We start from the raw sequence: 144,179 nt of genomic DNA on the forward strand, positions 1-144,179 counted from the left end.
CAGGTTTCTCATGTACCACTAACAGATGTGTTAAAAAAGGAATATCAGCAGAGAGGGCTTTTTCCCACTTCTGTATAATGATGAAAGAAACAGGAACTCTGCCCTTCTTTTTACCTGGTCACAAAAATTTCCAGTGCATTTGGCAACCTAACCAAAAGAAAGACCTTTTAAAGTGACAGCTAAGAAATGAGTGCTACAAAACTAGAAGCATTTTTAGTAGTTGTTTTTCAGTCCCAGGATAACTCAAATTTCTTTGATAACATTTAAATATCATTTTTATTTTGCTTTAATTCTTTTAAATCCTTAAGGATTTCCCTAGAATCTGAGACTCTGCTCCTTTCTCCAGCCTTCTGGGCAAACCAATTTTATAACAGGCTCTGCTGTAAATTATGCATCTCTTAGAAACCTGAGCTTCATGTACAACTGAATATATTTGAGTGAAGCCAAAAGCAGCAGTATAATCCATCTGAATACCAGGGGAATGACTCTGCTTCAAAGTGTGCCAGATTAATTATAAGCAATGACATTAACTGCAGAAATGTGCTGTAGCAATAGCAAGTTAACAATTGTTCCTAAAGCTCTGGGAGTTTGGGCCAATTCACTATCAGGCACCATCATTACTTCCTCAGAGATGACACAAAATAAAGGATACTCAGGTTGCAATCTCATATGCTTTTACCTGAGATTAGGGATGTATGAAAAATTTGTTTCAGTTCATTTTTGATCAGGATTTACCCAGTTTGCACCTTCCAGACCAAACATTGACTCAGATGCAATCTGCGATCAAAGTCTGTACATATCTGAGCTTGCAATGTGATTGGCAGACCCAGAACATTCGTTCGACGACATGCTTACACTTGAAAAATGTGCATGAAAAAATGCATACTTTTTTCCAAATGTGTACAAGTACACTTTAATCAATGGGCAAAGAATGTGTACATTTCAGAGAGGTGTACAATTGATGCAGACATTTGGGGAAATATGCATGAAAATATGCACAGATTTTCACATTAAAAAAAGCAAAGCTTTCCATCTGATATGGACTCGATTCAGAACTAGCTTCGAGATGAAATCTGGAGAACTTCGGTGAGCTATTAAGAGAAAGTGTGTGTGTGTGTGTGTGTGTGAAATTCCACACTTAACTGCCACATATCTCCTTGGGTTTTCTTTGTAATATTGAAGCTGTACCTGAGCCCGGAGCTGTACCTGTACACCCTCATTGTGAATCTGCTCCTGGTATATGGCTCAGGTTGACCACTTGAGAGGGGACTCATCGGATTATGTAGCAAATTACACTCCTAGCCTTATATCACTTTCCAGAGAACAAAACAGCCCTAAAGAACACAGATATCGGCCAGTCCAGCTTTATACTTTAAAATACAACCAAAAAGTTAGTAAAAATGACGGAGCAGAAACATAGCTACATCCCAACTGTATTACCTGTTGGAAAAACAGAAAAACAGGAACATGGACAGTTGCCTTACACCAAGTAAGACCAATGGTCCCTCTAGCACGTATTGTCTACATCAGCCTTTTCCATCCTGGTGTCCTGCAGATGTGTTGGACAGCAGCTCCCAGCATCCTCAGCCAGGATGGCCTCTGGGGCCTTCTCCATGCATAGCAGGTGGTCTGCCACTAAGAGCAGCGCAAGGTGTCCTGGCATCCAAAAAAGCCCTCAACCAGAATCACACTCTTCCTGGAAAGTCTGGGTTGCAGCTTAGGGCTCCTGCTGGGCCACCTTCTGCTACTTGATGCTCAGGTGCCATCTGGGGTCAGGGATGCCTTTTTTCAAAGGGCATCAGTTGCAGCCTCTCCTGAATGATAAGGACTCAGCTGCTGTGATAGATGCTCTGGTAACCTCAATACTGGGTTTCTGTGAACACATTGTCAGGGACTCAACGATGATTCTCTGCTGCTGCCTAAAGGGAGAGAAGAAAACCGCTAAGGTGTCCAGGTGTCATACTTTACAGAGGACATTCCTGTGTGTGAAGGGCTGTCAAGACTGACCCAGTTTAAAGATAAAGCACCATCGGAAGGGAGAGCAGCAGGGGCCTTGAGGTTGCCCATTGACCACAATAGCACTTGGACAGTAAGCTGACAGTAAGGCACGCCAATCACCTGGTCACAGTCTTCCCCAGTATGGTGAAATGTACTTCTGTTTAAATTGTAGGAATTATTTATAAATGTATGTATGTATGTGTGTGTGTGTGTATGTATGTGTATATATATATATATATATATAAGCATGTGTAAATGGTATGCAAATCTATGTCCTATTTTTTAATGGTGCATTTCCTCTTTTTTGGTGATGCTCTACCCGCACCCCCACCCCACCCCTACCCCTGCTTAAGAGCAGCCATGCCCAGCATAGCAGAGCCTAGTTACTCAGCAACTAGGACAATATGGGAAGACAGCCACAATGGCCAGGAGATGCAGCTTCTACTGGTCAAAGGCCCAGACGGCCTACGAGGCTGGGAAACTAGGTGGGGTTATTGGCAAGACTTCACATGCTAGCCAGGCTGGGGGGCCTGTGAGGCATCTGCCAGAGCTCTCTCATAAGTGCCAGGAGAGGCAGAGAGAGGGAGAACCTGAGGTAAGGGAAGAAGGATACAGGGTGGTTTAAACCCCCCTCATTTTGAGGCCTGTATAGTGGGCAAGGAGAAGCAGCTGGTAGCATTCACTGCCAAACCAAAACAGAAGATACCTCCCAACCCTTAGAAATATAGCAACACACCAAACAAGAAAGAACACACTGTTATTGCATGGTAAAGAATCATACATCAAACCAATGAGACATTGTATTCTCTCTCATTGGTTTGATGGATGATTTTTACTGCACAATAACAGTGTATTCTTTCTTATTGTTTTATGTATAGATTAAAAACACCTTTATTATTAGGTTTTGTTCTATTTACATTTATTATCACTGGTAAGCCCAGCCCAGCCCAGCTGTTTTGTTGCAAGCATTCACTGCCAAACACACTCCCCATGGGCCTGCCTTTGAAGACCATTCTGAAACCACACCTGGGTCAGAACACAGCAATGAGGAATAATTATATGGGACCATAAAGCATCACTTCTTAAAGCATGATCTGGTTACTAGCCTAAATGATCTCAGTCCTGATTATTTGAACGTCTGTCTTCTCCCATACGTTCCCTGCTCCCATGTGCCTTAGGATAATCTGGACAGGAATTCTTTAGGGCGCTGTTCCCACAATAGCAATGATTGTGAATCCCGTTACCGCAGTAAACAAGTTAGAATAATTTGCAAACGCAGCAGCTTTTACCACAGGAGTTGCATCAATATTAGTCACATTGGGAATCCGCAGGATGTTCCTGAGATATTATGTGAGAGTGGCCCAGTCGGGTTTGCAGCTTCTCCTGAAACTAGATCTGATACTTGATGCTGAGGTAGTACTGGATGCCTTTTACCAGCTTCACCCACTATGCTAGCTACAACCTTTCATAGACAATGAAGACTTGGCCACAATGAACCACGTCCTAGTAACTTCGAAACTGGATTACTGTAGCGAGGGCTAGCCATCCCAGCTAAGTTTTAAACTCTTGTCCAGCACACTGACCATACAAACCAGATTCTTAAAGCATTGTACCGGTTGCATTGGTGTCCAGGCCCAATTCAAAAGGGGGTGGCAGTTGTTTTTACTTTTAAAGCTGAGGAACTTTTTAAAGTTGAGGGCTTCATTCCCTCAGGAGAAAATGGTTGGGAGGTACATACAAGTGGTGGGCAGAGTCAAAGTGAGTGAGGACACCCCATTCACAGTCATCCATTCACATAACACCCCCACTCACCCCCAAACATTCACAGTTTACATACAGTAATGTAAACTTCCCCTGCATCATGGTGCCCCCACTTGCTGCTTAGCTGATTGGTGGAGAAATGCAGCAAGTTGCCAGGGAAGGAAGAGAGCGACCTTCTCCTTCATTGGCAGCTTGCTTGGCTTCTGTGCATAATCAGAATTTATTTGAAGTGGGTATTTTTCTTCTTCTTCTTAACAGCTGTTAAAAGATACAGGAACCCTCTTAGGGTCTCGATCCAGCAAGCCTACTAGACACACACAATCGGAACAATTTTAAACTGAAATAGTTACATGCTTTAACTTTCATCTGTAAATGTGTGTGTAAAGTGCTGTATACCATCACCAAGTCAACAAGCTTTATTTAATAGCCATGAAAATGAAGACGCAAAGACGCATGAAAATAAAGATTCTGCTGTCTTGTGACTTCCCTTTGCTTAGACCACATCAAAGTGATTTTTTGGTACTCTTTGCTATGAAGATGTGCAACAGTTAGATGAAGACACATTGCAAAAGGGCGCAGGAGGAGGAGGAAGAAATTCAGTTTTCTCTAATGCTGAAAGGGTATTCTTCTTTACTAAATGTTTAGCATTAAAGGCTTCGTTGTTTTCCATCAAGTCAGGCTGAATAACTCCTGGCAGGCATCCCAGACACAAGTTTTCTGGGTTGGATGCATGAATGATGCCAGCCCTGGCACAAAATCTTTTATCCCCACCCCGCTGATCTCTAAGCAAGAGTTCAGTCAATAGAGTCCATCTAAGAGATCCAAAGCCCTCATTGTGTTGCAAACCAGCTAGAGTAAGAATTAAGGCTTCTATGGGAACTTCAACCTTTAGAAAAATGATGCAGGCTTCAAGAGTTATGGAAGTCCTTGATCTGAAAGCATGCTGACATTAGTTAGGAGGCAATCGGGACTATGGGTGATGACAACCACTCTAGTCACCACCCATCATCCGCACATTCTTAAATGGATTAAGTTCACTGCCGGGGGCTTCCACTGTCTCTGCCCTTTTGCTCACAGAGCTTGCCATCAGTTCCATCATGTGACAGAGCCAAATTCTCACCCACTGGAAGAGTCACAACACCATGACCTATCTCGTCACTGAAGGCACCAGGAATATGTAGGGCTGTTGCGACGATACTGAAGAAAACCCATCTCCCTATTCTGGATATACAGTAAATGCCGGACCTTGTCCATCTGTTTCTTCCAGTGATGCAGTGGCACCAGGGCTCACAGGGCTGAAGCAATGGGATGTTTTGATCAGCGGGAACCCTGCCACCCCCTTCAGACTACCACATTCCCTCTGAGCTTAGCTGCAGTTCTCACACAGTAGTGGGGTGTGAAAGGGATTTTCCCAGCAACATGCACACGCATATAATATGCAGACACATATAATATACACACACATATATCGAGACAGATCGATGCAGCTACCTACATTTCTCCTTTGGGGCTTGGCTATAGGGACTGTCATGGAAGCACCTGCGTTTCAGAATGTACCTCTGGTTCCTTCACTTCCCTAACTGAATGTTACAGTTTTAAAATAGCAGATGTAAGTACTACATGTGTTCAACCCAATCCAAGGAACTGGAGAAAATGCAGTTATATGTAGGGCCTGACTGTGGATAACAGATTGCGTGATGTGCTCTAGGTGGAATCTGGAAGTATATGTAGGTAAGTGTCGCAGTTAATTTATAGTGGGTGTTATATGCCCACTTGCACTGAGGTGGGATACAAAAGCAGAAGTTGCTGAACAGAATAGACTAGGCAGGCTTTGATTAATAGTGGGGTGGAAATAATTCAAGTCCTATTGGAACTTCATAAGGGCCACTTTGACATGGGTCAAGATGATGCAAATGCCATCAGTGTATCTCTGGTAGAAGTGAGACACTTGGGGACAGAGTTGAGGAAACTTAGTTCTAAGTCAGCCATAACTGGCGTAGAGCCATTCAGGTATCCTGAGAGAAATGGCATTGACTCAAAGATGCAAGTTATCCCTGAATCTGACACAGTTGCGGATGAGGAAATACCAGCAAAGCTGAGCAGCTGGGAGTGCCAAAGCAGTGTCCGGATGTCTGGCAAATACCACCGCTGTGTGGGATGTTGGTAACTGAGCACCTACAGCCATGATTACCAGACTAGTGTTTTCTAGGAGGTAATGGAGTGTAGTTTGTGATGTCTGTGAAAGAATGGACTGTAGTCAGTGATGCCCCACAGGTAACTAGGAGTGTTGGTACCATAGGACCCAAGGATAGAGTAGTCCATATATAAACAGTCATCTTTTAGACATGTGCAAACAAGGCAGAAAATCCACTACAACACAGGTGAGGAAACCCTGGCTTGTGGGGCCTTCAGCCGCAACCGTTAGAGCCAATGATGGTAGATCTTCATGAAGATAGCAGTGTGTGTGTGAGAGAGAGAGAGAGGGAGAGAGGGAGAGGGATGGATGGATGGATGGTGTGGATGCATATGAATGGGTGTGAGATGTGTGGATTGGGGGGGGGAATGATACTTTTGCTTTGGCCACACCTACCACTGGTATTCACTCCCAGAAGGCTGGTCATGAGGAAATGCAGCCCTAAAAATGGTTCACTGCCCATGCAGTGCAGCCGGCATCCTGCAAATATTAGGATGATGGACAGTGTTGCCATCTCTTTTGAAGAAACAGTGAAACCACCTGTTTAGCGTCAGCAAGGAGGAGTGATTAGCGAGAAGGATAGGCTCTGTTCTGTTGCACACCTTTGAAAGATTTATATTATGCTTTATTATGTTGTATTTTAGAGTTTTAATTTTTGTGAACTGCCCAGAGTGCTTTGGCTATTGGGCAGTGTAGAATTATAATAAAGACAATTAATCATAATAATCTTGTGTACATGGCACAACAGAATGTCTGTGTTATTGGTGCCCTGATCCTGTTATCTTGTTTTAAATGGTTAATTGTAGTTTTAAATGTTTTTTCTGGTGACATGACTCACTTTGGAGGATCTCTGGATGTCAAGGAAATGTTATAAATAATTTAAAATATTCAAAGCTGCGGTATAATGTGGTGTTAGCCATATATTAACATAAGGCCATAACTGGGAAAGGGACAACATTTTCAAATATTTGTCCAATGGTATTAGAGCAATTATGTGTAAAAACAAAAATGTCTTTTTCCTGACGGAAGACCAAGCTAGCTATAGGGGAGGCAGAAATCCAACTGACACAGCTTTGTTCATGATTTCATTGCCATACGTTGAACGTTTGTCTACCATGCAGTTGTTAAATGCTGAGAGTCTTTAATGAAAACTGAGTTAATAAAGACACCACTCTACTGTACTATTCTCTTGCTAAATGATGCATTTAACATGTAGCAGCATATCTTATTCTTCTTAATCGTTTCTATCTGGGGTGGGGCTACGCTCTTTTCTATTATTGCTAAACACTGTTGTTTCTTACTGGGAGAGGATTAGACCTACAGCAGTTCAGCAGATTTATAATCCTCCCAAGACTTTTGGAGAAAGGCTTGGATAGCTAACGATTCTAATATGGACTAAATACCTTCTTTTTTAGGGATCATTTTTATTTATACAGTGTGACCATACTTTTAAAAGTAGCTGAGAAGGTGCAGAGGCAGGGGTAATATTTATTAGAAATTAAGCACTGTCATGTTCACACTATTGAAAACCTCTCTACTTCATCAGTATGGTTTGTTACTGCAAATCCTTCCAATTTATGGCAGAGCTAAGAAGAATAAAGCAGGAGAGTAGATAATGACAGACCAGGCAGTGCTCCATTCATGTTAAAGCCATAGCAGCAGCAGTGCATTTTCAAATGGGAGATGCACAAGCAGAGTAGCCCTGCATTAACGGAGCTATTGTGGATGGTAAATACACTGGTGAACTTGAGTTGTTTCTGGGCTCTGCCTGTGACTGCTCTCTGATGTGTTTTACAGACCCTATATGAAAGATTGGATCAGTTGCACTAGTTTCCAGTTTGTTTCAAAGCCCAATTCAAGATGCTGGTTGTACCCATAAAAGCCTAAAAGTTTTGGGGCCAGCATATCGGAAAGATCATTTCCTCCCATATGTACCTGCCTGTTGTGACTGTCATCAGAGGCCTTGTTAGATGTCCCACCACCTAGAGACGTTAGGTTGGTGGGCACTTGAGACAGCTACTTTGCAGGAAAAAATAATTTATACTGGGTGCAGTCCTATACCCACTTACCCAGAAATATGTCCCATTCAACTCAATGGGACTGATGTCTGAGTAGACATGCATACGATTGTACTGTAACTTACTTGGGGATTAAGCTGGGGACTGCTCAGAAGCAGGGTCACGAAGCAATTTAGACGCTACTGTTATGGTAGATCCAAGTGAGGTGCCCAAAGCTTTATCTAGCCATGTTTTGCGGGATCAATTTCAGTTAATGTGGCCTGATTACATGGATAAGGTGCTTGCAGCTACGTGAACGACCACAAGCCTTCTCGACCCCCACAAGGGCATTAACAGGGTGTTAGTCGGCAGCGTGTTGCACCCCTGCTGAAAGAATTGCACTGGGTGTCATGTTGGCCTGGCCCCATTTGCCTTGGGCCCCGCCCACCCCTGAAATGCAGTCCCCAAGAACTACTCTGAAACAGATTTGGCCCTCAGTCTGAAAGAGGTTGATCACCTCAGATGTAAGGCAGCAATAGTAGATGTTTAACTGATTCATAGCTCCCATTTTAACCATTTTAAGATATGATATTTTGGAGATGTAGTTACTATGTAGTCCATAACTCCATTTTGTATACACAGTTGTATATGGTGTGCAAAACATATAATTTACCAAGATGTTTTTCAGTGAGTGAATTAAGATAGATCTAGATGCAATGCCGAACACGGCTTTGCTGCTGAAAATTTTAACCCTGTACCTCGGGTCCTTTCTTCTCTCTGTTAAGTTTAGTTGCTAAAATGCAGCTGTCATCACATCATGCATTGTCCTGTTCTCTCCATCAGCCCTGAAGAGGCTGTGGTTTTTTTTTTAAGCCATTGGGTTTCTCTTGCTTTTGCAGTAAGCTACATAAGGATTACAGACAAATATCCTACGACTGTTTCAAACAGCTTCAGTATAAGAGACTCTTCTGTTTTACTGCACAAAACTGCTCGTCAGTGTTGCTGTCTTCTTTTCCAGTATTCTGCAAGAAGCTTATGTTAACATGAGTCTAAAAGCAGGCTGAAGAAAATTCAATTGTCTGCTTGGCCTGATGTATTTATTCTGAGACTACAACTCATTTAGTGCATCATGTCCAGATACTCTAACAGCCCCGTTTGTTTTTCCGGTTAAAAGAAACATATGCTTAATATAACCATCTGCCTGGATGACTCACTCTTCTAGTAAGCAGACATGCCTGCCATGGGCTGTACTAGCAGTCTGAATGTACCTGCTTAAAATTACACTTCAAAATCTATATATAATTACTTGAGATTCTTTCTAGCTGTTTCCAGAGGAAAACAGCTTGTCTACTGCAGGCAGGAAAAATAATGAAGAAGTCCTGTGGCACTGTAAAGACGATGTTTGTTAGTCTTTAAGGTGCCACAAAACTCTTTGCTGTTCTTTCTAGCTCTTGTTTCTGGAGTTATTGTTCAGCACTTTTTCCTTCTCAGAATCATGTTTTCAAACCCCCTGAAACTACAGATTACAATGGCCACCACAGGAATAGAATCAGATTTAATATGAACTGCAGAATAATAAACCAGGTTCAATGCCCAAAGTATTATAGGATGCATTTGAAAGCTAATCAAATAATGACTTTTTCTCAGCACATATCCCATGTTTTTTCCTACTGGCTTGTAGGATTTTCATTAGCTGGGAGGAAAGCAGTTTGAATGGCTGTACATCCTTTATGAAGGCACACACAGTCCGATATCAGTCTTGCCCTTAAAAGGAAAGACTTCCATTTTCCTATCAGACATTACAGTTCAATGCAATGAGTGTAGCTTCCAAATTTATTCAAATGTTATTCCATGGGCTTTGATTTCAGGAATACAAAATAGACAGAAATCTCTTTTACAGGACTAAAAACTAAAACAAAAAACACGCTTTCACAGTGCACACACTCTATATCTAGGGTGGCCACTTATAAATTGCCAAAAAAGAGGAAGTGCATCACCCCAAAAAGAGGACTCTGATTTGTATAAGCTACTTTATATGTATATATGCAAATTTAACTATTAACTATTAAATAGAAATACAGTCCATCTCACCATAGTGTGGAAGACTGGGACCAGGTGAGCAGTGTGCCTGCCTGTTCAGTCTGCTGCCCAGGAGCTAACTTTGATGGACAACCATTCTTCTGGTTCTTGGACAGGACAACCCTTCAAATAGAGGGCGTCTTCAGATAGAAGATAGTCCTGTGGCTGACCTAAAAATAAAGCAGTGTGTCCTCTGTAAAAAGGAACCCTATGTCTCTGACAACAAATATGAATGGCTTAAAGTTGGGCACTGACTAATAAAATCAGTGGGATTTAGACAAGTGCTGTACTTTGGCTGGATCATGCCCAGCTGTAGTAAGCATTATATCTATGTCAGTTCAGAAAGTTCTTCCTTTCTTGTGTTAGAAAATAAAAAGGATGACTTAGGGAAGGGAAGGTGGTGATGGTGGGTTGCTTCACTGCCACCACTCAGGAAGCTGGTTTTAGGAGAAGAGAAGGAAGCCAAAGGAAACATATCCATCCCCAAAAGTTCCAGAACTAATACACTATCTTTTAAAGTCAGAATGTTACGCGATTTAAAACAGCCACTAGATGGTGCTGTTTCATTGAGTTCTATGGAACCTTAAAAATTAAAAGCTTCCCCCCTCAGCAATCACGTGGTTGCCGTCTGGGAGCCTCTGTAAATGCGGAAAGGCTCCACACTGGGAGGACTGAGGGTTTTTTCTGTAATGTAAAGGCAGCCAAAGAAGGAGGTGCTGAAGGTAAACAAGCAGCTGTTGTCAGGTCTGGGATGAGGGAAAGGAAGGGGAGGAAATGCAATCTATTTCTATTGCCATATGATAAAGACTGGAAAGAAGGCTCTGTGAGTGAATGGGGAGAGGGCATAACCATTTTCAAGCAATCCTGGAACCAATCAGAACTCAGTGGAATCAGTTTGGGATTCAGCTGCTTGATCCATCTGTGTTTACTTTTACCCCATCTTCAGGTCCAGAAAGACTGAGCGCTTTCCTTTCTTCACTCCTTGGTTCTCCTTTCGCCTTCTTGAGGCAATCCCATGTACCGCTTTCCTCCATCCACCCTCTCTGTCTCTCCCACCTGTTCTCCCTAGGGGTGTGAGAAATTTGTTTCAGTTCCTTTTTTTTAATCAGGATTTAACCAGTTTGCATCTTCTGGACTAAACACGCAATGTATGGTCAAAGTCCATACATTTCCGAGCATGCAGTGTGATTTGTGTTCTCCCAAGAACGTGTTTGACAGCGTGCGTACATTTGAAAATGCCATTAAAAATGTACACAAATACACTTTAATGCAAGGGAGAAGAATGCACACATGTCAAAGATGCGTACATTGGAAAACCTTGCATGAAAATGTGGACGGATTTTCATACACAATGAAAAAAAAACAAAGCTCTGATAATCTGATATGGACTCGAGTTGGAATGAGCTTCAAGAAGGAATTTGGAGGACTTTGGCGAGCTGGACTTTTGCTGATTTGCACATCCCTAGTGCTCGCTTTTCCTTTCTTTTCCTTCCCAGACCTTCCTTCCATTCTGTCTGTCTCTATACGACTCTATCCATCTCCCTCTGCTAGTTACGCCTCTCTCCCTCACTTTGCCTCCTGCCTCCTGATCAGTGTCATGGGGAAGCTTCTGTTGGGAAGAGCATGCACTGCTGCAAGAAGGGGCTTTTCTGAAGTTCTTAAAACTTTAGAAAAGTCCCGTTCCTGCTTATAGCACTGGAAACTCCTGCTTGCAGTAGTCTCCCCAGCAGCAGCCACCACCCTGTCTGAGCAGGAAGAGGAGGATTTTTGCAAGTGCCGGGGCACTGGCTGACAACCAACGCACCCTGCTCTTGCAAAGCACTCTCCCTGCTCGGGGAAGGAAGTGGTAGCAGCCACTTCCCTCCCTGAGCAGGAAGAGAAGAGCCTTTGCACGTGGATTGTTAAAGGAAGAAAACACAAGCACGCTGCGTAAAAGGCACTCTGCTAAGAAAAAATATCACAGCCACATGGTCTGAGAGTGCCCCCCCCCCCTCTCCCGCAGGCATAGCAGAACACTGGCCTGGGATTATTGTTCGAACTGCTTTGATTGCTTTTTCCATGACATTTCAGCACCATTCTTAGGCCATTCCTAAACCATGTATATTGTTTTCTTAGTGTCGTGATTGCTTTCTCATGAAGTTCTCTGGCCATTTATAATAACTTCTAAATACTAATGTCACTATGCCTCTTTTTAAGTGGATAATATTTTCTATAGTATTATAATATTAATTTCAGGCATTGTGTATCAATAAACCGATTGATTCATTTCAGTTAAAACCTTGACTCTGTGCTCTTTGACATTGATCATGCTTTACCTCCACCCCACCCCCTGCTCTGACCCACTGAGTTGCAAAGGCAAACTCAGATTAGACTACCAAACTCAGATTAGATTCCTATTCCTAGGTCTCTGGATGCACCTTTCCTCGACTCTACCTCACCATGGTTTTCTCAGGTCCTTGATTTTCAGCCCATTGTCTAATTTGCCCTGCTAGTTCCTTCAGCCAACTTGTCTTTTAGGCAGATTCCACTGAACATCCATCACTTCCCCTTCTGTCTCTCCCACCCCTATCGTAGCGTACACACCTTCCAGAGCTTAAGCACTGTGTGGTTTCTTTGAAGCCCCTTCTTGTCTTCGTTTCCTGCCTCCTCTGTGAATATTCTGACAGCTTTATTACCTGGCAGTTTGAGTGTTGTCACCTCTCCAGCAGCCCATTCCTGTCAAAAGCATCATTGCCACAACCACAATACGATATCGATATGGTTACTGCTGGTGTTCCACTGACAGTTTGCAAAGCTGCCTCGCGACCGTTGTTTGCTTTTGTTTGTCTCTGCCTTAACTGAAGAAATCCTGGCTTGCACTCATGAGATTTGCAGAATGTATAGTCACCATTAACATTGCCTTTGTACTTGATCAACTGCATGGTTTGGTTCCCAACTACTTCTGTAATGCTTTATAGGTAACAGTTTGCACCATTCAGGTAGGTGCAAGATACATACTAGTGCCATCTTCCTCCTTATCTTCGCTCCATTTTGTATGCCATACATTGGGCTACGTTGGTGTTGCAGGAAACATGCCAGAGTGGGAAATCTTCACTCATGTCAGTGTCTGCGCTGACTCACACACACTGACCTGGTTCACATGATACGACAACCCATAGTGGGTTGTCACCCTTGTTTGTTTCAGGGTGGCTTGTTGTTATGTTTGAACCTGGTGCGGTTTCCTCAGTATGGTTTGTTAACAATGCTCAACCCAGCTTGAGAACCCATGGCTTGTTGCTGGGTTGTTCAGGGAGGCTTGTTTTCAGAGTGGCTTGTCATGACGTGCAAACCTGGAAGAGTGGCTTAAGTTATGCATGACTTGTCAGAAAGGGCCACAGAGCCACCTGGCAAGAGCGGCAAAAAACTAGGTCGCTCCTTGTGATCTTGCTAGTGCTGCCTCCCTCTTCTGATGCATCAACAAGAAATGACACATGTAAATTTACTTCTCCACTTTGGCTAATGAATATTAATTTCATTAATATTTATGCTGTGAACCGCCATGGGAGGGTTAACCTTGAATTGTGGCCTATAAATACCTAAATAAAGAAAAATAAAGTAGTAAGTCCCAATGAGTTCAATGGGGCTTACTTCCAAGTAAGTATGCATAGAACTGCAGCCTTCAACTTTGGCAGCATGGGGCAGGATCAAGCAAGGCTGTTGCACAAGCGGCCCCTTCCACCAATTCCTTTGGGCAAGCAGTACCCACCACTTGCACAACAGAGATTTAACACTTCGTATAGGAAGCCCTGAAACGCGAAGAAACGCTTGTTTCTGGATCAGGACAAGTTGGTGGACCTCCCTTATGCAAGATCCGCTGATCCACCTCATTCCAGAAATTAGTATTTCCACTCATTTCTGGTTGTTCCTGGAAGCACTAAACCTGTTGCACAAGTGGTGGGTCTCAGCCCTCCATTGGCTACTGCCCATTGTGTCCTGACAATAATTTTGGTCACAGACATGGCCAACTGTTCTGTGTTTCTGTAGATGCTAGCAAGTTACAAGTTCACGTGAGCACAACAAAACTGAGAGGTACTTCTTTTGTTTTAGGATTACAAAAATCAATGCCTGCAAATTAGGCACACACTGAAGAATGAAGCTGGTCTAAACAAGCATTGCTCCAACAAGCATATGATAATATACAGCTGTGCTGAAACAAAAACAGCCCCTTTGATTCTCTTTCCTTTTCACCAGACAGGGACCTAGCCTATAGGCAAGTAGGTGCCAGTGAAAGTTCTGCTTATATTGTTAATTTGCTGATGCACTCCATCTAATATGCTACAGTCTAATTAAAGGTGATTTACTTGCAAGATTGTGATCTTGCAATTACAAGATGGGCAGCTGCAGAAGAAAATAAATATGCTGCAAAATATAGTAAACGAGAGCCGATGATAGATATCTGAGAGAGAACACTGTCCATTTTTGTTCAGGATATAAAAACTCTGCCTCCAAAGAGGTGGGATGATTTAAAAAGAGCTGTCAAAAATGGAAGCAGGGCAAACGGGAAATAACGGATCAAATAATCTTCTGTTAACGGAAGGGCAGCATTGGACAACTGTTTGCTTTCTTATGGGTGCTTAAGAAAAATAGGAAGAACAGTAGAAGGAAAATAACTGGGACAGTAGAAAAGACAAAAATTAAAAGATAATGATGGTGGGTGTTTGTGAGGCATAAGCCAAGGAAGAGAGACAAGGGACAGCAGCAAAATGTACCTATGGCATCCCAGTAAATGTGCATTAAATGAGCCTACTGAAAGCAAATACATGCATCTTTCAATGTTTCATGCTTTTTCTAAAACCTAGTATGTTCTCTTCCTACTAGTATCACTGCATTCTTGTGGCACTCTTTACAGATAGCCTTAATTTTAATGTTAAAGCTAGGGATGCTGGAGAAATTAGATGGACTAAAATGAGCTCGGATTTCTAAGAATCTGACCTGTGTAATCCGCTGCAGAGCAACCCCCTCAGGCCACATGGAGTCTGTGGACTTTGGGGGTGTTTTGTTTTTTTGTGTTTTTTTGCTTTCTTGAAATGTACACATATAAATTCATAGGAAAATATGTAAGTTTCTCCTGAGGAAACGTTGAATGGAATGGCGGACAATACGCTAAATGTTACGTACTAAGGTAAATTACGTAAATACTTACATAATTATTTCTGTATTTTTTCGCATAAAAAAACCAAATATTCTCATCCATCTGTGAGCGGACAATGGAACAAAAGGCAATCCGCAAAACACAGACAGAGCAGATTTTACATAGTCCGTACATCCCTAGTTAAAGCATATAACCAGAGGGACAAATTTGTCCAACACCGCTTGTAAGATGTTTTTAACATCTCAAACATGGTTGCATGAACTGGCTCCCAGAACTAGGGGTGTACGAAACCCTGCTTACCTGGCTCCGCCAGGTTCCGCAGGTGGGGGGAGGCGATCCGTTCCTCCCCCCGGAATCCTCTACGTAGGGGGAGGCGATCCATTCCTCCCGCCCGGAATCCTGCCCGGCCGGCTCCGCTCCACGGCCAGGCCGTGGAGCCACCAGCTGGGCCAACCCACAGCGGGGCCTCCAGCTCCTGCCGGGCTGGTGCGGACGCAAATGGCATCTTGAGTAGGGGACGCCATTTGTGTCCCTATGGTAGCCCGTGATAGGCTATGTAAATATTTATGGGCTACCATATCACGGGCTACCATAGGGACGTAAATGGCGTCCCCTACTCAGGACACCATTTGCGTCTGCATCAGCCCGGCAGCAGCTGGAGCCGCCACCGCCACAGCCAGGTAGGCTCCGTTTCGTGGGGCTTTCGCAGGGTGGAGGGGCGATCCACCATGGATTCTGGGGGGCCGAATTCACTGGCCCTAACATCCCTACCCAGAATACACTAGAAAGAAGGAATGAAAGCAAGATGCATTTTAATATTATTTCGGACTGAACAATCCAAATGACTAGTCGTTAATATGCATACTTTCTCCAGATAAAGCATCTTTAAAATATAATGCTCCACAATTAATTAGGCATATTTAATGGGCAGTAACCAAGGTCTAGCTATGGAGAAACCTGAAAATAATAGAATTAATCCATAAAATAAATAATTGGACTGCTCAGATTGCCCTCTGCTGGTCAAACTCTACATTTGCCTGTGAAAGTCTAGATCTGCAATGGTTAATCATTGTAATTAGCCTAAAGCTTTAATCATAAATTAAAATCTGGCCTGTAGCTCAGGTTACTTTTGGAGGGTTCCGGAGTGATGGGGGACTTAAAAGAGAGACATGAAACAAAGTCAAATGGGAGTCAACGCTGGCTCACAAGCAAGCCTGCCTTTCTTGAGGGTAGAAAGTTCTCACTGCCTGGAGTCTGGGATGCAGGAAAAGAGAGTTAATGCTAACAAAGCTTCAATCAAACCATGGAATAGACCAGTATGTATAGAAGTTACAAGGTTTTATTATTCCCTATGGGAAACAGCTCCGTGAGCCTGGAATGTTCCACTGTACCCTGGTAAGATCTAGGGCAGCCTTCCCCAACATGGTGCCCTGCAGGTTCTGCCCTGTGACCTGGAATTCCCCAATAGAGAATTACTTTTAGGGAGAAGGGAAAAAGGGCAAATCACAAGATAAGAAAATTTAGTGGTTTCGGTGGATCAAAAAGTGACTGCACCTCAGTACTGGGGTTCACAACATTTCATAGCTTGACTCCAATTTTGCTAGCAGATTCAGATGTTTGCTTGTTCTTGGCCTTTTTTACATTCCAGCTTGCCTTTTCGTCTTCTCCTTCAGAATTTTTTTTTTTTTGCCTTGAACATGTCCCTCCTTCAGCAGTTTTCGAAGCTGCTTTCCCCTTTTTTTTCCTGAGCCAGACTTTTAGGTCTGGATGCTAAGCTCATGAATAGAACCAGGTTTCTTTGTAGTTTTTAAATATTTATTTATTTTAAATATTTATTTATTCCTTTGTGAGGCTTACTATTTTATTTTCAACCCCCCCCCCCTATTTTCAAACCCACCCCCTAATTGTATCTTCATGAATTGTGCATCTAGAACCTTCTGGTTCATATGTATATACAGGATCTCCTGGATTAATCTTGCTCAGCTTTCACTTGAGCCCACAGGAACCCATTCCTTGAAGTCTTGCTTGGATAGGTATACTTTGCTCCCTGCACCCTTTCCTGAATTTTTAAGTTAAACTACTACATAGCTAGTAACTTAGTAAGCTTTAACTAGTTTGGACTGCTCATAATACAGGGCTCAGTAACATACATGCTTTATTGAGAGCTGTCTGGCAATTACTTTATTTTTTGTGGAAATTGCTATCTTTATATCCCCACTGTACCATCTTATTTGTGTATTGTTTCTGTATTTAATTTCTCACATTTTTCCAGTCATATCATCTTGTACTTTTCCATTTATATAATATCATTCCATTTACATTATATCATTCATGTATTCCCCCCTGCCCTTGTATTTCAGTTATTGCCGAGTCTGCATGCTTTCATCAGTTTCCATCGAATAAATCTTCTACCACTATTTTACTAATTTGGTCTGACTTTGGTCTTTTCTGGTTACCACCACTAACTCATCTGAGAACGCCCAATAAGCCTAAAAAAGCAGACTTACTTGCATGGCCCATGATTGAGTCCATTTAGTTTGCAACAAATACAGTATTTGGAGCATGGGACTTCTAAAGAACTTAGTGCCACAAAGGACACAAAGATCTGTTGGTTTTCTTTTGCTGCCATTGGCTTTCTTTAAAGGAGAGCTGTCTTCTACATTTCTTTTAACAGTAAGAACCACAAGGAATTGGAGCAAGCACTGCACAATTCAAACCAATTCTGAGTGTTTTTTGTATGGATCTTCCACCATACCAAATGAACCTTGAACTTGTGTGTGTGTGTGTGTTTACATAAAGCTATGTGTGTGTATTTTTATAATAGGGAATTTTCCATCTTACAAAATTGGATGAAGGGAAGAGTAACAGATGTCCTAGCAATGAGTGACAGCTATTTAATAAACTGTACCTTCTCGGAGTAATGATTCTGTTCCTTTCAATTCTTCAAAACAGCAACTTCAATGTGGCTTTGTAACATACACATCTAATTGGTTAAAAGGCAGTCAACTATAAAATGTTCAGTCAACTGGCAGAGTTAAAAAGAAACTATCTTCAGGATTGAAGTTATTGGACCGAACTCTTAATACAGGAGGGAAATTATGACTCGATAGGTATAACTGAGACTTGGTGGGATGACTCTCATGAATGGAATACAGCAATTGAAGGATATAACTTGTTCAAAAAGAACAGGAGGAACAGAAAGGGAGGTGGGGTTGCACTGTATGTGAAAAATACATATCTCTGCACAGAAATACAGGAGGATGAGCTTGGTAGCCCCATCAAGAGCATCTGGATCAAAATAAATGGTGCAAAGAATAAAAGGAACCTGGTGGTCGGAGTCTACTACTGGCCACCCAATCAAGGAGAAGACAAGGATGAAACTTTTGAAAAGCAAATAGCCAATGTTTTAAGGAAGCATGATGTAGTAGTAATGGGGGACTTCAATTTCCCCGATATTTCCTGGGAGACAAATTCTGCAAAACATGGCCCCTCCAAGAAATTCCTGACTTGTGTGGCAGATAACTTCCTCCTACAGAAAGTAGAGGAAGGATCTAGAGGATCGGCTATCCTTGACTTGATCCTAACCAACAGAGATTACTTAGTGGATAAAATAGCAGTTACAGGAACTCTGGGGGAAAGCGACCATGTTGTACTTGAATTCTTGGTTCTAAGGGAAGCAAAAGCCGAGTGTAGTCAAATGCGTACCCTGGATTTTAAGAAACCTGATTTCAATAAACTCAGAACAATGATCAGTAAGGTCCCAAGGCAAGCGACGCTAATGAGAAAAGGAGTCCAAGATGGGTGGGAGCTTTTAAAAAAGGAAATTCTCAAGGCACAATTACAAACCATTCCAACAAGAAGAAAAGGTGGAAGACAACAGAAGAAGCCAATGTGGCTTCACAAAAAGCATAGGGAGGACCTGAAAACAAAAAAGGACACATATAGGAAGTGGAAAGAAGGCCAAGCAACAAAGGAAGAGAACAGGCAGGTAGCACAGAATTGCAGGGATGGCATCAGGAAGGCTAAAGATGAGAACGAGCTGAGGTTAGTGAAGGATGCTAAAAGCAACAAAAAGGCTTTCTTCAGCTACGTGCATAGTAAAAGGCAGAGGAAAGAAAGGGAGGTTCAGCTATTAAATAAGGATGGCAAAACGATAACAGATGACAAAGAAAAGGCAGAGGTGCTCAATTCCTACTTTGGCTTAGTCTTCTCCCAAAAGAGGGTCTATGACCCCCCTGGCAAAGGCGAAGTACAAGCTGAAGGGGCAGGATTGCAGCTTGAGATTAATAGGCATATGGTCAAGGAACACCTAAGTACTTTGAATGAGTTCAAATCTCAGGGCCAGATGAACTGCATCCTAGAGTAATAAAGGAACAAGCAGAAGAACTCTCAGAACCGCTGTCTATTCTCTTTGAGAAATCATGGAGGACGGGGGAAGTGCCAGATGACTGGAGGAGGGCTAATGTTGTCCCTATCTTCAAAAAGGGTAAAAAGGAGGAACCTGGGAACTACAGACCAGTCAGTCTGACATCAATCCCTGGGAAAATCCTGGAGCAGATGATAAAGCAATCCATCTGGAAGCACCTTGAAAACAATGCCGTGATTACTCGAAGCCAACATGGATTTGTCAAAAACAAATCCTGCCAGACAAATCTGATCTCATTTTTTGATCAAGTAACCTCCCTTGTGGACTGTGGGAATGCTGTAGACATAATATACCTTGACTTCAGCAAAGCTTTCGACAAAGTGCCCCATGATATCCTGATGAGCAAACTAGCTCAAAGTGGGCTAGATGAAACAACGATCCGGTGGATCCACAGTTGGCTACAGAATTGGACTCAAAGAGTGCTTATCAATGGGACCATCTCAAACTGGGGAGGTAACGAGTGGGGTACTGCAGGGCTCAGTCCTGGGCGCAGTGGTCTTCAACATTGTTATGAATGACTTGGAGGAGGAGATGCAGAGAATGCTGATCAGATTTGCAGATGACACAAAATTGGGCAGGATAGCTAATATCCGGGAAGACAGAAACAAAATTCAAAGTGATCTGGATAGACTGGAGTGCTGGGCAGAAAACAACAGAATGACATTTAATAGGGATAAATGCCAAGTTCTGCACCTAGGAAAAAGAAACCAAATGCACAGTTACAAGATGGGGGATACGTGGCTCAACAACACCACAAGCGAGAAGGATCTTGTAATTGTTGTCCATCACAAGCTGAATATGAGCCAACAATGTGATGTGGCTGCAAAAAAGGCCAATGCTCTTTTGGGCTGCATTAATAGAAGCATAGCTTCCAAATCCCGGGAAGTACTAGTTCCCCTCTACTCAGCACTGGTTAGGCCTCATCTGGAGTACTGTGTCCAGTTCTGGGCACCACACTTTAAGAAGGTTGCAGACAAACTGGAGAGGGTTCAGAGGAGGGCAACAAAGATGATCAGGGGACTGGAAACAAAGCCCTATGAAGAGAGACTGAAAGAAGTGGGCGTGTTTAGCCTTGAGAAGAGAAGACTGAGGGGAGATATGATAGCGCTCTTCAAGTACTTGAAAGGTTGTCACAGAGAGGAAGGCCAGGATCTCTTCTCGATCATCCCAGAGTGCAGGACACGGAATAATGGCCTAAAGTTACAGGAAGTCAGATTCCGGCTGAACATCAGGACAAACTTCCTGACTGTTAGAGCAATACGGCAATGGAACCAATTACCTGGGGAGGTGGTGGGCTCTCCCACACTGGAGGCCTTCAAGATGAGGCTGGACAGCCATTTGTCAGGGATGCTCTGACTTGGATTCCTGCATTGAGCAGGGGGTTGGACTCGATGGCCTTGTAGGCCCCTTCCAACCCTACTATTCTATGATGTTATGATTCTATGACCAGCTGATGCACTGTCACATTATTAAGTTGTACTTGGTACATGCTTTCTCTAAACATCACTTGCAACCAAAATGATGGGAAATGAAATTTATATACTTTTTTATTCAACAGTATCAAACCCTGGAACTTGTGTTGTGCAAATCAGGGCATCTGATTTTCATTGATCTCCCCCATCCCAGCTAAGACCCCAGCTGCCCCCCCCCAACTGCTCCTGGGCATTTCAGGACCCTCCAGAACAGAATAGGGTATGGCACAGAGGGCTATAATAGTTAGGGCAGATTGCTAAAAATTGAGTGTCCCAATTTGTGCTAGTGGAAGCACTTTCCACTACGGTTGTATTCAATGGTAGTTTTGCCTATCTCTAGAGATCAGAAGAGCAGAACATTTTCAAAGTGGAAACAAAATTAGAGATTAATTAGATTAGGAAGGGTACATTATGTTTCTTAAAATGATGCCAAGCACAATATACATTTCAAAACACAAATGCATTTGCTTAAAGTTCTCCACGTAAAATATTAGGCACACGTAAGCATACCATTCTTTCTTTTAAGTACTCTCTCAGTATTAATACTTTGTCAATACAATGTTTTTAAATTTCATTTAAAACGATTTTTGAGCTGCCTTTTACTCCATCCAAAAAACTCCAACCATTTTTTTTGGCTTTGGTTAATAGTACCATCACTGGAATACTTGCAAAGAACAGATGAAATAGCCATTAGTTTAAAGCTCATTTTATTTGAAGTATTACATTTGTTAAACACTGAACCATGCAAAACATGTTTGTAACCTTTCATATCTTAGTATTTTCAACCAGAAAATATTTGTTCTGAATTCAGACCAAACAGAACCAGCAAGCTTTGCTTTTTTAGCTTGCCAGTTTCTTATTTTAGTCCATTAATTACAGCCCACTGGTATGGAAATGCCAGCCTTGCAAATCCTTGTGGGCTAAAACTCTATGCATCTTTACTTAGGTTATGTGTTTTCTGGGGAAGACGAGGTCCTATGACAGGGAAATCCCTGTATTTTCTTGGATGGCTTGTCTTTGCATTCTAAGCTGGTGAAACTTTCCCTGAATCTCTCCAGTCAAGTTGGGCAATCCCCTTAATTCTACTCAGTAGAGAAGCTTCAGTTTTCTCAGAGCAAGACTTCTAAGTGCAGAAGGCGCTCCCCCTATGCTTGGCCTATCTAGGGCTAACTTTTGCAAAAGTCCTGAGAGACTTTCATAGAGAAGAACTAGATGGTTGGGTGAATACCCACTGGTTTAAAGCATATGGAAACTCTGTACTCATTCTAATATTAGGGGTAATTATAGAACACGTTGTCTTATGCAATATCATGCAATTTACCAGAACACATTGCTCAGTGAGCATTAAAGCATGTACTCTCACAGAATCCTAAGTTCAGCATAGTGCATACATTTTTGCTTTGGAAACTGGCCTATTTTGAACTGTGTATGCTTGTTCTAAGCTCATAATTTGCAATCCAATCCCGAGCACTTATATTTCGAAGGTCTCCCCCACTGATTCCAAGTGAACCTACTTTCAATTAATATTTTACGATTGTAGAACTAATCATTTTAAACTTCAGAAATATCCAAGATTGTTCAGATACAGGGTTAACACACTGGAATTCTGCGATGGCTGTACCTACAATAGGGTTGCAATCAGGACAAGCCTCAAAGTTATGTGTATGGTGGTGAGGCCTCAAGTATTTGTGCAAACCCCATCCTGTTTGATTTTGTCTCTTCTTGTTGAACTAAATCTGGGCAAGAAGCTTGGTTAAATGTAATTGCCAACTTTTTACACAGCTGTATACCATTTAATATGAAGAAAAATAGCTTTATACCGCCATGTATATGGTTTTAAGTATTGCACAATATATGCCAAATCAGTACTATTTTGTATTGTTGCAATCCAGAGACAAGCCTTCTCTTTCCATCCAATAACATCTGGCAATTTCTTAGACTCAAAACAATATCTTTATACAAGTTATATACAAGAGCTGGCTTATACCACTGGGTATAATGAACACATCAGTTAAGTGTAGACTGAGAAGTTCAAGTCTCATTCTCCTCCTAGCCTGCTCTAGTCTGAATATCCTCTGAAGGAAAAGTGGAGAAGACAGTTCAACCACGAATATAGGGTTGCATGGTTATGTCAGAACACCAAGTCTGATGCTTCACATTTCTTAGATTTCTGTAAACAGATTGGTAGAGAGAAGGGAAATATGTATATATAAAATATGGTTCCTCTTACATTTGTGGTGGCAATAAATGAAACATGTCTGACAATGTTACATGTCTGACAATTCCAAACAATTGTCTAAGAGTTTATGGGTCTACTGGCAAGCTTCCAGCTTGGCTGGGCATGTGGAACCATCATCATGGATTAGGAAAAACTTGACTGGTAGAATCTACTTTTGTCTAGCATATATATTAACCGCACAATAGTATTAAGGCAGAGTGAAAAATATCATTCCAATGTAGTTAGGCAGCCAAGATGAAGTTACTGTAATTAGAAGTTGAACACTTATTAGTGTGTGTATAAAGACAGGTTATACTTTGTTAATAATTATGCAACTATGGAGATCAAAAGACTCATGGAAGTTGTTTTGGTTTGTGTAGATTTGCCCATTGTACTGTATACTAGCAGCACAATTCCTTATTTACTGAGAAGCAAATCATACCGAGTTCAGTGGGGCTTACTCCAGGTAAGTGGGTACAGGACTGCAACTTAAAGATGACTTTTGCTATCAGAGCTACTTTATACAGGTTTAATTTCTGATGTCACTTCTGTGTAAGAAACTTTATGAATCCTACATGCACTTTGTTGCACGTGATGGATGTACATACCTTTTGTAACATGTAGGAGGGATGGGCAAACATGCAATGTGGCTGCTAGTTGAGGTTCTCCAAATTCCTCCCTAAACTTGAGCGTCTTTTTATTTTCCTATCGGAAAAATATGTGCATTTTTTTAAAGTGTGCATTTTTCCCAATTTTAAAAAATGTGTATTTTCACCAATTGAAAATGCACATTTCCCCCCATATGCTAAAGCATAAAAATGTGGATTTGGGGGGAAATCCACATTTATCCAAGTCTGCACTTTTGAACACGAATGCAAAGTTCGGGATATTTTCGTAGGAATTGCGTTCTTGTTCATGTTCAAGTTCGGGGTTCAACCATGAATATAGGGTGGGATCCAGATTTAGGTATGTGTAATGGGGCTGACAGAAGCAGACTTTCCCTCCCCACTCTCCACTGTAGCCCTCCAGCCCCCTGAAAATGCTACAGAGAAGCAGGGACCCTGCTGAATGGGGTAAGCTGTGGTGCAGGGGAGATCCTCGAAAACTGGGCAGAGGCCCATCCAGCAAGGTCCCCAATCCTCTGTGTAGCATTGTGGTGGGAGCTTGGAGGGGCTGCCATAGGGAAGGAGGAGAGGGAAAGCCCACTTTCTCCAGCCCTGTTGCATGGACCATAGATTTCATTTTCAAAGGACTTTTTTCATTTTAAACTTCTGCAAGAATGTACGTTTGAAATGAAGCTATACTAAGCAATATAACTTGAAATCTTTCACATAGAATATGTAGCTAAATTACAATAGGCTTCAAAAAGATTGATATAGGCCTAATTGTGGGCAGGGTTGTAGTCAAAGGTCAGAATAATAAAGATGAATGAGAAACTGCAGACAGATAACATGTATAGCACAATAGTAGAATGCTGAATTGTGTTGTTCATTTTTAATACTATGTGCATTTTCAAGTCAGCACAAGGCATGAAATTGTTATTTGTATTAAATATTTATACAAATTTCCTCCACTTATATTTGCTATATAATTTAATCTTGGCCTGTTACACTTTTTACATCTCTAAAGTATTGTAACATCATTAAAGCCATTGTGCCTATGGTATGCCGAGAACCATCACAAAGAATTCCTAGCAAAGGTCTCAGATTCTCATAGTTGATCCTAGTTCTAATTGGAACACTCTGTTTCTCTATTAAACAGCAGCATCATTGACACAGACTAATTGCATGCCGACTTCTAAGGCTGGCTAGACTTAAAAGACATTTTGTCTTACTCTGAAAAAAGTTTAGCCCTGAAGGAAAGGATGGTTTTGTTCCCATTTTACTGCTTTTCACACAGACATATCCATTCAGGGTTATCCAAGATACCCACATCTGATACAGCCACCTTATATAACAGAGCACATTGTGCGATTGCTCTAAAACAGCTTTATAAATTCAATATGTTTAACAGTATTTCAGCATATAAAAGCCAAGAGGTGGAAATCTCTAGAAGTCTTTCAAGTTAATTCAAATAAATAAACAGTGTAATTGTCCATCTCAGACTACATGTATCTTCCTATCTTTTGTACCTGGCTTTCTTTTATCTCTTTTTGTAGTTCTATTTCCATATTTTGCAAAGATGAGGAACAAATCTTGACCATTTTAACACAAGGAAAGACGGACAGGATTCTCCAAATTAGCTTTAAGGCTCTCTAGAAATTTTGAAGCTAGTTCATCATCTACCACTCGGCCATCACTTGACAGTGTTATTGTCAGGAGCTGGTGTTGCTGAAGTTTCTCATTCCCTTCTTTGTCCACCACGATCGCGAGTTCTGGTCGAGCTCGCCCCACAGCTAAGATACAGGCTTGAGGAGGGTTTATGACTGCAATGAAGCTACTGATGCCAAACATGCCTAGATTTGAAATGCTGTTGTGAGAAGGGGGAAGAGAGAGAGGGTGGAGGGGACAGAAAGACATAGAGGTATAAGTATGACAAGGCACTTTGAAAACATATAGGGGAAACTGCTAAGGAATGGTACTGATGTAGAAAATGTTTAACAAATTTGAATACCATAACAAGCGTTCCAGTTCCTAAATTTATCTCATTGTATTACAATCAAGTAATTAAAATACTAAATTAAAATGATTAATAATCACACAAACGAAACAGTTCCTTCTTCTTGTTGAGATGAATTATATATAGCATTTCATATAGCTTTTATATCAGCATCAGTGTGAGTATTTTTAGGAGGCTACGGGCGCAATCCTATGCATGGCTGGCTGGGTATTGCTGGGAGTTGTAGGACTTTTTCCTGTCTAAACATGCATAGGATTGCACCCAAAAATACTGGACCTTTTGATTTTTTTTCTTCAAAAAGTCGACTTTAGCTATGTAAAAACAGCGACAAAGCTGTCAGGCTTTTCCCATCTTCTACTCATTTGCCATTCCCTACATACCATAGCCAGAGGCTGATTTAATATTCCATGTGATGAACCATAGCTGTTGAGGCACTAGCTGTTAAGTGCTGAGTACTCATTGGCAGAGAATTGCTCAACATAAAAGGTTTAATTGGAAAAGTGGCCCTGGGGTGCTGATACTGGACAACAAACAAATGAATCATGTCCCACACAGTCTCCTACAGATAGTGAAATATAATGATTGCAGAAAAACACATACCAATTTCTGACCTGACTTTGAACTCATTCATCTCTATAAACTACTGTGAATTCATAGGATTTAAGACTGGGATATAATTAGGCCCTTTATATTGCTTATTTGCATTTTGAGAAACCTATCTCCTACGTTTATAAGACTATATTGCCACTTTTTGGTTTTGCACAACCAGTGTCTAATAAGACAAGGGAAAAATCTATCTGAAGGAATCCAAGGTGATAGAAAGCAAACTTGCTTGCTTGATGACACTAGAATCAACAGCAGGAAAATCTGATAAAAGGAGGAAAGTGTTTCATGACTTCCTGTCTAGGTATTCTGCAGATTGGATTCAATTATTTCTCCCTGCTAGGTAAGAAGCCTCTTCCATGCCATAAATTGATCATGACAATTCCAGTAAAGATGCCGTCACTGCTATTTCATTTAATGCTTTTGTAGGATATGGGAAGGGAAATTATAATAAATAACCTTAGTAGTGAGCAGTTGTAATGTCTCCATACACCCAACATTCTTACCATCTGGGATTTTTCACAAACATCTTCGGTGTAGAAAACAAGAAGGGGAAAATGATAATAACAAATAAACAACATTTCTACCCTGAAGGACAATGTATACAGAAGATTTTCTTTAAGGCCCAGGCTTTTCCTAACACCATGTACAGATGATCATGCTCATGCTAACTCAGAAGAACTACCCCTGTCTGTGTCTGTTCTGACAGTATGTCAGAGGCTACCAGCAGCAATGTAACATGAACACACACAACAGATTGCCTCCTCCCTTCTGTAAACTGGAAAAAGGGTGAAACGAACACATCACTCAGATTAGAACGCCTACCTTACCCACAAACAAGTACTGAAAAGAGAAAATGTACTGCCTTTTACCACTCTGGCCACAGGTATGACAGGGCGACTGGAGAAATTAAGAACCAACGGTATTATGTGTAGTCACAAATATGTAAATTCTGATTCTAGCTGGTTCCACGCCCCAGTATAAATGACACTGGCTCCTACTTATAGTAATTCTTGCATAGTGCCATTTCAGCTGTGCAGCACTGAAGCCATCTGCTGCCTCCAACTCCACCCCCCACCCCAAAGCAGATTTACAAGTTTGGAAAAAATGACTTTAAAAAAATAAAGCACCGAACAAAGCCTTAGTCAGATAAACATGCAAGGCACTTGAACAAGGAATTCAAAAACTAGTCCGTCAGGACGCCTGCTGAACAGCAGGAAGGATGAAATGGAAATCAGAACTGCATTCTGAACAAGTATGGATGTCATTTGAGGAGCTAAGCTGGAGAAAACCTATGTTCATGCCACAAGAGAGAGAAAAAATCAGATATGCCTATATGTAGGCAGCCTATTATAAAAAGCAAAGAGAATCCAAGTTCAATGCTTTGCTTGCAGACCTGGCAATAATCTCAGACACAAACACCCTGGAGCACAACTTCATCCCATACTACTAATATTTAGTAATTAAAATGCCTTTAAAATACCTAAAAGATCCTCCTTGATATTCTTGCGGTTGCAACTTTCCATCTCTTGCTTTCTTTGCTAGAGCCTAAGAAAGTAAAATCCAAACATACATTTTAAAGCAGTGTGACTTTCACGAAAATAGATATATTTATAAAAAAAATAATTATGTTCTTAAACGTATTCTGCTTCTATACATGTTTCTGTTAGAACTTGATCTTATGGGGGAGAGTTATCAATGAATTTAGACAGCAGCAACTGCAATTTGCGACAGCTAGGACTCATACATTTGTATCTTCTGAGAACAGGTATCCAATTAGGGAACAACTTCGGGTGTAGGAGGGAAATTTTTATTGCGATTCTTCAGTTAGCCTCTTAAAACTCCATAGCATGCAGTAAAATTGCCTTAGCTTCATATTTGCCTTATAGAAAACATTTGGTTATTCAACAGCCACAGTCATGTCTACAACCTGCAAACTCCAACAGAACAATTATTTTGATGTCATCTTATTTGTACATGTAACACATGTAGAAATATGTCAGTTAGTGACATGCATAAGAAAAACATTTTTTAAAGGAAAATTAAATAAATGACCATTAACATTGATAGGAAATCCCACCCAACTGTATTCAAGCCAAATGACAGAGGAAAATGTAAGCCCTGAAATGTGATGGGTGGGGATAATGTGGTGTTAATTCAATTCCTCCCGGAGGCAACAAAACCCATGAAAAATTATCATTTTCTGTCATTTCATATAACACATTTGGATACATGAAAAATACGCAAGACATCACTGCCTCCAAATGCATTTTTAAACATGAGATATTCACAGGAAATGTTTGGAACTGAATGATGCAAATTTATGGCAATTATATTTGTGATTCAGGTGTCACTGATAATTTACAACTTTATAGAAATGAACAATAGACATTTATTGACTAGTCACTGCAATTTCAACATAAAACAGCAACAAAATAAAAAATCAAAGATTATTCATACCACTTATATATTTTGGCTAACTAAAACAGAACAAAATAAAAGGAATCAGCCAAGATGGCTATATGCAGAATCAATACAATTGTGATTTTCAGAACTTTCCCTTATCGTTGTCAACTAAAGAACACATCTAAGAGCGCTTGTAATATATTTTTGTTCATCTTTTAATAAAAAACTAGTCAATATGTCAACAGGATTGCCCACAATCACCTGAAATTTCTTGAACAAAGCTTCCCTCCGATATAACACTATCACAGATTGTATAGTGATGCGGTTCTCTTGGAACAGATTCCACTACAGGTTATTGTAACTAAAATTGTGTTCCAATTTGGATTTATTTGAGACTAAAAGAATTGGGCATTTTTGCTTCAGCGGACCTAGGATGCTGTCCAGGAAGCAGAATGAGTTTTACAGCTTCTGCAAGGCAGCATAATGAGAAAGACAGAAATCCCTTCCCACCACACCATTCTCTGTAAGTCACAGAAAATTCAGACAGGGAAAGAGTGGATACTACTGGTGCGCTGACAAGGCCTTTGTGGAACCATGATGCTTAGATTTTTATTCCAAGGAAAGATTGAATACTATTTGCCATTTCCATAAACAAAAACGTCTCATTCACCTTTGCCTCTTGCCACTGGTGGTATGAAGAAACTCAGTGGCTATTCACATTGCCCACTGCTTAACCTATTTCCTTTTGAAATCAAGGAAACACTATACCTGACCTGGGTTTTGCCCATTTTTTGGCATCAGCCTTTCTTAAAAACATTAAAAAATGTTTGAAGGGTCACAGAAGCTCCAGGGACGTCCTACAAAATATGCCCTCGGGAAAGTTCTTACAATCCTGGCACAAGCCTAAAAAGACAAGGGTGGAGTTGTTCTTCAGCCCAGGAAGACCTTAAATAGGGACACACTGGAAAAGCAGCTCAGTTTTTCATGGGGAAAAGCATGCAGTCCCTGGTCTAGCCCCAAAGGATCTGGTTCAGGGAAGCTTCTGGGCCTCAAGCCTCGGAGAGCCATGTGTCCCTATGCCAGCAGTGAGAACCTTTTAAAAGTGGAAGGCTGCATTAGTGAAAAGTGGTTAGGACCACAATCGGGTGGTCAGTGGGTCTGGAGCAGTGCTGGGTAGAGCCAAAGCCCTTCCCATGGCTTAGCCCATGCAGCTTGAAAGCTTGGAAAGCCTCTTCCAGAATGTCCCTTAAAGACTGTAGAGCAGGGGTGTGGAACCTCAGGTCTGGAGGCCAAATCTGGCCCTCCAGAGATCCCAACCTGAGTGTCCAGGGTTCCCCAGAAGAGCATGTCTCCTTTCCTCCATCCACCAATCGTTTGGTGGTTTCCCAGCTTTTGTACAGTTTCCCCTCCATTCTAAAAGCTTGAAATGCCTCTCCTGAAGCTCAGTTACTAGCAGCAAAAGCCTTCTGCACAATTTGGCCCTTGGGCTGAAAGACGTTCTGTATCCCTTCTGAAGAGCCTCACAACAGAGACTGTAAAGCTTTCCCCAGCTTGCACAGGAACTGAAAAATCCCTTTGGCCGAGAATGCAAAATTTGTCTACGTGCCCCTTGAGGGCTTTTCTGGGGACTTCAGAGCTGCAGTGTTTGAAATCTTTTCTCAGAAATGCCTCAGACAAGCCGAATCTTTGCTTAGGCTGCCAAAGTGGGAACTTTTGATGTAGAAAGCAAGAAACTGATTAATATTCAGCTCAGCTCTGATAAAAGATAACCTTGCAAACTAAATTGACACTGATGTACATAAATACTGATTTACTGTATTTACATTCTACTGTGCCAAAGCACATAATATATATTCTAAGAATTTCAGTGCATGAGAGGACAGTGCTATTGAACAGTCTTAGCCTTTCAATACATTCAGGTCATGGAAATATTTATAGGGATAATAATACTTATGTTCAACACAAAAATATTAATCTTGTGGTGGTAGCCACTGTGGTACCACAGTGGTGGTAATGTACCTTTTATTTTAGAAGTATTTCTGATGGTAAAGGATATCCCAGTGGTATTAAAATGGGATTCTGCTAAAGATATTAAAATCAAAGCTCATTGTTAGAGATGAACATCTCAGATTTCTGCAATCCATCCATTATCTTTATGGAAAAATACTTGCCTAGTTAAGTATTTGGAGATTAATACTTCTTACTATATATGCCTACTTCCTGCTGCACATTAGAGTTAAAACAGCTAGATTGTTGACCTCATATATATCTCAGCAGAACTCTGCAGTACTTCAGATTATGATCCAGTGGCTTTTTGTAGGTGATGGCTATGAACATACCAGATTCCTCATGAGTCAAAAGGTCATATATAAATTTTAATGGAGGAGTGCAACACTATTAAATGTTTATCTGAGAAGAAGGGGAAAAAGGAAGAATCACGTAACCCTATGATAGGAGGTTAATAAGTGCAAAGGAAAAATTAACAAGAATGTCAGAATAATATAATCTACATTCTCTTCAGTTCTTTAAAAACACAGAGAGACGTTCAACCAGTTAACGGAAGAAACTATCATCCTGATACTGCATCAGTGAACATGCAGAGCACATAATAAGCACATAATTTCTCTGAGCCCCATTCTTTATCTGAAAATTCTCAAATATTAAAAAAACCTCATATTTTTACATAAGTAACACATATAATAAAATCCAATTTAGAATTCTTACCACAGCAAAACCTATTTGTACCTATTACCTGCCAATTCTGAATCTGTAAATCTGTAATCATGGGCACTGATATTCCAAAAGATTATAATACGTCCTAAACATTATCTGCTCTTATTCTTGTTTCACCTAATTTCTTCAAAGTATCCAATTTCACTTCCTGTGACCTCATTAATGCTAGTGTAAAGGGCTTTTTCAATTAGCATTTTACTTGTAGCTCCTTATTTCCCAAGGTTTTGCCATACATATCTGTGCTGTTGCAATAAATATTCAGCAAAATTATGATGGTCTTTTCTCCGTACCTCATAAATATATCCCTACAAGAGCAGGGGGTTGGACTCAATGGTCTTGTAGGCCCCTTCCAACCCTACTATTCCATGATTCTATGATATGATTCTATGAAGATAGTTCATGGATTTCCTGACTGATTATGCCCCATAGTGTTGTGAATCACTTTTAATACTTCTTCACAAGATGGTCTTATTTCAGGGCAATTCCACCGTATATATCAGTAGTCAGACAACAATTTTCCCAACAATTGCCTAAGCTTATATGCATGAATCTTGGAATAATACCACTGGGAAATCATTGTGATGTATGTTTCCTTTGAAGTGATGCAGGAATTGAAATCTCAATTCCAAATCTTATTTACTCCAATACTCCAATCCAACTGAATGCTCCCACACTCACTTCCTTTACTGAATATGCTCACCTAGACACTATGAGGAGAATTTAAACTTCTCAACAGCCCGCTGTGAACAATTTGCTCAGCACTCTGCAGACAGAATCGCTTGGATCCACTCTGATTTGGACGCTATAGTTGATACAGACCCAGTGGATGTAACTTTGGCCCCTGCTCTTCCAGTGTTATTGGATACTTTTCAATTTGAACAGCCTGAGGATGTGGACAGGATCCTGGGAGAGGTGAGAGCCACCACATGTGTTCTAGATCCTCACCCTTCCTGGCTCATAAAAGCAGCCAGAGGTGGACTGGCCAAGTGGGTAAGTGGAGTGGTTAATGCCTCCCTTGGTCAAGGCAGAGTTCCAGCCTGCCTGAAAGAGGCAGTGGTGAGACCTCTGTTAAAAAAGCCCTCCCTGAACCCCACCATATTGGATAATTATCAGCCAGTCTCCAATATTTCATTTCTGGGCAAGATATTGGAGTGTGTGGTCGCCTCCCAACTCCAGGGATTCCTGGATGAGATAGATGATCTAGACCCATTTCAATCTGACTTCAGACCCAGTTATGGGACAGAAACAGCTTTGGTCACCTTGGTGGATGACCTACGCAGGGAACTATACAGGGGGAGTGTGTCCCTGTTGGTTCTGCTGGATCTCTCAGCGGCTTTCAATACAGTTGACCATGGTATCCTTCTGGGCTGCCTCTCTGGGATGGGATTTGGAGGCACTGTTTTACAGTGGCACTGGGGGACTTCTGGCCATTGGCCTGTGGAGTTCCTCAGTGTTCTGTTTTGTCCCCCATGCTATTTAACATATACATGAAACCACTGGGAGAGGTTGTCTGGAGTTTTGGGGTTCGGTGTCACCAGTACGTTGATGACACCCAACTCTATTTTTCCTTTCCATCTAATTACAAGGAAGCTGTTGTGGTGCAGCACTGGTTTCTGTCAGCAGTAAAAAAAAATTAAAAATTAAAATTAAAGCGATAAATACCTTTAACATCTTTCCCAAAGGTAGGTCTTTCATATTACTTGGAGCTCTTACCCATAAGTTTCATACTGCTTGCATTGTGGGATGCAAGTTCTAAGAGCAATCAGTTTGCCATACTGCCTTCCGCTAAACTCATTTCTTATTTAGATCTATTCACAGTATACCCTGAGATTTCTCCAAAATACATTGCTCAATTCCCAGCAAGCCGACAAATTCTTCTGGATTTACCCTGATCATGGGAACATTATCTATAGACTATCATGTTTTGAATTTTATTTTGAACAAATTTTGTATACTATAGTGCTTCCATTCCTTACAACAATTGCAAAAGATTCCCAAGCTAGAGCAAAAAGCAGGGATGATAATGGGCAATCCTGCCTGCTCTGTCTATTTACGCAAGAAAACTCTCAGTGATACTTGCAGCTTAATAGAACAATTTTATCCCATTTATGAAGATGTTTCTCATATTAAATTCCTGGGGAGTAAGAGGATATTTCTTCTATGTCAAAGGCTTTCTCCTCAACTAAAATTATGTATGTGGTCTCTCCCATCTGGGTCTGCTTTCTAGACTTGGTTATATTTGTTAATTGTCTGATATTCTTCTCAGTCAATCTGGTGATTCTAATTGTTTTCAAGATTCTACAGTTTTTTCCATCTTCCTCCCAGCTTTTATGAAGTTGATGTAGCATAGTGACTGAGCTACAAATAAAAAAGAACCTGGTTTGTATCCCACCACTCCAATGAACTCACTAGGTAGTCCTAGGCAAGCCACTCTACCACAGTCTCAGGCTCCTGTCTGCAATATGGGAATAATAATTCGGACCTATGTTAATAGGAAATGAATAGAATGTATAGCCCCTAATTTCTGCAACAGTACTCAGAATTAATCTCCATCTTGGGAACTTTTAGACAAATGTAGGGAAGAAACAAAATGTATTTGTTGACTTTAATTTCACTTAAAATCCCTGAATGCCTGCCAGGGAACAAGACACAATAATTCCTGTGGAATGGGACATCACCACAGATGTTTCATATCCAAGAGTGAAGCAGCTTTAAAGCAGTTTGAAAGCATTTCTAAAAGGGATCGTGTGTGTTTTCTGCGGGGGACACCCCTACATTTGGTTGCAGATGTAAGCACTATTATGCTCTAAAAGATCACCATTAATGTGGAGACCTACCTTGGCAGAAGCAGCAATTTCCTGAACTCCCTTGGCTGCAGCATCTTTTATGATCGGTGTAATGAGACCTCGGTCAGTTGCCACAGCAATAGAAATGTCTACAGATTGCAGCTGCCGGGGGCCCTCTCCATCCCAAGTCACATTCACATCTGGCATTTGCTGGAAGAAGGAAACAGAAGGAGACGCAGCTGTTAAAAGAATAATGGTGCAACCAATTACTAAGTAAAAGGAAAACCCTTTAAGAATTGGTGGTGATAGACGCATCCACATATGGGGAAAAGTTTGCCTTAAGCAAGACAGGGTTAATAATAAAAGATCTGCCACGTGAGTCTAAATACAGACTTATCTTATTAGCTAGCATCCATGTATAACTGCTTTGTCATAAAGCGTGAATGTACACTGCAGCAATGGACATTTTATAGCTGCAGGCAGCCAGAAGGATTGATGGACACACATGGTTTCTGGGCTACTACTGAATTATTAACAGACCCAAATCCAGTTGGATATCAGCCCTCATCTTGCAAGATGCCTAGGAAACAAGAGTTGTGACATTCTGCCCACAGCCACAGGGAAGTCCTTACTGATTTTCTGTACCAACTTGATTCACAGGGAAAAAAAATGAGCCAAACATAAAATGAAGGAATGAAAATTCATACAAACAGCATCTGCCCTAGAACCAAATACAAAATCTGTCAAATTTTAAAATTTGCTAACTCCAGAATTCAAATTTGACATTTTAAAATTAGATTTTGAGGATTAATTCAATTGTCTTAGTTCTGTTGCTGAATTTTAAGGTAATAAAGAAGTATCACCTAGCCAAGTTCAATAGTTTCATACATTGTTCTTGTTTCAGTCTCTGAATTCAAGAACATTCAAATTAGAAATATATACATTCATTTGTTTGAGAATTTCTTAACTTTTTTCTGATTTACTATTCACAGCTTTTATCAAGGTATGTATTTATTATTTTTTAACACAGGCTTATATACCACTTTCCAGTGAACTATCAAAGCAGTAAACCATAATAACAAAACCGTAAAAATATAACAATAAAGTACAATAAAAAAATCACAGGTAGGGAATAACGATACTGGCTGGGTCACACCTCAGGGAAAACCTGCATAAAGAGGTGGGTCTTGAGCAGAGGTCTGAAGATCAAAACTGAAGACGCCTGCCTAATGTCCATAGGGAGTGTGTTCCAGAGGGCAGGTGCTGCAAAACTAAATACTCTGTTACAGGTAGCCCTGAAGCGAACCTCAGGAGCATGAGGCACTGTTGGAAACGTTCCTTCTGAGGACTGCAAAGGCCGGGCAGGAAGATAAGGGATGAGGAGATCACTAAGGTAACCTGGTCCCAAGTTGCTTGGGCTTTATATGTTAACAACAGAACGTTAAACTTGACCCAGTAACTTATTTGCAGCCAGTGTAGTTCTTTTAGCAGGGGTGTAACAAGCTGCCAAAAAGAGGCCTGTTAGCAGACTTGTAGCTGCATTCTGAACAAGCTGCAGCTTCTGGATGAGGCCTAAGGGTAGCCACACATAGAGTATAGTATAATAATCCAGTCTTGAATGCATGCATCACCATGGCCAAACTATCATGGTCTAGGAAATGCTGTAGCAGGCAAACCAGCCAAAGCTGGTAAAGGCACTCCCAGCCACCAAGGCCACCTGGGCCTCCAGTGACAACAATGGATCTAGAACTCCCAAACTATGGACCTGTTCCTTCAGAGGGAGTGCAACCCCATCTTGGAAAGGCAACTGACATATTTCCAAGACCTGTGACCCACAGTGCTTCTGTCTTGCCAGGATTCAAATTCAGTTTGTGGGCCATCATCCACCCCACCATTACGTCCAATCACATTAAGATCTCTAATTTTAGAATTGTACATTTCAAACAGTCTATTCAATATTGAATTCAACTTGAACTATTTTTTCCTAATAGACCCACATATGGATCCAGTGAGGCCCATGTGTGCCTTCGGAATGTCTCTACATGTATATTGCCAGTTTTCTCTTTCAACTGCATTTCGTCGCACCACGTTCAATGCTGCTTGGAAGAGTCCCCCAGTCTGCAGGAGCAGTTTGTGGGGCCTAGTAGGAACTACATGGAAATGGTAGGCTTGAAAACCCTAAGTCTAAATATGGCCTTTGGAAGAGTCCCATGGGCCACATAAGACAAGATCTTGATAGATAAGTCCGGCATCAGATTTAAGGGGTTCTGGGCAAGGATGTTGATTGTTGGGAGATCTAGAAGAACAGGAAGATAGGCATTTGGCTGTTCTACATGGCTGTTCACGGCTCCTGGTGGATCAAATTAGCATCTTAGGACTATTCCTTATCTACCATACCACCTGAAGGAGGCCAAACATGCGTTTTACCCCCAGCTGCTCTTCGTCCCAGAGCAACTTGATTTGGTTGCCACCATTCGAGCCTTGTATTGTCCCATTTGGATTACTGAAATGCACTTTTCGAGGGCTGTGCTTGGAGGCTGCAGTGAGTACAGAGTGGGGCAACCCAGTTAATGATTGGGGCTAACTCCTCATTCCCAGTTCATTTCTGGGCACATTTAAAGGTCCAAGTTCTGATTTTTAAAATATGAAGCCTGGCATGACAGTATTTTAGGAGCATCTTCTGTATCAGCCCTATGCTCATTGAAAGGTTTAAGAAAGGTCTTGCTTCACATAAGATCAGAGACTAGATTGGTGACTGTGCCTTTGGAAACAACGTCCTAGGGATGTCTATCCCAGGCTCTTAATTTCAAGAAAACCAGTGGTCTTTTTGTTCTGCCAAGTTTTTAATGGGCGCCAATTTTATTTTCACTTTATTTTTTGTGATTTGCCACCTGCTGCCTTTATGATTATTTGCTTTTATGCCTTCAGTGTTTTGTTAATACTGTGCACATTGGACTTTGATAATAAGATGCCCTGAGCACCAATGCATAGAAAAGCAGAATAGAAATAGAACAGCTTGCTATGTGGCATGAGGGCAGATGTTCAAAGTCAGAAGCTCTACTAGATTGTGGCCCAAGCACATCAGATCAAATTGGTCTCAAGAGAAAGGAAAACTTGGGAGCATGGAGAAAGTAAATTAACTGTGAAGGAGAGATAATGCCTCAGCTCCATGACTGTGTGCTTCATGAGAACAGAGGAATACTTACGTTCAGTGGCAGGGGTTTAAGGACTGATTTCCTATGACTTACATTCTGACAGTACCTTTTCTAAAATTCAGAATCATGAATATCATAGCTGAAATCAAAACAGGCATATCACATATCACCCATCCTAAGAAGGTTGTCAGATAACACAGAGCAGTAAAATGAAAAATGGCATGGGAATAATAGGGCAATGTGGTATTATTAGCATGTCACTCCTAGATATATTTAGAAATAAATTCCCAGTACAAAAGGAATCAAAATAAAGAGGGCTTCCCCATAAAGTTGTATGCAAATTCTAAAGAGTGAACAGACTATTTTGAGACACGAAACAACCTTATCATCGGAATTAATTGTGTACTCCAAGCCATTTTCCATAATTTCAGAAAATAGTAGTAATTACCTAAGCACCAGGTTTTTCAATAATTTAAACCCAGCAAAGCCACACACAAAAATCCATGCTATTTCTACAATTAAAAAAAAAAGATGATTTCCAACAGCTTTATCTTAAAATACACTAAAACGTCCAAAGATCTGTGGATACAGGAGTTACACTGAACCATTTTACAATGGGAAATGCTGTCATGTATAATGGAAGGTGCTACTATCTGCCTCTATAGTCCATTCCCTGACATACAAAAGTGAAGGGGCAGCCTCTGCATGCAGAGTGTCTGTGAACACTGAAGTCACTGGATTATGTGAGGGTCCACTGATTCAATGAGATTTGCTTTCATGTTAACAGCCTGTATTCAAGGAGCCCCAAAATCACTGGGCATTGGTTTATGCTTGTCAACTACAGTTTTATTTTGACTTTTCTGAACATCTTGTGCCTGTAGCTGCACAAGCTGATGTTTAAATCTGAGGATATGTCCAAGTCTTTGTGATTTGGTATGGTCCAATGAAGTCAGGAAAGAGATCTACATTCACCATGTGATCCCTCTTCTCCTCCCAGAGCCATCTCTTTTGCTCAGCACCCCACCTTCCAGATTGGGCTGCAAATAAGCTCTGATGCCACAGTTGTCAAGATAGGAATGGAATGCATCAAATAGTTCATACACTTCATCATCTAGGTCTTTATTTCAGTGAGGCAATATTTATAGACAGTCATCAACTCTGTGGCCAGTTATGTACATCCAATCCAGATTTAAATGTATAATTGCAGGTACAGTGAAATCAAATGCTTTGGAACCTATAAGGATGGAAGGGCTATTGAAATAAAAAGATACCACCACGATAACTCAGCAGTTTCCCCTCTTTACCAATACTGCTACTACGCTAAATACGTTTTTAGTTTGTGTAAGAGCTAAATTCTAAAAAAATACTACAAAACCCAGTATCACTGATGTGTCAGAAACAAATATCATGCTAGATTATGTTAGCAGTTAGAAGGGGAAAAATGTAGTAAAGCAAGCTCAATGTTCAGTTCTCTCTATGCATTAGACATATGGAGGCAGTCCCCTTTGCTTATTATACTGTTTCCTGCACGAGGGCCAAATAAAACAATTACATCTATGTTTGAATGAAGCCAGTGAGTTGATACAAATGAAGTGAACTGGAAATCCCAGAATAATGTTAACAGAAATTAAAACAAAATGTAGTGAAGAATAATTTTTGCTTCCTCCAAGGAGGAAGATATCTGCATTATTAAGAACACAATATTAACTGAGCAGGATCCTATGAACCCTATCCAACAAGGTATTACCCCACACAGGATTTAATATGCTGAGCATTAGAACTGCAGAAACAGAACAGTATCAGAAGGCTTGGGACATTTTGCTAATGTGTGACTTATATCAATGTTCAAACAGATTTTGGGGGGAAAATAGCAGTAATTCATTCTTAACTGGGTGCAATGATGAATTGGATGAGGGCTAATAACCTGAGGCTTAAACCAGATGATACAAAGGTGTTGTGGGTCAATAGGAGAAATGAACACAGAGTTTGGATCTGTCCTGTTCTGGAGGGGTCCAGGACAAAACCCTGTAGTACACTACTTGATCAAATACTACAACATGCTTTACATGGGACTGCCTTTGAGAAATGTTTAGAAACTTCCACTTTGGCAAAATGCAAATGATCAAAGTGATTTCTGATTACATTAATCAGAACCAGGGATATTCAGGCTCGCTGAAATTCTCTGTACTTCAAAGGTTGGTTCTGCTCTCTGCCGTTCTTTTTTGCAACCTGTTTCAAACGGGAAAAATGTGCTTTTTTCAGAAGTGCATAACCTGACTAGAGCGTGAAAATGCACAACTTATAAACACACTCAATTTAAAAGCGAGCACATTTTCAGGGAACACGTGTTCCCATTTGGGGTTGCCAATGGGATGTTTTCAAGTGAATTGTGAACTGAACTGAAATTCTTGTACATCCTTATTTTAGTCCATTATTACTGACTTCCTGGGTTTTTTTCTGACCACAACAAGGGGCTGGTTCTTACCTATAAATCTCTAAATAGTTTGGGACTGGGGTACTTGAAGGGCCACCTCCTCCCACAGTATTCTGCCTGCCCACCGTATTCCACATCAGAGGCCTTGCTCTGTATCCGACCATCCTCTGAGGTAAGCTGGCTGGGACACAAGACACGGCCTCCTCTACTGCAGCACACCGTTTACTGAACCTCTAGAGCAGTTTGGTTAGCTCACTCCCTTTTAAGTTTAGGTGAGCTGCCAAAGCTTTTAAAACGCTGCTCTGGTTTTAATTTTTTGTCTCCTCCTTGCTGATTGTATTCTGGTTTACTTTATTCAGCACTCGGTTTTATTGCATTTTAACTGGAATTTATTGAGTTTTTCTATTTCTGCTTTATTGTGCGCTGTTTTGTGGGCCCTATTTAGGGCTGAACAAGTGGAATGATATGTAAATAATAACCTTTTGGAAAAAAAGAGAATATCTGTAAAAGCGATACATGAATGTACACTGGGTTGTATCCAAAAACCATAAACAGAAGGAAGCTCACAGAAGGTCATTTTTCTGCCTCTGCCTTCCCTAAAAGCCACTTCTGAGACTCATAGAAGCATTGCAGAGGGTTGTGGGGGAAACTGGCCAAAATAATCCTTCAATGAAACCACAGCCTCCACTCACACAAGGGCCTCTGCCAAATTTTGGCCAAATAGCCCCTCCACCCGCAGCCCAATGAGTCCTATGCCACGCTATTTCAAGGTCCTCCAGCTCTTGGAAGCAGCTCTTCAGGGTCACAGGCAGTTTGAATCAGAAGGTAGAGATGGAGAAATCCTTTTGTAACCTTCTTTCTACTCATGATCTAATCTGTTGTCAGTACTTTGAGAATGTTTAAATGCTATTATTAGTATAAATTCAGTTAGGAACCAATCCTATGGCCACTGGACACCATCTAGAGGGCCATAGGATTGTTTGGTTTCTGGGAACCAAGGTCCCCACCCTCTCCCCTGCCTCCTCACAGCCAGTGCAGTTCATGCTGCGCCGGCTATGTCTTCGCGCTTGGAAACAGAGCATGGGGATGGGGAAAAGGGAGCGGCCCCAGGAGCGGGGAGGGGAGGAGACGGTGGAAGCTGCTTTATGTAGCTTCCTATTGAGTCTCCAAGCCTCTTCCCTCCCCTTCTGTTGCCGTGCCTAGATGAAATTGCCTGTCTAGGCAAAAATGTAGGGCAGCCCAGCACAGAGGAAAGGATCACCTCTGTGCTCCAGTGACCCTGCATAGGATAGTTGGCACATGGTTTCATCACTATGTAATACATCGCTATTAATCCCAAGACAACCGTGATACTTGATTATTCACATCTGCTCTTATTCTGAACCATACTGTAGAGGTGAGCATGAAATTATAAACAAAAATTGCTACAGCCAGTCTTATTTCACTTACTACATTTTTATCTTAACCATCTTCCATGCTTGGGGACGATGATATGATTCTCTCTGCCCGTCTGTGTCCCATTTTATCCTGACAACAAACTTCTGAGGCCAAGGTAATGACTGGGCCAAGGTTACCCTACTAAGCTCATACCTCAGTGGGGATTTGACACTGGGTTTCCACTGTGCTAATAATAATTTGTCACCTTTCTGAAAGTAGGGCAGACACTTACACTAGTTAATATACTGAAGATATCTGCCAGAACTGCCTAACTGGTATTGAATATTAAAAGATACATTATATCAAAGAATCGGACAGCATCACATGCATGGTTGATAACACTGACAGAACAGTCCATGTGTGTAAAAGACTTAAAATGGTCTGAATAGTATGGAAAAAGCGGCAGATGCAACAGCATCAAGGTATTGAGAAAATGTCTAAAGGAAGACTAAGAAACCACCTTTGAGAGTTCCATACACTTCAAAAGTACAGAGAATAAGGAGCTGCTTTTGTGTTCTTTAAATACAATACAGTAATGTTCATTTACAATGAGGCATAACTTGCCATAATACAATGATCACTGAACGTGGAAAAATATAGTCTACAAATGTATTGTTAAAGATTGATCGCTTACTTTGAGGGTAACTGCTGTTGCCTTGATAATAAAGTCATTTACTGATACTTTAATATCATCTGTAGGGGAGGGGGAGAGAGAGAGAGAGAGAGAGAGAGAGAAATTAAGATGCATGGTTTCAAGATAACATCCCCCCCCGCACATGCACACACACACACCATCTTTACTGTTAATATACTAGCATTTCAGACAGTCATTAGCAGAATGACCTCTTGGAAAATCATATTGTCAAAAACCCAGTGCAATTACTTATCTTCACAGTAGGATTACTTTTTACAGTACCATAAATTTGAAACTCAAAATGTATTTGTGGTATTGCTATAGGGAAATAGCAATTTGGAAATGATATGCTATTAATTGAGATCATATAAAGCAGAACACTTAAATTTTCTAGTACAAAGCAGGGCCTTTTTCAAAGATGCAAATGCAAGGGAGTTAAGGCGAAGCTGAAAGGCGCTGAAAAACTACTGGCCACCAAACTATCTCTATTCCGGTCCATGTATGGTCGGGAAAGTGCAGAAAGCTTTTCATCACCTTACTGGGGATTAATATTATTTATGACTAAGGGTCTGGAGGTTTATGATGATGTAGGTGTCCTAATGGAGATCAAGATGCTTTTACAGTAACACAGATGGTCTTTCCTTAACTCTGTCCTGATGGTAATTCTCAATCTATCATTGCACTATGCAGCATCTTTTCACAGTAGCAGATCCTTTGACCGTAGCCATTTCCAGTGTAGCAGCACAGACCAAGTCTGATGTGTTAGCACTTAAGTCTCAATCTGCACACAATGATTAGTGACATTACATCTCATCTTGAATAACACCGACCTCCTTCTCACACATACCCACACCCCTCTAGGGTGCATGTACAAATATTTCAATTACATGAGTGAGGGCAATCTTTCCCAGCCAATTGGCACTCCACCAGGAAAAAGGACAACCTGAGGTGGGAAATACTCAGGGGTTTGGCCCTGCCTATGCTGTTTTGGTGTTCACGCATGGTCCACACTAGCCTGGGGAAAGGATTTCCATAAAGCTGGGTGTATGTGAAGGTGCAATGTGTCAGGATCAAACTATAAAAGATGGTAACTAGAGCCATACATCACAGCCAAGCAAGGTTTCCAACCGACTCACTGAAATGAAATGTTTCCCACAGAACTTGGTATTCAGGGTAAATACACAAAAACAGAAGCACTTGAGCGTAAAATGGGAATAGATGTCAGTTGTTCAGAATAAACAATGCTGTTATGTCAAGCTTTCAAGATCATTTAGCAATCATGTTTTAAAAAACCATGATTTTAAAGCAATAGTTCAAGTTCAAAAGTATCAGTTATTTCAATAATATAGGTAGACTTGGAAGGCACTTTAACATATGAGAAATGTATTAAATATATCCATTAGTCATAAAAATATAATTCTCAGCATTCTGGATGGAAGTGATAAGAATTCCAGTCAAAACATAGCACATAAAATCACTTCACATGCCTACCTATTGAAACAGCTGATGTGCAAACTCATTTTGTAATGGCACAGAAGAACAAAACAGCATAAAAATTATATTTAATTGAGCAGAAATTGATGGAATAATGTTATGTACAGATTTGCTTACCCGAAGCTGAATATTTGTGCTGACAAAAACCTTAGCATGGATTACCATCCATATTTTCTCACACATACTGTATGCGTAAGTGTATGAATGACATTTTTATATATTACATACTGGTTTACTGTCATCTACTGTAGGTTTAAAAATAAACAACAAAAAAAGAGACACTATAACTACAAATTTCATTGTTTCTCTTGATATTCTACGATGCATGAACTGGACTAATCGAAAGGATTATCTTGTATATGTGTTCAACTGTAAACACCAAATATGTCATTGTGTGATGCTCTTTGGGAGCCTTATGCTGTTCAAATTACTGAGATGAAGGCATTGGTAGATCCTTAAATTGGGTGAATAATAATAGCAGAGCAGATAGGAACCTTGCTGCATGATTGAGAAGTCCAAAATATTTAAGCAATGTAAACCAACTGCTCCTGATTAACAGTTTTGGCCTGATGGTGTATCATGACTGTGGGGTCCAATTTTTTCTGGTACACACATACATTGTTGAGACAGTATGACAAGTCTCCTTTCTCCAACTGAAGCAGAAATAATTCACTGGCCTTTGCAGTTTACAGTAATCAGAACATTTAGGAGAAAACTGGGATAACAAGATACAAGCAGAGGGAGAAAGACAGATTTCTGATGCTGTGCATCCCCAGGCTACTTACAGAATCTTCCTGAAGGCATTTGACATTTTACTGCTGACCAAACATCAAGTACTCCTGCCATATTTTATTACTGTTGTAGTGACAGTTGTCCTTTAAAATGACAATGCAGCGCAAATACTTCAAAACAAGTTAGATGTGCCACTTAAAAATATATGAAGGAGGGAGCAATCCTATGGCCACTAGACACTGTCTAGAGGGCCACAGGATTGTTTGGTTTCTGGGAACAGAGGTTGGAGCTAGGGCTCTGCCCTCGGTTCCCAGAAACAGCACTCCACTCCCTTGGCCCCGGCCCCTTGTAGCTGACGTGGTTCTCTATGTGCCGGCTATGTCTCTGTGCTCAGAAATGGAGCGCAGAGATGCGGAAAAGGGGGTGTTCCCAGGGGTGGCAAGGGGAAGAGACCATGGAAGCTGCTTTATGCAGCTTCCTATTGGGTCTCCAGGCCCCTCCCCTCTCCCTCCCCAAAGTTGCGCCTGGACGGGTACAATTGCCCAGGCAAAAATGCAGGGCAGCTGGAGCACGGAGGAGAGGATCCCTTCCATGCTCCAAGCGCCCTGCACAGGATAGTCAGCAGCCTCTGATTTCAGAGGCTGGAGACTATCCAGATAGGACTGCACCCTAGATGTACCAGGGGAGTATTCAGAAAATCAGTACAATCACCAGTGTTAGTTATAATGCCTGGAATCCAAAGAAACTAATTTTGTGTGCCCAAGGATGGGCGCTGTGCTTCTGCTTCTCAAATAGCCTATTGTGGAGGGGAGGGGAGTTTCAAAATGGAGTTTGAAATGGAGGGGAGTTTCAAAAGGAGTTTGTGGTACAACATTACAATCTTTTGTTCAAAGAAAAGCGGCGGGGGGTGGGAATCTAGATGCGCATCCTCAAACCCTCAAGCATGCCTACAGAAGTTCGCAGTCAGTAAGTTTGATAATCACCAGCTAACCTCAGTGTATGCCTAACACACACAGGCAAACAATACACATACAGAAAAAGACAGATATCTAATGCAGGGACAGGCAACCTTTTTTCGTCCATGGGACATTGGGCAATTTGTGAAACTGCCCTGGGCACCACCACAAAATGGCATGAGAGCTGTGGCTAGTCCCAAAGGCCAAGTAACCTGCTCTGAAGACAACACAAGGCAGAGGTGGGATCTGAGCCTCACACTAAACAACTCTTTTGAACCCACAGCTTTCACAGAAGGCAAACTCTTTTTTCACCCCCCATGTCTTTTTCTGTCTCGTTCTGAATTACCACCTATACACAAGCACCTAATGTATACATCATGCAAACATGTGTACACACACACACACACACACACACACACCACCACCACCCCCTTCTCCTACTCAAAGCAAGAACACAAAAACCCAGAGTCACTCTCAGGATTCAGAGTCACTCCAAAATCTTCCCTGAACCCTATCTCTTTCTCACATACATACAGCCCCATCAATTCAGACATAACGCAGAACCCTCTTCAATTCCCGGGTTGCTCTCCTTTTAGTACCAATTTCCCAGATCTCAGAACCACTTACCCACAGTGCCTCCATCTTGCCTGGATTCAACTTCAGTTTATTATCCCTCACCTGGCCCCTTACTGCATCTAGACACCAACTCAACACCTGCAGAGTCTCATATGACAAAGAAGAGTAGAGCTAGTTGTCATCAGCGTCCTGATGATACCACACTGCAAACCCTCGAATGACCTCAACCCAGCGGTTTCGTATAGATGTCAAAAAGCTTGGGGGATGAGATGGAATCCCACAGCCAAAATGCCATGAAGCCAAACAGAAATCCAACAGTACTATTTCTTTAATGGACTCTGTAGGTATGCATGGAATCACTGTAGCACTGTCTCCCCTCTCCTGCAGAGGAAGTCCAGTTGATGGTATCAAAAGTCACTGAGAGATCAAAAAGTCTCAGTAGGGTCACATTTCTCTCCTGAGGTCATCTAACAGGAATACCTAAGTTGTTTCAGTGCCAAACTCTGGCCTGAAGCAGAATTGGAATGGGTCCAGATAATCCATTTCATCCAAGAGTTTCATATTCTAGATAAATCTATTGATAAACCTTAATAAAAATAAGTACCTAAAGTTCATTAGACCTGTATAGATCTGCATGTAATCAGGATTAATGTGCAAAAGGACAACAAAGAAGAATGAAGACTGCAGTTAAGACCAAATCACTATTATGAATATATTATGCAGACAGTAAATAGAAGTGTGATGGATGACCCCTCATTAGTGAACTTGTGTCTGGCTTACGTAAAAGATTTACATGTGTTCCAAACAGCATCTGACCTGTTTTATATTGGGAGTAGTATTTTCTGTTTAAATCAATAATTTTGTTATTGGGGGGTGGGGATTCCCAGCATGCTACAAGAGGAAATCCTTCCAAAAATAAATGAACCACCAACCAACATACTTTATTTTGTGAACCACTTTGAGATTTTAGGATATTAAACAGTATAAGGGAACAATCCTATCTAGATAGGCGGCCGCCTCTGAATTCGGAGGTGACCGCCTATCCAAAGCAGGGCAGGAGAAGCACGGAGGGGATCGTTCCCTCCACACTTCTCCTGCCTTGCTTTTTCAGCTAGACAGCCGATTGTGGTTGTCTAGCCGCGGGAGGACAGAGCAGGGAAGGAGGCTGCTGTATGATACATAGGATGTGTTGTACAGGCAGTTACACTCTCCCCACCCCAGAATGCCCCCAGCCACACCCCTTTCCAGCCGCTCTGCACTCCTCTTGTGAGCATGGAGGACGGGGCTGTTCCGCGCTGCCTCTGAGGAAGCACAGAAGTTGGGGGAGGTCGTTTCCCGGAAAACAGCATATCCCATGGCCGTCTAGCCGCTGTCTAACAGCCATAGGATTGCTCCCTAAAAATAGTATAAATAAATAAAAACAACTAAGAAGCCAGGAAGAGATACAGACAATTTTTCTACCAAAACATAGTTATATATGTTTTGGGGGTTGGACTCGATGGCCTTGTAGGCCCCTTCCAACCTACTATTCTATGATTCTATGATATAGATTCACGCCTAATAGAGTTATCATCTACTTTCCCTCACACATTTAAGGAAAAGAAAATGTGTAGGATGATATACGAATATGACCAATCATTCATGTTGACCTTAGCTTTACCAGTGGTCCATGACCTTGTTCAAGGTATCTAATCTTTCTTCCAGTTTGTTCTAATATAGCAGTAAGAAGAAACTAATACACCATACTTTCAAACTCTTCTGTATGCTGTAAGCAGCCACAGACATCACTTGCTAGTTGTGAAAGCTGGAGAACTTTCTTTCCCTCCCCCCATCTTCACTTGCCAATTTGTAATGCTGTCAAGTGACAGGAGCTCAAAAACAAACACAAATCTCAACAGGGCTGGCTTGCTACTGGAGAAGCAGAAACACTGTATGAATAAACTGTACCTGTTTACAATTCTAATGGAGGAATTTGGCCTCTGCACCTGCCAAGGCTGCTAATTAAAAGGTTACCTTGAAATTCTTCATCCAAAAGGCAAAGCCATTCATGTGAGGAAGTTTACACCGGAACCTGGAGATTCTTTCAGTGGTTGGGAGTATGGCAATATCAATGCAGCTTAGCTCTTCAGCAAGGGCAAAGCATCCATTAAATAAAAATCCTTTGCCTGCTACTACATGACATCTGGATGACCCCACTGATCATCAAAACCAATTTAACCAAGATCAGCAGTAAATGCTAGATTGCAACAGATGTTTTAAGCATGCACATAAGGGAAAGAGAAGCAAATTACCCAGCTACACCTAATGTCCAGAAGATAGGGTTTTGTTAGGCATCAGTCTTCCTCAAAAAAGACAACTGCTAATTTAGATCACTGTTGCCAATACCATTGTACAAAACACTGTAAACCAGAAATGACAGTAATATGAGCATAATAACCATGTCTGTATCTGTTTCTAATAATTAGCTCACTTCTACAAATGAAAACAGCTAAGGTGGCAGGAGGGAAGATCCACACAGACAGCCTATTAGAAAGTGCAGCAAAAAGGAAATTTCCAAAGTGAGCTCAGCACCAAGGAAATCTATAGGGTCAAAGATATTGAACAAAAGTCTAATGTATTTTGGATCCAAATGGCTCTTCAGAGTCACTCTGCACAACAGAATATATTTCCTTGATTTTCCTGATCAAAGATCAAATATTCAAAATATACAGTCTCTCTGACAAAGGGCCATTTCTAGCCCAAAGCATATAGAGTTCTGTAGAATGTATTATTCTACAAGTGCCTCAGTGCAGCCTAGTAGAATGCCTGTAGCCTTGGAGAAGACAGTATGTTTTGGATTTTCCCTTCTCAAATCTCACCCAAAGGACTTCAACTAAACAGGCCATGGCCACCAGCATTCTCGGTGCCTGCTGCCTGCTTTTTTACAGCCCCCAAAACGTACATTCAATCTATGTGCCCATTGTGTTTGGCTGCTTTTCTAAGGCAAGGCTTGTGGAGAGTAGATGTCTCTACAGCAATCTACCCAAAGTTCCCTTGGTCCCTGTGCTAGACTTCTCCTTGGAGACAACAAGGACAGAGACCAGCCACTGGCACCACAATAAACTGACTCTTTTGGATATACTTAGACTCAGTGGGCTGGCAGGAGTGGCATCTGTGCCATAAAGCAGTTGGACAGGGGGACATACATGACAGAGGAGCCTCATGGAAGCGATGAGTAGGTTCCCATGTGTCATCAAAGACAGGTCACAGAGGGACCATCCTAACAGATGGATATGGTGGCACGGAGAAAAGAAAAAGAAAGCCTCCTTCCTCCCCATCTCCTGCTCCCTACATCTACCAAAAATTATGTCATGTCTATTTGTTCAACGATAATTTTACGTTTTTCTTTTAGAAAGAACCAGCATATCACCATCAATAAAGAAGTATTTGGTGCAGAAAGAGTTACTAGCTTTTGATGCAAACATTTAAAAGAAGGCCAGTTGTGAGAATTGGGTTCTATTCACTGGCTTGGCAGAGCAAGACTCTATTCCCAACATATTCAACAAGCATGGGAAAGCTTCCCACCTGTGTTCTCCACAACTACAACTTTACTGTCAACACTGTGCTGGAGTAACACCATATAATGACCTCTAACAAGTCAACAAGCTTCATGTCTGACTATACTTACGGCTCATTTCTCTGACACTTCAGAGGTTGACAAACTTTAGCTGGCCAGCCAAACATTTGACATTGCTAACCCCACAATCCCTTCCCCAAAGGGCAGGGTCTTGTCCTGGACTTGATGCTAAATCTCTGAAACACAGCATGAGGTCAGGGGAAAATTTGCTCCTTTCTCCATCTCCAAATTTAGAATGGGGAGTGGGGAGGGAGAGGAACACAAGCCCCCAACATCTAAGAATTACAAAACAAAAGAGAATACTATATAAAATAATGGAAACTACATTGCTGCCACCCAGATACATCTGGCTTTTCATGTTTTACAAAATATATTCATTCTGTAAGAGTATTGATTTGTGTCCACAGGAGAGAACTAAAATCTAATCAACTTGAAAATTGCCAGTTAGATTTAAAAGTTCTTTTTAAAACAGCATATTTTAAGTAATACTCTCAGTCAGGGAAGCAATTTTAAGACATTAAATAGTAAAACGGACTCAACATTCTCCATTTCTATAGAGAATTGTTACAACTGAAATAGGATTAAGAAAACATGGCAGTTTAAGTGGAGATGTGGGGAAAGCAAAACTCTTTCAATCAAATCAATGCCCTGCAGCATGGATAAAGGATAGATTATTTGATTACCACTAGTGCCTAGCCAGGTTGTTCATAAGACATAGAATACTCCCCATCTACCACAGAATATGCAACCTAGCTCAAGATAGGACAGACTAGTTAATATGGCATATTACATGAAACACAACAGTGTGAAAATAGCAATTGTTTCACCTTTCGCCAGCTCTTGCCTTAGCTTCAGAACAGCACCAAGGTCACAATCAGCACTTGCATATGCATGCGGTACAGTAGTTTTAGATTCTGTTAGCCTCTTAGCAATAACTCTTCTAATGTTGCTAGCAGGGACTTCAGTGAATGTGCCCTGTAATAATAATAAGAAAAACATTTTACATACTAGATTAAAGGAGGATAAGCTCACTAATAAAGGACAGCCTTTAAAATTCAACAATTATTGGTGGTGAAAGTTGGGTTGATCTTATCTACCCCAAACCATCTCTACCATAAGGAAAGTCTTCAAATTTACTTCATATACATTTTCATTTTTATTTCATGCTGCTGACAAACCTGATGAGGGTCTTTTACCTCTCCACATAATGTTATCGGATCCCTTAGGAATAAGGGATAAAAACTGTGAGGCCCTTCTTCACTTCGGGAAACTTGTCTGTGCTTATCCATGTTCTTGTAGTAGACATTTGCAACATTTTCTCCTTGCTTCTGTCAATGAGGAGGTGACAGAGTCTTTCTGTCTTTTCCTTGACATCTACCGAATCTTGGCTTGGGTCCTGAATTATCTTCTTGCTCCTATTTCACAACTGGGTCAACTCACTTGGTATTGTACACACTTACATAATGCTCATGATTAGTATGCTATGCTACTACTGCTATTTGTACAATTTCTTGAGAGATTTAGCTGTTCTGTCCATTATTAAATTTAGTGAGTAACATTATTTATAAACCTAACAGTGCCCCCAAAGTCAGTGTACAAAAGGAAAAAGACAAATTCAAAATGCAAACCCTATTAACAATAAAGCTACCATTAAAATGTCATGGAGGAAAATCACACACACACCATACTAAAATCCATTAAAAGTTGAACTGAGCAAAAAAGTCTCCACCACCTGCCTAAATCTAGAAGCAAAAATACTAAGTAGGGAATTCCACAATCATGGTGCTGCCACTGAAAAGGTCATGTTCCATGTTCCCACCAACCTAGCCTCAATTGGTGGTCGGACACAGAACAAAGCATCCAAATATGATTGCAAACTATGGGAAAGTTCATATGGGTGGAAACGATCTTTCAGATATCCTGGCCCCAAACCACTTATAGGTAAGAACCAGCCCACTGAAACAAACTGGAAGCCACTGCAGTTGATGCAAACCCACTGTAAATTCACATAAAAAAGCAATCTCCTTGCAGAATTTTGCACAAGGGGTAGCCCGACACAGGGCACATTGCACTTATCTATAGGGGTCGTGATTAAGGCATAGATCACTACAACCAGATCTGCCTTCTCCAGGACGGAGTGCGATGGGCACAGTAACAAAAGCTGGGCAAAGGCAGTCCTGGCCAAAGCAGCCACAAGGAACAATGCCACATCCAGAACCACCCCAAAGCTGCCAAACTGATCTCCCAGAGGGAATGCAACCTTATCCAGAATAAGATGTATTCCCAATCCCAATTAGCTTGCCTGTCAGCCATTAGAACCTCTCTCTTGTCTGGACTGAGCCTCGACTTGTTAGCTCACATCCAGTCCATCACTACATCCAGGCAACAGTTCATTGTTTTCCCAACCTCCTTGGCATCAGCTGAGAGACAGACAGACAGACAAACAAACAGAGAGAGAGACACACACACAGAGACAGAGAGACAGAGCGAGAGAGAGAGAGAGAGACAGAGACAGAGACAGAGACAGAGACAGAGCTGGGTGTCATCACCCAACCCTAAAACTCAGGATAACTCTCCCAGCAGCTTCGTGTAAATGTTAAAGAGCCAAGGGATTAACACTGAGCACAGAGGAACCCTGGCCAAGCAGCCAAGGAATAATTCTACACCACCACCTTCTGGGAATGTCCAGCCAAATAGGACCAGAAAAACAGGACCACACAAAAGCATCCCCGAGTCCCATGTTCACCAAACATCCTAGGGAGATACCATGACTGATGATACTTAATGCTGCTGAGGGATCAAGCATTATAAACAGGGATGCAACAGGGATGTCAAGCTCCCAGAATAGGTCATATACCAAGGTTGTTTGAGTCCCCATACCAGAGAACCACAAAAAGTTGTTTCATAGTCCTAGAGATTTATGGATATATTTGATGAATATTACTTATTAAATCAATACTAAAATCCACTGCTCACATTTTGTTGTAAAGAGAACCATGCAGCAACTAGTTGACATTATCGCCAGCTCCTAATGTTTTCTTAATTATGGTGGTGCCTGTTGCAGCACTCTAAGAGCAAGCTGAATGTGCATATAACGGACAAACCACATTGCACATGCAAGCATGTATTTAAATCTCAACAGCTGCTTCTTCTAATGAAACACTCCTATATTCAACTATTTGAAGGAGTTATTTAAACTGAAGACCCCATTAGTAAGTACTTTCCTCTCATTTTAAACTGACGCCCCCCATGCTTTAGCATATCTATAAATCAAAGTTATTACCATGGAAGGAGGCCGTCCTGGCACAGAAACAGGTGGAACTGGAGGATGTGAAGCAGGAACAGGCATGCTTGCTGGTGGTGGGGCTAAAGGCACTCCAACTTGTTGCGGCGGTAAAGAAACCACCAGCTTTACTTCTACAGGTTTTCCCTTCTGCTTCTGCTCTAAAAGTTTGAGGGCATCCCTGTCATTTAAAATACAAATTAAAAAAAAAGTTGAAGACATACTTCTGATCATAAAATGCAAATAAATACATCCACAATCCCCCCCCCCCCGAAACCAAAATTAAGAAATTATGGATTAAGTGTATCTTCTTAACTACAAAGCAGTTTATGTATATTTAAATGCCCATTATTAACCATTTGTTTATTGTACACCACATTTAAATTCCCTATTTAAATGGAGTGGGGGTGTGGAAGAAGATGAAGAATTTTCTCCCCCTCCACCCACTTGTATTTTCTGGTTCTAGTTTGCTCTGTGCTGTTTAATAAAACACAAATGTTTCCCAAAAGCTACCAAATTGATTCATGATTTCACATGATATGTACTAAGTTGGCACCTAAAGTTACACATTTCTAACTCTTGGGATAAGTTACTGGAAACCCACCCTAAATGTTTAAGATAAACCGAGCCCCAGTGGGCTCATGCTCCATTTTCTTTCCTCAACATTCAAATCAGCTAAGGAAAGAACATGCTTCCAAGTATGCACAAGGGATACTTCTTGGGAGCAAGCCACTTAAGTAGTGCAGGAAGTAGATGAAGAGAGAGAGCTGAGGCAAACTAAACCACTCCTACTTCCTTTCTACATTGGAACTAGCTCAACGCTTTCTAGTGTGCACCTCCAGTATTATGTGGGGCGCACCCCATTTTATTCCAATAGAATTTTGATGAACTTGGCATGTACACCACACTGACCCTCTAGAATGATGGATGGTGTCTTGTCCACACTTATATTCCAAACAAGCAACAGTGAAAGCTTTTTTAAAAGATACTAAACTGATGCAGATGTACAGCTGGTTTCCTCATAAGGAATTGGGAGAAATTCCTTTAGAGAACAGTGAAAGCTTTTTTAAAAGCTGAACTGATGCAGATGTACAGCTGGTTTCCTCATAAGGAATTGGGAGAGAGCCTCAAGAACATGCACTCCCTTCTGCACCCTCTCTGGAGCAACTTCCTTCTTTAATTATGGTTAAGAAAATATGAGCCCTTATCTTAATTGTGGCTAATACTAACCAGGTTTCCCACTTAAACAGGGTTTAGCACCATGGTAGGTGTTGACATTAAACAGGATGAAAGACATTTGCTCCAGAGAAGACAGCAAATAGTACACATTGCCTAAGGCTGGCTCCCAATTTCTAAACTGTGGTTAAGAGGAAGCTAGCTTTATAGCAGGGCCATAGCTCAGTGTGACAGAGCACATGGTTTGCATGTAGAAGGTCCCAGGTTTGATTCTTGGCATCTCCAGGTAAGGCTGGGAAGGAATCCTTCCTGAAACCCTGGAGAGCCGCTGCCAGTCAGTCTCGACAATACTGGCCTAGATGGACCAATTGTCTCACTCGGTATAAGGCAGCTTCCCATGTTCTGTAGTGATGTGATGATATCCAAATCATTTGTATACATATTTTTGGTCCTCTTTATCTCCTTTTCTTTAATTTGTGAATGAAAATGAACACACACAAGAAATTCATTGCCACAGGCTGTGGTGATGGCCGCTAGGTTTGATGGCTTTAAAAAAAGATTAGACAGATTCATGTATCTATCAATAGCTATCAGCAAGGAGAACTAAATGGAATCTCAACATTCAAAGACAGTATGCCTTTGAATATCAGATGCCAGAGGCAAATCTAGTAATATTCTTAAGGCTACCTTAATATGAGATGCTACTTTCTTATTTTGCAGTGCAATACATTCAGACATCCTTAGTAATCCAAGCCAGCATGAAATTTGTATTTGTGAAACCTGGCAGTGCAATCATAACCATGTTCTAAATTACATACAGTCAGGGCCAGAAATACTGGAACAAGGATAACTGTTTTGGCAGTTGGCCTCTGTACACCACCACATTGAAGCTGAAAGGAAACATACCCAGATGGAAGCGAAGGCAGGACTTTCAGCTGTAATTCAAGGGGTTTGACAAAAGTGGGGCACTAACCATTCAGGGGCCATGATGGCTTAGTGGTTAAGACGCTGAACTGCAGACCGGAAGGTCGGCAGGACAGCAGTTCGAGACCTGAGTGCCACGTGACGGAGTGAGCTCCCGTCTTCAGTCCCAGCTCCTGCCAACCTAGCAGTTTGAAAGCAAGAAATTGCAAGTAGATAAATAGGTACCGCCTCAGCGGGAAAGGTAACAGCGTTCTGTGCACCTCGGTGTTCAGTCATGCCGGCCACATGACCACGGAAGCGTCTTCGGACAGCGCTGGCTCTTCGGCTTAGAAACGGGGATGAGCACCGCACCCTAGAGTCGGACACGACTGATTGGGGACAGCTTTTTACCTTTTTAGCCAGGTCATAATGAGCAGGACCCAGTTGCTGAGCATTCCATATCCAGCTATAAGTTTATACATGTACTGTCCTATCCTATCAAGCATATTGAGGGGTAAAGTGTGAATCTTGGATCTCCTTTCCAGAGGATGCCTTGTTTCCTCACCTGTATAAAAGAACCACATTCTATTCTTGGTTCCTTGGCTGACTCCATAACGGCAATCTGTTAATTCTTATACTTTTTTTGTTTCTGTCGTACTTGTTGTCTCACATCTGACAGCATCTGGCTTAGGCATCTCTATAGTCCAGCAATACTGAGCTTTCCCACACTTGACCTTCTTACTGAAATATTTCTTGACTGTTTTTCAAGCTCCTGTTAAAATGGGAGGTCTGAAAATGGGGTTGAGCCATGACAGGCTGGCAGTGAGGGAAAGAAAATAAGAGCAAGGGTGTGGGAACCTGACTGGTGGTAGTCCCTCTAGGTGCCAGTGCATGCATCTCTCTCTTGGGAGCCACATTTGGATCAGAAGATGGAATATATGAAGTAGCCTGCAACACTCAGCCAGGAGAACATCCTGTTGCAAGCCCACCAAACCCAGCCAACATGTGTGCAGCGTGTATATGGACTCAGGTGGATACCATCAAAGGAATCCCTAAGCAAGTCACAACAGCAGTTCGAGACCCGAGTGCTGCGTGACGGAGTGAGCTCCCGTCCTCAGTCCCAGCTTCTGCCAACCTAGCAGTTCAAAAGCAAGAAATTGCAAGTAGATAAATAGGTACCGCTTCGGCAGGAAAGGTAACAGCGTTCCGTGCACCTCGGTGTTCAGTCATGCCGGCCACATGACCACGGAAGCGTCTTCGGACAGCGCTGGCTCTTCAGCTTAGAAACGGGGATGAGCACCGCACCCTAGAGTCGGACACGACTGGTTGGGGACACCTTTACCTTTTTAACCATTCAGGAAGGACAGCCAGTGGCATATACACACCCCCATTGTTGGTGGCTCATAAGTAATGGAACAAACTAACATCATTTCAAACTTAAGGATCGCCTTTAATACCTGGATGAAAATCCTTTGCAGTCAATGACTGCCTGAAGTCTGGAACCCATGGACATGACCCAATGCTGAGTTTCCTCCCTTGAGATGCTTGGCCAGGCCTTTACTGCAGCTGCCCTCAGCTGCTGCTTGTTTGTTGGTCTTTCTGCCTTCAGTTTTGTCTTCAGTAAGTGAAAAGCATGCTCTATTGGGTTGAGATCAGGTGGCTGGCCATTGAAGAACATCCCACTTCTTTGCCTTCAGAAACTCTTGGGTAGCATTTGCTGTGTGTTTTGGGTCATTATCCATCTGCAATACGAAGCAGCGCCCTATCAGTTTGGCAGCATTCGGCTGAATCTGAGCAGAAAGTATAGCCCTATACACTTCAGAATTCATCCTGCTGCTTTTATCAGCAGTCCGGTCATTCATAGACACCAGTGACCCGGTTCCATTGGCAGCCATACATGCCCATGCCATAACACTGCCTCCACCATGTTTGATAGATGATGTGGTATGCTTCGGATCATGAGCTGTTCCTTTCCTTCTCCATATTTTTCTCTTCCCATCATTCTGGTACAAGGCAATCTTGGTTTCATCAGTCCAAAGAATCTTATTCCAGAACTGGGCAGGCTTTTTTAGGTGTTTGTTGGCAAAGGCTAATCTGGCCTGTCTGTTCTTGAGCGTTACCAGTGGTTTGCACCTTGTTGTGAAGCCTCTGTATTTACATTCATAAAGCCATCTCTTGACTGTAGATGTTGACAATGACATGCCTACCTCCGCAAGAATGTTCTTGACCTGGCTAGATGTTGTGAAAGGGTTCCTCTTCACTATGAGCAGAATTCTGCGGTCATCCACTTCAGTTGTCTTCCGTGGTCTTCCAGGCCTTTTGCTGTTGCTGAGCTTGCCAGTTAATTCCTTCTTTTTCAGGATGTTCCAAACTGTTGTGTTGGCCACTCCCAATGTTTTTGCTATCTCTCGGATGGGTTTATTTTGTTTCCTCGGCCTAAGGATGGCCTCCTTCACTCACATGGACACCTCTTTGGACCTCATGTTGGGGGTTCCAGTGAACAGCTACCAAATGCAAATGTAACACTCAGAACCTCCTCCAGGCCTTTTATCTGCTTGATTGGGCATGGGGTACCCAGGAAACAGGCCACCCATGGCCATGCAGCTGCTTGTCAGCCATTTGTTCCATTACTCATGAGCCACCAACGATGGGGTGGTGGTGTATGCCACTGGCTGTACTTCCCAAATGGTTAGTGCTCCACTTTTGTCACACCCCTTGAATTACAGCTGAAAGTCCTGCCTTCGCTCCCATCTGCATGTGTTTCCTTTCAACTTCAATGTGGTGGTGTACAGAGGCCAACTGCCAAAATAGTTATCTTTGTTCCAATATTTCTGGCCCTGATGGTAGCTATATTTTCATAGGTAAAGAACAAAAAGAACCCCAAATGATTATTAGCGTGTTCATATTATGGGACAACAGCTATTTGAATGACTGAGAATGAAGCCATAAAATTTTACTATCTTCAGTCTCTTAATTTAAACAGCAATAACTATCATGTTCAGAAAGAATGGACAGATTAAAATAGCTATTAGAATTTTTTTTATCATGTTAGCTATATTATTAATAGTGTTTTTTATTCACACGAATTTGAAAGTTGTGGGTTGAAGTTTTTAACACTAATTTTTATACTGTAATATCCCATCAAGTCTTTCATACCATTACCTGTTTCCGTGACTTCAGAATAATTCATATATTCGAAGAACTATATGAAATCTTAGTAGCAGTAATAAATTATAACAGTTAAACAGGATAGGCAATTTGTCAGCCACGAAGTTGCTTAAATGTACTGAAAACTACATATACAGCATATATACATCTTCTTTTAGATGCCACAATCCCCCATAAAAGTTAATTGCTTCCTCGGCGTCTTGCATGGATAATATATGGCTGCCAGTTATGAATGAATTTATTTGTGACATGTAGCGCTTTAGTTAATAATTATGGCAGCAGACTTGGTCCATTAAAATCGATAGAGGTTTTGCCACTGATTTCAATGAATTATGTACATCAGCCATAAATAACATAAAATGTAGTGTGCAAGCTTACTTTTGGCAATTCTCAAATGTACAGAGAAGTGTTACTTTTATTGTGTCTTTTATCAGATGTTTACAAAACTTGCTGTATATAGTTAAATTGTGGGTAGGTCCTCCTTGTCAGTGGAAGATGTGGGGATATGGCACTATATTTTGGATACAAGAAACATACAATGCAGGTTCTAATTTTTCTCATTTAAATGTGTATCCTCCCTTTCCACTAAAAATACTACTCAAGGTGGCTTCCAGTTTGTTGAGCTTCCAGTGATTCTTTGTTTCCAATATAAATAAGGTATTCTATGCCATTTTACAGGACAGAATCGCTTCCCCAGACAATACAGGTTAGAAAGGACAAAGCCCATATCACTGAATCAAGATAAAAGCCAGTATTACTAAAAACAAAATGTGTTTACACTAGTAAATACTTTGTGATTATTGGTAAATATATGCTTGGCATAGAATACCAAACCATATTAATTTTTCAAGATATATCACAAGAGGTATAGCTACATTCATGGGTTAGGTTGCCATAGCCTATCATTCAGTTTCACTGAAAAATTGTGTCTTACTGCCACCTGCAGTTTTGAGAACAACCAGACTGGGAGTTATCTAGCAACATACTGCCAGCAGGACTAGGAAAATGGTACAAATAGGGCATCTGAAACTGTTCATTATAGATATATAATGAGAAGAGAGGAACCCAGGAGTGGAGCCTTTACTTACTAAATTGAGCTGCATGATCAGTGCATTTAAAGGACCATTCCTTTAAATGAATTCAATTGCTGTGAACCTTCCAGAGATCTTTGGCTATTGGGTTGTACAGAAATAAATAAATAAATAAATAAAATTAGTAACACTGGACAAGTTCTCGGCGGCTTTCAATACCATCAACCATGGTATCCTTCTGGGATGACTGTCTGAGCTGGGCGTGGGAGCCACTGCATTGCAGCGGTTTCGCTCCTACTTGGATGGTCATCTCCAGAAGGTGATGCTTGGGGAACACTGCTTAGCCCCGTAGATTCTCCAGTATGAGGTTCCACAGGGGTCAGTTCTGTCCCCCATGCTATTTAACATCTACATTAAATCACTGAGTGAGGTCATCCGGAGTTTTGGGGTGCGTTGTCATCAGTACGCTGATGACACGAAGCTCTATTTCTCCCTTTCATCTTCTTCAGGTGAGGCTGTGGATGTGCTAAATCGGTGCCTGGCTGCGACAATGAACTGGATGAGGGCTAATAAACTGAAACTCAATCCAGACAAGACTGAGATGCTGTTGGTGGGTGGCTCTTCTGACCAGATGGAAGATGCTCAACCTGTTCTGGAAGGGGTTGCACTCCCCCTGAAGGAGCAGGTTCATAGCTTGGGAGTTCTCCTTGAACCATCTTTGTCACTTGAGGCTCAGGTGGCCTCAGTGGCACGGAGTGCATTCTACCAACTTCAGTTGGTGGCCCAGCTACACCCCTGTCTGGACAGGGATAACCTGGCTTCAGTTGTCTATGCTCTGGTAATCTCCAAGTTAGAGTACTGCAATGCACTCTATGTGGGGCTGCCTTTGAAGACGGTTCAGAAAGTGCAGTTTGTGCAAAATGCGGCGGCCGGATTGATAACAGGGACCAGGAGGTCCGAACATATAAGACCGACTCTGGCCCGCTTGCACTGGCTGCCTGTATGTTTCCGAGCCCGATACAAGGTGCTGGTTTTAACCTATAAATCCTTACACGGCTTGGGACCACAATACATGACGGAGTGCCTCTCCCGACACGAACCTACCCGTATACTACACTCAACATCTAAGGCCCTCCTCCAGCTGCCTACACTGAGGGAAGCTCAGAGGATGGCAACAAGAGAGAGGGCCTTTTTGGTGGTGGCCCCCAAATTATGGAATGATCTCCCTGATGAGGCCCGCCTGGAGCCAACATTGTTATCTTTTTGGCGCCAAGTTAAGACCTTTCTCTTCTCCCAGGCATTCGGCAGTGTATGATAAGTTTTAAACAATCCTGGAATGTCTGATATTTATGGTTGTTTGCTTTTGGGCTCGTTTGTTTGAAGTTGTTTTAGATACATGTTTCTTTTGTGTATATTGTCTGTTCATGTTTTTTTTTATGTAAATAGTTTTTAATCTCTGTATATTGTATTTTTAATGTTTTTAATCTTTGTAAACCACCCAGAGAGCTCTGGCTATTGGGCGGCATAGAAATGTAATAAATAACTAAGTAAGTGGGTAAGTAAGTAAGTTCCAAAAAATTGTAAATTTTGCTTGGAATTCAAACAGCTATCCCCTTCTTCTTCCCAACTTTTATATTATTCAGCATGGAAGAGACTCTTTGGTCTTGTCCATTCATCAAAAAGCCACAGCCCCAATTGGGCCCTGAAATTCTTCTAAAAGCTACACAAGCAAGCAGCATGAGCCAAATTGAGCCGTTAGCAGTTTCCAGCTGGATGCCACACAAAGGCTGATTAGCATTGCAGAGTTTCCAAGTCAGAGTAAGCCACTATTAGTTTAGGCAGTACATTGGTGATGTAACCCCCACCCCACCAGCAGGACGATCTCTACAGAATTCACAAGTTTCCCCATAGTTACCCCAGATTTAATAAATTACTATCCTGAATGAATGTCAGCTGCCCTGGGAAGTTATGAAGGGATCAAGCTACCTTCAGTCTTCTTAGCAACTATAACCAATAACATTAAGGCATTTGAGTACCAGCAGAGAGTTCACTAACGGAACTCTGTAAACAACATCTATGTATTTAAATGTTAAATTGTGGCCTTTGCTACTTAACTTCTGTATCTCCATGAATAGTAATCCTAGAACACTTAATGGATAATGGGCACAGCAATCCCAAACGGAGCTGGGGGGGGGGGGAACAGAATGACAGGGCTCCCATCATATCACAAGTCCTTCCAGCTTGTGCCAGCCAGGTCAGAAGATGCTGGGGATCATGGTTTCACTAAGCTTTGCAGATATGCAGACTGTTGTATTTTATATCCCCCAATCCACATCAGAAACAGCGATAGGACAATCATTACAGAGCCCTGTTTTTTCACCATGGCTTAAAAATGTCCAGAAAGTCTATAATATGTACCCTAACTCTGCCAGTCTCCTCCCCTCCCCTCCCCAAAGAAAGGTTGAAGGATAGAGTGACATTTTTCACACAGATCCAGCTGAAAGCTATTTCCAGCCCTTCTGTGGAGCTGGGCATTTTATGACCATGAGGCTGGAGAGCTACAAGAGATAAGCCAGACCTCATCCACCCTTCAGGTGTCAAATGCCTGTAGGCCTGCTTGCCCCCTGGGCCTCTCACAAGACTGATGAGCTCAAAGAAGGTTGTTACAGGAAATGGCTAGCCAAAAGAAAATGGCGTCAGCCTGGTTCTTGACAGCTATAAGTGAGTGTGCCCATCTTTTTACTACAATGTAGTAAATTTACAGTGATGATTAAGCAGCAAGTTGCTTTTTCTTTTTGATGGACAGATCCAAGACCATTTATTCTACCAGAAGTACAGATGTAAAATTTCCAGAAATTTTGAGGCCATGGAGGGAAAGTGTTTTTTTTCCAGGGTTTTTTTTTTTTTTGTGGAAGGGAAGGAAATAGGGGGAAATTGGAAAATGTGCAATACTTTTTTTAGTGTTCTATATAAATCTAAACTCGCTGTTAATTCATGAATGTAAAATGTGTGTTGCTCATAAAATTACCATTAAATTCAAAAACATTTAAAATGTCAGTAAATTTGTAATTGTCATCTAAATACATTTTTAAATTAAATGTAACAAACATAATTCTTTGAGCAACCCAAGTTATACATAATACATTTTAGGTTCCTATTTCTTTTCTGACAAGAGCAGAAAACTTCTTCAGCAAGTGGTCCCTGAAATTTCAGAATCATCCTAGAAGCAAGAAGAAGCAGAAAAAACTGGGGGAAGAGAAAGACTGAGTACTCCATCTGTTCCTGTTTGGGAGGAACTGAATGGGGTGTTTAGGGAAATCTAGTCTGAAGGAAAAGCCATAGAGAGCTTATTGAGTTGGGGAAGACTATTTTACCTATTAGAAATGGTAACCAAGCACATTTAATTTAAGAGCCCTTAGGCAATCTCAACCTATTATTTGAAGAATGACATTTTATTCCCTGCTAGACATCTAAGCGGAAAAGCTCAGAAACACAGAACTGTAAAGAACACAACCCAAAATTTCAAGAATGTACATCGCCTTGACATATTATGATATGGTGACTCTAGTCACATAGTGGGAAATTAAACATGACTTGGAGCATCCCTAAATACCTATCAGGAAAAGATACAAGAGATAAATAATCTTAATAAAGAATGGAAGAAATAACTATGCTGAGACTCTTACAAAGAAGATTAAAAAGAAAACATGTTTTCACAATGGCTTGAAGATGTCCAGAAATTCTACAATACATAGCTTTTAGAAATCATTTAGTGGGAGAAAAAGCCAGGTAGCAATATAGAAACACCTTGTCTTAAAAATGCATTCATTATTTCTTTATTAAATACTTCAAAATCCAAAATGTTTCCAGTTTTCCCATTTTGGGAGGAAACCCCCCTCAAAAAGATCCCTAGGGGAAAAAACAGGAAAAGTTTTCTCCCCAAATTTGTCCTCCCCTTTTTTCCAGGCCTTCACATCTTTAGTCAAAACTAATATAGGTAGGTGTGTGTGCCTCTGTGTGTGTTCATATGCATCTGCTAAAGGCATTTCCATGGCTACTAGCAAAGTTAATTAGATATCTTTGTGACCTAGAGACTTCCCACCTGCCATGAACTAGTTACATACCATAAATTACAGTTACACTTATATAATTACTAAGCTTCCTGATAATGAGCTGCAATTACAAAACATATAACATCTAGACAGCTCATTGGTCTAAATCAGGTCACAGTCTGAGCAAGACAGATGCTGTACCGCTTTCTATTGTTTATGACGCCATTTTAAATTTAGGCTTTATACCTGGGCCGCTTAACCATTTATAAACTTTCTGTATCAAGAGGTAGACAGTGTATTAAGAGAAGGAAAAAGGTGTATTCTCATAAGGTACTATTGCCCATCTCCTTTTACACACAGATTTCAATATCAGAAACTGGTGGATGAGAAAACATGTTTAAGACCCAGAATCTTTTGTGGCAATGGAATCTGTGATACACACACTAAGTTTCGCCATCCACAAGTCTCTTTCCATTAATTCCAATGGAAGTAGGGGTGCTGCAAGAAATTGAGTAGGACTGTTTGACCAGGCAAACAGCCCAGCTCGATTTCTACAAGCAAAATCAGGATCCAAAGCACAGCTCAAGTCAGCCTCCTGACCAATTATGCAAGAACACAGATGCATTCATTTTATGCTGCTTGGAAGAGAGGAGAGGCTTTCCCTGAGCGGATCGGTAGAAAACAAGGCGCCTTGCCCAGGAGAGGACACTATTACCAACATCCCTTCCTGGATAGCCACCTGCTTTTCTGCTTCTCCACAAGGATGGAAAATATACATGCAAAATGGGAGAAATAAAGGCACCTTGCTTCTTGGGCAAGGTGCCTTGTTTCCTGCCTCTCTGCAGAACACTTCCCTCTGTACAGAGCAACAGAAAAGAACAGCCCTGTGTTTCTATGCTGGCTATGGAGGAGAAAAAGATGACATCCAGCTCTACCTCTCTTTCTCATCAAAACCAGGTGAGGCAGTGGCTGTTCTGAATCAGTGCCTGGGCACGGTAATGGACTGGATGAGGGCTAATAAACTGAAACTCAATCCAGACAAGATGGAGGTACTGTTAGTGGGTGGTTCGTCTGCCCGGCTAGGTGATATTCAACCTGTTCTGGAGGGGGTTGCACTCTCCCTAAAGGATCAGGTTCGTAGTTTGGGGGTTCTTTGATCCAGAACTGTCACTTGAGGCACAGGTGAACTCAGTGGCACGGAGCACTTTTTATCAGCTTAGGCTGGTATACCAACTACGCCCTTATCTGGACAGAGATAGCCTAGCTACAGTTATCCATGCTCTGATAACTTCTCGTCTGGATTACTGCAATGCGTTATACATGGGGCTGCCTTTGAAAATGGTCCGGAAACTTCAGCTGGTCCAAAATAGGGCAGCAAGATTGTTAACAGGGACTGGCCTGCGAGCTCATATTACGCCAGTACTTTTCCAGCTGCGCTGGCTGCCAGTTCATTTCCGGGCCCGATTCAAAGTGCTGGTGTTAACATTCAAAGCCCTTAACGGCTTGGGGCCAGGTTACCTGAAGGATCACCTCCTCCCATATATGCCTGCCCAGACCTTAAGATCATCATCAGCGGCCCTTCTCCGTGAGCCCCTGCCAAAGGAAGTGAGGCGGGTGGCTACTAGGAGGAGGGCTTTTTCTGCTGTGGCACCCCAGCTCTGGAATGAGCTCCCTAGTGAGGTTCGCCTGGCGCCTACATTGTATTCCTTTCGGCGCCAGGTGAAGACCTTTTTATTTTCCCAGGCATTTTAGCTTTCTAAATGTTTAGCTTTGCTGTTTTAAATCTGTATTTTAAATTCCTGCACTGCTGCTAGGTTTTATTGTGGTTGTATTGTTATATTGTGGTTTTAATGTTCTATATATTTTAAATTGTTTTATTGTGTGTTGTTTGGTTTTAATTTTTGTGAACCGCCCAGAGAGCTTTGGCTATTGGGCGGTATAGAAATGAAATAAATACATACATACATACATAAAGGACCTTCCCTCTGTGGTTAGGACAGCCTGGCAAAAAAGGGATAGAGTACTCTATAGCTTTTCTGCCAACCTGCTGGGACACTGCCCCCACCCCCCAGCCAGCCATTCTTATGAACCTCAAAGCCCCTCTGAGGGACTTCAAGGTTCAAATGAAACCTTGATTTTTGGATCAATGGACCTTCATTTTCAGATCAAAGGACTGGGATGCCCATTCCTAAATGGAAGCATAGCAGCATGCAAGAAAGAGAGATGGGTACAACGAATTGGAGAAGTGTGTCCATGCAAGAATTTTCTGTGTACATCAGAGCTTCCAAGGAGCGCTGTGAACTGCACAAAGAGTTGTTTTTCGAACTGCATGACCTGAGAAACCGATCTTACCTGAGTAACTAAACCAGGGGTCCTCAAAGTTTTTGGGCCAGTGGGCAAATTTGGAATTTTGAGAGAGTGTTGTTGATGTTCTCACAAAATGGCTGCCATAGAAGACTAAGCCACCAACAAAACAGCTGTCATGGTGGGTATGGCCAGTCACAACACACCCATTTTCCAGAAGGCAAAGTGGTGAAGCTAAAAGAAAAGTAACTTATAGAAGAATCTTACGTACAAAGCAGATGTGGGGGCTGAACTCCAAATCACAAAAACACTCCCTCGAGCCCACATTTTTTACTCCAACGCCCATTTCAAAAAAATTCATTCCAGCCTCATAATTTCTTTAAAAACCTTAAATCTAATTTAAAAAACCCTGCCAGGCACCAAAGGAGACATCCGTAGGCACAACGGTGCCCATGGGCACCATGTTGGGACCCCAGGGCAGAATCCAAAGCTGCCCATCTGCTAGCGGAGCTGGCCGCTAATTCTGGTCCGCATGGAGCCAGCCCCACCAATCTGCTCCCTTATGTGAGCTCCCCTGACTTGCCTCCTTCCAGAAACGAGTGCTTCCGCTCGTTCCAGGTTGCCTCAGAAGCGCTAAATCGCTGTTCCTCAAGCAGTGGGAGCCACTGGCCACACACACAAGGGCAGCATTGGCTTCTGCACCCAGGACTAAACTGCAATGCCACCACACCAGCTTAGTGTAACAGTCTGAGAGGATTCACCAACAAAAACACAATACAATATAGATGGAAAGGTGGCGTCTCTCAGATTGATTTTAAATGACGCCTAGGGTACAATATTATGAAGCACAGGCTCCAACAATTCTGCTCAAGCAGCAAACAGTCACTTTCTCTGCTCACCCTTCCCTTGGGAAAAGTGTGAGGGGGCATTGGGTGCCACTAGCTGAAGGCACTCAGGACACACTCCATGTCGACCCCGGATGAAGCCTGACCAGTTTCCCCAAGTTCTTTGCAACGGCATTGTGCTGCACCTTGAGCATGGGCTCACTATCTCACAGAGGTATCAGTGTATTAAACCCAAATTGGGAAGGAATGGGTCAAACTGAGAATGCAGATTAAAAAAAAGTTTGCTGTCTACAATATTGTTGTTGTTTTTAAAAGCAGTAACATAATATTTGACTGCACTAGAAAATTTTAATAAATAATATTATTGGTAGTCAGTTTCCCCAAAGCAAAGAGCAGCCAGAGTTTTTACAACTACCCATGCAAAAAGTGCGAGTTGCAGCGGTAATCTTACTTAGGGATAGCGGAAGGTACCCCACAGAGTCCAGAAGTTTCAAAACACACACAGACACTTAAGTAGGACCTTATAAACCATCAGGCTTCAAACTTTCTCAGATCACCCCAGGGTCTTCAGTTAACTACAGTGACTTTCCTTTGTCAACAGGAGAGTCACTAGTATAGTCTCCGACCTGGTTTGCCCAATCACCAGGGCTTAAACAACCCACGGCCTGTTCTTAGGTTATTGGAGGGTTGTTTCACCTTCAAACAAGCCATGCTACCCAGGTTCGGATGATATGACAAGCTGCGCCCAGGTGTATAATTTGCAAATGGCACCGGCATGCACCATGGCTTAAACAAACACCTGTGGCTTATTTAAACCCCAGTGATCATTTGAACCAGGGCTCCTTCTCTCTTTCCTTCAGAGCATATCACCATCACCCCCACACAACAGCAGCAACAGATGAACAGATGATATAAACTGAAATAAATAAATAAAGTAAGTAAATAAGTAAGTCTCCCCCTGCTCCTCTGCCCTCCCAGTTGCCAGGAATTATTCTGTTGCCCTGCAGCTGATGACCTGTTAATGCATCACTCTCTCTCTCTCTGCTGCAACTTTTAAAAACTCTTGACAGTGACAGATATATGGGGGGGGGGGTGTTCAGTCCCTTCCCCTGTGCTCTGGATATTCCTGCTGCTTTGAACGAGCCTGTAGAAGCTGCAGAGATATACGCATTCCCTTCTGAAATCAGGCATTTTAAAATTTCCCCAAGGGCAGGCCTCACCTTAGTTTTATGTAAAACTCATCTCAATTGAAAGACAACAGAAAATGTAACTAAGTTACATCCCATAGTTGAACTAACACTTCAAACATCCCAACATCTAACAAATACTATAAAATCTTTCCAAGATAACATCTCATATCCATTTCATTGGACTTCAATCAGTTCCAGCATCTACTTGGCATTAGTCTTCCCTACAAAATTTGAGGGATAAAGACAGATTGCATAGAGTATGACAAAGAAAGAGATGAACAGGTGACGTACTCTTTAGTGAAAATGCCTCGAGGACCTGAAGGCGTGACCTGACTTGCATCCAGTCTATGCGTCTCCAGGATGTTGCGGGCAGCAGGACTTAAGCGAAACCTAAAATCAAAGCAAAAGCTCTGTTAGAAGGGCATATATAAAAAAAGTGGCCGACGTCAATAAAGGACATCAAGAAGTTTATGCTCCATATAGCCCATACCTGACTTTGATGGCAGCTCATTCTAGACATTCTTAAGTGTCATAACATTCTACTTATCACTATCTAGACAAATGGGTTCAAAAGTAAATAAATTAGGAATATTTAAATTTCTATGACTTCTATTAACAGTGTGCTTTACATTCTTCCCTTACCAATTCCATAAAAAATTTTGGCGACAGAGCTTAGGCTGAGAGATAAAAACTAGTTCATGGCCATCCATGAGATGAGAATGTGGGAAATTAAAGCTTGGATCTCCCATATGACAACATTCAATCCCCAGTTCCAGCTACTGAGATGAAATAATCCTAAAGATTAATTGGAGGCTAAGCTGTACAGTATGATCCAGCACTGAAACTACCGGTTCAGAGAATTATCAAGAAACTCACTGTAGTTTTCCAGGATGGTGTTCTGCTTTATGCAGTGATGAAACAGAAGCTGTAGGGGAGGGAACAGGAGTGGTTGCTGCTGCTGCTGCTGGCATAGCCAAGGAAGGTACATCACCCGTGTCAGTGGGTGTTTCAACTTGCTTCCAGTCTTGTCCTTCTTCTACCAGCAAGCCAATTAGTGCACCCAAACGCACATTTTTACTTCCTTCTTCCTTCTGAAATATAAGGGGGCGGGGGGGGGATCAGGATGTTATATATAACATAAAGTACTGTAGAGGTGAAAGCCTCAGACATATTTTTAAATGTTTCAAAATTTAAAATTAAATCAATCCAAGTCCATAAAAGAAGTGGAGTATTTTCTTTAGCAACCTATGCAAACTCTTCACTCAAGTCTCATATTATACAATTTCTGCAATCCCTGCATGCTCGTCAAGTTAGTTATTGGGTTAACTACCAGAAGAAGTTGTAGCGTGGATACTTCTAGAAATAAACCTGTTTCAGACCTCAATCTTGAGCAAACCCACTATGGAGTAAATGCCATTGAACTTGGTGAACCTTAAATCTGAGTAAACATGACTACAACTGCACTGTCAGACAAGTTAATAAACCTAGAACATGCTTATTGAAAATTAAGCACCATTAGCTTCAAAATGTCATACAAACAATGATGGGGGCAGACTCCAGCATTAATAGGTGGCTCACTGATGGCATATGTTTTGGACTCCAACTCCTGTCAGCCCCAGCCAGCATGGCCAATGGTCAGAAATGCTGGGAGTTATTCCAAAACATCTGGAGGACACCAGATTAGGGAAGGCTGCCCTAGCTTATTGTTCCAAAGAATAGTCATAGCCAGTGGGCATTACAGCTTATTCAGTTAGAGGTGTGACAACATCCTCCACCTTCTTGAGGCATTACAGAAAGTATTATTTTGCCTCCGCAGAAGCCTCCTTTGGCAGGAGTGTTCTGCAGCAGGTCCTGTGACTTCTCTCTGTGGAGGAATCAGCCTACTGTGGAAGAATCAGCTGTGAAATGTTTTCACAGCTTTCGTACATCCCTTTGCTGCCTGCTTTCCTTACGTGATGAACGAGAATGCGAAGTTGAACCCACCATGAAATTCCTTTCTATTCATCCCTGTAGAAAACCAGGCAGATCCATCCTCCCTGAAATCTACCCCCTACTCACTGGAGATCCATTCCAGTGAGTAGGGGGGCATATTTATTGTATGTGTGCACATGCCTCCTAGTCAGATTAGATCAGGGCTTCCTTAGGAAGCTCCTCTGTTCTGTCCTCTGTTACATCCTTTCATCCCAGCTCCAATTTCTCTCATTGGCTATTTGGCACTTTTGTAATAGCTTCCCCTTGGGGTCAAGCTATGAGTGTTTATTCTTCAAGACACATGCAGCTGGAGGAGGAGGAAGTAAATACTGAAACTGAGACGATTCTCCTCTCTAGATAGGTCATCAAGTCTTTGACCCTGCCTTCTGACCAAAGGGTTAAATCTTTGCTGCCTGCTCTCCCACAACTATGAACAGAAAGAAACTGCATGGTAAACCCAACTTTCCAATTACTACTGCCATGCTGCCAATGGCAAGCATCTTATGTTGTCAAAGATACCATGCTTTAACAACATGTGTGGCCCCATTATCCCATGCTTCAGGTAAGCATTTTTGTCGCTTGGATTCTCCCTGAACTAGTCAGCTAGGATCTTCTATCATTTTCACACATCAGGCTATCTTTGAAATTCATTTGCAAGACACAGTTAAGCACAATGTTTCAACTGAATGCAGGTTCAATATCTGGATCAGTGATGTGATATGAATTTATGTAAGGGACTGCATATTATGACACTGTCTTAATGGGATTTTAATGTACAACATTAGCACTCTTTATAATAGTGTTTTAAATGCAGCCTTGGTGTAAGATATGCTGACGGAACGGCTTCTGCATATGACTTTGCTTGGTCAGCTGTTCTCTACTCTGCTACACCACCTCCCCCTCCCCATGTCTTGAGCAATAGTTATAACAAAGAATGATAAAACAAGAAGTAATGAAATGAAAATGTCTCACAACTTTCTCAATTTGCTATCATATAATAACAGCCCGGAATACAAAAAAGTATTCATCCTACCCCACAAGAACAATCATGTGGTGTGAAAACAGAATCAGTACTAGATACATGTCTACTTGGGTGAAGAAACATTATATAATCACATTGTTTAAGAAGCAGGCACTTGGTCAGTCCAGCAAATCAATCATATGCTGATGCGAATGAGCCTAACTGGCACAGCTCAAAAATATCCTCAAAAACATACCAGATAGTTTATTGTATCATAAGATCAATACCAGAGAGTCTATTGTATAGTAAGCTCATATGCCAAAGGCCACAGTATAGCTTAAGGAAGTTAGTCGTACCATTATTTTAGCCAATATGCCATCATCACTTGACTCCATGGTAACAACTGCTTTATCTGTTTCGATTTCACACAACGCATCTCCAACATTCACTATTTCTCCTGTAAAATGAAAAGATAATTCAACATTTTCAATCAATTTATTTCCCAGCATCAAGAAAAACAGTATTTTAAAGCTATCATATAGTTAAAAGTTTGGAAACTACTACAACAACGCACTTTCAATACCATTTTCAATACCAATATGAAATTATTGGATATTTAAAGGGATTTAGTAATAAAACCTGTGCAGTAAAACCATTTGCAGAGCATATTATGAGTCTGTAGTGACATCAGCTTTAAGTCCACCTACAACGCCATCAGCACCCAATTCTGCATATTGCATGAAGGGATGGTGTTAGGTTGCAATGCAAGTAGATTGGACACTGGTACTGGCCTCCTGCACATAGATTAGACACTCCTGCATTAAATGCTCAGGAGCTAGGCACTCTTGCTACTGCCAGCTACAGCTTCAATCACTCTCAGGTGTGCCATTTTACTGCTTCCAAGGAAGAAGAAAATAAAGTAATGAGTAGGAGGCAGTAAATCTACTTGGAAGAGGGAGGCAGCAAGGGCAAGTTCAGAAGTTGTAAAATAAAATTACTGACACGGGGCAGTGTGAACTGAGATTAGGGGAGAGATTAAGATGGGTAGTGACCTGGAGGGGAGGAGGAAGTAGCATTTCCTGGTCTTAAAAACAAGGGATAACACAATAAGGGAAAGGAGCTTCGGCTATTGGCCGGTATAGAAATGTAATAAATAAATAAAGAAGTGCTGTGGATCACTGGCTGATTCAGAACCAGACCCATTAAGGATTTTCCACAAACCTAGGTCAATCCAGAGGTGTAAAGCAAGATTAATGAGACCATCATCAGCAACAAAAATGCATGCAGAGATGAGCCTAGCCCACATAAACTTACAAAAGGATCACAGAGGCAGTCACTTGCAGGAGGAAGAGGAAGAGGAGAAAAAGGAAGAGGAGACAAAGAGAGATGCAAGGAAGATACAACTGTAGGACCAAGGCAATGCTCTCAAGGAGAGGAGACCAAAATTATCATGCTTCCATTGCCTGGTCTGTACAATGAAGGACCAGTATGAATACGAAATACCTGCGAATAGTGAGGATCCAGGATGATGACACAAATTCTGAGAGGCAGGCCATGAACATGTGTCAATGTGGCATCCCAGGGAACCGTGATCCAGTAATAAGAAAGATTCGCTTTACATGGTGAATTGTTTTGAGCTTCTAAGCAAAAATTTCAAACGGATATCTTAATCTAAATATCATTTATGGATAAGCAAACCTCCCCTGCCTCATCCCACACCCACAAAAAGATGTGAACAAATTTGAGAGGCAATTCTGCAAGCTCAGCTCCTTTCACCATCTCAACTTAAATGAAGAATCCTTTTAAAAATGCATCTTTCATTTTAAAAAATGAATACCTGTACATGGCAGAAGATTTCTACATACAGTCATCCCTAAAATGGAATAATTTTAACTAGCATTTTCTTCTAAATTCAAGATCATAGACACGTCTGGTTCCTTGTGATAACAGTCTTATGAACTCAGAATCCATTGTCAATTGAAGACCATCTGGATGCCTGCCATTAAAAGTGGATTATAGTCAGAACCTGAAGAGGCTCCTGAAAGGTTCTGAGGCCTAATATATACCTTCGTTTTAAAGCACTGAAGTAACAAAGGCTTGAGTATATAACAAGTTTTTGTGCAATGAAGTTTTCATTAAAATATGAAGAAGGCTTGAACAGTCTTGCTTAAAGGGGAAAAAAAATACTGACTTGTCTAAGCCCTAAATTGGATTTGTCTTTGCTTTCTTTACTTAAAAAAACACACCTTACAGACTGTGCAATTACGGTGTAATAGCTGTGTCACTTACATGACACACTCTTTGTCTTTCACTTTCTCCATTGCATTTATGAAAAAACAAAAACAGAAAATATTGAGAGATGTATATAACCTGGGTTCCTTTGGCAACAACAAACAGCAGTCACACACAAATTTCTTTCAAATCAGTATCTGGTCTTTGCAAACATTTCATTTCAAGAAATAATGAGCTATTTATCTGTTCAATAAAACACCTGAAACAAAACTTGCTTTCTTCTTCCATTTCCTCCCCTACTTGTGGCTACTTTAATAAAGCATGAAGAATTGGCTGAATTAGAAGAAAAAAATTAGATGCCTTATTTCAGAGGTTTTGCCATTATTCCAATACATTAGCCCCATACATCACATTTTGTTTATTCAGAATGTCAAAGTTCCACAGAACAGATATAAACATACACACACACCCCTCCATGAATATAAGAACATAAGAAGAGCCATGCTGGATCAGATCAAAGGTCCATCTCAACCAGCATTCTGTTCACACAGTGCCCAGCCAGCTGCCCACAGGAAACCCACAAACAGGACATCAGTGCAACAGTACCCTCCCACCCATGTTCCCCAGCAACTGGTGTACATAATCATACTGCCTCTGATACTGGGGGTAGCATATAGCCATCAGGACTAGTACCCATTGGTAGTCTTCTCCTCTAGGAATTTGTTCAATCCCCTTTTAAAGCCATCCAAATTGGTGGCCATCACTACATCCTTTTTTCTGTCCTGAATCTCCCACCAATCAGCTTCATGGGATTACCTGAGTTCTAGTATTATGAGAGAGAGGGAAAAAATGTCTTCCTATCCACATTGTACATAATTTTGTATACCTCCATCATGTCTGCCCTTACTTGCCTTTTTCTAAGCGAAACAATCTCAGCTGTTATAACCTTTCCTTAAAGGGGACTTGCTTCAGCCCCTTTATCATTTTAGTTGTCCTTTTCTGCAATTTTTCCAACTCTAGGATATCCTTTTTTAGGTGCGGTGACCAGGACTGTACACAGTATTCCAAGTGTGGTCACACCATACATTTGTATAAGGGGGGTATGATCCTGGCAGTTTTACTCTCAATTCCTTTCCTATTTATGCTTAACATGGGATTTGTGTTTTTCACAGCAGCTGCACACTGGGTCAATATTTTCTTCAAGCTGTCCACCACAACTCCAAGATCTCTTTCTGTTCAAAACATAGATCAGGTACCATTAGATAAGTGATATGAAATCTTCCAGATTCTAATGGATATCAAGCATTTACACTAGAGATTTAAAGTCCAAAGAATTCAGCTCCAAAATACATATACCAAATACCAACCATTCCCTCATTCTGCTCTTAGAAAGATGATCAAGTAAACCCTCCACTTCTATAACTGAAACTGGGGGCCACTAATCTGAACAAGAGTGTATGTTAATGCCATGAGATTAACAATAAATGAATAGAATCTAACACCTTGGCTGCTTTATTAAAAACAGAGAAAGATTGCTGCTACCTTTATTTTTCATAAACTTTTTAATGCAAATTTTCACGGACAGTATCCAATGCTGCTTGCCCACTAATAGGACCCACTGTTAAAGCAATGGGGAACTAGTGCTTCTAAAAACAACCCCAAACGAGTGGAAACACTAGTTTTTGGAACACTGCAGATCACCGGAGCTTGCAAAAGGAGGCTCTGCTGAACTGTCCCGATCTGGAAACAAGCATTTCTGCTTGTTTCTGGGGTTGCTTTTCAAACCGCTAGTTCCATGTTGCACGAACGGTGGGTCCCACTTGCACAACAGATTGAGTGGCAGCGCTGCAGAATGCTTGGATACTGTTCCCAGAGCTCAGACTATAATTTCATGTTTTCATTCAACCCTCTTTAAAAATATAGTTGAACAATATGAATTTAAAGCCTCCAGCATGCCTTAATAAGGAGCAGTTATTTTTAGGTGAGAAGAGTCCGGAAGAGCAGTGAGTGATGAATGATGACCCAAAATATTTTTGTGAAAAGTTCATCAGTCCTTGTGTGGGTTTTCTTTAAAAAAGAAAAAAGAAAAAAAGAAGCCTTTCCTAATTTAGAGATGGCACCAGGAAACCGATAGAATTTTTCAAAAAGTCATTAACACTAAGGATAGGCTGTTATTAAATTATTAATAGCCTGGAATACTTCAAAGAGTACTAAAAGTCCAAAGAACTCATGACAAAGAACTCTCAAAGCCATGTCAGATTTTATTCCTCCCCACACTTAGGGGTCATGTCCTCCTGCCAACTGAGATCTGGTCTACCCATTGAAGAGCATTAAGAAGGACTGAAGTGGCAGAGTCCTGAGGTGGAATGGACTGAACCACTTCAATTATACACAGCAGGGGAGAATCACAGATTTGTTAATGCTTCTCTATGCCAAAACTCCCTGGGCAGTATCCAGCACTGCCCATGTGCTAGTGAGAAGTACCGCAGTTCCCAAAGCAATTGGAAATGAGCAGGAACGTTCATTTCCAGAATGGGGCAGGTCAGCAGAGCCCACAGAAGGGAGCTCTGCTGACCTGCTCTGTTCTGGAAACGAGCACTTCTGCTCATTTCCAGGGTTTGTTTAGGAAGCACTAGTTCCTGTTGCACCCACAGGTGCAATGGAACAAGCAGAGGCACAGCGGTAGTATTGGATGCTGCCCTCTGTAAGTAAAAAACAAAATAAAAAAACAACACACTAGTACAGCAGGGAGCAGGCTGGAGTACAACTCTCTCCCAGCTGTGCAATTTTTCCACTACATTTACTAGGGGTTAAATGTAGGAGAGCTTTCAAAAATGGCATACTATCACCTATTTGTGTTGTATATGGGCTGGAGACCAGGATTTATTCAGTCAGTCTTGCAAAGAGCCACAGAGTAAAGTCAAACAGCAATTCCCTTTGAACAAACACACCCACCAGAAGTCCAGAATCCTATGCCAAAAAAGGCCTGACGGTCCAGGAGAAGTGCCAACATGTGCTGCAATTCTGGCAGCTCAAGGCTTTCTGCAACTTAAAGCTTGTACCCAGAGAGTATATTTTAAAGTTATATCAATCACTTTTCTTCAGGAAATACCTGAAGTACAAATGGAAAAATTGATTTCAATGGCCCTCTTTTTCACTTTTATCACCTTGATTTATATCACAACCATTAAATCATAAAATTATACTCTACGTTTTAACTGTTTATCCTGCTGGTCCAGTCAAAGAACATTTGTTATGGAATGATTCATAAATACAATAAATAACAAACCACAGAGGCCACTGGGTGGGTTACTTGCAATATTATAGTATGCTGATAAAACTAAGCATGCTAAAACCCAAGGATATGGAAATCCTAATTGGTATAGTATGTGGTACAGTCATCTTTTCGGATGCAGGTAGGAGGGGGCAACACAGTGGGCTGGAGAAGACCATCATGAAGTTCTCAGTGCTCAAAAACAGCATTCAAATAACTCAGATTCACCTTCCTTTTTCAGCCATTTCACTATATTTCCTTCTTCCATTGTAGGTGATAGTGCAGGCATAAGGATTTTAACAGCAGGGGTACCTTGGGAAGAAAAGAAAAGAAAAGAAATTAGTGTTTGTATTGTTTCATGTTAGTATTTGTAATAAAGCCAGAACGGCACTTACGCAAAAGGAAGCTGCTGTGACCTCCAGCAGAATTACTTCAGAACCACCATGCACAGGATGATTCTGCAAGTTGCACCAAATTCACAGAGCTAGACTGTGGACCAAATTATAAACACAGTGACGTTGTTGTACAAGGAGTTTGGTGAGAGCAACAGACTTCACCTACAGCGTTGTATCCAGAAGAAAGAACATTCATGTATTTCAGAGCAAGAGAACAAATGGCTTGTATAAGCTCCTGAGGAAGGAAGCATTCCGAAACGCATTGAGCACAATCAATTTTGTTTTCTTGAGAACCAGAGCTTGTCTCCCCCTTCTTCACCACACAAGTAATTTGTGCTTCTACCAAAATTGCCACAGAGAGTTGAGTGGTGGCACAAGTAAATGTGGGCTGAGATGAAAGACTGGTCATGGGTGTGTGGCACAAGCTCAATTAACTCCATATATAATTAACCCACATCAATTTAGTCTAATTAATTGGACCTCAGCATATCCTTAAACCTCACAACTCTTCCTTGGACAACAAAAGAGATAAACATGGTGTTTAAAAGGACACACAAGTTATGCATGCAGAAAGCCATTCTGCATTATGATTCTCTCAACTTCTCTTGCTCAAGGTTCCCTATTCTCCGATTTGTCATGGAAATGAGAAGTGCATATATGAAACTACAATGCCAAACAATGGTTGGAATCCAACAAAAGTCCTACTTAGAGTAGACCCACTGAAATGAAAGGGGCTTAAGTTAGTCATGACTAACTTAAGCCCCATTCATTTCAGTGGGTCTACTCTAATTAGGACTGTAGTTGGATTCTAGTCAGTATGGTAACTGAACTTTACCAATGAGAAACTATTTCATATTATACTAAAAGTATTTCATGTATTGCTCAAACCCAGTTTTGGAATCTACCCTAACTTCATTTCTACAGGGAGCAGATATATCTTTTATATTAATCTAGCCTGTCAATAATATCAGTAAATAATCATAAAGAGCAAAGCATTTTGAAGAGATTTGGGCAGCTTGAATGTAATCCGGTGTTAAGATTCATACTGATTCCAGACAGGGTTTGAGCAATACATGACATACTTCACATTCTACTAATTTGTGAAGGAAATGAAACTACAGTAACCTGCCTGTGAAGTAATTTGTCAGAGTTACAACATCATTATCAGAGAAATTCTAGAAGTGAGTCTTATACATTAGGCAAGAAAGGTGACCTAATATGATGTTGCAAAATCAGACCAAGATCAGACCATATTATGAATGTTGTTATGAAAATAACAACAGCAACACCAGGGTCAAGCACTATGTGAAGGAGCACAAGCTTCTAGAGCTCATAACAGTCTTACCTAGCTGATAAGGAATAAAGGATTGTTTTAATTAAGTTTATTTTAATCTTCTTTTTCTGTTAGCCACCTTGAGCACCATTTTGTGGGTAGAAAAACGGGGTATTAATCAAACAAACAAACAAATGTATTTTCCAACCATTGTAATAGATGGGATTTTGTACATGCAGGCAGGCAATTCTGGGGAATATAGGCTATAGGACACTCCAAAGAATCCCTAAAGCATATTTGGTTTACCCCATAATGTAAATTGTACTATGCTGTGAAAAAATAGATTTAAAACGTAAAATATAAAGTCTGGCACAATTATCCTGGAAGTACCAGTATAAGAAACCTTAAATTTCCAGTTACTTCATAAAATGCATGCATCTTGTATTCAAGATGGCTTTGCCATCTCCTTTGTATTCAGGCATGTCTAATTTCAGCAATCTGAAAGCTCAACAGCAACACAGTAATTCAAGATGGACTGATTTAAAGGAAGAAAAAGAGACCAAGTTACATGGTCATTAAATCATTTCATAATTTTGCAATTCATAGTAGTTGTTTGCTATACCATTTAAAGTATGCTACCTCAGCCTTGTAAATAAACCCACAGAGGTTATTAGCTTGCTTTTTATTTTGGTAGCCTGCTAAGGAACTAGTAGCTTGTTGTGGAGGAGAGGAAACCCACCCATCATCAGCCAACACAGAATGCTAGCTGTTAAAAAAATGCCTTCTACCAAGCAGCTTGGAGGAGAAGGAACAGAACTGAGTAACAGGCTTCCCTTCTTCCACACCAGCATGGAAACCAAGCAGACTAGTGGAGGAGCAGGTAGAGAAATCCATCCCTCCTACCCCAACCCACTCAACTGCCTGCATGGAATTCCTTGTTGCCTGTGGCTATCAGGCAAGTTGTTAAGATACAGCTTGCAACTAAAGCAGAGCCTTTTTTTACAACCTACAAGCATAATCCAAAACATCTGGATTTACAGGTTTGGCTGCAAAGGTGCCCTTCTACTACCGGAAAGCCTCTTCCATTCACAGAAGAGCCATTTCTGAAGAGCACTGCGCAAGAAGAACTGAGTGCAAATTCAGAAAAGTTCTTCCATTTGAACAACATCATGTACAAGGCTTTGTACTAGCATTTTTCAAGATCTTTTAATAGCCTGCTAGAGTTTGTGCACCACAGCCTATTCATCATTCGTGCTTATTCATAACATTTCTCATAATGTAATGCAACCCCTGATACATTGTGGTGCTACATTGACAGACGGCCTAGTTTATGCAAGGATTCACAGAACACTAGTACTTCTCCTTCTGTTCATGGCTCTTTGGATCAAAGCCACTGTCCACAAGGCTTTTGCACTACAGGTTTATCTGCTTAGAGACAATGGGAGCAATTAGCTCTCTGTATGCACTGTAAACAAGATCACTTCACTGAAGGCAAAATGCCTAGAGTTCCTCAGAAGCAGGGACCGGTAGGTACTGGACAGTACAGTGTTTCTCCACAAGACCAATAATGGTATAATACAGCCAAAGCTAAGAATGTTTAAGTCCCATTGACTGGTATAGAACAACAAAACATGAGCCTAATTCTCTCCATTTGAAATCAATCGGACTTAAAATTGCTTAGCTTTAGTTGGATTGTGCCCTAAATGTTCGGTATGACAATAATAAGTACTCACAACTTGCAATGTTATTACATATATTTATAATGTCTGACCTCAAAAGTCAGATTTCACCCCCAATGGTTCTCACTTTTACGTAGAAAAAGAGAGCTTGAGTCGATGTTATGTTCAACTGACAGTACAATCCTATGCATGCTTTCTTGGAAATAAGTCCCACTCACTTCAGTAGGACATCTTCTCGGGTAAGTGTTTATAACAGCCTTCCCCAACCTGGTTCCCTCCAGTTGTACTAGATTAAAACTTCCATCACAACCAGCCTATGTCCATGCTGGCTGGGGAATGCAGGGAGCTGTAGTCCAAAACGTCTGGAAGGGCACAAGGTTGAGGAAAGCTGTTTTATTAGACTGTAATTACACACACATCTACTTGGAAATAGGTCCTATAGAACTCAGTGAGATTTACTTCTGAGTAAACATACACAAGTTTGGGTAGTTAATGTTTAGATCTTATTTTGGCTCAAGAACTGCAGGTCCCAGAGTGAACACCCAATGATTGCCTTTGGGCTTTTGCCAACACAGCTATATACAACCACTTGTTACCCTCAAGTAACTGCAATATATCAGCCTTTAATTTTCTGTGGAGTTTTACTCTTTCCATCTTTGACTCTGTTAGCTGTCTTCAGCACACATGGAAGGCAGAATACAAAGTTAATTCACTAATACACCTGCTAGAGGCTATGTATATGGTTTAAACTCCAAAATCATGGTCAATTCCCAGATTTCGGGGTAGCATGGAGGAGAACAGCTGACTTGGGCTTATAAATATTTGATTTTATGTGGGCTCACCCTATTCAAGTGTTATACCTGGATGCAGATGTCTGCACATGGCAATGCAGTTTTCCTTCCCCATCACACACAGGAAGAAGGTGAGTATATAGCAAAAACCCAAATTCATCCATTTATTCATCTAGGTTGCAATCCTATGCCCACTTTCCTGGCAGTAAGCCCCCTTGAACTCAATGTATAGGATTGCACAGGTAATCTAGTACTGTCTCCTCCAACAAGCAGAAGCTCTCCCAAGCGTCAGCAGGACCTCTCTCAGCTCTGGTTAGGCACTCCAAAGTGTTTTCATGACTGCCAAGAAGCAATTGCTTTCAAGTGTTCAAAATAAGTTAATTATTGGTTTCAGGATGTTAGTACAGTCAAAGTTTGCAAATATCTGAAAAGCAAATGAATTTTACAAGAACCTGGAACGATAGCATAAAATAGAACATTGTTCCATTGTTGAAGCTTCTTTCAGAGAAAACTGCTTCCTTTTACAGAGAAAGCATCAGAGGTTTTGTTTTTTGTTTTTGTTTTGTTTTTTTAAGGAGGACAACCTTCCTAAAAGATTTGGGACAAAGATTTAGTACAAAGATTTAGTACTTACAGTATTTTGAGGTACTAAAGGCTACATTGGTGGGCTGTGCTGATATGAAATGGTTACAAATGTTGAAAGTTATGTTTTAAAAGAGAACTTTATGTGGAACCTGTAGATCATCAACTATTTAAGTAAATGTTCATCTTTCGTGTTAACTATTGCTGAAATTCCTAAATGTCCAGACTGGTAGAATTTACGGGCACAATCCTATGTATGTTTACACAGAAACAAGTCTTACAACTCCCAGCAATCCCCAGCCAGCTAAACATGCATAGGACTGTGCCCTAAGTGACATAGCCATGAGGGATACAACAGTTTAGGATTCAACTGTAAGAGGGTTGATTGAGGCAAAATGTATATAGGATCTGAGTAAGCAACTGACCAAGTAACTCAAGAAGTCTCTCCTCTTAATATTATTAGTAATTTATACCCCCAACTTTTAACAAAAGCATACAAAGTGGGTTATATACTGTCCCACGAATAGCTGTGCAACAGCTTCAGTTGCACAGTGCTTAACAAACTGGAAATCCACGATTTCAAAATTCATCTTATCTAAGATTTAATGAATGGCCTTAAGCAAATAATTATCTCTCAACCATCCATCACAATGTGGAGATAATGATGCTGGTCAACCTTGTTTAGTTGCTGTATGGATTACTAAGACAATGCACATGAATACTTACAGAAAGCGTTATTAATTAATTATCATTCCTTGTGTCTGATTAAGGCAAGACACTAGTTGTGTATGTAAAGCACTTGCATACACAAGGTGCCAAGGTGCTAAAATTATGTTAAAATGTCTTAATCATTAGCCATTATGCATCTGTTTACATGCCAACATGTTCCACCTAGATGACAGATGCAAGTACATGAGTTAAGAACTCTTTAAACATAATGCCCGATCACACAAAACATTGCACAGGTAAGTGTTTTGCATGTACCCCCAGCATCTAATTTAAATCAGGGCTAAATATTCTGAACTGTATAATTCGATGGAGTGTGAGGCCCTGTTATAGTGCAAACAAAACTAATTTCAAAAGGTATCATGTCAAGTATTTAATGGCTTAAGTGGAATCCATGATATAGTGTTTCAGTATCTTTGGACTACAGATGTGAAGGTCCAGAAATGAAAAGGTAAGGAAAAAATGACACCCCCCCCCCCATATTTTCCTTCAAGGACCTTTTTTGTTTTTTCTGAAAAACTGAAACATTTTAGATTATGAAATATTTGTGTTCATATATTGCTACCTGGCTTTTACTCCCCTCAAATGATTTCTAGGAAATAGGAAGACTTTTATGCAAGACTACAGATGTAAAATGTCTGGAAATTTTGAAGCCATGAGGAAAAAAATTTGAGGTTTTTTAATCCTCTCAGCAAGATTCCCAGCATAGTTACTTCTTCCTTTCCTTATTAAAAATATTGATCTAATGTATCTTTTACTGATAGATATTTGGGGATGCTCAAAGTTATATTCAATTTCCCAACATGTGACTAGGGACCATATCATAATATATGGGGGAGAAAAGTGAATTCTTGACTATTTGGGTTTTGTTCTATAGCGGGGGGCGGAGGGGTTCAACTGGTCTGGAGGCCAATTTCATCCCCATCCCTGGAACCAAGCAGGGGCTGCACCCTTCCTAGAATTGTTGCCTTGCTACCCAATTTGCCACCAACATTTATAGAGTCCTTTTTCCTGGGCTTGTTTTGTTAAATGTCATAGCAGTCAGTGAATGTAGTTCTCAAACCCACACCTGAGAGAAACACTCTAGGTTATCCTGCCACTACCACGACATGCGATGGAATGTGTGGGTTATCCCACCTCTATTTCCCTTTGTCTTTTTCTTTTTAAATGACACTGATGCTTGGGTCTATGGAATTCATTGACAGAATTTTTAAAAAAGTTCCCAGTTAGATCTCATCATTAGGGAATGCTCACTTGGCTATAAAACCTTTAACTCCTGCACCAAAATAAACCCTCTATGCCTAAAGGAACTCAATTCTTTTTCTTTCTTTCTTTCTTATTTATTTATTTATTTATTTTCTATACCACCCAATTCTTCACAAACAGGAACAGATGCTGAGCACCAGTCTTCCTGTTCCTCCAACTCTTCCTGCTTCTTCTGGATGGTATGGATGATTCAGACGTTTCAGAGGTGACTTGCTGACATTCCGTCTGGTTAGACATAAAATAAGAACCTGTAGGGAGCAATCCTATGGCCGCTAGTCAGCAGCTAGATGGCCATAGGATATGTCGGTTTCTGGGAAGCGACCTCGGAGCCCGAGCTCGGAGGTTGGTTCCCGGAGAACCAACTTTCCCGACTTCCTGAGCTGCCTCAGAAGAGGCGCAGAGCAGTGAAAACGGGATGTTCCAGGGGGCATTACGGGGCAGAGAAGGCGGAAATGTCAGTATGACACATCCTATTTGTTGTCCAGCAGCCATTTCCCCTGCTCGGCCTTCTTGCGGCTAGACAGCCGCAATCAGCTGTCTAGGTGCAAATGCAGGGTGGCTGAAGCATGGACAGGACAATACCCTCCGTGCTTCTCCTGCCCTGCATTGGATAGGTGGTCACCTCCGACTTCAGAGGTGGCTGCCTATCCCCATAGGATTGCACCCTAAGACTATTATATATAATTCGGATTGCTAACAAAATTATCATGTTTGGTATATTAGTTTTAAAAGTATAGCTTATACTTTTTATAGTTTATTCAGACAATAATTACTTTTAAATAATTTTGATAATTTCATGAGCAAACCAGGTTATCCATAAGACATTTTAATAGATTTTATGTTCCTAAAGTGACTTTAGATCTGTAAAGAGCACTAAAAAAATTAGGACTGCACATTTTTCAATTTTCCCAAACTTTCAATTTTTTCAGGGGGTGGAGAGGGTGGGGAACAAAAACAACAACTCCAGTTTTCCTTGGCTTCAAAATTTCCAGAAATTTTACATCTCTACTTTGGACAAAGGGTACCTCTCATAACCATAATATAAAAAAGTTATGTACAATGTATAATATGCTTATTAATCAGTCACGTTTATATGCTACCCTTCCTCAAATGAGCTCAGATGTACATGGGATTATATCATTTTAACCCAAAATAACCCTGTAAGGTCTGGCTGAGTAATATTGGCCCAAAGTCATCCAATAAGCTCCATGAGTGAATAATATTTGAACATGAGTCTCCCTGGTCTACATACAGCACTTAAACCACACAGGCTCTTAAAGGCTTCCTGCACTGATCTGACTAAAGCATAGTGAGCAGAAATCCAAAAACTACATTCACACATGCACAACAGGCTTACACGATTACGGTTGTGGTTCCCACCATTTACAACAGCTAGTCTGAGCTGAGTGTATGCATAGTTTATGTTCTGAAGTACAAATGTGTTCCGTGAAATTTCTCAGCTCTGTGTTCCTTGGTTAACCCATCCTAATGCCAGCTAGACATTGTTTTCATATATTAAGCAGTATAAATGTATTATAATAAATATAATAAATAAAATTGTTGCTGAAGTTCTACAAGAAATGTAGCTAATGCTATTCATTAACATGTGGTTCTGATCCTCAGCAAAAACTGCTGAATGGCCCCAGTGACAGGTAGACAGATCCCAAATATAAGCTTTAGCTGCATTGGCACAAATAACGACTGGGTTCACATAACATGCTAACCCATACTCAGTGGTTGAGTGTGAGTTGTGTTGAACCGTGGGTTAGTATGCTGTATGAACCCAGGACATCTTCTACAGGGTTGCTTGTTAACCATGCAGTATGGCCTATTCTTCTCAAACAAGCCACCCTGAGAACCCATGGTTTGTTGCTGGGTTGTTCACGGTGGTTAACAAGCTACACTGTATGGTTAATAAGCCATCCTACAGAAAATGTCCTGGGTTCGGACAACACGCTAACCCACGGTTCAACAAACAACCAATGGTTCAACAACAACCCATACTCAACCACTGAGCCGAGCAGCCCCAATGATTCACTCCACTGAAGCTCAGGCAGAGAGGATCTCATGTCTGCCTTGCTGGCCCCTTCCTTCTGTCCCTCAAGTATCTACAACTGAGAAAGAAGGAAAGGAAGCTGCGCCAACAATATATGTAAATACAAGAGGAGGGAAGGGAAGAGAATTGGTTGCAAGCCCAGCAAGACCCACAGGTTCTATGGCATAGAAGAGACAGGGAACATGAAACTTCCTAGTTTTGGTGAGAAAGGCTGCTTGCTCTGACAGTAGAGTGCCAATTATTGTGACTGGGCTATTAGCGTGGTGTCAGCTCTAGCTTAAATATTGTCAAAGGACACATGAACCAAGATTAAAATCCTTTAATTCCACAGAGCTTCTAGTCACCCAATTTGTTCTGTACAATAAACATAAAAAGGAGGGTATAACATATTACTAACAAAACGCAACAACGTGTACCAAATCTATGACACCGCTACAGTCCACATTCCGTACGTGGATTTGCCTTGTTCTTTATATATAAATACACAGTTAATTTAATCTAATATCCAGTCCCAACAATTAGTCCCTGATGCTGACACTAGCACCCAGCCCCCATTATTAACTAGCTAATTGGCTAGGAGCATCGTGAACAAGGGCTGCACTTCTATGTATTTTTTTAATAGATTGGAAGCACAATTAAGGGTGAGTCCTGTGCATTTTTAAACAGAAAAAAGTCCTAGAACATCCAGCATTCCCCAGTCAGTACCATTTTTGTGTCTAAACATGCATGGGATTGTGCCCTAAAAGTATAAGTTTTAAGAGAAAGATAAGGTTATTCATGGAGCATCCCCTTAAGCGTTAAGACACAAAACTTGATTGTCGAGAAACACCAGTTGTACAGGGTGGGGAGGGACAGGGGAGAACATGCTGCTGCCTATATGCCTTGTTTTCCCAGAAACATCCAGGTGTATGCAGCTCGAAAAGCATGCTGTATCAGAGGGAGACTTGGTCTCATTCAGCAAAGCTCTTCTTATTGTGTTAATAATACTATATTAGGCCGCTGCAAAGAAAGTGCACATGCCTGGATTTTATGCTTTCCACATTAGGTAAAGTAAACCAGAGGTGCTTCGAGATGGAGGTAACCTAGTGCTACCAATTAGAAAGCATTGTGCAGATACTCCAGCTGGAAAGAGAAACCCACCTCGACTATTGTACAATGGACAGAGAGTCTTACAGCTCTTACAACCTTCAAAGAAATATATTATCATTATGTCCAGATGAACATACAGATATTTGGTTAGCATATTTAATTATATGTGTAATAAGAATCAAGCATACAGATGGGTATATGAATTCAATATTTGTTTTGTTTTGTTTTTATTTTTGTGGCTACGCAGATGCTTGTTTTTGCTTTGATTTTATGTGGAAATTGTTTTTTCAAAAAAACTGTTTATAATGCGAATGAAAATTGTTACTGAGAAGAATATCAAAAGAAATGTAGTAGTCTTTTTGCAGCAAAGAAATTAATACATGCTTAGACTAAACATTTTCAGAAGCTTACTACAATATTCAACAGCATATTAATGGTAAGATAAGTTGCCCAACCATTTTTCAATTTAGTGCCTCTCCTTTTACCCTTCTTTCTGCATCAACTGTATATATCAGGGGTAAGCAACTGGTGCCCTCCAGATGTTTGGGACTATAATTCCCATCAGTCTCAGCCAACTTGTTCAATGGTGGGAGTTGTAGTACAAAACATCTGGAGGGCACTGGATTGCCTAGCCCTGTTATATATATATATGCCAGCTAGAAAGCACTCTTTCAGTAAAAATATTCATTTCAAGAAATAGTACTTGTATGCTAAAGATGATGTACTTCTGCCACCCGCAGGTTAAAATTAATGTAAATGTTGAGGAACATCAACATGCCATAGGCAACACTATAGCAAAGTTAGAGAAAGATGTGCTAATGCTTCAGTTATCTTTCCCAGTGAATGTAGCAGTTCGGCTTTACAGAGACTGAAAGCTCCATTCTGTGGGTTCTTGTGCCATCAAAGCAACAGACAGGATGGGAAGCAGTAACTGCTGTTGTAAGGCAACGGTCATTCATTCTATACCCTATACACAGGGAGCTCAGAGCAATTTACATATGGTTCTCCCACTCAGCCACAACTCAAGGCAAACTGCAATTAATATCATCAGCTGAGCTTTAGGTTGTGTCTTCAGACTTTGTCTGGGCCAGTGATGTGGGACTATAGCGCAGCCTTCAGCCATTATCTGGGCCAGTGTCATGGGACTGTAGTATAGTACTGGCAGTGCAAGCCAACTCAGGTTATGGGTGCAGAGTGGGTCAGTACTGCTAAGCTGGGAACATTTGCTATCAAAAGATACAGCATAGCTTTTATACAGTACAGAAGTGGGAACAGAATGGGGCAAGTCAGACCGTCTAGTCTACATAACCTCCTTGTGTGCCACTGATGGTGTGAAGATGAAGAAGAGCCATGCTGGATCAGACCAAGGGTCCATCTAGTCCAGCATTCTATTCACACAGTGGCCAACCGTCGGCCAGGAACCCACAAGCTGGGCATGAGCACAACAGCACCCTCCCACCCATGTTCCCCAGCAACTTGCGTACATAGGCTCACTGCCTCTGGTACTGGAGGTAGAACATAGCAATCAAGACTAGTAGCTATTGATAGCCTTTTCCTCCAGGAATTTGTCCAACCCACTTTTAAAGCCATCCAGGTGGTCATCATTACATCCTGTGGTAGTGCATTCCATAATTTAACTATACGCTCTCTGAAGAAGTACTTCCTTTTATCTGTCCTGAATCTCCCACCAATCAGCTTCATAGGGTGAGCCAAGGTTCTAGTATTTTGAGAGAAGGAGAAAAAATGTCTCCGCACACTGGTTTGACATCTTCATTGAGCTGTCCACTATAACCCCAAGATCTCTTTCCTGGTTGGTCACCCCTAGCTCAGATCCCATCAGGCTATACTTGAAGTTTTTCCCTGCAATATGCATCATTTTACACTTGCTTACGCTGAACCACATTTGCCATCTAGATGCGTGTTCTCCCAGTTTGGAGAGATCCTTTTGGAGCTCTTCACAATTCCTTTTTGTTAAACCCTTCTGTTTAAATAATTTGGTGTCATCTGCAAACTTGGCCACATCACTGCTCATTCCTAATTCCAGATCATTTATGAACAGGTAGAAAAGCATTGGTCCTAATACAGATCCCTGTGGGACCCCACTATTTACTTCCCTCCATTGGGAGAATTTACCATTTATTCCTGCTCTCTGCTTTCTGTTCTTTAACCAGTTACTGATCCATAAGAGGACCTGTCCTCTTATTTCATGACTGCCAAGTTTGCTCAGGAGTCTTTGGTGAGGGACTTTGTCAAAAGCATTTTGGAAGTCCAAGTAAACAGTGTCTACTGAATAGAGTAGACAATGAATAGAGCTTTGGCTATTGGGCGGTATAGAAATGAAATAAATAAATAAATAAATACTGGATCACCCTTGTCTACATGTTAATTGACACTCTCAAAGAACTCTAAAAGGTTAGTGAGATAGGAGTTACCTTTGAGGAAGCTGTGTTAATTCTTTTTCTATATGCTAACAGACATTAAGCTAACTAGCCTGTAGTTTCCTGGATCCTTTTTTAAAAAATTACTGTTACACTGGCCATCTTCCAGTCATCTGGTATAGAGGCTTATCTTATGAACATACAGAACATACACGTTGCATAGTTTGGTTAGAAGATCAGCAATTTCATATTTGAGTTCTTTGAGAATTCTAGGATGGATACTATCGCTTATTACCTCCAATATTCTATCACCAATTTAAATTAAGGTATAAAACATGTTAGTCTGATTTAAAACAACATACTATGAAATATAAAGAATGCGCTAAGGGTCTTGGCATACAAGTGATCTCAGAGAACATGCGGCATACTGGCTCAGAGGATAAACTTATGTCCCCAATTCAGATTTCACCTGAGCCATGAAATCACTAACACAGTCCTATAGAACACAATGGGACTTACTTCCAGGTAACTATCTGTCCCTTGCCCTCCATCCAATTGAGTCTTTTTGGACTGAATGGCAGGAACAACTATTCTGAACAGTAATCCACAATGTGGAAATAATACTGGGCCCCTGAACTGTTGTAAAGATCATCCAAACAGCATGTGTGAAGTGCTCTGAACACTTGAAATCTATTTATCTGTACTGCATTATTATTATATTATCAGAACCAATTTCTAAACCATTTACATTGTTTACAGCATTTTATCTGAAACCAACAGACTTGTCTTTCTTATCAAGATTGTGTAACCTTTCATTTTTATGTTACAGAAGGTAAAAAATGGCAGCAACCTTAAAACAATGCAAGGCTTTAAGGTTTTATTTTTATTTTGTTTTTCCTTTCCTTGATACTCTGGTTTTGTTCTTTTGTGTAAACCTCAGGGGGAGGGGGGGCGTCTTATCACTGAAAAGCAGAACAATGGTTTTATAAATAGATACATACATTCATGAACATTTCACTTTGCAAAAGTAAACCAATAACCGCTCCAAGTGAATATATATTATTATGTCCTAAAAATAATAACAAAACCCTCCTCTTGAAGCTAGAGTTACATCTCCAAAGGCTATGGCAGTTACAAACCTTTTAGAAATTACTGTGCCAGTTTTCAAAGTTAGTTCTCAATGACGCAAGCCAAAGGCAGCTACAAGGGCCAAAACAGACATTACTTTAAGAGCACAAAGTCCTACAACTCCCAGTATACCCCAGCCAGCACTGCTCGTGGTGGAATGCTGGGAATTGTAGGACTTTTTTTCTGTCTAAACATGCATAGGGTTGTGTCTTAACTCTATATCTAACAGCTATGTCTTCTTTTTTCTTTTCTTTACTCTGGAGGGGCAGGATCTGGACCTTAAAAGTCTCCCTACACCCCAGGAGAAATCCCTGATCTGGAACAGACTCCCTACACCTACTCTAGAGAAAAAAAATGAAGAAAAAAGATGTACCTGGTAGCAGTGGAGGCTGGTGGTTCCAGTGTCAGTGGTGTGATGAATCCGCTCCAGGTTTCAGTCAGAATGAGTCAGAACTCTAAAGGAGCTATCCAAGCTGCACCTTGGATTGGTCCTTTAGAGTTCTGTCTGGAACCAGGGGCAGGTTTACCAAACCACTGACATTGGAACCACCAGCCTCCACTGGCTGCTAAATACAATTTAAGGGTGCAATCCTATGCATGTTTAGACAGAAAAAATATCCTCTAGCTCCCAGCATTGCCAGTCTAAATATACATAGGATTGCACTCTTAAGGTAATGACTGTTTTGGCCCCAAGAAACATATCTATATCAAGAGAAGGCCATTAGGCATGAATCCTAACCTCATCATTCATCAACACACATACAAACACTTATGAACCCCAACACAACCTGTAGTACAATACCAAAGCAATAAAAACGAACATATTTAACCTTGTGTCCTTGCCATTAAGTAGTAATACCCTTTCCTGCCCGCCCCTGCCCCTGCCCCTCTCTCTCACTCTCACTCACACACGTGTACATATCAACCCAGGTCTATCTCCTGATCTTCCCCTTCAATGTCACTGCTGTCTTCGCACACATACAGCCAAATCCCATCACTGACCGACAGAAGATGAATAGCACACTTTATCTACAAGGAACCAAACACTCACCCAACAGGTCCTGGGTCCTATGCAGAAACCTCCAGCCCACCGCATGGGAGAGGGAGCCGGGAGCCCCCCGCGCTAAATGCCTGCCGAGCAGGAGGCTTACAGCTCCTCTGCTGCAGCTGTTCAGCCACAAGGAGGCTGCCATCTTCTCCTCTTTCCCCCCTCCCACAATCGAGGGCTGTCTTCACCGCTGCCTGAAAGAAAATACTCCCGCTACGGCATCGTGTCCTTCAGTGCCTGAACAAAATTACACACAGATGTCATTCCTCATAAATGGAAACCACACTCCCTGGATTCAAACTGCCTTGTACGAAATCGTAATATTGACTTGCTCTAATCAGAGGCAGAAAGGCGGCTGGAATTTGGCCCCCTCAGCTTCCCACTTTAAAAAAAAAAAAAGTAGAGTCTCTATGCCTTTAACAGCTGCATGAGAGGCAGAAAATCAACAGGTAGAGCTACCCAAATACGTTTCCATGCTAGAGAGTGCTGTATCAGTTAATTGTCTGTCATACAGACTTTTTTTTTTTTAAGGCACAGGGCCTTTGTCCATTCAAAATGTGACAACCTCTGCAGCAGGGGTAAGCAGAAGATGGTTCTGTAGGTGATTTGCAGATTGGCAAGAAACAATTTCTCCCAATTGTTTAACAGTAACAGCACATGACTGAATGACTGAACAACAACAACAACAGCAACAAAATTATTTTCCCACCTAAGTTAGGTTGCTGAAATGAGGAAACTTTGGGGTCATCAGGAATGGACTTTTGTGTGAAGGAACAGTGAACTCAGTTCAGTTCTGGTACTACAAATACATTCCTAGACTCAGAATGTGCTCAGAGTCACCCTGTTTAATACGAAGTGTATGCCTTTTGCACCTGGTTCTGGCATCTTGGGGTTCTAGAAAAAAACAAAGTAGATCTGACAAAGTTGCTCTGCACTGTAGGGTTTATAGCCTGCCCCTCTTTGAATTTGCTTCACACGGCATGTATAGTAATACCCACGTGGGCCGTTATGTACCCACCAATTCTGTTCCGCAAGCAGCACCCACCATTTCTGCAACAGGGATTTAGCACTGCCTTTAGGAAGCCCCCAAACGAGCAGAAACACTAGTTTCCAGATTGGGACATGTCAACGGAGCTCCCTTATGCGAGTTCTGCTGTCCTGCCCTGTTCCAGAAATGAGCATTTCTGGTTCCTAGAGGAAGCACTAAATCCCAGCTGCCCAAGCAGTGACCGCCACTTGCAGAATGGAATCTTCGGTGGCCTCCACTTGCGCAATGGCTGGCTTAGATACTGCCCACAAGTAACTAATCTAGTGGGGGGATCTCTTCAGGTTTATCGGATGTACTTTGATTTTACAAGAATGCCAAGGTCCACCAACTGGAGCCTGGTACAAAAGACATACACTAAGAATTAGAGAATTCTGAGGTCATGAACTTGTTTTGAGCATCAGAACTGAACATAGCTCACAGTCTTTCCATACAAAAATTCACCCCTGGTTATGCGCACGTTCACACACACCTACACAGTTTCCTTTCTTTCAGCAGTATAATTTAGGAAAGAAATAGGAAGAGTCATAAGAATATTAGAAGAGCCCTGCTGGATCAGACCAAGGGTCCATCTAGTCCAGCATTCTGTTCACACGGTGGCCAGCCAGCTGACAACAGGAAACCCACATCAGGACTAGTAGCCGTCGATAGCCTTCTCCTACAGGAATTTGTCTAAAACCCTTTTACAGCCATCCAAATTAGTGGCCATCACTATGTCCTGTGGTAGAATTCCATAGTTTAATGATGCGCAGTGTAAAAACGTCCTTCCTTTTATTTGTCCTGAACCTCCCACCAATCTGCTTCATGGGATGACCCTGGGTTCTAGTATTATGAGAGAGAAAAAATTTCTCCTGGTCCACTTTCCTCACACCATGCATAGTTCTGTATGCTTCTATCATGTCTCCCTTTACTCATCTTTGGCTGCTGTTATTGTTAAACAATTGGGAATCAGAAATCCTTGCCAGTCAGCTGCAAATCATCCAGACATTACCTTCTGCCCACCCCTGAACTAATCAACATTATAGGAGTGATGTGAAAATACAGAGGTCGGAATTAAGATTGCCGGGAGAATTATCAACAACCTCCGATATGCAGACGATACCACCCTAATGGCAGAAAGCGAAGAGGATCTCAAGAGCCTCTTGTTGAGGGTGAAAGAGGAGAGTGCAAAAGCTGGTTTGAAACTCAACATTAAAAAAACTAAGATCATGGCATCTGGCCCTATCACTTCCTGGCATATAGAAGGGGAAGAAATGGAAGCAGTGACAGATTTTACTTTCTTGGGCTCCAAGATCACCGCAGACGGTGACTGTAGCCATGAAATTAAAAGACGCTTGCTCCTTGGGAGGAAAGCTATGGCCAACCTAGACAGCATAGTAAGAAGCAGAGACATCACCTTGCCGACAAAGGTCCGTCTAATCAAAGCTATGGTTTTCCCAGTAGTAATGTATGGCTGTGAGAGCTGGACTATAAGGAAGGCTGAGCGCCGAAGAATGGATGCTTTCGAACTGTGGTGCTGGAGAAGACTCTTACGAGTCCCCTGGACTGCAAGGAGGTCAAATCAGTCCATCCTAAAGGAAATCAACCCTGAGTGCTCATTGGAAGGACAGATAATGAAGCTGAAGCTCCAATATTTTGGCCACCTAATGCGAAGAGAAAACTCCCTGGAAAAGACCCTGATGCTGGGAAAGACTGAAGGCAAAAGGAGAAGGGGACGGCAGAGGATGAGATGGCTAGATAGCATCACGGATGCAATGAATATGAACTTGAGCACGCGCCGGGAGAGAGCGCAGGACAGGAAGGCCTGGCGTGCTATGGTCCATGGGGTCATGAAGAGTCGGACACGACTGAACGACTGAACAACAAATACTATCTGGTAAGAAAAGCAGTAAAGGGGGGCAGGGATTGGATATGTTTGAATGGTCAGTGTAGGGAGTGTTGAATGAACAGTTGCAAGAATACATGAAGTATGTTCTAAAGATGAATGGGAGGTGTAAAAGCTGGGACAGGAAGAGATAAAGATGGAGCAGGGGCCAGGGCAGGACGTATGAAGGCTTATATTATTTGGGGTTGGACTCGATGGCCTTGTAGGCCCCTTCCAACCCTACTATTCTATGATTCTGTATGATGTATTAAGGGATTCTGTTACTTGGAAAAATCTCCATATAATATTAAAGTGGTTATTTGGAGGGCATGTGTGCCCGTATATACATGAACCACTCTAAGGCTTCATCTAGCAGTCCCCACTCGATTACTCTGGAAGTTTGGAAGAGGAGCAGAAACAGCGCCTAAACAAACATGTAAAATGGCATCCCCAGATGGCAAACTCGGGGCAGGAGTTAACCAGATACAGAGGTGGTCTCTGCTCAATAGACATTAGCCTGTGACTGCAATGTTAATCCCATGCATCTTTACTGGGGAGCAAATCCCGTTCAGTTTAGTAGGGCTTACTTTTGAGTAAAGACGCAACGGATCAGGATGCTAATCATCCCACCTGAGATCAAAGGCTACGGATCTCGGATTCATTGTTCTTCTCGCCCTTTAGTCCGCCCCCGTTAGCAGCGTTGCTGCTTTTGCAAGCGGCTCAAGGAAGCTCCTCCCTGCGCCAAGAGCTGAGAAGGGCCCGGGGTCTTTTTTCTCTTCGGATTCATCAGTCCGGGGGAGGACGGGGACGAAACGAAAGGCCCTTCGGCCGTCTCAGTGCAATGGCTGAGCGGCGGGGGGACAGCGGCTGCCCGTGCAGGAACGGCTTGGATGGCGCTAAGGTAACGGGGAGAACCGAGGAACTCAACCACAATCCGTCTCCGTCCTCGCACAGAGGAGGTGAGGCGAGTGGGAGTGAAAATGCGCTCTCAGCTGAAGCTCTGGGCGCTTGCCGCCGCCTCTTTAGGATGGGGCATCTGTTTGAAGAACAACACAGCGCTGGTTTTGGGAATAGGATCGCTACCAGATCCATTTAATAACTTGCATGAGGTCCCCCCCCAATCCACAGATAAAGCCTTCATCCCCACGTTTGAGATGACTGCGCTGCTGCCTCGGTTTAAAATATTGACCCAAGCTATATAACAAATAAGAACGCGGGAGAAAAAGAGGCAAGGAGGCTTCACCCCTTTAATTTCTGGCTATCATCCAGTCATTTAAAGATGCGGTGCGATAATGCAATCTAACCTGTTACCTCCTGACTGGCAGTAGGTAGTGAATGTGAATGTCCACAAGCATGAAAAGTATGAGAAATGCTGAGATAGACTATTTGAGTTGGATGTCAAAGCACCACTAGTGGACCGCTTTGATTTTGCAGAAACAAAATTCTCTCATTCTGGCTTCTGTGTGTTCTGTGAAAAATTAGAATGGTGACACTGACAGGACAGAGTGCCTTTTGCCAATGTTGGTTCCTCAGCTGGTAATTGCACGACTCTCAGCACAATCCTATGCATGTCTACTCAGAAGTAAGTCCCACTGAATTTAATGAACCTTGCTCCCTGGTAAGTGTGCATAGGATTGCATAGGATTGCAGCCTTAAGGTCCAATCCTCTGCATGTTTAGACAGAAAAAAGTCATACAGTTCCCAGCATTCCCCAGCCAGCCATGTTGGCTGGGAATGCTGGGGGTTGTAGGACGTTTTCCTGTCTAAACTTGCATAGGTTTGGGCCCTTAGTCTCCCACCCTCCCCAGTTTCTAATTTCCACTCACCTATGAAGCTTACTGTGGCCTTTGGGAAAGTGGCTAACTTTCCTTATAGGACTATTGGGGAGTAGTGCTTAAACACTGCCTAAGGCGCAATCCTGTGGCTGCTAGGCAGCTGCTAGACAGAATAGGATAGGGCAGTTCCTGGAGAACCAACCCCCACCCCTTCCCACACCACTTCATAGGCAGTGCGGATCGGCCCCGCACTTGTAAAAGCAGCACGGAGTGGCAAAAATGGGGCATTCCCTGGGGCAGGGAGGTCGGAAATACCGGTACAACGCATCCTATGTGTCATCCAGCCACCGCTTCCCGTGCTCCGAGGTCCCGTGGCTAGACAGCTGGAATCGGCTGTCTAGCCACAAAAGCAAGGTGGGGGGAGCAAGGAGGAGATCCACGCCTCACCACTCCTCCCACCCTGCACTGGATAGGCAGTCGCCCCCGGGGTCGGAGGCAGCCTTTGATCCACATAGGATTGCTCCCTCCATGTCTTCAGTGACTTTCAATTCTTTGTTTCCATATGTGTATTTTGAAATAGGAGATTGAGTCCTTAGATGCCACATGTCCTCTGTAATTAACTACTTTGCTGACTCAGGGACCTCTGTGTTTCGCCCAAGGAAAGAGGTAGATCAGAGTTACAGCCAGCCTTTGTGTTTTCAGAAATAGAGATAAGCCATAGCTTCTCTATCCCTAAATGCATTGCTAGGTGTAATCTGATACCTGCAACACCAGCACTGACTAATTCATTCACACTGGAAACCTCCATTTTGAGACTAGGTCTTTCTAAACTGTGACCTCATAGCTACTACAACATCTGCCCAAATATTGGGACTTTGCTGTTTCAAATATTGGGACTTTGCTGTTTCAAATATTAGGACTTTGCTGTTTCTACCCCTATCCCCTGATTTTTGTACCACCTAGCGTGATGAAAAGTTCTGGAGTACATGAAAGCTTGCCCATTTTTGTGGAATCTTGGTTGGTAAATATAGTAACAGAAGACTCATGGATCTTGGTTGAGCTTTTTTCCTTGTAACAGCCAGCTCAAGGTTACCTGCCTGTGTGGAGGTGGCTGAAAATGCTTTCATGTGGCGTCACTCCGTGTGTGGCCATTTGTCCTGGGCTTATTGCATGAGTCAACCTAGGCATGTGGAGTTTTTTCATGTCAGCATCTTCGTGGTGCTGAGATGATCCACTTAATTGGGATTACTGGCATGAGAACTCTACTGTGAAGTGCCACTATGGGAAGAACTGCTCTCTTGAAGTAGTGTTTGAATCATCTTTAACTATACTTAGTATTCCAAATGGAGATTGTATATATTGTATATAGATGGCTTTTTGAGCAGCATGTCATTACTTTGAATTGTACTGAATCAGTTAGGGCGCAATCCTATGGGGATGGGTGGCGGCCTCCAAACTCAGAGGCGACGGCCTATCCAATGCAGGGCAGGGGAAGTATGGAGGGGATCATTCCCTCTGCGCTTCTCCTGCCCTGCATTTGCAGCTAGACAGCTGATTTCAGCTGTCTAGCCACAGGAAGGCAGAGCGGGGGAAGTGGCACATAGGATGTGTCGTACTGGCATTTCCACCTTCCCCACTCCAGAACACCCCCCTGGAACGCCATGTTTTGGCCACTCCACACTCGTCTTCAGAGTGCGGGGATGTTCCGCGCTGCCTCAGAGCCAGCGTGGAAGGGGGGTGGGGAGGTCGATTCTCCAGGAAGGCTCTGAGGTCAGTACCCGGAAAACCAGATATCCTACGGTCGTCTAGCAACTGACTGGCAGCCATAGGATTGCTCTCTTAGTCAATATAGAAGAGCTATAACTATTGAGGCCTTGTTCACATGTTGCATGGCCACAGCAACATCTGGAAATATTTATGCCTGACATTTACATTCCGCCATTCAAGGTAGCTTCACAACATAGCATGTAGTTATGAATAAGTTATTATGAATAAGCTCAGTATTGTCTACACTTTGTTGTTGCTGTTCAGTCGTTCAGTTGTGTCCGACTCTTCGTGACCCCATGGACCATAGCATGCCAGGCCTTCCTGTCCTGCGCTCTCTCCCAGCGTGTGCTCGAGTCCATATTACACTTACTGGCGGCAAATCTCCAAGGTTTTAGATGGAGCTTTTCCAGCCTTACCGTAAGACGTTCAGGATTGAACCCTGGACCTTTTGCATGCGAAGCATGTGCTATACCACTGAGCTACAACCCTTCCCTGCCACGGAATATTTTTAGAAGCAAAGGGAAATCCTGAGGTGACAAAGTGCATTTACTGTTTTCAGTATTCTTTTACAGTGAGGTCTTTACGCTTCTACTTGTCATATGATGGGGTAAGGGGTGGGGAGGGGGGAACTGAGCAAAGACGTCAGTAGGATAATATAGTGCTTGACTAATTCCATCCTACAGCCATGTGGCACAGTAAGCACCACGGCATCTGGAGCAGCATTTTTTTCTTGACGGGAGAGGCAGAGATGTAGAGAAAGTGGATAGAGAGATGCTTGTCTCCCTTTCTCAGAATCTTAGAACACAAAGTGATCCAATGAAACTGAAAAGGATGTATTTCTTTACACAGCACATAGTTTAACTGTGGAATTTGCTGCTACAAGATGAGCTGATAAACTGACAAGTTTAGATGGCTTTAAAGGGGGATTAGGTTATGGCTACCAGTCTTGATGGCTGTATGGTACCTCCAGGCTCAGAAGCAGCATACCTCTGAATATTGATTTTATGTCCTGCTTTTGGGCTTTTCATAGGTATCTGATTATGGAAGGGGCCATAGCTGAGCAAAGAGCACCTGCTTTGCATGCAGGAAGTCCCAGTTTCGATCCCCAGCATCTACACTTAGGGCAGGAAAAGCTCCTGCCGGAAACCCTGGAGAGCCATGTTAATTTGGCCCTGTTTAACTTCAGAACCTACACCAATTGGGTTCTAGACACCCTGGTGGGTAACCAAGCCAAGTCCAAACAGGCAAACATCACCACAGACTGTAAACGTAAATTGAAATCTATTAAATGCTTTCTTTAAGAAAATTACAAAAATTAAGAAAAGATAGCATGGTGGTTATATGAGCATTAGAAGCTTTCTCTGTGATTACATTATCGGCAGTGAAAGAAAATGTAACATAAATATACGATTAACTAAAAGAATTGCAATTGACAAAGCTGGCACTACAAATGTAGTGAGCGAGATAACAAATTGAGCTTCTAACATTATTGTTATGTCTCCTCCTCAAAACCCTCTTGTTCACAACTTGTGTTGTAAAGCTAAACTAAAACATGTTAAAATTTCTAACTCTCCTTTTTTACTTTCTCCTGCACTTGAAAATAAAAAGCTAAGCTAAAGCATTACTAAGTTCCTCTAGGCATGTGAAGAATTAAACTTACTTAAATGTAGAAGCTAGAATGAAAGAAAAACCAAAGACTTGGAAATAATTCCAAGTTCTATCTTCAGAAATAAGATGAGCAAGCTCTGTTGTTTTAAGTCTGCTATTGTATTTTAAAGCTCCGCATTGCTGCTAGGCTTTATTGTGGTTTGTACTTTTATATTGTCGTTTTAAGCTTTTATATTTTATAGTGTATTTTATGATGCATTTTGTGCTTTTAATTGTTGTGAACCGCCCAGAGATCTTCAGCTATTGGGTGGTATAGAAATGTAATAAATAAATAAGACTGAATTAACAAGCTGCTGCCAGTCAGTGTTGACAATGCTGGGCTAGATGGGCCAAGGATCCAACTCGGTATAAGGCAGCTTCCTATGGTCCTGCCTCACTGTGGGAAGCAGGATGCTGGACTAGATAGGCCTTGGGTCTACCAAGCAGGGCTCTTATGAATGTTGAGGTGTTCTTTCTGGCTATTGTGCCAGTTAATGGCTCGTAGTATGCCTTAGGCTGCTGATGGCTGCACACTTGACCTGTACCATCCTGGTCCAATGTGCAGCACTGCTCTACTTAGAAAACGCATAGGAATTATTTTGGCTCAACAGCTTAATGGCTGTGATGTGTCTGTGCTTGCACAGGGCTTGGATCCTAGGCTGATATGATCAAATTCTGTGTACCTTAATGTTGGTGCTTGAAGTGGCACATCTGATCTTATGACATGGGCTTTGTTCAGTTGATTGGCAATCGCTATTCACATAGTCACTATTCACACAGATCAACTCCACTCACGAATGGCCTATTGCATATTTGGAATACATGTCAGATTTTATGTATTTTTTAAAAAGCGATTGGGGCCTTTGTTGTACAGCTTAAGAGGAAACACAATGGATAAATTCCTGAACTTCCCTTGAAATGTTAGAGCAAGTCGGCAGGGTTTTTTTCTTTTTCATCAACATACTTCAGTCCTGTTGGCTTAACAGTAATTCTGTAATTCCTTGGTGAATCCCTTTGCAAATGTCTGGTATTATGTTAATATTTAGCATAAGATGAAGCTCAACTTGAAAGATGTTACGGTGAGATTAAACTTATTTTCATCTTATGCATATGTATATCATTTTTCTTTGCAGCAAATAGCGTGTATAAAAGCTAGACTAATAGATAATAATATGAAACGTTTCAAAGGGAGCTTGATTTTTATAGCCAAATCCAGATTAGTAATGATTTGCAACATTAAGCGGTGTAAACCTGCATAGTTACGTTGTGTTCAATAGAGATACTTCTATTTGCATGAACTGTGAAGCTACCTTGAAGTGTTTACTTGGCATCTGCTAAAATGTGGTAAATGAAGAATGACAAATTGCAGTTGTTAATGGTAATTTCAGCAAAATTCCATTTGAAAGCTATCTTTTAACTCCGTTACTGATGACAGCTTCACTCCTCTCAAGCTGAATGAGTTTCAGAAATCTAATTTATTTTTTCTCGAATTTAAATGCAAATATTTAAAAAACCTGTTGGTGGCCCTTCTTTGACAAAATATATAGTCAATGAACTTGAGCACGCTCCAGGAGAGAGCGCAGGACAGGAAGGCCTGGCGTGCTATGGTCCATGGGGTCACGAAGAGTCGGACACGACTGAACGACTGAACAACAACAACATAGTCAGTTCTAATGAAATATTTAAAATGAAGCATCTATTGTGCATCTTAAGTAGGTGTATTAAAACCAAACTTTTTCAGAGCTCTACATAGAAGTAAAGAAACAGGTACTGTGATTTTCTGTGCCTATCCAAGAAGGCAGAGGAAACCGTTCATCAAATCACAGAAGGATTTCATCTCTGCAATCCTTTTGTGCAAAGCAAAATCATATTGTCTCACACATTTGGTTTGAACTAAAGACTCCGCCCACTTAAATAAATCTTAGTTAATTATATGATTTTTCTGTTAATCAATTAAATATATAAATTAATCAATTAAATGCATAAACACACTCTCTGTTTTTAGAGAACACGTTGCGGCAGGCACCATCTTAAAAGGAGCGTTCCCTCTTGGGTGAAAGAGAAGAGGGAAAGTCTTCTAAGGGGGCAATCATATGCATGTTTAGACAGAAAAAAAGGACTACAACTCCCAGCAAGTCCCAGCCAGCATGGCTGATGCATGCTGGGAGTTGTAGGAGTTTTTCTGTCTAAAGGTATAGGATTGCGCCTTAAGTGACTGAGCTCTTTATACTTGTTCTAAATACTTGTATTTCAAATAATTCTTTCTTTTTTTAAGTCTGTCTAGTTAAGGCACAGTCCTACTGGGATGGCCATAAGTTTCTGAACTCAGAGGCTTAAGGCCATCCTATGCAGAGCAGGAAGAGCAGCAGAAGCGATCTTTGCCTCTGCATTCCTCCCGCTCTGCAATTTGACTAGATGGGGGGTTTGCCCATCTAGCTGGGGCACTGTGAAGCGGGAGGGAAGGAGGCTCGGGAGGTTTGAGGATATATTGTAAGCCGGCCTCCCGAGTCCCTTCCCCACCCACCAGCATGCCCCCTTTCCCTCCTCTCCGTGGTTGCCTTTGTGGCCTCAGAGAGGCAGCCAGCACAGTTCTGTCCATGCCAGCTGTGAGGGGGAGGTGGCGAGGAGCTGGGATTCCTGGCTCCGAGGTCGGAGTGCTGACTCTGACCTCAGATCCAGGAATCTGAACTATCCTATGCCCCCCCGACTCTGTCTAGGGGCCATAGGATTGCTCCCTCCACAGTTGTAATCAGTTAAGAGCGCAATCCTATGGCTGCTAGTCAGCAGCTAGACAGCCATAGGATTGATCAGTTCCCAGGAACCAACCTCAGAGCCCACGCTCTGTAGGGCCCCAGGCCTGAACCAAGCTATTAGTAGTTTTAGAGGGGCTTAGATGCTCTCTGATTTTGGTCAGTTGGCTGCTGTTTTCCCTAACAAGCCTCTTGATTTACCGGGATGAGTCAAAGGTCGATGGCCACAGCACAGTGCATTCCATACTAACAAGCTAGAAGGCCTTATCAGGATGGGCCTGGGAAGTGAAGTTTGTTTGTCTTAAAGGTGCAGGTGGCTGGGCTGAGAAAGTTTCCGGTTGTTTTCCTTCTCTACAAGCCCTGCTAGTTTATGATGGGAAAGTGGTAGATGAATACTAATTGTATTGCTTGCTGCTGTCATGCTGCCTCACTGCTAACATGTATGGTATAAAACCCATTTTACCCCATGGCTCTGGGTTCAGAGAAGCTGTGTGATCCAACCATTGGGTACGCCTGTGTGCTGGTTGTACTCAATAAAGTATCTCCTTGTAAGTAAACCTGGATCTGATTTATCACTATCTTGGCACCTCTAAATTAAGAGTTCGAAGCCTACTGCAGGGGCAGTACACGCTCTGAGGTTGGTTCCTGGAGAACCGACCTCCACCTCCTCCCGTGCCGCCTCGTAGGCAGTGTGGATCGGCCCTGTGCACAGCGCTCAGAAGAGCATCACGGAGCGGGCGAAACAGGGCGTTCGTGGGTGGAGCAGGGAGGTCGGACATGCCAGTACAAAACTTCCTATGTGTCATCCAGCCACCCCTCCCTGCGCTCTGTGGTCCCATGGCTAGAAAGCCGTAATTGGCTATCTAGCTGCAAAAACAGGGCAACAGGAGCACGGAGGACATCCACTCCTCACTACTCCTCCCACCCTGCAGCGGATAGGTGTCGCCCCCGGGTTTGGAGACAACTGTCAATCCGCATAGGATTGCTCCCTAATCTGATTAATTAACTAAACACTACAACCTTGATTTGAAAGGTTTAAATGTACAATTACTTTTCGTTTCTCCTACAGGAGGATTTGCACCCACGGAATCTGATCCCGGAGCTTTGCCGGCAGTTTTACCACTTAGGATGGGTTACCGGGACTGGTGGTGGAATCAGCATAAAGCATGGGTGAGTGGTGTGTTGTTTTGTTTTTTAGATTAATGACCACTTCATCATTAACTGATGAATATCATCATTAACTGATGATAAATCATCAGTTTGTGAATAGTAAAACATGACAGATGTTGCAATGTAAAGTAGATGCTGGTGACTTCAAGCCGTTTAAGCTGGCTTGATATCCCTGCAGGAAAAGGCCCCTTAAGTGCAATACAACAGCTCAAGGATGGTGTGGATCCAGATAAAGCTGTCACTCTTGTATCTCTTAGGGCACAATCCTATGGGGATAGGCGGCCGCCTCTGAACTCAGAGGCGACTGCCTATCCAAAGCAGGGCAGGAGAAGCTGCAGGAAGGTGGAGCAGGGGAGGAGGCTGCCAGACAACACATAGGATGTGTCATACTGGCATTTCCACCTTCCCCACCCCGGAACGCCCCCCAGGACTCCCCGTTTTGGCCACTCCACGCTCCTCTTCAGAGCGCAGGGACGTTCTGTGCTGCCAGTAAAGCAGCGCAGAAAGGGGGAAAGGTCGGTTCTCCAGGGTTTTCCAAGGTTGGTTCCCGGAAAACCAGATATCCTATGTCCGTCTAGCCACTGACTAGCAGCCATAGGATTGCTCCCTTAAGCAAGTAACTTTTTGAGTGCTCTCAGCAGAATATAAATAATCTCCACCAGCTGACAAGAGATCATAAAGTGAACAATTTAGTGCAGGTGCATTGCTCTAGATGGAGTTTCTAAAGAAATGTGTACATGAAATGTTTCTAACTGAATAGCTTCGAATATTTGTATTTGTGGATACTTAGCTCCTCTAAGTGGTGATAAAAGGAAAAACAAGCAATCCATTTGCATAAAGGAACATGCAAGATACGTTGGTCTGAATGAAGAGGTAAATTATATTGGAAAGTGTCTATCCTATGGGCACCCAACCTCTAGCAAAAGAGTAATACGTGGATTCAAATAGTTAAAGTTTGGGTACTGAGCAGTTCAAAAATGCGTTGGCTCAAGGTATACTGTCACTTGCCATTTCTATCTTGTATCTTGCCTATGTGGGAACCAAGAGGGTTTGCTTGGCGAAAAAGGTGAAGCTGGAAGGCGAAAAAGGTGAAGCTGGAAGGCAAACAAAAACAGAGGTCACAGTCGCAACCAAAGGGAGATTCCAGGGTCCCCTGACAGAGCAAAGAAAGTTTCAGAAGACTGGCTAGAAACTGAGAGGAGGGGTGAGCAACTATCAGTGGCTTGGTCTATGGTTTTGGAGGATAAATGGGAATGTTGTAGAGATTGCAGGGTGGCCTGGAGCTGGAAGAAGGGCTGGAGCATTTTACAAAAAAAACTGCATTCAGAAGCCATTAAATTGCAGCCCAAGCCCACCAGAACGTTCCTCCTCCTCCAGGGTTGCTTTTCCAACCTCGGAGAGGCAACTGGTGCGGTTCTCTCTGCGCCATCTGGGGGGGGGGGGGGGCTGGGGCTAGATCTCTGACTCCCCCTTCTGAGGTTGGAGTGCAGTCTCTGACCTCAGAGGAGTTTTCCAAGCCATCCTGTGGTCCTTGCAACGCTTGCACAAGGACCGTAGGATTGCTGTCTTAGTATGCTTGTAGATCTTTGCACTGCTACTGCCTTTTACTTTGGTTCTGACATTTGTTTTACTTTGCTATTTCCAACTTCTTAGGTTTTTATATTATGTCTTATGTTTGTGTATTTCATGGCTTTAAGTTTTGTTTTGTGAATCGCCCAGAGAGCTTTGACTACTGGGCAGTATAGAAATAAATAATCAGAAGTGGTAACATTCTTTGACACAGTAGTCCAGTTTGAATGATCATATCCCAGCTAAATAAGCTGAGATATGCCCAAGGTTTTTGTCTGTGTGCGCCATCCTTGAACTGCCCCTCATCCCCTCACCCTGTGTTGCAATAAGACAGGAAACCTTCAGTTAAAGCATTTCACTGTTATGTCCAAACCAGGAAACTGTGGTTACCAGGTTCAGAACATGCCAGGATCTTAAACCAACTTCAGTTCATAGTTTAAGATCCTGGCTTGTTCTGAACCTGTTATCTATAGTTTAGCAGTTCGGATGTAACAAGAAACCATGGTTAATTGAAAGCTTCTGGGGTTAAACTGGAGCATGCTGAGAAGAAAAGGGACTGTGTGCTCAGGCTCAGGACTCATTCATATCTCTGCTTATTAAGTGAAGATATGGTAGTCTAAACCAGGCCACTACCCCCATACCTAGTGAGGTAGCTTTGATTTAATTCTTCCATTATTACCATATTTTGGAATTAAGGGGAAGGAGAAACAGGGTTTCTGTTTCTAAACGTGATTGCGACCAGGTTCTCATAGGGAAGGACAAAGAATTCTGAAGAGATTTTTTTAAAAGCCTGTTTCACAAGCCACCATGACCCCAACAGTGTCTATATAGGGAAACATACAGTCAAGACCAGAAATATTGGAACAAGGATAGCTGTTTTGGCCGTTGGCCTCTGTACACCACCACACTGAAGTTGAAAGGAAACACATCCAGATGGGAGCGAAGTCAGGACTTCCAGCTGTAATTCAAGGGGTTTGACAAAAGTGGGGCACTAACCATTCAGGAAGGACAGCCAGTGGCATACACACCCATTGTTGGTGCCTCATAAGTAACGGAACAAACCAACATCATTTCAAACTTAAGGATCGCCTTTAATACCTGGATGAAAATCCTTTGCAGTCCAGGGCCTGCAGGAGAGGCCACCACCACCACCGGGGAAGAGGCGGGCCTGCTGCTGCTGGGCCTGCTGTTGCTGGCCTGCTGCTGCTGCCGCCGCCACCGCTGCCGCTGCCACCACCACCAGGCCTTCCCTGGAGACTTCTGCCTGGCAGACCGCCAGTCCCTGCAGGACCAGGCCCCCAGGTACCAAGCCAGCTGTGCTGCTCCATCTGCCCTCCCTGGAGGGGCTACATAAGCTGGCTGGCTGAGGTGGCCTGGGAGAGCCAGGGCCTGCAGGAGAGGCAACCACCACCACCGGGGAAGAGGCAGGCCTGCTGCTGCTGGGCTTGCTGTTGCTGGGCCTGCTGCTGCTGCCGCCGCTGCCACTGCTACCACCACCACCAGGCCTTTCCTGGAGACTTCTGCCTGACAGACCGCCAGTCCCTGCAGGACCAGGCCCCCAGGTACCGAGCCAGCTGTGCTGCTCCACCTGCCCTCCCTGGAGGGGCTACATAAGCTGGCTGGCTGAGGTGGCCTGGGAGAGCCAGGGCCTGCAGGAGAGGCCACCACCATCACCGGGGAAGAGGCACGCCTGCTGCTGCTGGGCCTGCGGCAGCGGTGGCTGCTGCTGTTGCCGCCGCCACCACCACCACCACCACCACCACCACCTGGCCTTCCCTGTGGACTCCGGCCTGGCATTATTTTTAAGGGGATTTTTAATTGTTGTGTGTGTGTGTGTGTGTTTTTCCTGGGGCATTTTGTTGTGGTTTTAGGGGTGGGTAGCCTGCCTGATAGGCGGGAGCGAGGGGGTATGTGTCCACCTGATGGAGGCAGTGGGGGGAGTGTTGGGGGCCAGAAGATACCGAGGCTGGGCGGCAGGCGCTGGCGGAGGGCTAGGGGCAGGCCATGCCAGGTAAGGGGAACAAGGGAGAGATGTGTAGTAGCTGTCCCCTGCTCCGGGCCTGTCCAGAGCCAAAGGATGGCTGGGGGAGGCGTGACCCCATCTTCTGGCCTTCGTTTGTTGCTCTGCAATGCCAGGTCTGTTACCCAGAAAACCTCCCTCATCCATGACATGATCCTGGATGAGGGTGCAGACCTGGCATGTATTACGGAGACCTGGCTGGCCGAGGCTGCTGCTCCAGCCCTTGCAGCCATGTGTCCAGCTGGATTTTCGTATGCACAGCAGCCGAGGGCTGGGGATCGGGGAGGGGGAGTGGCTGTTGTCTATCGAGGGTCCTTGGTCTTCACCAAACCCCCTCTCCGGGAGACCAAGGTTGCTGAGTGCATGTACTGGAGGCTGGGCCTGAAGGGCAGTCTGGGGATTCTGCTCATGTATCGTCCACCCTGCTGCACAACTGACTCCCTGGCCAAGGTGCTTGAGGTGGTCTCTGATGTGCGTGTACAGTCCCCTAACTTACTGGTGTTGGGGGACTTCAACGTACATTCGGAGGCCATCCTCACAGGGGCACCTCGGGATTTCATGGAGACCATGGCCTCCTGGGAGCTGCACCATATTCTAACTGGGCCCACCCATGTAGCCGGTCATGCACTAGACCTTGTGTTTGTTTCTGGAGAAGTGGGGAGTGATCTGGAAGTCGGGGGTATATCCACCACCCCCTTGTCATGGTCAGATCACTATCTGGTGACGTTGGACTTCTCGGTTCCACAACCCCTCCGCAGGGGTGGAGGACCCATTAAAATGGTCCGCCCCAGACGTCTTATGGATCCAAATGGATTCCTGAACGCACTTGGGGATTCTCTGGGGCATGCCAACAGCCACTCAGTCGAGACCCTGGTGGGTGGCTGGAATGCCGCAATCACTGGGGCATTAGATCAGGTGGCTCCGAAACGCCCTCTCCCCCTGAACAGGGCTCGGACTGCACCATGGTCCAATCCGCGGTTACGAGCTCTGAAACAGGAGGTGAGACGGCTAGAGCGCTGATGGTGGAAGTCTCGCTCCAAAGACGATCAGACACGGGCTAGAGCTGTATCTTCAGCCTATCACGTGGCGGTGAAGGCAGCAAAAAAGGAATATTATGCTGCCTCCATCGCATCTGCAGAGTGCTGTCCCAGGAGGCTGTTCTAAGTGGTCCAGAGCCTGGTCGGTCCTGTGGCTCCGGAACCACTGGAGCATTCTAAGGCCTCCTGTGAGGCCTTGGCAAGGCACTTTGCAGATAAAATTGATCAGATTGGGTGTGTTACTCTGCACGCTGTGGATACAGTTAGTGAGCGAGAGGTGGCCTGTGGCAAACCGGTTTTGTGGGATCAGTTCCAGCTTCTTCCTCCTGATGAAGTGGACAAGATGCTTTCATCGGTACGGCCGACCACCTGCTTACTTGATCCTTGACCATCTTGGCTCATTATGAGCTGCAGAGAGAGACTGGGTGAGGGGATCAAGGTGGTGGTGAATGCCTCCCTTGAGGAGGGAGTGATGCCATCAGCCCTCAAGGAGGCAGTGATAAGACCCCTCTTAAAGAAGCCCTCCTTGGATCCTCAAGTTTTGAACAACTTTAGCCTAGTCTCAAATCTGCCTTTTTTGGGCAAGGTGATTGAGCGGGTGGTGGCGGTGCAGTTGAAGGTACACTTGGAAGAAACTGATTATCTAGACCCATTTCAGTCGGGCTTCAGGCCTGGGCATGGGACAGAAACGGCCTTGGTCGCCTTGGTAGATGATATGAGGAGGGCTCTGGATAGGGGTGAATGCTCCTTCCTTGTTCTCCTCGACCTCTCAGCGGCTTTCGATACCGTTGACCACGGTATCCTCCTGGACCGCCTGGAGGGGTTGGGCATTGGGGACACCGTATTGCGGTGATTCCGGTCCTTCCTCTCGGGCAGGTACCAGAGGGTAGCACTGGGAGAGGAGGTTTCGGACCCGTGGCCACTTACTTGTGGGGTGCCACAGGGTTCCATCCTCTCCCCAATGCTATTTAACATCTATGTGAAGCCGCTGGGGGCTATCATCAGGAGGTTTGGGGTGCAGTGTCATCAATATGCGGATGACACGCAGCTCTACCTCTCGTTCAAATCTTCACCAAGGTTGGCCGTAGAATCCCTGTCCAAATGTCTGGAGACGGTGAGTGGCTGGATGGGGAGGAACAAGCTGAAGCTGAACCCTGACAAGACCGGGGTACTTTTGGTGGGAGACAAGAGGAGGCTGGGGGATGTTGACCTGGTGTTGAATGGGGTACGGCTACCCTTGAAAGACCAGGTCCGCAGCCTGGGGGTCATTTTGGACTCCCAGCTGTCCATGGAGGCTCAGGTATCAGCTGTGAGCCGGACAGCGCTGTATCAACTCCATCTGATACGGCGGCTGCGCCCCTTCCTTCCCGACCATCTGCTCCCATCGGTAGTACATGCCCTGGTCTCCTCTCGTTTAGACTACTGTAATGCGCTCTATGTGGGGTTACCCTTGAAGACGGTTCGGAAACTGCAGCTGGTACAGAACGCGGCGGCTCACCTGATTAAAGGCAGCCGCCGGCGAGATCACATCACTCCAGTGCTGAAGGAGTTGCACTGGTTACCAGTTGTTTTCCGGGCCAAATTCAAGGTGTTGGTTTTGACCTTTAAAACCCTATATGGTTCCGGCCCAGCCTATCTTAAGGAGCACCTCCAGCAGCACCAGACAGGCCGCTTAACAAGATCGGCCTCGGATGGCCTTCTCTCTGTCCCATCAGCCAGGACAGCTAGACTGGTGGGGACGAGGGAGAGGGCCTTTTCTGTGGTGGCCCCCACTCTGTGGAACTCCCTCCCTAGGGAACTCCGCCATGCCCCCTCTTTAATGAGCTTCCATCGTGCATTAAAAACGTTGTTGTTCAGGCAGGCATTTGGGGTGGGTTAGGGTATTTTAGAAAATATTTTTATTGTAGAATTTTATTGTTTTAAACTGTTTTTTACATCGCCCAGAGTGGCTGGGTGACCAGCCAGATGGGTGATTAATAAATTTAATAATAAAAAATAAATAAAATGTTGGGGGTTCCAGTGAACAGCTACCAAATGCAAATGTAACACTCAGAACCTCCTCAAGGCCTTTTATCTGCTTGATTGGTCATGAGGCACCCAGGAAACAGGCCACCCCTGGCCATGCAGCTGCTTGTCAGCCATTCATTCCATTACTCATGAGCCACCAACAATGGGGGGGGGGGTGTATGCCACTGGCTGTCCTTCCTGAATGGTTCATGCCCCACTTTTGTCGAACCCCTTGAATTACAGCTGGAAGTCCTGTCTTTGCTCCCATCTGGGTGTGTTTCCTTTCAACTTCAATGTGGTGGTGTACAGAGGCCAACTGCCAAAACAGTTATCCTTGTTCTGATATTTCTGGCCCTGAGTGTAGGTCTATTCAAATTGAGCGCTAGAAACTTGTCATCTTTTTAAAAAGGAACTTGGGACTCAGAGGAATCTGATATACATGATACCTCATTAGAAGTAATTTCATTCCATGATCAGGCTGTTTGGAAAATTGACTGACCTCGTTTGAGATCTTCCCTCTCTCTTAACTGTATAAGCCACAAGCTCCTGAAGCCGGTATGTTTTGCATACATGTAAGTTTACTGGACAAAGTTTACTGGACAGATATGATGGTGCCTTCCTGCAGCAGGGAGTTGTGAACCAGGATCCTTCTGGGGCAAGGCTGGAGCTTTGCTCTGTGAGCCCCTGCTTCTTCAGTCATACATTTCGTTTACAGCTGTTTGCTTGATAAATGCATACATATATCTGAACATATGAAGCTGTTGTTATATTGCATCCAACTGTTAGTCTGTCCAGCCCAGGATTATCTACTCTTGGCTGGGAGAAGATTCTTGGGCAAAGAAATGTCCCTCCGATCTCCTGATCCTTTTTGCCAGGGTTTTCTTCATGAAATGCCTTCTGATAACAAAATGCCCATGTTGATAAATAATGTGTTAAAATAAGAACTCTTTTAAAATTGGTAATATTCCCAAAAGATATCCTGTGGGATTTTTATTTTGTCTTCAAATACTTGCCCGTTTAGTAATCGAATGGAATCTTACTCCTTCACAAATGGCGACAATCCCTTTTTCTGTAGAAAAATGCCACCGTTGTCTTCACATACAATGAAAGCTGTGCTTAGCTTGGCCAATTAACCACCAGGTGTCTCTGCTCCGCATGATTCGAAATGAGAGCTCCTGCTCCAAAGCTCCATCTAGTATCAGTATAATTATTAACAACCACCGTTCCTCTTGCGGGGCTTTACTTCATATCCCCACACTGTTTACACACAGGTATGTGGAATATCTTTGCTCCTTCTGTCCCATACACTTTGGAAAGAAGTCCCCTTGGATTCAGCAAGCTGTGCTTTGACTTCAGCTTGCTTGGACCCATTGCTTCTGTTAACTTACCCTAGTAGCGTGGTGTTTCTGCAAAAGCATATACGTTTATAGCTGTGCAAATTAAAATGACTGCCACATCTGAAAACTTGTACGATGTAATCACAGAGGATTTCATATACAAAGCCTTAAGGGCAGCCACAAGTAATAATATCTAAACTGTATCACTGCTGGGTGTTCTAGGACCAGCTAAGCCTAGAGCAATGGATTTATTTATTTATTTATTTAAATTTATTAATCGCCCATCTGGCAGGTCACCCAGCCACTCTGGGCGATGTACAACAATAAAAACAGTTTATACAATAAAATTCTACATTAAAAACATCACATTTCTAAAATTACCCTAGCCCACCCCAAATGCCTGCCTGAACAACCATGTTTTTAATGCATGGCGGAAGCTCATTAAAGAGGGGGCATGGCAGAGTTCCATAGGGAGGGAGTTCCACAGAGTGGGGGCCACCACAGAGAAGGCCCTCTCCCTCGATCTCACCAGCCTAGCTGTCGTGGCTGATGGGACAGAGAGAAGGCCATCCGAGGCTGATCTTGTTGAGCGGCCTATCTGGTGTTGCTGGAGGCGCTCCTTGAGATAGGCTGGACCAGAACCGTATAGGGTTTTAAAGGTCAAAACCAACACCTTGAATTTGGCCTAGAAAACAACTGGTAACCAGTGCAGCTCCTTCAGCACTGGAGTGATGTAGTACCGATGGGAGCAGATGGTCAGGAAGGTAGGGGCGCAGCCGCTGTATCAGATGGAGCGCTGTCCGGCTCACAGCTGACACCTGAGCCTTCATGGACAGCTGGGAGTCTAAGATGACCCCCAAGCTGCAGACCTGGTCTTTCAAGGGTAACCGTACCCCATTCAACACCAGGTCAACATCCCCCAACCTCCTCTTGTCTCCCACCAAAAGTACCTCGGTCTTGTCAGGGTTCAGCTTCAGCTTGTTCCTCCCCATCCAGCCACTCACCGTCTCCAGACATTTGGACAGGGATTCTACGGCCACCCTTGGTGAAGATTTGAATGAGAGGTAGACCTGCGTGTCATCCACATACTTATGACACCGCACCCCAAACCTCCTGATGATAGCCCCCAGCGACTTCACATAGATGTTAAATAGCATCGGGGAGAGGATGGAACCCTGTGGCACCCACAAGTGAGCGGCCACAGGTCCGAAACCTCCTCTCCCAGTGCTACTCTCTGGTACCTGCCAGAGAGGAAGGGCTGGAACCACCGCAATACGGTGTCTCCAATGCCCAACCCTTCCAGGCGGTCCAGGAGGATACCGTGGTCAATGGTATCAATAGCCGCTGAGAGGTCAAGGAGAACAAGGAAGGAGCATTTGCCCCTATCCAGAGCCCTCCTCATATCATCCACCAAGGTGACCAAGGCTGTTTCTGTCCCATGCCCAAGCCTGAAGCCCGACTGAAATGGATCTAGATAACTGGCTTCTTCCAGGTGTGCCTTCAACTGCATCGCCACCACCCGCTCAATCACCTTGCCCAAAAAAGGCAGATTTGAGACTGGGCAAAAGTTGTTCAGAACTTGGGGATCCAAGGAGGGCTTTTTTAAAAGCGGTCTTATCACTGCCTCCTTGAGGGCTGATGGCATCACTCCTTCCTCAAGGGAGGCATTCACCACCGCCTTGATCCCCTCACCCAGTCTCTCTCTGCAGCTCATAATGAGCCAAGATGGTCAAGGATCAAGTAAGCAGGTGGTCAGCCTTACAGATGAAAGCACCTTGTCCACTTCATCAGGAGGAAGAAGCTGGAACCGATCCCACAAAACCAGTGTGCCACAGACCGCCTCCTGCTCACTAACTGTATCCACAGCGCACGGAATAACACTCCTAATCCGATCAATTTTATCTGCAAAGTGCCTTGCCAAGGCCTCACAGGAGGCCTTAGAATGCTCCAGCGGTTCCAGAGCAACTGGACTGACCAGGCTCCAGACTACTTGGAACAGCCTCCTGGGACAGCACTCTGCAGACGCGATAGAGGCAGCATAATACTCCTTTTTTGCTGCCTTCACTGCCACGTGATAGGCTGACGATACAGGTCTAGCCCGTGTCTGATCGCCTTTCGAGCGAGACGTCCGCCACTGGCGCTCTAGCCATCTCACTTCCTATTTCAGAGCTTGTAACTGCGGATTGAACCATGGTGCGGTCCGAGCCCTGTTCAGGGGGAGAGGGAGTTTCGGAGCCACCCGATCTAATGCCCCAGTGATTGCGGCATTCCAGCCACCCACCAGGGTCTCGACTGAGTGGCCGTTGGCGTGCTCCAGAGAATCCCCAAGTGCGTTCAGGAATCCATTCGGATCCATAAGACGCCTGGGGTGGACCATTTTAATGGGTCCTCCATCCCTGCGGAGGGTTTGTGGAACCGAGAAGTCCAACGTCACCAGATAGTGATCTGACCATGACAAGGGGGTGGTGGATATACGCCCGACTTCCAGATCACTCCCCACTTCTCCAGAAACAAACACAAGGTCTAGTGCATGACCGGCTACATGGGTGGGCCCAGTTGGAATATGGTGCAGCTCTCCGGAAGCCGTGGTCTCCATGAAGTCCCGAGGTGCCCCTGTGAGGACGGCCTCCGAATGTACTTTGAAGTCCCCCAACACCAATAAGTTAGGGGTCTGCACATGCACATCAGAGACCACCTCAAGCACCTTGGCCAGGGAGTCAGTTGTGCAGCAGGGTGGACGATACATGAGCAGAATCCCCAGACTGCCCTTCAGGCCCAGCCTCCAGTACATGCACTCAGCAACCTTGGTCTCCCGGAGAGGGGGTCTGGTGAAGACCAAGGACCCTCGATAGACAACAGCCACTCCCCCACCCCGATCCCCAGCCCTCGGCTGCTGTGCATACGAAAATCCAGCTGGGCACATGGCCGCAAGAGTTGGAACAGCGGCCTCAGCCAGCCAGGTCTCCGTAATACATGCCAGGTCTGCACCCTCATCCAAGATCATGTCATGGATGAGGGAGGTTTTCTGGGTAACAGACCTGGCATTGCAGAGCAGCAAACGAAGGCCAGAAGATGGGGTCACGCCTCCCCCAGCCATCCTTTAGCTCTGGACAGGCCCGGAGCAGGGGACAGATACTACACATCTCTTCCTTGTTCCCTTTACCTGCCCCTAGCGCTCTGCCAGCGCCTGCCGCCCAGCCTCAGTATGTTCTGGCCCCCAACACTCCCCCCACTGCCTCCATCAGGTGGACATATGCCCCCTTGCTTCCACCTATCAGTCAGGCTACCCACCCCTAAAAGCACAACAGATTCCCCCCCAAATTTAAAAACAATTTAAAAATCCCCTTTAAAAATACTGCCAGGCAGGAGTCCACGGTGGTGATGGTGGTGGTGGCAGCAGCAGGCATGGCGGCAGCAGGCACGGCAGCAGCTGGCACGCCTCTTCCCCCGTGGTGGTAGTGGTGGCTTCTCCTGCAGGCCCTGGCTCTCCCAGGCCACCTCAGCCAGCGGATTAACTCCACTGATGAAATGTAGCTCATATAGTCCTGGAAGCAATTCTTCTTGTGTCTGTAAATGAAGCCATATGCTTCACGCTGCTGTATGCCCACAACTAAAATTCTGTTTCTTTCACCCCTAGCAATGAGATCTATATTGCGCCCTCTGGTGTTCAAAAAGAAAGAATTCAGGTAGGTACTGGTACCATTTTTGCCATCCTTGAATATAAATCTGCAGCTTTATCCTATCCATGTTTACTCAGAAGGAGCATTTCCTGCATTTTCATGTGTGCCAGAATTAAAAGAATGGAGTATAAGGAATCTCAGTCTCATCTTTCATTTGTTTGTCTTTAATCCTTTGAAAAAGAGAGGTTTGAAAACTGGAGGCCAAGCTAAGATTGCGTTAACTGCAAACAGTGAATAAGTGTGTGGTAACTGCATGCTTATTAAAGTCAAGCGACACAAATCAAATATAATTAGTAAGGCTGTAGTCTTGTACATGCTTACCTGGAAGTAAGTATCATTGACTTCAATGGGGCTTGCTTCTTAGTAGACACATACAGGATTGCAAAGTAATATAGCATTTAAAAATTATTTGCATCTGTATTTATATAGTGCCTTTTAATGAAAAACTGGACATAAGGTCTTTCCAGTGTTATAAATTAGTTCATAGGCACATGAATAATTCTTATACCACAAAAGCGTTTTAACATAACTTTAAAACCCTATAAAATGCTATTTATTCTGCTATGGGGCAAACCTGGCTTTCCCTGTCTTCACAATTGAGTCAGTGGGCCTGTCTGTGATTCAAATACTGATCCCACTCATCTATCTTGTCCCTGACCATCAGGCAGGTTGTCCTCATGCAGCATGTACTTTTCTTTAAGTGTTCTTTCACTTTATTTTATAGAATCATTGAGTTGGAAGGGGCCATTTAGGCCATAGAGTCCATCACCTTGCTCAGTGCAGGAATCCAGTTTAAAGCATCTCTGACAGATGGCTGTCCAGTCTTTGCTTGAATAATAATAATAATAATAATAATAATAATAATAATAATAATAATAATAATATATTTATTTATTTATATCCTGCCTTTTTCCCAATACTGGGACACAAGGTGGCTTTACAACATTAAAACTTGTAGAATTAAAATCTATACATAGAAGTATAAATAGAAGTATACAAAAGTTTAAAATATAATTAAACTATCAATAATATTAAAATTGTATAAAATAGCAAAACGTTAAAAGAAATATAGTATCAATCTGTCATATTCTCACAGGTCCAGAATAGCTATCCCCAAAGGCCTGCTGGAACAAAAAAGATTTACCTGCCTGCAGAAACATACCAAGGAGGCTGCCACTCTCGCCTCCCTGGGAAGGGAGTTCCAGAGCCTTGGGGCAGCCACCGAGAAGGCCCTCTCCCGCATTCCCACCAGACATACCTGTGATGGTAGCCTGTTGGCGAGAAGGGCCTCCCCTGAAGATCTCAGGGCACGAGTAGGCTCATAGGGGAGAATACGGTCTTTCGGATAACTGAATATCTCCCACAATGGAGAACCCACCACCTCCCTAGGCAGTTGCTTCTATTTTCTGACTGCTCTGACCATTAGGAAGTTTTTCCTGATGTTCAGCTAAAATCTGCCTTCCTGTATCTTAAGCCCATTATTTTTAAATGGAAAATTCATTTTTAAAATGTCCTAAAAACCTGTTCCAGGGATGGGGGAAGGTGAGGTTCCAACATTTCAAGAGTCAGCCAATCGCTGGTGTTTACAGCCAGCTCACGCTGCACACAGGAAGAACTGGCTTTCCCTGAGCTTGAACTCAGACAGGGAATTGTACATCTGTATAGAATGCAGTGTGTGCTTCTACAGTGGCTTGACTGCTCAAACAGTGTACCCCTACATGTCCCCTCAGAATCTGATTAAAATGAATTTGCTTTATCAACATAGGACCATACATCTCTTGTTTTCCAGCAATTATTCAACATATGAATACATTTGGTTGTGTAACCACATCTCTCCAAAACTGCCATGATCTTTCAAACCTTCATAATTTCATTCAAGAAAATATAAACTCTTGCTGAAAAGAGGTATGAGTGTGATAGAAAGCTACATCCATCTACTATCCCAGCTGAGTGTCTCTAGTTCTTTCATTATAGCCGGAAGATATGTTTGTGTGTGACATTGAAGAACGGGACATTAGTGGACCTCCAGCACACAAGAAACTAAGGAAGAGCCAATGTACACCTCTGTTTATGAATGCTTACACCATGAGAGGTATGCAGTAAGTAGTGTTTCCATAAAATCAGTACTAAGTATGCATGAAAGTGTATTTTGTCGACAAAATTGAGATTTCTTAACTAGAAATGCAGCATGACTAGAGGGCAGCTTTACTATGGTATAATTCTGTTCTTGCAATAACAGCCAAAAGATCTCTGTGTATTTATTTTACTTTATTTCCAGCATTTATAGGTCATGCTATTAGAAAAAGTTATCTGAGCAGCTCACAAAATATAAACAAGTGGGTCTGTTGGGTTGGGTGCTGTTTTTATTATGTTGTTGCTGGGCTTTTATTGTATTTCAATGCATTGTTTTATTATTGCTTTATTTATGATTGTAAGCCGCCTTGAGTGCCATTTTTCTTGGTAGAAAAGTATGGTACAGATCAAATAAATAAACAGACATGTTCATCAAGCTTCATTGACTGGTGATGCCTAAGAAATTGGTTATACTGACCTAGTGAAACTCTAAAATGATCTCTGAAGATTACAGTGCAGTCTACTTTCTGTTGATTTTTTTAAAAAGTGAATTATTTTGCCTTTAATTTACCTTGTCCATATTAGGAGGATATTTTGGAAAGATGGTGGGTTTATACTTCAAGAATATATAGAAAAAGGAGCTAACATTGAATGGCAATGTGTGAGTCATGTTTTTGTTCAGAAAAGAACAACATAAAGTTTTTCTTCCCCTTTGCCCTCTTAGGAGCAGGGGCAGTGATTCATACTCACTCCAAAGCTGCTGTAATGGCCACACTTCTCTATGCAGGAAGTGAGTTTAAAATTACTCATCAGGAAATGATAAAAGGAGTCAAGAAATGTACCACAGGAGGATATTTCAGGTAATTTTCTGTTGATAAGAGGTTTGGGGCTCCTATTGCGTTTTCCTTCACACATGCAGCTTTCACTAATTTCAGAAAAATATCTTTTCCCCGCAATTCACATAATCTGAAATGATCTCCCCCTCCATTTTCCTGGTCATCTGCCTAACCGAAAAAAATATAATCAGCTTTTTTCTTTTTCCTAGAATGTTGATGTATACAGATTTTTTTTTTTGGGGGGGGGGGGGGCTGCTACACAGAAATTAAAGGAACTTATTACCTGGTGATTTTCCAAAAAAATATAAGACAAATGTCTTCTCCTGCCCTTTATAAATCTATGGCAGTAGATGCAGGAGTACTTAATATCTCCATAGAATTTCTGATTGAGGTTACAGATATTTTGGAAGAAGTGGGTGAAGCAGGGGAGAAGTCATTGATCAAAGTCCAATTTCCTGCCTTTCCAACAATTTAGCACACATCTATGCATTATTGTAAAAATGTCTCTCATTTTTCTAGTACCTAGGGTGTCTTGGGCTACCTCTGCACCAAACTTAAACCTTGCAGCTAGTTTAAGAATAGCTTGATCATTTGGGAGTAGTAGTAATAATACAGAATACATACTATTTGTGTTGCATTATCCAATTGTAAGGTAAGTCTGTACTATCATTTGCCATATTACAGATAGGGAGACTGAGGCAGAGAGAGAGTGGTTTGCCTACAGCTACCTGGTGAGTTCATGGCAGAGGTTTGATTCAAACTGGGGAGTTATTGATTCATAGCTCTGTTTCTTAGTAATGATGCTGCACCAGCTCTCACTTCATGTCCCCCATTTCATGTAGAAGGATGTGAGCAAATATCTCCTTTCAGACTTTTCTGGTAATCAGGATATCTTGAACTGTGTGTACTAAATGTAGTTTAGTAAACATTTGGAAGTAAACTAACAATCATAATACGAGTGATATATAATGGCGATATATATTCTCACAATTATATCTCATTTTAGAACATAAAGTTCAATCATATGTTTCATTGAAAATCGTGACCTGTTTAATCTATTATCTCTGTCATGCCTCTACATAGGTAGTACACTGCCAATTTTAATTAATTTGGTTTAAACAATGCCAGGTTAACTTAATCCCACTTTGGTATTCGTTGTTCAAATTCCAGAGAGGAACATGCTGCATCTTGTTCACAGCCGAGATTCTCAGATTATTATTTGAATAATAAAGATAATCCACTAGAACTTCCAGGCAAGCAATTATACTTGGGAACTTAAAATTAGTTTCATAGAAGTCAGATCCTATTTTGGCTTCTCATCCCCTTTCATAATGCAAGAACTTAGACACATCCAGTGCAATTGTTATGTAGTATAATTTTCACATAATGCATAATTCGCTTTTGGATCAAACTGCTGTAGCATATTAAGATGACCAGTAGCATAAATAGAATTAACCCCTTCTGCTGGTAGAACAGCTTCTGTAAGAGAAATGGGGAGAGGGTGATTCCTTCTTCCAATTTCAACCCCCGCCCCCTCCCCACATACCATCAAAATCTGCTCTGGAGAATTGGGGAGGGGCCCTCTTGAGCAGATCTGTGGGGGTATGTGTAGGGAGGAGGAGCGGGAATTCTTGTTTTTCAAGTGTGCTTGCACATCTTTGGATTTCACCCTAAATTCATGGATGGTCTTCCATTGGCCCTGCTTGCAGGGATAGTCAGGAACATAACCTTCCTATTCTGACTATTTATTTATTTATTTATTTTATATCATTTCATTTCTATACTGCCCAATAGCTGAAGTTCTCTGGGTGGTTCACAAAAATTAAAACCAAAAAGCGCAGGATAAAACAATATAAAATATGAAAGCATTAAAACCACAATATAACAATACAACCAGAATTAACAAAGCAGCAACGCAGAGATTTAAAGTACAGATTTAAAACACCAAAGCTAAGAGACTAGGAAGCTAAAATGTTAAAATGCCTGGGAGAATAAAAAGGTCTTCACGCAGTGCCAGAAGAAATGCTATGTAGATGCCAGGCGAACCTTTCTAGGGAGCTCATTCCACAGCCAGGGTCCCACAGCAGAAAAGGCCCTCTTCCTGGTAGCTACCCACCTCACTTCCTTTGGCAGGGGCTCCTGGAGAAGGACCGCTGAGGATGAATTTAGGGTCTGGGCAGGCACATATGGGAGGAGGCGATCCTTCAGATAACCTGGCCCCAAGCCATTAAGGGCTTTGAATGTTAATACAAGCACTTTATCAGGCCTGGAAATGGACTGGCAGCCAGTGCAACTGGAAAAGTACTGGCGTAATGTGATCTCGTTTGCCAGTCCCTGTTAACAATGTTACTGCTCCATTTTGGACCAGCTGAAGGTTCCGGACCATTTTTAAAGGCAGCCCCACATATAACCCATTGCAGTAATCCATACGAGAAGTTATCAGAGCATGGATAACTGTAGCTAGGCTATCTCTGTCCAGATAAGGGCATAGTTGGTATACCAGCCTAAACTGATAAAAAGTGCTCTGTGCCACTGAGTTCACCTGTGCCTCAAGTGACAGGTCTGGGTCAAGAGCACCCCAGATTACAAACCTGATCCTTTAGGGGGAGTGCAACCCCCTCCAGACCAGGTTGAATCTCACCTAGCTGGGCAGACGAACCACCCACTAACAGTACCTCCATCTTGTCTGGATTGAGTTTGTTTATTGGCCGTCATCCAGTCCATTACCATGCCCAGGCACTAAATTCAGAACAGCCACTGCCTCACCTGAGTTTGATGAGAAAGGAAGGTAGAGCTGGGTGTCATCCACATACTGATGACCTCCTCCACCGTTTCATGTAGATGTTGAACAGCATGGGGAATAAAATAGAGCCATGTGGAACCCCATGGCATAATTGTCATGGCACAGAGCAATAATCCCCCAGCACCACCTTGTGGAATCAGCGATGCAAGTAGGAGTTTTATCGCTTTTAATATTTTAACTGTTTTTATGTATTTCATTGCTGTGAGCTGCCCTAGGAGGGCTTCTGCCCTGAAAGGCGGCCAAGAAATTGTTTAAATTAAATAAATACATAAACAAATAAATAAATAGCAAGCAGGTGATCAATAAAAGATTAATAACAAGCAGTCCAGTATTACACTGCTTGTGTGCTTTCCTTGGCTGCTGTTTGGAAACAGAATGCTGATGAGGGTGAGTTGTTGGTCTGATACAGCATAAGTTATTTTGATGCTAGTAAGTTCTTAAGACAAACATACATAAAAGCCAGTGCAATTGACATGGTCCAGCCAAAATTAGCAAAGTTCAAACTTCTTTGAAATCAAATGAGGTGTGCAGTGCAAACCATGGCTACTCAGACATAAGCCCCACTGAGTTCAGTGGGGCCTTCTTCCAGGCATGTATGGGATTGCTGCCTTAAGGGGCAATCCTAAGCAAGTTTAGACAGAAAAAAGCCCTACAATTCCCAGCATGCCCCAGCCTAGATAGGGCATGCTGGGATTTGCAGGTCTTTTTTCTGTCTTAACATGCCTAGGATTGTGCCTTTAAGTACTTGTTGTGGATCATCCCCATTGATAGTATGCAGCTAAATAGTCCTATCTAGTCTTTTGGAGTACCGTGACCACTGAAGTCATGATTAACAGATCGGAACATAGATGAAGGGAGGAGGTTTTCAAATAAATGTTTGTTTCCGAAACCTCCTAGTGTGAACAAGCTTGATGTTTACTATTTCTTGATCATTTAGTTCCTCTTTCATTTAGACTATGCTTGCTCGAAGATCTTTTTAATACTGTGGTAGCATATTGCTGCTGTGGTCAAATGGTTTATTGGATTTTTAATTTTGATAATGTATTGGATTTTATTACATGTTTTCATTAATTGATTGATAGCTACCTGTGAGAAGTTGAGGAAGAAAATCGGGGCGTACATGTTTTAAATCAATCAATCAAGAAATCTAACTTATTATTTGGGGCCAAGATTTACTAGATAGCAGAAGTATAATCCCTTTTCTCATTTTTTCAGATATGATGATACCTTAGTGGTTCCCATTGTTGAGAACACACCTGAAGAGAAAGACCTGAAGGAGAGAATGGCGCAAGCAATCAATGAGTATCCAGACACCTGTGCTGTGCTGGTCAGGCGTCATGGAGTTTATGTTTGGGGAGAAACTTGGGAAAAAGCTAAGACAATGTGAGTACAGCTAGGAAGTTTATAGTTAAAACAGTAGCCCTCTGCTATTAGAAATATCAGTTCATGTTGCGCTCAAGTATAATTAGAAAATTCATTTCACTTTCAGGTGAAACCACCACCACCTCCACCTCACTTAAATTTTCCCCTTTCAGATTGCGCATAGTAAAGGTGCCCCTGGTCATATCATTCAATTTTCATATGTTGTTTTTCAAATATTTCCAGAGACTCAATTGGCATTATCACAAGTTTTTCCAGTTTTAACCTAGACCTGGGGTGGCAGTGGGGGCAGGGGATGGGGAAGCAATTATGTTTATTGGCTGATGAAAACTAGCACCTCAGAATTCTATTTATCACTAATTAGGGTAGTGGTCTTAAAGTAGAGGGAAAAAGTTAGCAAAATGACTTTGCAGAGGAACAAAAGGCAATCGTCAATGACAAAGTGATTTACCTTGAACCAAATGGATTTTTTAAAAAATCATCACCATCATCATGCAACAAGATGCCAACCTGTTCTATTTTTCCTGTTTTCTTTTATATTCAGGTGTGAATGTTATGACTACCTCTTTGATATTGCAGTACAAATGAAGCAACATGGACTTGATCCTACTACAGTCCCAAATGAGGAAAAGGGGGTTGTTTAATGTCTCAACATTTCTTCCCAAGACGATTCTAATGTTTCAGTGCATATTGTTATAAAAGGACTCTAGGCTTCATGTCTAAGTAAACAAACAGTGTGCAAAATATGTGCTTGCCACTTTCAGTGCCACGTTGTTACCAAAGGCAGACCATTGTATGTTGTTTATTCAAATCCTGAAGCATGTCCAAGACTGTCTGAGACAGCATCCAATGCTTCTGTTCTGCGAGCAACCAACCCAGCCAGGTCCCTTCCGCAAGCAGCACTTACCACTTGCAGAACGGAGATTTAGCATTTCCGGGGACAAGCCCCAAAGCAAGTGGAAACAGTCGTTTCTGGAATAGGGCAGGTTGGCAGAGCTCCCTTATGTGAGCTCCACCAGCCTGCCCTTTTCCAGAAGCACTAGATCTCCCTTTCCCTTGCTTACACAGTACAGTCATTTTTTTAGAGTCTTCCTTGTTGTTCATATTAATTTGGGGGCAGTATACACTTATCAAAATATGTCAGTCTTGTAATTTTTGAAATTACTGTTAGAATTTTTGAAATAAAAGCTATGTTGTATTATGAAAGCCTAGCACGGCACCTAATGGGGGAAAAATAATGTTCAAACCAGCTTTAGACTTGGACGTGTTGAAAGAGTGCCATGTATAAAAGTATGCCAGAATAAGACATTAGCCTTCCCTTTTTGAAAAGAGTAACAATAATAATCTCTTTCACTGTCCTCTTTGTTTTAATAAGTTGGAATATATTTTCTCATGTATTGTTTTCATCGTTAATATAAAATACATGTCTGCACAAGCTAATCAGAGGATACATTGTTCCATAATTAAAGGTATTTGAGAAGGAATGGGAATCAACCTAAAAATAGTATACAGAAATGGATGGCATCTTTTAAAGGTCACTTTTACTGTATAAAAACTTTTAAGGTTAAAGATTTCTCCATTTACCTTTAAAAAAAAAAGCATTTGGAGTTAAATGTGTCACCTTATAATTTGGTGTTTTAACAAAAGGTCAATCAGGAATACATTAAGATAATGTCCAATTTAATAGTGTTTGCTCTTTGCAGACAAGATCAGTGGTATGCAGTGGTATCCTATGGGTTATTATGCTAGGAAATGGTCATGATTAGGCAACAGGGCTGGCTTGTATATATTATATAATACATGAGCAGGTTCAGTCTAGCTACAATCTATGCTGCTCCCATAAGATCTTTTAAAACAGGAATAGGGAGCATATGCCTGTCCAGAGGTTGCTGGACTACAGCTCGCATCATCCCCTCACCACTGACCATGTTTGGTAGGGTTGATAGGAGTTGGAGCTATAAAAGGAGCCAAAATAGCCGTGGGATTGATGTGGTTTCCTTTCTGTTCCAGAGTTGTTCTGCTCTAAGGTTTGAATCAAATGCTGACTTTTGGGGTGGCCAGCCACACCATTTCTACATAGGGAAACGTTTGTATCTAATAGCCCCCACAAGACAGGCAACGTTTGAACTTTTCTCGGAGGGTGGGGGAAAGGAAAAGCGTATTTTTACGCTCCCATGGTCAGTTTCACTCTGGCAACTAAAAGCCAACATCTTGCAGTGCATCTGGCAGATGCTCAAGGTTTGGTGAAACTTCAAGGGCTAGAAATTCCACAATTATGCACCAGCCATCTTGTCTCTATGCCCTCATTTTAAACAGACTTTTTGCACCTTCAAGAAAAGCTCCTTTGGCTGTCAGAAACCACAAGAAAGCTGCCCAGCTGCACCATGTTTAGGCAACAGTTTCAACCTCATCAGTAGTAAATGATAATGCTGGTCGTCGGCTGTGCTACCTTTCATGGCTTCAGTTGGCATGAAAGGCGCACAGATGGTGCACACAGACGCTTATGGTTCAGTGGGCGCCTCTGAAGGGAGGGGATTTTATCCAATGCCACCTTCCACCTGTTCTGAAGGGTCCCGCTGGAATCAAAGAAAAGTGTGTGCTTTCTTACGTTAGCAGAGGCATCTGCTGATCAGAACGGCAGCACTGGATTCCACCCACAGGTAGGTGGCATGCTACTTTGATCACAGCCATTCAGTAGCATAGGGGCAGAATATTGGAACCCTGAACTAGATATATTGAAGACCTTACTTCTCCTAGTAAACAGTCTTCCAAGTATTTGTCCCAAGGTGCTATATAAGTGAAAGTTATAAGCAACTTATGTTTTCAGTATTGCTATAGTTGCGTCACTAATGTATTAACAAGTGGATTTGTTATTGATTTTTCAGCATATGCATATAAAGTATACGTGGAAACCACCTTACTGAAGACCTTTTCCAAACCGCCCTATATTTCCTATTTTGTATTGATTATGAAAGTGTGTCCAGTTGAAGGTCACTGAAGTTTGTTCAGTTCAGTCTGTTCTTGATAGCCAACCAGGCTTTTGCATATGCCTCAGACTAAAAACGCAAAACAAGAAAATTACAGCATCAGCATACAGCAGAAAGGGCATCAAGGTACAGAGTCCTCAAATCTAAATACAGTAGTCATTCCAAAAGAAAGTGAACCGAATCCTCTACCTTCTGGCATCCAACTGGACAATGTCTATCCACCCTATGTTGTCCACTATAGCATCATCTTTAAGGGGTTTAATGTTTAATCTGCATTTAGTTAAGAGCCATCTACAAACATAAGGGTAGATAAAAGAAAATATCGGGGCAATTTCCCAGAAAGTGCTGTAAAATCATTATATAGCATGTTGGAACAGCACTTGGCCACTAGTACAGTAGTAGTCTGGAAGTCAACATCGATCAAACTGATTGAAGTTAATATTAGCAACTGATGTAACCTCACCACAACATCAATACTTATTAATTGCTCATGCAAATTAGAACATACAGTACTTATTTTCAGTGCTATCTTTGTTTTCTCAAGGGTTACATGGCAATCAGAGGGGACTATGTGATCAATTTAATAAAGATGTACAGACTGCCTTTATAAAATCTCACCAGATAGCATGCCATCAGATAATTTCTGTTCTTTTTATTGCCCATGGTATGTTTTGGTAGTAGGGAGAAGATGCTGCTGTAATTTTGTGTTTTGACAGTGCTTTGATGGTTGTCTGATACTCCTTTTCAATAAATGTAAATTTTGTTGACATTTCATCTATGGAAGGGGTCAACTCTGTAATTATCAATCATCTTCTCCAATCAGCCTCATCACCTTCAGCCTTTCTGTGAATTAATAATAAATTTATGAATGAAAATATGTATGGGCATTAGAGTCAACATAGCAGTCTGATGATGATGATGATACGTTAAAGGAGTAGTTTGGGATTCCTTGTGCACTGAAACAACTTCACTAGGTCTGGAATTTACAAGATTTTTCAGTGTATAAGGACTGTATCCAGCTGTGTCTGCCATCAAAATGGACACTGATGGAAGAATGGATTTCTCCTCCCCCTGAACCCCCCCCAAATCTGCTCTGTAGGGTTGGGGGGCCCTCTGAAGCACATTTGGAAGGAGCACAGGGGCTTGCAGGGGGGAGGAGAGAAAGAGGAGGTCCCGCTTCATGAGCATGAATCTGGTTGTATAACCTTGAATGGACCTTATCTTTTTTTCTAGTAACATCAGAACCCCATTCCTATCACTAACCAGTCTGAAAGCCTGAATATATATATATATAGAGAGAGAGAGAGAGAGAGAGAGAGACTATGCCCAAGAGAAACTAATCAATGGGACTTGGGACTAAATTAAAGTGATCTGATATAAGAGAGTAAGAGGCTATATATCTATTATCATCGGGTAAAGTATTTTTCCCACACAGTGGGTGCCTTGCCTACTTCGTGGTTCTTAATGACTTGGTTTATGATTACTAGCGGATGTTTCATTTAAAAGCTGCCCTACCCATTTCCAGTGCATCACCTAAAATATTAAAAGGGTATTTCATCATATGAATTCATTCCCTAAGACATATCCCACTACCATCAGTAGTACAGCAAGGTGATACACTATATCTGATCATAGTACTACAAAATGACTTCGCTTTAATATATAAGCTATAGGTCAATAGGTAGTGACATCACTACATAAAAGGTAACTTGATAATCAAGCATGTTAAGCCTTAATTGAGTTATGAATTGTAATTTTAAAGCATTTTGTTAACACAGATTAAATTCCTCATCTTAAATCATACGTATCTTGTTAACTTTTTAACTTTGCTATTTTGGGTTTCTTCCATCAAAATTCAGAAATTGGGGATAAAATGTTTCATGTGCTCTAGTCTCAAATCTCCTTGTGTAGAAGCACAGTATAAGGGTAAGGTGTGTTGCCCCCCCGCCCGCCCCAATGAATAAATAAAGACTTGTGTCCATAGAAAAGCTGATGGTGATTGACAGTGTTCAAAACTTGAGACTGTAAGTACGCAATTGCATTGTTTTGCCCAACTGATACCTCTTTAGAAGCAGATGTCTTAGACCTTAGAGAGATGCAATGGAAAAGCTTTTAATCTTCAGAAACCTGTTCAACAAGAATATAAACCACAAAGGGTAGTGTAACTCTTGAATCAGTGGACTTTTTAAAACATTTGGGGGAGAGGGAGGTTATTATAAATATACCATATTTTGATAAAGAGAAAGGGTAGGCTTATGATTATATATTCTTGAGCACACTCCGGGAGAGAGCGCAGGACAGGAAGGCCTGGCATGCTATGGTCCATGGGGTCACGAAGAGTCGGACACGACTGAACAACAACAAATGATTATATTAAACTTAATTCAAGGGTTTATTTTAAGCTGTCCAAAAGGATAATGTTGGTCTCAATGTGGCTCGCAAAGTGCCCCAGAAAATGTTACACTGCTGAAAGGTGCAGAGCTAGTTCACTGGAACCTGCGTATTTTCTGCCAAAATAAACATTTGAGGAGTGGCTAATACCCAATTCATACATTATTGCTACAGCATGCCTGCTGGCAAGAAACTGTTTACATATGTTTGGAGCTCCATCCCACAGCAGTGGCGATGCCATCTCAATTCACAAAGAGCTTCTTTTAACCTACAGGAATTGTTTATCACTTATAAATGCCTAAAATTTGCTAAGCGCTGTACAGATATTGAAAGATAAGACAGCCGCAGGCCCATGATCTAATGGACATGAAACAAATGGAAGGGGGAGAGAAAAGGAAGCGAAGCAGGTACCAATTATTGAAATTCCATAATCTCAGCAGAATCATCTGAGTCTCCTTGCCTTTATGTACACATACCCACAAAACCCAGGAGCCCAATGCAGAGCCCATAGGAAGCTGCCTTATACTGAGTCACACCGTGGTCCATCTTGACCAGTATTGTCAACACTGACTGGCAGCAGCTCTCCAGATTTTTAGGCAGATGTTTTTCCTGCCCTACCTGGAGATACTGGGGATCGAACTTGGGACCTTCTGCCTGTCAAGCATGTATTCTCCATCTCAGCCACAGCCCCTCCCAAAGAGTGTACGTCCCATCACTTCTGCAGTCCAGAGTAACTGGCTTTTGGAGCCAGGTGTTCTTTCTGGCAGGAAGGGGAAGCTCCTCCCTGCAGTGGATGGCCCAGGTTGGTCTTCCCTTTGCCATGACGTACTTCCTGGGAAGCAGGGGGTGCTGTGACCCTTGCTCCCCTTGCTAGTGCCAGAGTGTGATTCCCTTTGGTTCTGCAGTCCCCAGACAACACCATCTGGCCCCTCCAACCCAAGACTGTACCATGCTTGGATGTTGCCTGCATAGCCAGAAAAATCACTAGGTCAGGGAGAAGGATTTTAGCCTAGCCTTCTCCCTAGTGCATTAGCTTTCTATGTGCAGTGCATTTTTGACATAGGAGAGCACTCAGATATGATTTTGCTCACATAATAGTTAAACTCCCAGGGCATGGTCTCAAGCAGTGGAGGCTGGTGGCTCCGATTTCAGTGGGCTGTGGATCTGCTCTGGGTTTCAGTCAGAACCCTGAAGGAGCTATCCAAGGTGCCCCAATTTTGGGGATTGGGCTCAGCACCTTGGATAGCTCCTTTAGAGTTCTGACTGGAACCCAGAGCAGATTCATAGCCCCACTGAAATCAGAGCCGCCAGCCTCCACTAGTCTCAAAGCACATGATTCAGGCACCTTGCTGAACTTAAGCAGATGTGGGCCTGGCCAGTGCCTGGATGAGAGACCACCTAGGACTCCCACCCTCATGTGCACTACCTTGAATTCTGTAATGGAAGAAAGGAAGGATATAAATGTATTAATAAAGTGGTACAGTTGTAGGAGGAATGCATGTGTTTTTCCCACAAGTTTGAATTAGCTAATAAATGGTAATACTGGAAGTCAAATATTCTCACTTAGAAACAGGATTAGGGTTGTTATTTGCATCTACTTGTAATGTCACAATCCAAAATTCGGCTTTGGAACCAGCATTAAAAAAAAAAAAATTCAGCATGCATAAAAATGCGCCTAAAAGTCACTTAACCCTAACCTGCCTCTTGAAACAGACTGTATTATCCCTCCAGTAATGGCTTGTAAACAGTCTCAAGTTAACATCCAATTTGAAGAGGAATAGCTGTACAAAGGCCTTAGTTATGCAATCCTTAATTCGAGATACGCATTGTACAAAGTCACACAAAAGAGGAAATAAGATACTAACTCCTTTGCCCAAAGATACACTTCTTACTACCTTGGCTTAACACTGCAGCTTCATCAAGTTATTAATCACAAGCCAACACAAATATATCACATCCATGTCCCCCAAATTATATTCAGCCTTCTGGGGAAATCCCCCCCTCTGCCTGGTGAGCATACACACGCACTCATAAGTTATAAGTGCATGAGTTCAAAAGGTTTTACAGAGTTAATTCTGTATTTCATCCAGTGGAATCAGGACAAGCATCCCCAAATCATATCTGGATTACTATTTGAAGACAGCAGAACTAGTGTCTATTATAGACCTTATATTAGCAACCCTACTTTTCCTGTCTTCTTCAAAATTAACCCAGTTAATGTATGATCTTTCTGACACATGCAATGAGCATACAGAAGTCTCTTCTTAGGAATGTCTGAGGCACTCTTAAAAATACTTCTTTTGTCCAGTGTAAGTAGTCAGCAGTAACAGGTATGATTGTTCTATTCATGAAGTACACAATATTTATTAAGCCATACCCCAAAATAATAACCTGGTAACCTCTCATTATTAGGGCCGCGGTGGCTTAGTGGTTAAGACGCTGAACTGCAGACCGGAAGGTCGGCAGGACAGCAGTTCGAGACCTGAGTGCTGCGTGAGTGAGCTCCCATCCTCAGTCCCAGCTTCTGCCAACCTAGCAGTTCAAAAGCAAGAAATTGCAAGTAGATAAATAGGTACCGCTTCGGCAGGAAAGGTAACAGCGTTCCGTGCACCTCGGTGTTCAGTCATGCCGACCACATGACCACGGAAGCGTCTTCGGACAGCGCTGGCTCTTCGGCTTAGAAATGGAGATGAGCACCACACCCTAGAGTCGAACATGACTGGCTGGGGACACCTTTACCTTTTACCTTTAACTTCTCATTATACCTTCATTGGTAACATACTTGACACTTCCAAATTATCTTTCTTATAGCCAGCATGTTAACAACAATGGCTGGTGCACAGTGTGCACATCATTGTGCCAGTGTAAGCCTTGAGAGCCTCAGATCTGCATGAACCATTTGCTGGGACATAGTCCTAGAGTGGTGATGCAGTGGTAGAGGAAAGGACAAGGAGGAGTGTGCTAGCATTGCACTGCAGTTACAGGTGGCAATTGCATTCCATTGTACAAGAAGGGCTGCACCTCAGTGGCAGAGTACATGCTTTGCACACACAAGTTCTCAGGTTCAGTCTCTGGGATCTCCAGAAAGGGGTGGGAAAGAAGATCCCTGTCTGAAGCCCTGGAGAGCCACTGCCAGTCAGTGCACTGGGTCTCCAGTGAGACAGATGGGCCAGTGGTCTTGTCTTTGTATAAAGCAGGTTCCTATGTTCCTAAGTCAGTTCCTTTGGCCTGAGGAGCATAATAGAGAGGAGAAGCAGCAGCAGCTACAGCGTCCAGCGCAGCTATTCACTTTCACTCCCGTATGCAATGGTGATACAAGAAGAGTCCGGGAGATGGGGTTATAACTTAGACTTTAGAATAGGGATCAGCAAGTAGAGACTTGAGGGCCAAATTCAGCTCTCTGAGGTGTACCACTTGCCAACCCACGGGAAAAGGGCTGTGTCAACAGAGTGGTTGCTATGGAAACAAGACTTACCATAAATTCACTTTGAGGGATGGGGGCAGAGGTCCGGCCTATCACAGCCCTCTTTCCCTATCTCAATTAAAATTAGCTGCTGTCCAGAGGTACAAACTTTCGCTATTTGGAATGCCTAGGATTAAAATGTGTGTGTGCTTTTAAGGTATCAAACACATTGTTTAGGTTTATAGGGGCAGCTCTGGAAGTTTGCATGAACACATAACTATGAGCATGATTTCCTGTTAAAAATTTGCATAATCTTGATCAGGGAAGAGCTAGGGAAAACCTGATGGATTATTTGGCTGCCAAGCCCCAAGTGTAATTTATGCGAGTGGAAAACTTTTTATTAGTACCTCAGAATTCTGGGAAATTTAGGACTATTCTGCAGCAACAGGGTCACACTCCTCCTAGTTAAGTCACTATGCAGAAAAACATCTCAAAAGATGCCTTTGCCTTTACAATGGATGCATTTTAATTAAGCCGCTCAGTAAAAATGCAATCCTTTGGAGCGTTACTTATCTTGAATGTCATCATTTGTGCTGTGATCTTTTCTAGGGTCAAAGCTCTGTTATGTGGATCAGCCAGCAGGTTACAATGACTTGATATGCCCATCATACTACAAAAAAAGAAAAAAGAATCCAGTCTACACCTAGGAAAGATCTAGCCAAAAAATGAAACAATAAAATTTCACAATATAGCTAGGTGTGTTTTACTCCGTTTGTCTGTAAAAAGAGGAGTGCCAATGTAGGAGTATAATAAAGAGCGACTCAAGAAAAAGTACATTAGTAATTAATGACTTCACATAAATCCATGTGAACCCATTTAAAAACTGAATCACTGGCTGTGACTGGGCTGTATTCTGAATCAATATGACTTGTCAAAACAAAGACAAGTAAAAAAAAAAAATTCTCCCTGAAAGCCAGGAATCAACCAGTGGGCGAAACACTTTTGCTCTGGGAGCAAATATGAAAGATGGATCCTTCCCAAAACCACCTAGGTGATGAGCTTTTTAGTTTTGTTATAGAATAGCAGGGGGTGAGGAAAGAAACATACCGCCCTGGTAGACTACAAACCAATCTTCCTCAATCTGGTGCCCTCCAAATATTTTGGATTACAACTCCCAGCATCCCGACTATTGGCCATGGTGTCTGGGGCTGATGGGACCTGGTCCAAAACATTTGGAGGCTACCACTTTGGGGAAGGCTGCTATAAGCTTTGAATGAAGAGGGTCCCCCAGGTCCAAGATCCCTACCTTTTCCAGTTAAAAGGGTGAGACAGCAAGTGAAGGAAAGACTTCTGCTTGAGATCCTGAAGAGACCCAGGGAGTAGTCAATATTAGAGTAGATGGACAAATAGCCTGAGCTGGTGTAAGGCAGCTTCCTACATTCCTGCTGCATGATGATCTAAGGAAGACATGGAAGGGCCAAGCATCAGCTCATTGGGCTTGATCGTTGTGGGAGATGGTTTCCACTGCATCATAAAAACAGCCATGCTAGATCAGACAAATCTGTTCACACAGTGGCCAACCAGCTGTTGACTGGGAACCCACAAGCAGGGCATGAGCGCAACAGCACCCTCCCACCTATGTTCCCCAGCAACTGGTATACATAGCCTCACTGCCCCTGGTCCTGGATCTATTGTAGAATGTGAAGCACAGGGGGGCAAGCACGTGCTGCCTGCTGGGATTGCAGGGCTGGCACTTATGGAGAGGTAGAATAAGACACAGGACATTTTCAAAGAGGAGGCTAAGCTGCCCTTGAGATTCTCCAGCACTGTTTACATGAGTGTTGTTCAAGTAGAATCCAAAGCAGAAAATGCATTTGTCATTCAAATGAATGTTCTGACCAATGTAGATCTTATGTTCACATCACATGACAAAGCCTCATACATGGGAACATCTATATTTGGGGAATCCAACACTAGGTGGTTATGTGAAATACCTATGGGAACTGAAGGAGGGGGAGGAGGATGCTGAAATACAACGTTGGCTGCCTGAGGTGAAGGACAAGATGGCACCCTCCCCATTCCATGTACAGAGGCAAGCTGGACAACACTGGTGACAAGATAGTGCACTCCGCCACACTTGCAGCAGGCTAGTTTAGGGGGCGCAGGTCAGACTTAATGGGAAACACAACTCTGTCCTCCAGCAGAGGGGAATGGCCAGGAGCTGAGAAGGAACAGCCAGGGAGTCCGCTGCTGCTGCCCCCCAACATCTTCTGCCTAAGGTGGTCACCTCTGCCTATGGTAGGGCTGGCTCTAACAAAAGAAGTTCCATTGGAACCTAGAAAGTCACAAGACAGGCAGAATGCATAATTTATGTATTGCAGTCTCATCCAACTATCCCTACAGTGTATCTGGCTCCCTCATGTTATCCTTACAATGACACAATGATAAGTTAGGTTGCGAGAGAATGACAAGGTCATCCAATGAGCTCATAGAAGGAACAGGAATTTTAACCTGGATCCTTTTGGTCTAAGTTCAACACGGAATCCAGTGAACGACATTGATTTTCTCCAGGAACATGATAACTATGTGACCCAGAAGCCCTGGATCTGATGAAATGGTAAAGAGTCCCTTTTGATTACTTTGATTAATTAAAGTATGCTCAATACACTCTGGAATAAGATATGCATAGCTAAGAGCTCTCAGAAGAACTGAGACTTCCACAAGTACAATTGCCAGCTTTTTTGTGGCATGGGCCCTGTGCATTTCATTGTTGATGACATATGGCAATAGACTAGGCAAAGCTTTTACTACCACTGCAAAGATTTACATTCTTGACACATCCTATACTAATTGTACTACAACATATATGTAATAAGTTTGGGTCCATATCTTAAGAAGATAACGTGGTGGTTTGTATTAAATAGAATTATAACAATGAACAGTTCTTTGCTGGAGCCCCCTCAGCCAGTCCAGTCTCCGCCCCCTCACCCCACTCTCTAAGGATCATCTCCAAATTATCATCCCAATGTTTATTGTAAGGAAATGTCTCTAAATTACTACAATCACTACATCTCCTTTTTTCTCAATCAACAGTAACAAACACCAACAGTCAACTCTGAACTAAATTCTGTAGAGGAGAGGTTACTAGCACATCACTCTAGAGTGAGTCTTTACCACTCACTTCCCTGCTCTATACCAGGCTGCTCAGCAAGTTTCTATAGGTCTCTGTCTGTGGAGCTTTCACCATCCTTCCTGACCGCCAGGGCATCTCACCTTCCTTCACCTTGTCTTCTAATGTCATGCTGAGGAACAACTCCTTTTTCATCCTGCTCCTGTGAACATGCAAGTGGTGCTGATGTATAGCCTGCTCTGTTCTCACCCACTGGAGCAACTGGATAATTCTTTGGGAATGCTCAGAGATCCTGACAATTATGCTGCAAAGTCTCTCCCTGATCTGTCTGAACTAAATATGATTGTGGGTGCACCAGCTGCTGGACAGTGCCCCTCTGATCCCAGATAGTGGAGCTGTAATTTCATGCACACTTTGTCACCTAGTTGCAGACCAGGGAGCTCTTTTGTCAAAATGATGTTTTGCAGTTACTTCAGAGCTTCTTTCTTTCTTCGTACATATAGATGGCCATGCCTTGTATGTAATTCCTCAGTAATGGGTAGTGTAGAGTGTATTCTTCTTCCCATGAGTAACTGTACAGGGGACCAGCCATTGTCCAGTGGTATACTGTGGTACCCCTTCATGGATCACTGCCTTGTTGTGGCGAAGGGGCTTGCGTAACTCAGTGAAGCCATAAGCTATGCCGTGCAGGGCCACCCAAGACGGACAGGTCATGGCAGAGGGTTCTGACAAAATGTGGTCCACTGGAGAAGGAAATGGCAACCCACTCCAGTATTCTTGCCAAGAAAACCCCATGGAACGTATCACAAGGCTAAAAGATATGACGCCGGAAGATGAGCCCCTCAGGTCGGAAGGTGTCCAATATGCTACTGGGGAAGAGCAGAGGGTATTTCCAAGTAGCGCCAGAAAGAGTGAAGCGGCTGGGCCAAACCCGAAAGGACACTCAGCTGTGGATGTGTCTGGCGGTGAAAAGAAAATCCGATGCTGTAAAGAACAATATTGTTTAGGAACCTGGAATGTCAGATCAATGAATCAAGGTAAGCTGGAGGTGGTCAAACATGAGATGGCAAGATTGAACATCGACATCTTGGGAATCAGTGAACTAAAATGGACAGGCATGGGCGAATTTAATTCAGGTGACCATCATATCTACTATTGTGGCCAAGAATCCCTTAGAAGAAATGGAGTAGCACTCATAGTCAACAAAAGGGTGGGAAAAGCAGTACTGGGGTACAATCTGAAAAATGATAGAATGATCTCAGTACGAATCCAAGGCAAACCATTCAACATCACAGTAATTCAAGTCTATGCCCCAACCACTGAGGCCGAAGAAGCTGAGGTTGATCGGTTCTATGAAGACCTACAACACCTTCTAGAACTAACACCAAAAAAAGATGTCCTCTTCATCATAGGGGATTGGAATGCTAAAGTAGGAAGTCAAGAAATCACCAGGATAACAGGCAGGCATGGCCTTGGTGTACAAAATGAAGCAGGACAAAAGCTAATAGAGTTTTGCCAAGAGAACACGCTGATCATAGCAAACACTCTTTTCCAACAGCACAAGAGGCGACTCTACACATGGACGTCACCAGATGGTCAATATCGAAATCAGATTGATTATGTCCTTTGCAGCCAAAGATGGAGAAGCTCCATACAGTCAGTAAAAACAAGACCTGGAGCTGACTGTGGCTCAGATCATGAGCTGCTTCTTGCAAAATTTCGGCTTAAATTGAAGAACGTCGGGAAAACCACTAAACCGTTCAGGTTTGACCTCAGTCATATCCCTGATGAATATACAGTGGAGGTGAGGAATAGATTTCAGGGATTAGACCTGATAGACAGAGTGCCTGAGGAACTATGGATGGAGGTCCGTAACATTGTTCAGGAGGCAGCAACGAAATCCGTCCCAAAGAAAAAGAAATGCAAGAAAGCCAAGTGGCTGTCTGATGAGGCTTTACAAGTAGCTCACAAAAGAAGGGAAGCGAAAAGCAAGGGAGAAAGGGGAAGATATACCCAACTGAATGCAGAGTTCCAGAGAATAGCAAGGAGAGACAAGAAGGCCTTCTTAAATGAACAATGCAAAGAAATCGAGGAAAACAACAGAATGGGAAAGACTAGAGATCTCTTCAAGAAAATTGGAGATCTCAAGGGAACGTTTTGTGCAAAGACGGGCATGATAAAGGACAAAGAAGGCAGGGACCTAACAGAAGCAGATGAGATTAAGAAGAGGTGGCAAGAATACACAGAAGAACTATACAGGAAAGATCTGAATGTCCCTGATAGCCATGATAGTGCGGTCACTGAACTTGAGCCGGACATCCTAGAGAGTGAAGTCAAGTGGGCCTTAGGAAGCATTAGTAACAACAAAGCTAGCGGAGATGACAGTATTCCAGCCGAGCTATTTAAAATCCTAAAAGATGATGCTGTTAAAGTGCTGCATTCAATATGCCAACAAATCTGGAACACTCAACAGTGGCCACAAGACTGGAAAAGGTCAGTTTACATTCCAATTCCAAAGAAGGGCAACGCCAAAGAGTGTTCAAACTACCGCACAATTGCGCTCATTTCACATGCCAGCAAGGTGATGCTCAAAATCCTACAAGCTAGGCTTCAGCAGTATGCGAACCGAGAACTACCAGAAGTACAAGCTGGGTTTAGAAGAGGCAGAGGAACTAGAGATCAAATCGCCAACATTCGCTGCATCATGGAGAAAGCAAGAGAATTCCAGAAAAAGTCTATTTCTGCTTCATTGACTACGCTAAAGCCTTTGATTGTGTGGATCACAACAAACTGTGGCAAATTCTGAAAGTGATGGGAATACCAGACCACCTTACCCGTCTCCTGAGAAACCTGTACGAGGGTCAAGAAGCAACAGTAAGAACCAGACATGGAACAACCGATTGGTTCAAAATTGGGAAAGGAGTACGACAAGGCTGCATATTGTCACCCTGCTTATTTAACTTATATGCAGAGTACATCATGAGAAATGCCGGGTTGGATGAATCACAGGTCGGAATTAAGATTGCCGGGAGAATTATCAACAACCTCCGATATGCAGACGATACCACCCTAATGGCAGAAAGCGAAGAGGATCTCAAGAGCCTCTTGTTGAGGGTGAAAGAGGAGAGTGCAAAAGCTGGTTTGAAACTCAACATTAAAAAAACTAAGATCATGTCATCTGGCCCTATCACTTCCTGGCATATAGAAGGGGAAGAAATGGAAGCAGTGACAGATTTTACTTTCTTGGGCTCCAAGATCACCGCAGACGGTGACTGTAGCCATGAAATTAAAAGACGCTTGCTCCTTGGGAGGAAAGCTATGGCAAACCTAGACAGCATAGTAAGAAGCAGAGACATCACCTTGCCGACAAAGGTCCGTCTAATCAAAGCTATGGTTTTCCCAGTAGTAATGTATGGCTGTGAGAGCTGGACTATAAGGAAGGCTGAGCGCCGAAGAATTGATGCTTTCGAGCTGTGGTGCTGGAGAAGACTCTTACGAGTCCCCTGGACTGCAAGGAGGTCAAATCAGTCCATCCTAAAGGAAATCAACCCTGAGTGCTCATTGGAAGGACAGATAATGAAGCTGAAGCTCCAATATTTTGGCCACCGAATGCGAAGAGAAAACTCCCTGGAAAAGACCCTGATGCTGGGAAAGACTGAAGGCAAAAGGAGAAGGGGACGGCAGAGGATGAGATGGCTAGATAGCATCACGGATGCAATGAATATGAACTTGAGCACGCTCCGGGAGACAGCGCAGGACAGGAAGGCCTGGCGTGCTATGGTCCATGGGTTCACGAAGAGTCGGACACGACTGAACGACTGAACAACAACAACAATACTGTGGTAACCCAATAGTGCTTCAAATAAATCCCCTCTGCTGTTAGCTGCCTTTTTCATCAGGTTTTTAACAGTTTGGATGGACCTTTCCACAAGACTGGGGGACTGGATGTACTGTGATGGAAGTCCCAATCCTTTGCAAACTGCTTAAACTCTGAACTGGAAAACTGAGGTGCATTGTCACTAAAAAGGTCACGTGGAATTCCGTGCCTTGCAAATACTGCCTTCAGGCTGTCTATCACTGACGCATTGCTTGTACCATTCAGATTGCAGAACTCTGGATACAAAGAGTAATAATCAGTAACAATCAAGTATGTTTGTGAATTATTCCAAGTGACGAGATCGGTGCCTACCTTCTCGTATGCCCTCAGTGGGACAGGGTGTGGATGCAGAGGCTCTGCCTGCTTGGATGGCTGGAACTTTAAACAAGTGAAACAGCTTGCTACTGTGTTAGTGATATCCTGGTTGATCCGTGGCCAGTACATGACCTCCTGTGCCCTCTTCTTACATTTTTAAATTCCTAGATGACGTTCATGGATCTTTCTGAACATTTTGTGCTGGAGGATCCTTGGAATCACTACCTCACTGCCTTTGAAGATCACCTACTTGCTGCCTTTGACGATCACCTGAATATCTACTACTGAGAGGTCATGCCTGCAGTTCCAGTACTCCCATAAGCTTGGATCACAGCTGCAGCAGTCCTGTGGCCACCCTTCAAGTATACTTTTTTTTTTTAGGAGACCCATGGCCTCATTGTTCTCTGTTTCCACTTTGATTTGCTGGAATTTTCTATCAGATATGGGAAGTGACTGTACTATCAGATCTACGTATGCCTGCACCTCCGTGTCAGAAATATGCTTTGGGTGTATGGCCCTGGACAGTGCCTCTGCTGTGGACATCAGCTTTCCTGGTGTGTAAAACACAGTCAAGTCATATTTTTGTAGTTTGAGCATCATCCTTTGGATTCTCAAAATGCAGTAATTTAATGGCGTCACAAACAATGCTATCAGAGGTTTATGGTCAGTTTCTACTTGCACTTTCTGTCCATAGAAAGTGAAATATGCACTGGTGAAATCTCTGGCAAGCAAACAGGATGCCCAACAGCTTTTTTTAAAAAAAATCTGGATATACCTGGTTTCTGCCTCTGTCAGTACCTTGGATGCATATGCCACTGGCTGCCAGTAACCACCACAGTCCTGCCTAATCACTGCACCCAGCCCTGACTGTGAGACATCAGAAGAAATGTTGAATGGCTTGCCAGGGTCATAGAATTTTAACACAGGGGCTTCGCTAAGTTCCTGTTTCATGATGGTCCATGGTTACTCCTGTGGTACATCCCAGAACCATTCGTATTTGTTTTCAAGAAGTGCCCGGAGGGGTGTTGCTTTAGATGACAAATTTCGTATAAATTTCCCAAGGTAATTAACCATCCCTAAGAATCGTTGCACATCTTTCTTGTGCAGTTGCATCATTTCAATAGCCTTAACCTTTCTCTTTTCAGGTTTTACCCCCTCAGTAGAGATCACATCGCCCAAAAATGTCAGCACAGTGACCCCAAATACACATTTTTCTTTATTTAATTTCAGTTTGCTGCTCTTGTTGCATCCAAGACCTTCCGAAACCTGAGATCATTTTCAGCTTTGGTAGAATCTCACATAATGATATCATCCATTGAGGTGTCCACTCCATCAATGTGCTCATATGTCATGTGTATAGTTTTTAGGGATGGCAGAGAAATCCGCCACAGACTCCAGTGAGGCCAGATTCTTTGGAATCTGGCCCCCCGGAGCCTGTGGCGGAACAAACTACCCCCCCCCCAATCCCCTCAGGACAGAACCTACCTGGCGGTGGCTGGTCCAGGTCACCATCTTCATTCTGCAGCCATCCGCTGCTGGGCTGCGGAACAAAATGGTGTCCAGTGTAGCAGACGCCATTTGCATCCCTGCTGTTGGCCGTGATTGGCTACGTAAATATTTACATAGCCAATCACGGCAAAGAGCAGGGACGCAAATGGCGTAGTGGACGTAAATAATATGTAAATATTTACGTAGCCAATCATGGCCAAGGGCAGGGACGCAAATGGCGTCCGCTACGCCATTTGCATCCCTGCTCTTTGCTGTGATAGGCTACGTAAATATTTACATAGCCAATCACGGCCGATGGCAGGGGCACAAATGGCGTCCCCTACATCAGACGCCATTTGCATCCGCAGACCGGCTGCGGTCGGAGCCAGCAGCTCTGCAGACTCCCCCCAGAGCGGAGCCAGCTGGGGAGGATTCCAGGGGGAGGACTGGATCGCCTACCCCTGCCTACGGACCCCCCCACAGACCCCAGGTTAGGGTATCCGTACATCCCTAATAGTTCTATGGTGCACTTCAGATGCTGACGCCAGGGGGTATTAAATGTGCAGAGTGTGGAGCTCTCCTCTGTGAGATTTAACTGCCAAAAGCTGGAGGACGCATCAAGTTTACTGAAAAAACAGACATTCATAAATTGTGCCATGATGTCAGGGTGGACACTGAGCCCATAGAATCCCAGAGTAGTTCTGATTCAGAGGAAGAGCAGCCGCTCCTGGGAGAGGAGCGCGCCCCTTTTTCCCAGGGCCAGCAGCTGACAGAGATTCCTCCCACCCACATTCCTAGATTAGAAAGCAGTCCAGGGAGTGACCCAGCACCGATAGCAGACTGGTTGGATGTGTGGCGCAGACGCAGAGAGTGGTGCCAAATGGAGAGCGCGGAAAGGAGGCGTAGCGCCCGGTTGGCGCTCAAAGAACGGTTGCGCCCAGAGGATCCAAGGGAAAAGGGGAGGGATTCTCCCTAGTCCTTATATTCAGGGGTCTGCCAGTAATTGCCTTTCAAACGGGGACCAACTGTTCCAACTTAGGGCATAGGGATGCTGCTGCTCAGATCTAGTTGCTACCTGTAGAGTTGTAAGTTGTAAAAGAAGAATAAAGCTTTGAAAAGAATCCCTTTGTCTGCGTCTGGACTTGGCTACTGGATTAGACTGAGAGAGCCCTCCAAGGAGCCCTTGACATATGATTTCCTCCCTAGTGGGAAGTTTGAAATGCTCCCTCTTGATAGCCTTGTTGAGGCTTCTGGGATCAAGACATACCCGTAACTTGCCATTAGGTTTCTCTACAATGACTAGAGAGCTCACCCGTTCTGTGGGCTGCTCAGTTTTCTCTGTGTCCTTTAAAGCCTCCATCCTCAAGAGCTCCTCTCTGAGTTTGTCACGAAGTGCAAAAGGCACTCTTCTGCATGGATGGATCACTGGGGAAACTTATTTATTTATTTGGATGGTATGTTCACCTCGTAAACAGCCAAGTCCTTCAAATATATCTTGATAACGCAAGGGCAGTGTCTCATACTCTTCCTCCTCATTGGTTTGTATGGCCAGTACCCGTTTAACTAGGTTCAGCTTCTCACATGCTGTCAGACCTAGAACTGGAGTCACCTGTTTAGGAACTATAATAAATGCCAAGTTATACACAGTGTCTTTGTATCTGATGCTGGCAATACAGTGCCCCTTTACTGGTATCTTTACTCCAGAATACCCAGTTATTTGAATACCTGTGGGATGTATTTTCTGCCTTACTTGGAGTCTTTTATAATCTTCTTCAGGCAACACATTAACCTGAGCACCTGTGTCTAGCTTAAAGGACACAATTGTTCCTTGTACTTCACTGGCAGATTCCAGCCCTTCCCATTCTCTCTGCCCGATTTCACAACATCCACAAAACTAGGGATGTCAGAGAATTTCACCACGAATCTCGGGGAGGCCGAATGCCAGCGCATTCGGCCCCCCGAAATCGGTGGCGGAACGGTCTGCCACCCCCCCGGGATGGGACTTACCTTGGGCGGATCTTCCTGGCGGCGGCGGCTCCGGTGGTGGTGTGGCGGCGGCAGCTCCGGCGGACGGTCTTCTGACCGGCTGCCGCCGCCGCCATTTCCAGTTAAAAAAAACAAAAGAAGTGATAGGCTACGTAAAGATTTATGTAGCCTATCACGGCTAGATTTAAAAAAAACACCGTGATAGGCTACGTAAATGTTTATGTAGCCTATCATGGCTGATTTAAAAACAAAACAAAACATTGTTGTTGTTGTTGTTGTTCAGTCGTTCAGTCGTGTCCGACTCTTCGTGACCCCATGGACCATAGCACGCCAGGCCTTCCTGTCCTGCGCTCTTTCCCGGAGCGTGCTCAAGTTCATATTCATTGCATCCGTGATGCTATCTAGCCATCTCATCCTCTGCCGTCCCCTTCTCCTTTTGCCTTCAGTCTTTCCCAGCATCAGGGTCTTTTCCAGGGAGTTTTCTCTTCGCATTCGGTGGCCAAAATATTGGAGCTTCAGCTTCATTATCTGTCCTTCCAATGAGCACTCAGGGTTGATTTCCTTTAGGATTGACTGATTTGACCTCCTTGCAGTCCAGGGGACTCGTAAGAGTCTTCTCCAGCACCACAGCTCGAAAGCATCAATTCTTCGGCGCTCAGCCTTCCTTATAGTCCAGCTCTCACAGCCATACATTACTACTGGGAAAACCATAGCTTTGATTAGACGGACCTTTGTCGGCAAGGTGATGTCTCTGCTTCTTACTATGCTGTCTAGGTTTGCCATAGCTTTCCTCCCAAGGAGCAAGCGTCTTTTAATTTCATGGCTACAGTCACCATCTGCGGTGATCTTGGAGCCCAAGAAAGTAAAATCTGTCACTGCTTCCATTTCTTCCCCTTCTATATGCCAGGAAGTGATAGGGCCAGATGACATGATCTTAGTTTTTTTAATGTTGAGTTTCAAACCAGCTTTTGCACTCTCCTCTTTCACCCTCAACAAGAGGCTCTTGAGATCCTCTTCGCTTTCTGCCATTAGGGTGGTATCGTCTGCATATCGAAGGTTGTTGATAATTCTCCCGGCAATCTTAATTCCGACCTCTGATTCATCCAACCCGGCATTTCTCATGATGTACTCTGCATATAAGTTAAATAAGCAGGGTGACAATATGCAGCCTTGTCGTACTCCTTTCCCAATTTTGAACCAATCGGTTGTTCCATCTCTGGTTCTTACTGTTGCTTCTTGACCCTCATACAGGTTTCTCAGGAGACAGGTAAGGTGGTCTGGTACTCCCATCACTTTAAGAATTTGCCACAGTTTGTTGTGATCCACACAATCAAAGGCTTTAGCGTAGTCAATGAAGCAGAAATAGACATTTTTCTGGAATTCTCTTGCTTTCTCCATGATCCAGCGAATGTTGGCGATTTGATCTCTAGTTCCTCTGCCTCTTCTAAACCCAGCTTGTACTTCCGGTAGTTCTCGTTTCGCATACTGCTGAAGCCTAGCTTGTAGGATTTTGAGCATCACCTTGCTGGCATGTGAAATGAGCGCAATTGTGCGGTAGTTTGAACACTCTTTGGCGTTGCCCTTCTTTGGAATTGGAATGTAAACTGACCTTTTCCAGTCTTGTGGCCACTGTTGAGTGTTCCAGATTTGTTGGCATATTGAATGCAGCACTTTAACAGCATCATCTTTTAGGATTTTAAATAGCTCGGCTGGAATACTGTCATCTCCACTAGCTTTGTTGTTACTAATGCTTCCTAAGGCCCACTTGACTTCACCCTCTAGGATGTCCGGCTCAAGTTCAGTGACCACACTATCATGGCTATCAGGGACATTCAGATCTTTCCTGTATAGTTCTTCTGTGTATTCTTGCCACCTCTTCTTAATCTCATCTGCTTCTGTTAGGTCCCTGCCTTCTTTGTCCTTTATCATGCCCGTCTTTGCACAAAACGTTCCCTTGAGATCTCCAATTTTCTTGAAGAGATCTCTAGTCTTTCCCATTCTGTTGTTTTCCTCGATTTCTTTGCATTGTTCATTTAAGAAGGCCTTCTTGTCTCTCCTTGCTATTCTTTGGAACTCTGCATTCAGTTGGGTATATCTTCCCCTTTCTCCCTTGCTTTTCGCTTCCCTTCTTTCGTGAGCTACTTGTAAAGCCTCATCAGACAGCCACTTGGCTTTCTTGCATTTCTTTTTCTTTGGGACGGATTTCGTTGCTGCCTCCTGAACAATGTTACGGACCTCCGTCCATAGTTCCTCAGGCACTCTGTCTATCAGGTCTAATCCCTGAAATCTATTCCTCACCTCCACTGTATATTCATCAGGGATATGATTTAGGTCGTACCTGAACGGTTTAGTGGTTTTCCCGATGTTCTTCAATTTAAGCCGAAATTTTGCAAGAAGCAGCTCATGATCTGAGCCACAGTCAGCTCCAGGTCTTGTTTTGACTGACCGTATGGAGCTTCTCCATCTTTGGCTGCAAAGGACATAATCAATCTGATTTCGATATTGACCATCTGGTGACGTCCATGTGTAGAGTCGCCTCTTGTGCTGTTGGAAAAGAGTGTTTGCTATGATCAGCATGTTCTCTTGGCAAAACTCTATTAGCTTTTGTCCTGCTTCATTTTGTACACCAAGGCCATGCCTGCCTGTTATCCCGGTGATTTCTTGACTTCCTACTTTAGCATTCCAATCCCCTATGATGAAGAGGACATCTTTTTTTGGTGTTAGTTCTAGAAGGTGTTGTAGGTCTTCATAGAACCGATCAACCTCAGCTTCTTCGGCCTCAGTGGTTGGGGCATAGACTTGAATTACTGTGATGTTGAATGGTTTGCCTTGGATTCGTACTGAGATCATTCTATCATTTTTCAGATTGTACCCCAGTACTGCTTTTCCCACCCTTTTGTTGACTATGAGTGCTACTCCATTTCTTCTAAGGGATTCTTGGCCACAATAGTAGATATGATGGTCACCTAAATTAAATTCGCCCATGCCTGTCCATTTTAGTTCGCTGATTCCCAAGATGTCGATGTTTAATCTTGCCATCTCATGTTTGACCACCTCCATCTTACCTTGATTCATTGATCTGACATTCCAGGTTCCTAAACAGTATTGTTCTTTACAGCATCGGATTTTCTTTTCACCACCAGACACATCCACAGCTGAGTGTCCTTTCGGGTTTGGCCCAGCCGCTTCACTCTTTCTGGCGCTACTTGGAAATACCCTCTGCTCTTCCCCAGTAGCATATTGGACACCTTCCGACCTGAGGGGCTCATCTTCCGGCGTCATATCTTTTAGCCTTGTGATACGTTCCATGGGGTTTTCTTGGCAAGAATACTGGAGTGGGTTGCCATTTCCTTCTCCAGTGGACCACATTTTGTCAGAACTCTCTGCCATGACCTGTCCGTCTTGGGTGGCCCTGCACGGCATAGCTTATGGCTTCACTGAGTTATGCAAGCCCCTTCGCCACAACAAGGCAGTGATCCATGAAGGGGAAACAAAACATGCGCGTATGCAAATGGCGGCGCCCATGGGCGCCGCCATTTACGTTCCTTATTTTGGCACGTCTTAGTCTACGTAAACATTTACGT

General features: G+C 42.8%; 2 protein-coding genes across 4 annotated transcripts; one reads left to right on the forward strand and one right to left on the reverse strand.

Moving 5' to 3' along the window:
* Nucleotides 1-21,745: 21,745 nt before the first annotated feature.
* On the reverse strand, nt 21,746-90,431 carry PDHX (pyruvate dehydrogenase complex component X). Of its 2 annotated transcripts, XR_014790436.1 has the most exons (12): nt 90,262-90,431; nt 76,076-76,159; nt 70,698-70,798; nt 68,286-68,500; nt 67,701-67,799; nt 52,741-52,921; nt 50,285-50,432; nt 42,084-42,142; nt 34,475-34,633; nt 27,982-28,046; nt 24,483-25,745; nt 21,751-24,271 (listed from the first exon to the last, which is right to left on the reverse strand). XR_014790436.1 is itself a non-coding variant. In XM_084851468.1 (11 exons), exons 1-11 carry the CDS (start codon nt 90,401-90,403, stop codon nt 25,481-25,483), a joined length of 1,518 nt encoding a protein of 505 aa, XP_084707594.1. In that variant the 5' UTR covers nt 90,404-90,431; the 3' UTR covers nt 21,746-25,480. The 2 variants fall into 2 exon arrangements, 1 of the variants encoding a protein (XP_084707594.1); XM_084851468.1 differs by having other exon boundaries at nt 21,746-25,745.
* A 3,515-nt stretch (nt 90,432-93,946) lies between these two features.
* APIP (APAF1 interacting protein) lies at nt 93,947-125,803 on the forward strand. Of its 2 annotated transcripts, none has more exons than XM_084851481.1 (7): nt 93,947-94,068; nt 102,176-102,276; nt 113,884-113,932; nt 115,901-116,018; nt 116,724-116,859; nt 120,854-121,021; nt 121,563-125,803. In XM_084851481.1, exons 1-7 carry the CDS (start codon nt 94,009-94,011, stop codon nt 121,660-121,662), a joined length of 732 nt encoding a protein of 243 aa, XP_084707607.1. In that variant the 5' UTR covers nt 93,947-94,008; the 3' UTR covers nt 121,663-125,803. The 2 variants fall into 2 exon arrangements, with proteins under 2 accessions (XP_084707607.1, XP_084707614.1); XM_084851488.1 differs by having other exon boundaries at nt 123,904-125,803.
* Nucleotides 125,804-144,179: the final 18,376 nt, after the last annotated feature.

Source organism: Heloderma suspectum, chromosome 1 (genome assembly GCF_057233095.1).
Source record: "Heloderma suspectum isolate Gila_16-S chromosome 1, 16-S_ref, whole genome shotgun sequence".
Lineage (NCBI taxonomy): Eukaryota > Metazoa > Chordata > Lepidosauria > Squamata > Helodermatidae > Heloderma > Heloderma suspectum.

Bases quoted from the DNA above. Each gene is read 5' to 3' on its own strand.
- PDHX (XM_084851468.1), bottom strand. From the start codon at position 90,403: ATGGCAGCCTCCTTGTGGCTGAACAGCTGCAGCAGAGGAGCTGTAAGC. The intron at 67,800-68,285 runs GTGAGTTTCTTG...CTTTGATTTTAG, and splicing joins CACCATCCTGGAAAACTACA to GTTTCGCTTAAGTCCTGCTG. The intron at 42,143-50,284 runs GTGAAACAATTG...CCTCCCCTACAG, and splicing joins AAGGCAAGAGCTGGCGAAAG to ATGATATTAAAGTATCAGTA.
- APIP (XM_084851481.1), top strand. From the start codon at position 94,009: ATGGCTGAGCGGCGGGGGGACAGCGGCTGCCCGTGCAGGAACGGCTTG. The intron at 94,069-102,175 runs GTAACGGGGAGA...TTTCTCCTACAG, and splicing joins ACGGCTTGGATGGCGCTAAG to GAGGATTTGCACCCACGGAA. The intron at 121,022-121,562 runs GTGAGTACAGCT...TTTTATATTCAG, and splicing joins TGGGAAAAAGCTAAGACAAT to GTGTGAATGTTATGACTACC.